The sequence below is a fragment of the Cupressus sempervirens genome, chromosome 5 (assembly GCF_028749045.1).
Source record: "Cupressus sempervirens isolate cs-2001-9-10 chromosome 5, ASM2874904v1, whole genome shotgun sequence".
NCBI classification, from domain to species: domain Eukaryota; kingdom Viridiplantae; phylum Streptophyta; class Pinopsida; order Cupressales; family Cupressaceae; genus Cupressus; species Cupressus sempervirens.
In genome coordinates, this window is record NC_143122.1 from 714,752,938 (window position 1) to 714,897,116 (window position 144,179).

Below are 144,179 nucleotides of genomic sequence, written 5' to 3' on the forward strand. Positions count from 1 at the left end.
TTAATTTTTACCAAAGCTCAGACGGATATCAAGGAAACTAACTATCACCGACTCACAAGGTTCTATCAAGTATTTCCTTTGATCACCGAGCAACAGTTCAGATAGAAGTATTCACCGAGTGACATCTCTTCTACCGAGTCTCCAGTAGTTACCGAGTTCAGAACTATTTGAAGTGTTTAGTATGAACCGAGCCTTCACTTCTACCGAGTGCATGACGATGCCGAGTAACGCAGTGGATGCCAAGTATCAGAAGGACACCGAATCAGTTCAGTGAACCCGAGTTTTTACCTTGGGCCGACTTTGTATAGAGATTTGCACTTATTGTTTATCCGACCTTGCATGTATTGTTTAGCCGACCTTGCATGTATTATTTATATGGATAGTATATATATGCAATGTATTGTATCATTCAAAAAAAAAAAACAGAGATAGCAAATGGTAATGAGTGGAAATGTGAAAGTGTGAATAAGTGAAAGTGCGAAAGAAATACATGCATGCGAAAGTATGTGAGCTGAATTGTGAAGATATTCAGCAGGTCTAGTTTTAAAGAAGAAAAGTTTTATCTATCACATCAAGGTGAATCAGAGCATAGCGGATCTTATCAGGAATCAGTTGTAATCAGATCCACTGTTTCATTCTAACAGGTGAATCAGTTTTTACAAATCCTTTAACAGGGTAGACTTAACAATCTTTTGTAAATCTCCTAACAGAGTGCATACTTTATTGTATGTTTGGAAATCCTCTAACAAGGTGGATCTAGCAATCCTTTGTGCTCCTAACAGGGCAGATCACCAGAAGTGGTCATTGTAAGCCTTAACCGGCCAACTTCATACTGCAGTAACGAAGCTTGTGGGTTTCATCCCCACCCCAGTTTTACTTTCTATTTGGAAGGTTTCTGGGTCACCAAATCTGTGTGTTCAAGTGTTGCAAATGATTTTGTTTCATGCTTACAATAGGTTACTTGGATGAATGATGAATATATCAGTATACAGTTTTATTGTTTGAAATTTTAGAAGTTATTGATTCACCCCTCCCCTCTCAGTAACTTGTCATATCTTGAATATTTCCAACACTTGCAACACTACCAAATAAATATAACAAATATATATCATCTGAGGACATCAGAGTTGGATGAATTGTATGTCTAGCAGATTATAGCTGCTCAAAATCAACCAAAATCTGGTGAGTGCATAATTGTAACCTGTTTTTAACAAAAGCTATTTTATTGTGTTGACAACTCTCTGACTTACAAACTCTTATACCTAAATATGTAGGTGGGTCATAATAATGGATCTAGAGATTGTTCACATAGAACATGTCATTATTGGAAGTCCAATTGCTTTGGATGCAGACTGTGATGATAAGAAATTTGTGCACATGCTAATTGCTACATCATCAAAATGAAAAATAGGAGTCCCTCCCGCAACAACAACTATACCCAAGCCAAAAAGACTCCTAGGTATAGGGAGTGCTAAAGTAAGCAATGAAATGCCCACCATATTGATGTGTATGAAAAATTTAAATCCATATCAACAAGGTGGCATATAAAAGCTCATGTAACTACCAAGAAAGATATGCACCATTATGTCAAGGATAATAAACCTAGGAAAGTGTTCAATTTTGATGTAGCAGATAATGAAGGCACCAAAACTTGGACCACCTCCTTGAATGACATAGCAAGCATCTATTTTGATAATATGCAAGTTGGAGTTGTCTACACAATAGCTTGTGGTATGGTGAAAAGTGCTAATAGATTTTATAATAAGCTCAATAGTGGAATAGAGATAACCTTAACATTAGATTTAAAGGTTGCCTTTGTTGAAGATGATCCATCTATCCCTATGCGCCAAATAACTTTTACACCAATTGATGAAAGTATTTGAATGCCAACCAATATGGATGTTGATCTTGCAAGATTTTTTTCTATGTACAAGAAACATCAACAATTAAAAGAAATGATGGAAAAGAAGTCCCTAGATGTACCATCACTATGTTGGACATGTCTCGTACTACAATAGATGTCACATTGTGGGGTGCAACTGTTGAGCAAGAAGGTGCAGATCTTCAAAAAAAGTATTGCCTCCAAGAAAATGTAGTTCTTGCTATAAAAAATGGAAGGACAACTGAATTTAATGGAAGGGTTATAACTACCCTAAGTAACACCTCTTTGTCGATAAACCTTGAAATACCAAAAACTGAATAGTTAAAGCATTGGTATGAGTAAAACGTCACCAACCTCCACATAGCCTCGAGACAACTTAATCCCACATTGTTACCAACCACACAAATAAAAATTAGTGATATTAAACAACATGGACTGACAACATCTCAATAATTCTAGTGCATTTTGAAGGCAACACTAATATTCCTCAATAAATAGAAATTTTGTTACTTAGCTTGTCTTAGAATAGTTAATAATAACCAATGTAGGAAGGGCCTAGATAAAGCAAATGATATGGAGTGGTATTGCCCAAAATGTAAACAAGTTGTCACTCAATGAAATTATAGGTACATAGCTCAACTAAAATTAGAAGATCACATAGCTGAAATATGGGCTTTTGCATTCAATGAGGCTAGGATACAGTTGATGAGCATGTTAGCAGAAGTCTTGTACAACCTTCAATTTGATGAAAATGCTGATAAGAGTATGGAACAATGTATAAGAGATGTTCAACATAAAAAATATGTATTCACAATGACATGTGCACATGAGATGTATAATGATGAAGAAGGCATAAAGGCAACTTTTACAAAGGTCTCTCCAATAGATTTCACATTAGAGAGCAATACATTGATTGAAAGGATTACAAATATATGTATTTCTCAACCACTCAACCAAGAAGCCTAGTACATCACACCATCCAAAGAAAAAAAGGAGAAAAGGGAAAATACAAAGGTGTACTCCAATGTTGTCATGTATATATTAATCATATGTGTGCAAAAATTTGATTAGAAATGTACATGGTACTTGTTTCAAGGTAACATCAACATAATGTTTAGTAAAGAAGTATATTATGTATTCTTTACATTAAAAAATAACTCTGCATGATGTTGGGCCAAAGTCAATATGAACATAATGTTCTTGTATATGTATATAATACACAATGTATTCTACACAAAATATGGTAGATGTACATACTACTGATCTATACTCAATATCAAGGTAATGGTCTTATACATGAATATGGTGAAAATAGCACATTGTATCTTGTAAGACACTAATTAGAAAGAGGAAATGCTTTTATAAATGGTAGGCACTAATGCTGAATCTTAAATTATTACACACTCCATGATACAAATGTAAGTATTCTTCATAAGGCACACAATAAGCTCATTTTCTAAAATTTGGAACTACCAAGACATACCTAATAGATATTGAGGTGCTTATAATGTCATGTACATTGCATGTTTCTAAGTTTACACATCATTACTCTAACAAATGTGAATCAATAAACATTTAAAACATATTGTTATATTTTTTCATATACTAATTAACATGAGGAAATGTTTTTGTAGATGGAAAACATTAATATTGAAGGAAGTGAAGTGACATCAAATTAGCTGCCACTAAAGGTGGAAAAATCCTATGAAAGGAACTAAGCTTATTATACTCAACACAAAGAAGAGATATTAGAACATATAAAGAAAAAAAGAATACAACAACAACAATCTGATCTTATACATGGGGCTCAGTTACCTCCTCCAAGAACTGAGAAACAAATTGAGGAAATGCAAGAAGGTGTTGAACAAGATGATGCTCAAAGGATACAACATTGTAAATGTAGTCATAACTACTACATCCACCACTAAGAAGAATTGGCCATGGAAAAGCATACATGGTGTGAATAGAATCAACCAACAAAAGCCAAACATCCAATGGAATATTTTGTACCTCTAAATGTATCATTCAATGGTAATTCTAAATTCATACTCACAATGGAAAATTTCTAACACCGGTTATATGCACTTTCTCAACAACTCACATGCATGACATGTAAGGAACGATACCCAGGAATGAATGTACACCTCTCACATAGTAATGTTATATGTAAGAGGTGTTCTAATGAGAAGGGTATTCATAGGTTCTTAGCACTCAACAACATGGGCCCAGGTGCCCAACCAACTATACTTAAAATATTAACCCAAGTAAAATGTTGATTGGTAGGGTGGCTCTGATATTACAAGTAAAATATACCCTTGGTGGCCAGTTTAAATATAGCAGACATACAATTAGCTTTCCATCAGATATTCAAACCATTACAAAGATATTACCACAAAGGGTCGACGAGCTAGATATTTTAATAGTACATAGAGAACACATAGAAGGACACACATATGAATGTTATGTGAGAAGAAGCCATGTTAGAGATGCACTATAATACAAATTTAAAAATGATCCATATTATGGTGATGTCATTGTAATTGAAGAAAATTTATCACAGCTTCCTAATGAAAATATAGATACATCAAGATCGCTACACATAGTTGACATAGCAAATGAGATGACTACAACAAGTGATCAATTAGGGTTGGATGATATTGAAGATGAACTACTTCCAGTCCAAACCTCCTCACTTATGCCCAGGTTGCCAATTAAGAAATGAGAACTAGACACTCTAAAAATGTAGCTTGATTTACAAGATGTTGCAAAGGACATTATGTATTAGCCTAAGATAGATTCATATCCTATAAATGAGTATAATACCAAGGGACTACTTGATTTAGCATTTCCAACCCTATTCCCTAATGGTGTTGTACTTCCATTACAACCATGAATACGAGAAGTATACATGCATGAATATGTAGTCCATTTAATAAAGTACCAAGACCAAAGGTTTGGAAGACACCCAAGATTCTGATATCTAGATCATAATATGATGATGTGCCATCATACTTAGAGCCTAGCTGCAAGTTTTTTGAAAAAGAATGTTGAAGAAAATAATAAAAATCTTGATTACTATAGATGATCTTTCTACACATCTAAAACAACTCCTAGATTCATAGTTAGCAAAAGAACTTATGCATTTTGGATCCACAATGTGGGGTACAAGGCCATTCTGGAAATAACATTGCATTGACTTTGTAGATATGATCAACCAACTTGGACCACCTACCATGTTATTTACATTAAGTGTCACAGATATGAAAATTATTAAACTTACACATTTGTGAAACCTTAAAAGAGAGGGAGCATATAGAGGATATCATATAGTCAACCTTTGGTGATCTTGATCATTATAATTCAAAGGATGTAAACCATGTTGTGATAGATTCACTAATGATATAAATTTGGAACACACATATTGCAAGATGTGCATAATATAGGTTTAATGAAAAGATCAAACAAATATCTTTGCATGAACAAAGGAAATTTGAGTTGTTGTGAGATGTTAATGAAGCTTTTAAGAATTCATTTGAAACATCTATAAGTCTCTCTTTGATGAATGGAACTCAATATATGAGTTATAGATTAACGATATTTATCTTAAAGACTAGAAAGAAAAACCTCTTCTCAAGACACCATGCAACCCTTTTTCTTGAGACAGCGTCAAATTTTATCCATCATAGCTGAAAACAAGGTTCTATCACCTTTGAGTTCAATGTCCACGTAACTTCCAATTTCGTCATATATCATTTTTCCCTTTTTGGATAACACAGATCTCCTATTATATGAAGGGATTCTAAAGCAGATGACAATAGTACTATTTGAGCGGCTTCTGTCTAATTTGTTTAAAAGCCAAATAGAAATTTAGATTAAGTGCATAATAAAACTTAGCAAGTATTACACAATACTTGTAACATTTGGCTCAACTTCCCCATTCCCCAGGATACACAAATTCTCACAAAAATGGGAGGTTTTGTGCAATGGTTCAAAAGTAATCTAGCAAGAGCGTGTGTGTGCATACTTGGTTATCCCTGATCAATAGGTATAATTTAAAATTAAAGCTTAAAAGTAATCAAAATAATAATAAGTAGGAGATATTTTTCATAGCTAGTCAAATTGTGATATTCTTAGTAGGATTTAACTATGTAGTTTTTATGTCAAACTCATATATCATGAGTAGTGATTCACACATGAATCTAATTCTCATGAGAATAAATGGAACACTTAGCACTCATTGGATCTAGTTGATGTTGACAGAGGTGAAGGACTGGGACTTCTCGAGAAGTTACCCATCCCACTACTACTCCAGCTCAAGTGCACTTAACTATGGAGTTCCCTCCATGATTAAATAGAGTTAAGTAGAGTGGGTTAAACCACAGAGGGAACTCCGTAGTTAAGAGAGCTCAAGCTGGAGTAGTACCAAGATGGGTGACCTCCTGAGAAGTCCCAATTCTTCACCCCCTAGATCCAATGAGTGCTAAGTGTTCCATTTATTCTCACAAGAGATGAATTCATGTGTGAATCACTAATCATGATATATGGTTCAATGAGTTTGACTCAAAAACTACATAGTTAAATCTTGATAAATAAATAATTAATTTAAAACAACACTTCTTGAGTTAAAGAAGAGTCCTAATTTTTTATTTACCAAGATTGTCTACAATAGTTGGTTGGTCATTCTATTGTTGAAAGATCATCTCAGCTTGGTCTAAAATAGCAAAAAAAATTAGACAATTCTTAATCAAAAGACAATTTTGATGTCAATACTAATGTAGATGACTGGGAGGTACCTCTAGCTGATTCTTCATCCATTTTGCACTTTGGGGTCAGCCCCCCCATCTTTTTGGCTACTATCTAGTCCTTCTTCGAAAATGAGGCCAAGGAAAGATTTCAAAATTGCCTCTCTTTATATTATTTACATTCTCTTTTCTTCATGGTGTTAATCCTCTCCTCCATTATTCATCTCTTATATCTCTTTTTAGATACCCTCTAGCAATCAGCTCCATTGTCATATGTATATGTCTCGCAAAAGTAGCTAATTGTAACAAATTATTACCATGTAGTTGGTTTTTAATCTTGTCCCTTTCATCAAGGATAAATTTGTGAAGTGGTTCACCTTCCACCATCGTCAGTAGTAGACAATTTGCCGCCCCAATTGTTCGAGCTGCTTTGCTTAGCCACCCATAATGAATGCATTATATTAATATTTTATATGCTATGTAATAAGTGTGGTAGAATTCTAGATAGTTCTTAGACCTCTATAAATAGTGGCTTATTATAATGTGTTAAGAAAGGTAGCAAGGCAATATAATTAGTTTCTTACTTGTGTATTTATCTTTCATTGTTTCCTTCAAATTGGAATCAAAGCCAATGGTAAATGATCCAAGGGTTTGGAGAGAGAAGAGAGTGAAAAGAATATGGTGAAGAGAGGGAAGTTTGAAGGAGGATAAGGTCAAGTTTAAATGAGAATGTTGCTCCAAGATGTATATGAAGAAGCTTGCAAGTTGTGGAAGTTGAAGAAGTGTTAAAAATTTGTTGGTACTAAAGAAAAGAATTGTCTATGACAAGATTTTTGTGGTTAGTGTATTGAAGTGTTGCATGACCATATCTATTAAAGATCTATCTAATATATGAGCCAAGATTTCTATTTTGGAGTCAAGATTTTTTCTTGGAGTTTGTGTTTGTTGGAGGGTACACTCAACATTGTTTTCTGTAGCCAAAGGAGATAAATGTTTGTTGTTGATTTCAATAAAGACCAAAAAAGTGTTAAAATTTATAGAGAGCAAGAAGAGTCTAGAGGAGTGTTGATTTGAAGTGTTGCTTGCCATTGATCATTAGTGGTTTGTGGAGCATCTTTGTGCAAGTGAGAGTGCCAGAGATTGCATACACACTTCTAATGTGAGAAGAACAAATCAAGAGACTGCAATGAGAAAACCATGCAAAGAAGGAAACTAAAGTTGAAGGTGAAAGTTTATTTTGTTACTATTAACCATATTTTATTATGTATTTTTATTTGAAATATGTGTCAAGTATTATAAGTCAATCATAGGAGTTAGCATCATTAGGGAAAGAAATGGCGTGCTAGAGTTTGCTATCATGGTGCAAAGCTTTGTGTGTGTGTTGATTTGGAATGAAAATATTCGATCGGAAGTGAGAGATTATGTCTATCTAAATTGTGTTGTTGTCAAGATGTGGCCATATCCCCTCAACAAAGTGATAAAGATTGAATTAGTGATTGTTTTTTAATGAGCTATATTAATGTATGGGGTGCATTATCAGTTGTGTCCAACACTCCAAAGGTTTTTCATTTAATGTATTGATGAACCATGTATCTGAAAAGGATTCTTGTATAACTGACAAGCACAACGACTAGGTATCCATGTATCTCGGTAGATGGATTTCATTTTATATGGACTCAATAATCAGTTTTATGTAGGTATGAAAGGTGAAAAGCCTAGAGTGATAATAGTTTCCCCATAGGGATGATTTGTGGTCATTAGAACCAGCTAGTGTTTTGTTTATGGTAATCCAAAACCAATTAAGTGCAAAGTTTATGGTGATCTTAAAAATATTTGTGAGTGAGGCTTGTGATGAGCCAGAACCACTTTAGTCTAAAGTTTGTGATGATCTTGAAACCATTTGTGTGATGAAGAAGTTGATGAGTTGAAAACTTAAAAATTGTATCAGTTATGGGTAATCCATACAAAATCTAAAGTGATTATGAAGGGGGAAACGATATGAATGATAGTATTTAATAAGTGATTGTAAATTGGTGCCTACCAAGGCTTTAGGCCAGGGCCCATAGATTATAGTTTATGGGGATATTTGAAAACAATCAGCATAATTAATTTATGGGAGAATGTTACACGGTGTAAATTAATCAGCTGATACTGACAAAATGGTCGGTATAGACAAACAGCCGAAAAGAGCCGCTCACCACCCAATTTAGTCAACTAGACAGCCGTTCACTTCACCGTCCACCATGAATGCAACATCTAACTTTGATCAATATGTATTTCTCTATATATTGAATGAATTAATAATGAAATCTCAGAGCTCTTTTACAGAGTTTCTCCTTTGTGCCTTGTTTTCCAATAATCATTGCTAAGACTGCTATCAGCCGTGCCTACTCCTGCTCCAGAGGTCGCTAACGATAGCAATCGATCTTCATTGGTAGTACATCCTTCTAATAACAATTTAGTCAAATCTATTCTGTCTAGTCCTTTAGCTTTCACAGCAAAATGAAGTGCAGTCCGACCATCACAGTCCTGGTCTTCAAGCGGGTGGGCACCTCCTTTCAGCAAAAACTCCACTGTATCCAAATCTCCGCTGTTTGTGGCCTTATGAATGGCTGTTTGGCCGAGAAAATCACTTCTCTTTACATATTGTGAAGCTTCTTTTACCTGCGAAAGGAGCAACCCAACCAGATATTTTTGCCTAGTGAGGCAGCCATTTGCAATGGTGTCAAGCCGTTTCGATCTGCCAAAGAATTCAGAGGACTATCTCTATTCACATTAAGTACTCTAAGAAAGATCATAACAACATCTCTCTCATTATGTTTTCGTGCACACCCTGAAAGTTGCTTCCTTGTTAGCTAATATTATAATATCATCTTCGGTAACAATGTGAATAGTAAAATATTGATTCCTTTCGTGTATTTTTACAAAATGAAGTCTACAATTCTAATTTGTGTATAGGCCATTACGGTCCGCCAAAAAGTGCTGCCAATTCTTTTCAGCACATGGGATACCAGAAAAATATTTTATCTTGAATTTTAAATAGGCAACACACTCAAGATTTTCAGCGTCAATTATCGCTAAATATGTTCTCCATGTCCCAATCATCATAGCAAGCAGCTATCCTCCTACAAACTGTAAAGTTAACCAATTTTTAAAAAATTGAAAACATCATTGATTTTTCTATTTTCATATTTGATAAAACAACAAAAAAAAAAGAAAAAAATTACTAAATGACTTAGAAAAAAAAGGTTTGACTTTATTTTGTCTTTAGTACATTTTGTCTTGAGATTAGCCTGTCCTATTTATATCCTAAATATTGGAATGCTCACCACCAGAAGTTAAAGCATCTCAATAGAAATTATTAAATGTCAAGGGGTGATTGACATCTTCAATCACCAATTATTTGGATCTTTAAAAATATTTATCTAACAATTAATTTAGAGGTTGATAAGTAATTTGGTTGTTGTTTTATTTATTTATATTTATATTTATATTTTGATCAGTTCATCTAATTGTTTGTGTTTCATTTTAAAAAATTAGATGTTAAATTGAATCTATGTGTTTTTAATGATCGCAGATTTCAATTCTAAATGATTAAGTATGGTTTTTCTTTTTAAATCAATCTATAATTTTATTCTTTACTTAGTATAATGAATTTTTAAAAAATTGAACTTTTAAAATATTTAATGAATTCTTCATTGGCTTCAATCTTCAATTATAATTATGAAATCAATCTATATCAAAATAATCAACTCATTGGTTTTTTAGAGTTAGTTTTATACTATTAGAAAATCTCTATAAGTTCAAGCATTAATCATAAATGAGGAATTATTTGGGTTCTCTATGTGTTATTTAGTGGTGATATATTAGATTATATATCTCATTTATGTGATTGATAATATTTTCACATTTTGATAATTTCATGTCTTAATTTTTTTATTGTTCCTACAAATTTGAAATATAGTTTAATTTTTTTTTTAATGTATTTTGGGGGTCTAATTTGTTGGAAGATTTTGAATAAAAAATATCTACATTTGCATCAACTTTTAGTAATTGTGTAAATTGGCTATCATGTATGATAAGATATCTGAACACCTTATTTATATTATATTTTCTAACATTTCTTTCTACTACCTAGTATTAAATTAAATTTATGGCTTTTGTAGTAATATATTTGTTTCAATTGACCATCATTTTTTCTTGCAAAAATCTCTTCACAATGATAGACACTACATGTGTCTTCTTCAAACACCTTAGCATCTATTTATTATTTCTAAAATTAATTATATTTTACTATAATAAAAAATATTTTAATATATTTGAAAAGACTCTTTAGAGTATGCTTGAGACACAATTGAACTATTTCATAGTTTTTAATCATTTAATTAGTGTATTGATAATGGATATAAATCACACATTAGTATGCCTCCTTTTTATTCACTATAGTACTCATGTATGCTATCATTTTCTATTGCTTAACATGTTAAGGCATGGGGAAAAGGTTGGAATCCCTTTCTTCTTGTTCTCTTCTCTAGTCAATAGCATTGTCTTGAGGGAAAACCCTTCTATCCACCAAGGGCTCATATGTGTCATGTATCACCATGTTTGCACTCATCACCTAGGTTTTGCTAGATGTCTCCCACCTAATGAAACCCTTAGGACACCCAAAGCTCCAAAATACTCTATGGTTATTTAAGAGATTTCTGCTGAAAAAAAAATCAAATTAATTCTCCTCAAATCTTAGGTAACCCTCACTCCTCTAAATCGTTAAAGAAAACCCACATCTCTGTGGAATAATCCCTTTTGATTGAGGCCCCCAAGAAATGGAAAAATGTCTTTGCTAAGCCCATTCCTGCTAGTTTCCCTAAAAGGAAAAAAGTTGTGGAATCTAATATTGAAATTGATAAGCATGATGAGGAGGAGAGAGCTTTGCATTCTAAAAGGAAAAAGGTGAATTTTAGCTCAGGTGAGAGGGAGGTCTGCGATGCTGAAAAATAAAAAGGAAATAATTATTAGGAGGAAAGTAAGGAGGAATCTCACAACTCTGAAATGGAGGACAAGGTTGAAGACACAAAAGTGGAAGAAACACTGGAGAAATCTATTTCTTTGATAAAGTTGATTTTGATGAGGAGGCAGAAGAAATGGATGATGAGACCTAGTTTCTTAAGGAAAAGAGAATGGTCGTGGACTTGGAGATTATTAGAGGTGATGAGGGGATTAAATTTAATGAAAAAACTAAAATTGGGGACATGGAAAATTCCCTACCCAATGTTCAGAGGAGGATAGAAGAGTTTAAGAAGGATTATTCTAATAAGTTTGTAGAAATTGATGAGAAGATTGATGACCCAAATAAAAAAGTTTAAATTGGCAGTCACTAGTCTTGAATTAGGAGTGGTTGTGTCTTCTATTTGTAAAGTTCAGAAAGAGATGATGAGAAAGGCTATTGTTGGGCTCATCAATAGGAAAAGCAAACTCAAAAAGGCAAGCCAAGCTAAGGAGGAAAATTGTTAGGAGATAAATAGTGTCATAGCAATTGAGAACTAGATACAAGAATCTCAATATGTTCCATGTTGTTCTCTTTTGTTTTAAGACTTTGAACCTCTTGAATACGTCGAGGTTTTATCTAAAAACTATTAAGTTTGTTAACTCCCACTGTTATTGGGCTAGGAATATTTGGAACATGGTTAGTAAGTTTTTTATATTAAAGTTAGGGTTGAGTGTGGTTTATTCTAGCTACTCGAAGAATGTGGATAATTTTGATTAATTTTTTGGTTTCACTCGGGTGGGACTCTAACTATTGGGGTTAGATTGTGCTTCTCTATGGTTTGGTTGTAATGGCCTAAAAAAAGATGGTTTTAGTAATTTGATGTTATCTCAGTTTGGGACCCTCTTCCTTCTTTTTTAATCAAAACATCTCTAACCATGCTACCTCAATATTTCAAAAAAATGAATATGAAAACGAAGTGGATAAGGTACTAAGGTTCATGTCTAACACATCCAATACTATCACCAATTGATCCAAACTATTTACTAACTAAAATTAAAAAATATCATAATAAGACCAATCACACACATCTCTTTCTCCCAGTTGGAGAAAATTTCTAGCATCATCTATGAAATAGATCATTCTATAGTTTTCACCTTAATATTAAACCAAAATTGGAAGAAAGTCTAAATAATACTAATAGCTCTACTAGGTTTACAAAACATGCATAATAGGAAGAAATAATACAATATAAAAATGAACCATGATATTTGAATTTTTGATAACAAAAGGAAGGTGAATGTTAAAACCTTGAGGATTAGACAATAGTGTAAAACTAACTAAAAGTCATTTTAAATTGTACACATGAAAAAAAAATTCATAGTAACTAGCAATGAAACAAAAATGAAATAGTCAAATAATTTAACTTTATGATTTAGCTTTTAGCTTTCATTTGAAGAAAAATTGGTAGACCAAGGAACTTATAGACCCTTTAATAGACTATCATCTTTTTGCATGATTTCTTTATTAATGCTAAAATCTTTATCAAATATATTTTTAGATTAAGGTTAAAGAAGGCTTTGAGGGGACCTGGAACCCCTTACAAATTGATTTTTTCAGGGATCTAAAACCTTAGTAATCATAAAATATGTCATAGATATTAAAATGAAAAGTCTAGCAACCCAACAAAAACCAAGGATGATCTATAGCCATGAAAATTTTGACAAAGGAGGACTAGGCTACTAGAGGAAAACCAACAAATAGTGTTAGTCACACACAAAGACACTCTCTTGACTATACTTCAATGGGGTTTTGAGGCTCCCCAAACCATCTACATGAGAAAATAAGGCTTCCTAAGCCATCACACCAAACCAATCGAGTCCCTCAAAATATTTGTCATAGAAAGGCCTAGACTCTCCCTAGGAGTTGAGAAGACCCAAAACCTACAACCTATGATAATAAAAACACCCAACCCAAGAACCTTTGAGAACATCATGGTCAACAACATGATAATACATATTCTAGAGCCAACTAAAAGCAATAGGAAAAATATACTTGTCCTCACCCATCAAGGCTTAGGATTTAACTTGGCACCCACAATCCAAAAGAAGAAAATGATCACAAGCTCATATTTAGAGAAGACCATAAGGTCCCCTTCAAAAAAATCCAACTTCATTTAGATTACCTTAAAAAATAAGCCTAGTTCCAAAAAAAGGAGTTGAAGGAAAAAGCAAAACCTACCAAGAGAAAGTAATATTGAAGAAAAAGGAGACATTACCTAACCTCCCACCAAAGCTCCTTTGCACCTCAATAGAGAAAATAGAGAGGAAGAGTGTCTCCAAAGAAGACTTCTTTTGAAACCACCCTACCAACCAAGCTATAGAAAAAGGATCTAGCATATCCAGCCCTTCATCAACATCATCTGCACTGTATATCACCACCTCAAAAGATGATATATCCACCTCAATAAGAGAAAAGTTTTGAAAAGTCATCAATGGAAAATAAACTTCAAACCAAAAAACCTCTAAAGGAGCCATCAAGGCTAATGGAGAGATATAACCTCTAAAGAAACCTCTAGGGGGTGAAGCAGGAGAGAAGAAAGATTATTCTAAAGAATGGATAGCCCAAAATGAGACTGAGCAAGATGCACCAACCGTCCTACAAAAAAACCACCAGGGCTCTAGAGAAAAAGTAGAAATGGGAGACTTAAAACTGCCCATCAAAGAAACACTGCCAAACCTCTAGATGTCCTAGGACTCTATAGTAAATACTAAGTGGTCCAAGTCCAAAAACATTATAGAGGGACCCAAAAAGGGATACCCCCACAACCCCAAGGGAACACCAACAACATTTTAGTAAAAATTATCACCATAAATCTCCAGACACAACAAATAGTCTCCCCAAAAACAAAGGAAACTATAGAATGTTTTCGTACAACACATTCCAAAACCTTTGGCCCTCTTCTTTACATGAAACACCCACCACATCCCAAAAGTGTCAACCCACCACACATCATCTATGCAGAAAGTCAACCAAGGAGCCACAAGAGCATCCCACCATCCATCAGGCTCATCTTCCACTAATTCTAAACCACCATCACTCGAATCTCCTACTTGAGAAGCCCTAGCTAGGTAAAAGCACATATCTACATCACCTTTTAGGACCTTGTAACCTATTTTGGTCATATCTTGTTTCTCAATCAAAACTCAAATTTTTTAGAAATGAAAAATACCCTTTTATAGATCTCAGAGTCAATATCATCATTATATAAATTTTATACTATTTTGATTAGTTAAAATATGTTATAATTTCAAAATATTATAACTAGGAATTTTGACATTTGATAAGATGCTCCCTCAAAAAAAAAAAAAAAAAAAATCATATTAAAAAAATGTAAAATTTATATTTATCCCTAGAGGAGAAACCCCTCCTCAAGAATATGTAATTTTGTTTCAAAAGGGAATAGATTTGATATAGAAGTTTTGAAGGGAGGAAAAAATGTTGGTTTATAATAAGGTTAACCTTGAGTACTTATAAGAAAGAAAATATACATCAAAAATAAATATTTCTTCTTTTCTGTCCTACCTATACATGTCATATATAATTATATATGCTAAGTAAAACATATGGAGACTAAGTGATGCAAAGTTTATATATGCAAAAAGAGTCAGTATATGCTAAGCCTATAGAAATTGAGAGACAACGTGAATGTTAGTTATGATCGAGCACTAGAACATTCAATTACAAAGTAAACCAATTTTGGTGTATGTTTTTGTGATGACATGAACACTTGTGTAAATTAGTTTGGATGACTTCTATACAAAATTTAAGGATTGTAATGATAGTTAAGGAGAAAATTATACATTTTTTCATAAGGCATTAATCCCAAGAAAGGTAGATTAACAAATCAAAAAATTAGAAGGGTAAAATGACAAAGCTGAATTGTGAATCATTGGTTTTGATCTTGAAATTTCTATGATTACCTATTTAAGAATGTATCTAACCCTAAATCATTATAGGAGGAGGGAAAGGTGGATCATTATCAAAATATTCCTCAAAGGATAAAAAATCATGTAAAGAAGTAGAGGAAATACTAGGCAGTAAGGGGGAAGTTGGTGATGGAGGCTCCATCAGAGGATAACGCTCATCAAACTAGACATCTCGCCAAAAAAAGATCTCTTCAGAACTAGGATCAAACCACTCATATTCCTTTACATCATCACAATAGCCAAAAAAATTGATTGATAATCTCTTCCTCTCTATGTCTTTCCATTGTGCATCTGGAATAAATGCCCAAGCTTCATTATCAAAAATATGAAATGTAGAAACATCAGGTTTGACATGAGTCTAAGCCTCTTTAGGAGAGAAATGTCATAATGCCTTGTAAGGAATATGATTTTGGATATAGTTGGCACAACTGATAGCCTCATCCCAAAAGGAAGGACTCATATCTCGAGATTGTATCATATAATTGGTCATCTCCCATAATGTTATGTTCTTTCTCTCAACAACCCCATTTCACTGAGGGTTGTGGGGAACTATGAATTAATGATGTAAACCATGATTAGTTTAAAAACATCTAAAAGACTAGTTCACATAGTCCCTTTCATTGTCAATGTGTATAGACCTAACCAAAAGACCAAACTATTTCTCTGCAAATATCTTAAAGATTCAAAATGAATCAAAGACATCAAACTTGTACTTCAAAAAGTACACCCATGTGCATCTAGACAAGTCATCTATGAAGGTAAGCACATATCAAGGACCTAAAAAAGATGGAGTGGGGAATGATATAAGATCATTGTGTATTGATGCTAATGGTGCCTTAGCATGTGTGTATCTACCTACTGAAAAAGAATCTGTGATGTTTTCCAAGTGTAGAACCTCGACAAACACCATTAGTACAAGAGATTTGAGGTAGCCCAGTCACTAGCTCATGTGTACTCATCCATTGTCGATATATATAGTTGACATGGCCAAAACACTCTTGCCAAAGTTTTTTCATTGTGTCTATATGAGAAAGACGAGAAACACTTGTAGCATCAGAGTTCTTGAAGCCATAAAAACTAATATAAGTGAGCTTGTAAATCAACACTCCTAGTAGAAACAACCAAATCAAGATTGTGGAGGTCTCGAATAACCACATCATGTCGTCAGAACTCAATTGTTTTACCAAAGCCAGAATGAAAAATCTAATAGATAGACAAGAGGTTTGTAGAAACGGCTAGAACCAATAGATCATGTATGGAACCACCCTCCAAAGAGATAGTGCAAGCACCTGAAAGTGAAAGTTTTGTAGAGTCACCAATTGTAATTTGTATAGTAACACATTGAGCAAGTGAGGTAACCAAATCAGGTGAGTGTGGCATATGGTGGGAAGCACCTGAATCAATGATCCTAGCAGAAGAAGACAAACCTTCACTAATGTGTTCATCTTGGAATCATCTTTCTGATGATATCTTATTTGCAAAAAACTTCCTCTAGCTCAAGATATCACCAAAAAACCACAAGTACGTTTAGAAATCAAAATAAAATAAATAAACTACCTTGGGAGCTAAAAAGTTAGCCCCCTGGGAAAAATGGGGCCAGTGGTCCATGAGTGATGGAGTGGCAGAGTGGGAGCAGAGGGCTGGTAGCTACTTGACAGAGGGAAGGCGATGCACATGAGGTAGGCAGTTTGTGGTGCATTGGTAGCAAGGTGGCAAGTGTAGCTACCAGCAATGATGCATTTTATAAAACACATTGCATTTTTATAAAAACATTTTTTTTTAAAATTAAAAATTCGCATCAAAATGTGTGCCAAGGGTTGTACAACCCTAGTATGCAAAAAAAAATTGCCTTACCTATCAACTGTGGACAAAAATAAAGTCTGTTAAATGAAAATAAGGGTTTTGATGTCCTTTGAATCCAACCATGAGGTCGGTTTGGGCTCAAAGTGCTGTATATGAAAATAAGAGTTTTCACGTCTTTTAAATCTAATCGTGAAGTCTATTTAGACTCAAAGTTCTCATAATTTTAGAGACCCTCCTATTTTCACAACAGATGCCCAAAAAATGCCAATTCTAATCCAATGAACCCTTGATCTCTGTCCCTTCAAAAATTTTGAACAAGTTGTAGTAGATCCAACTCTGATACAATGTAAGATTTTATACAAAACAAATCTTCTAAGCTAAAGAAACCTACATACAGAAAACCTATCACAAAGGAGAGCGAATAATAGTAAAAAGATTTTTCTCTGACAATATCCAAGATTAAATTATCAGCCAAAAGAATAAATGAAAATATACAATTGATCAATCCTTATAGAAGAAGATCCTAAAACCTAAAAGGGAAACCCTAAGAGGTAAATGACATTTAGTAATTTTTATATTTTATTATTGAATGGGAATGCATGTGCATAAAGGGAAATATTAAGAAGGGAGTAAAGGTCATTTAAAAAAATTAAATTAAATTAATCATTTACTCTAACATCTCCTTATTGAATCTTTCCTCTTCCACTTCTCCCTTTTGCTTGAAAGCCTAGGTGAAAGATCATCTTCCAAAGTCAATATAATTTTTGGCCTCTTTCTTCAAAGTAAAGTTCTTATAATAGATAGCCTCAATCGAAGAGGATTTGTGATTTCTAATAGATGATATTTCAGCATGAAGGTGGAGGAATTTGCCTCTCATATTTTGCTCCATTGCAACTTTACATGGGAGATATGATTCAAAATTCTATAGGAATTAGAACCTTTTTTGGGTGTTCCCTAAGGCAATCCAAGACTTCTTAATCCAATAGAGTAGTCTTTTCTCCAATCAAGTTATTGAGATCCTTTGGTCCTTTATTCTTCCACGTTTGATTTTGGGTGTTTAGAAAGAGAGAAATAATAGAATATTTCGGGACACCACCCTTCATCTTGATGTGATTTCAAAGAAAAAATTTAGAGCTAGGATAACTAAGACCCCATCTAGGGCTCTTTCTTCCTTAGAGGAGGAAAATTGGGACAAAAAATGAGTCTTCTAGCACTAGGAAGGGTAAGGGATCTCATTTGGGTAGAGGAGAAAAGACCGAGAAGGATGACAAGGGGAAGGGAAAGTTTTGGTCGTTATTAATTATGATTTTCCCCAAGACGATGATCTTCCAATACACTTCTCTAGTTCTAAAAAATCACAATCCCTTCAGTAAAAAATAAGGGGGTTCTCATTCTTCTTCAATGGAATTAAGCCTTCAATACTTTAAGCCTAAGAAGGATATTGCACTTAGTGTTTTGCAAATGGTGAGGTATAACTCTAAGTGCTTTTTCAAACTTATTGTGGATCTTTCATGAAATCAAAAGCCTCAATCTCAAACAATGTTCCCTTTCTTCAAATTTTGAGGAGATGTATTCTAAGAAGAGGGAGAAGGGTAATGTGTAGGTTTGTCTTCTAGCTCCCACTCTTGCAAGTATTAAGGAGATATTTTACAAAGCGACATTGTGTGCTCTCTTGGTGAAAGATGAGAATAAAGTGATAGAAAATTATATATCCAAGAATGTGGAGGCCTTTGAAAAGATGAGGGAGATTTATAACAAGAAGATCAAGGACATGTACTAGATGGTCAACATGTGTGATTCTAGCCCATGCAATATCATGGATCATAGTCATAATATGGTCAAGTCTTCTACTAAAAATTAGAAGGCTCTAGTTGCAAAACTTGAGAAATTCCATTGTAATAGGTCTTTGTGGATTTGGAGTAGGATAAAGAGGTCAAAAAAGAGGAGATGTCACATCCAACTAAGATGGCTAGGTAAAGTGCAAAAAAGACCTCTAATCTACCGTAGGATATTCTCGAGTTGAAGAACATGGCTCATAAGATGAATTGACTAGAAGAAGAAAAATTTGAGACTTTGAAGAATTTGGGCTAGTTCTATTTTGTTTCTTTATGATGTAAGGTGTCTCTTATTAGCTTCAAGTTGGGTTTTTGCAGGGGTTGGGTTGATGTTTGTTCTATGTCTTTTGTTTTCTATCAATCCTGTAGTTTTTTTAATTCCATTTTGTTTTACTAAACTTTAAATAAATCTTTAATCTTTTTGTAGAGAGTTTTAGGGCCCTTCAAAACATATTTTTTCCTTAATCAAAAACTTTTCTTTTCATGTCTTTTGACCCTTTATTAACTTAGCTAAGTTTAATTGTCATATTCTAATTTTATTATTTTATGTTTTCATTTTATTATTCTATCAATTATATATAACATTATTATAGTAATGGTATATTATATTAATAATATACCACATTAATATGTTTATTATTTTTTATAGGTAATCGGTTGAAGCCTAGATTATGTATTATTCATTTATTATTATTATTATTATTATTATTTATGTGTGTGACAGTGACCATAGGACATGCCGATACATATATACCTATTTAGGTGTTTTCATGCAGCCCCATCTAGGCAAGATAGAGTATTGGCATTAGATATTGGATGACCTTGATGAAGTCATATGGTAGCCATATAGATTTGGAGAGGCATGGGCCAAGGATGATGATGAGATGGTTTATTTCTTTGGTCTGTGAAATTTTCTTGGTAGGATTCCCTTAGTTATAGAGAGATTGTACTTCAGGTGGGTTGTGAGACAATTTGCACGATGGTAGGGCGGGCCATAGGGATTAGCACATTATGTGCTAGTACAGTCAGAGAGGTTAGTATGGGGGCCAACCTTAGAGTATGAGCTCTATTGCAAGGAATTTTTGTAAATGATAGAGACACTATAGGTATGGGCATTGAGAGATTGGGAGGCAGATGTAGGGATGGAGGGTGACTATACATGATAGTTCAAAGAGCACCCATTCTCAAGGTACACAGATCCAATAGAGCCTATTCCTGGTATTGATGAGTAGTTGAGTAGAGGAGAGGATGGGGATGATGAGGGTGGACATGAGAGAGGTAAGGGTCAGTGTCAGGCCAGAGGTAGAGCTAGAGGTTGAGCCAAAGGTTGAGTGAGAGTACGAGGGAGGTATGGAGGGAGAGGTCGAGAAGTAGTGTTACCACCACTGAGGTTTATCATATGGGGTCCAATGCAAAAGTCGACAGAGAGAGAGATCTATGGTCGAGGTGGGGTGAAGATGAGGGGAGGTATATGTAGTAGTGCAGGGTCTAGCTAGCAAGCAGAGGATGTTGGGCATAGCATGAAAAAGCAAGTTAAGGCTAGGTTACTTGATGATGTGCAGTTTATTCGATGATAGAGGCCATGGATATGGGTTTCAATTCTAGGGGCACAGGGATTACAACCACTAGGGCAACAATAGATACTACTTCAGGTGTAGCTACCACAAGATATATTGATTAGGTTAGATGGGATAGAGCCTTAGATCAGTGCCATGGAGGTACAAATAGGAGTGATGGGGACACAGATCATTGAGTTGACTAGCACGTTGCAGGCATTTATGGCATCTATGGCATTGAGGCTACCACTACCACCTACCCCATTGAGGATAGATGGAATGAAAACCAATCAAATGACCACAACCATAGCTATCAATCCAATGATAGGTGCGACAGAGAAGGCTCCTTGAGATGAGAGGAGTGTCCCCAGTAAGTAGGGACCTACAAAGTAGACACAGATAGATGATATAGATGGTGAGACATAGGGTTGATCTATGTATCATTTGTATCATACTTTTGTTGAAATATCAGGTGTATATTTGATGAGGACCTATTGATGTCCATGTGGATATACATGATAAAATACTTACTAAAATATGATCATATATGAGTTTAGATATGTGCATTTGTTTATCCCTTAACCTTCTTTCCAAGTTCTCCTATTAGTCTAAGATTAGTAATGAACCAATATTGAATGTTTAAGATTAAAATACATTTAGATATATCTATTTCTAGTTTGGTGTAATGTCAAATACACTAACCTTAGTCATTTTGAATTAAGAGTATTTTCAACATAAGATAAAATACATTTCAATATGACTTAATGTAAATATTTGTTATTTAGAGAATTATACTGATTATTTTTTATTGATGAATTTAAATTAGATGTTTTAGTGTTCAAATGCATATTTAAATATTTATTATATAGAGAATTATAGTTTGGTATAATGTCAAATACACTAACCTTAGTTATTTTGAATTGAGAGTATTTCAACATAAGATAAAATACATCTCAATATGATGCCTTAATGTTCAAATACATTTTTAAATATTTTTTATTTAGAGAATTATAGTGATTATCTTTAATTAATGAATTTTAATTAAATGTTTTAGTGTTGAAATGCATAGGGATTATTTTTAATTCATGAATTTTAATTAACATGATAAAGAAAAATATAAATATATTTAAATTAAATAAATAAATAAGTTATTAATAATTTAACATATTGTAATTTTAATGTAATAAGAATGATAATAGAAAATTTTGAAATTTATTATATATTATTTACATATAAGATAATTTATAATTAATTTTAATTTTAGAGTATAAGAGGAGAGGATAGAAAAATTTCATATTCATAAAAAATAAAAAGCAAAAATTAGCAAGAGGAGATGAGCATATGTGAAGGAGAAAAACACTAGAAAAATAGTAGAGAGGATAGGGTGAGATAGAGAGATAGAATTAATATATCTGAGATGATGGTGTGTGTGTGTGTGTGTGTGTGTGTGTGTGTGTGTGTGTGTGTGTGTGTGCGCACGCACGCGCGTGCGCGCACCCATATTATTTGGCATCCACTATTTACTTAGCTCCTATGTCACTCAGCTTATACTATCTACTCAGAACTTGAGTGACTCGGCACATGAGTGGCTCGGCACTCACTATGACTTGTCATGGTCTAATATATACATGTTCTTGACATTTACTACTTTTTTGGCATGAACTAAGTAAATAACTTAAGTGTGTTGGCATTCACTTGTCAAAACCAATCTGAGATCAACAATATCCCCCTTGGACATGAGTGTCAAAAACACTTGAGTATACATTAAGATCCTTAATCTTACGAGCATAACATATCTCAACTCGGCTTATATACAAAACTTCAAAATGTCAATATTTTGTAACAACTTATATACCTCAGAAGTTGATAACTCCCCCTGAGTTAATATATCTATTTTGTACTCCTGCTAACTAAATGTGTCTCTATTGATATAGTTTGACTTCATGCTTAATTCTGTGCTTGCTCCCCCTTATCTAATTCTGGCTTTTCTTTGTTCCTCTTATTTCTCCCCTAAATTCTTATTCTTTATTACTCTAAAAAGTAGTATCTCCCTCATTTTCTCATTTCATTCTCCCCCTTTGCTCCATCTCTCCCCAAAAATATTTCTCCCCCTTTTTAATACTTATGTCAATGGGTATACACTAATTGTGTATTTGTTTAAAAAAGATTTATGGATATCCAATATCATTTTGAGGGTTGCATCCCAGTTCTCACATGCTACATTCAATGACTTGATTTGGTTTGCTAGCTCAACAACAAGGTGAGATAGAGCATCTAAGGTAGAAAGATTTGGGTCTTTCTTCATTAAGGTTTCAACATAACCTAGCTCCTTGTGCAAAATTTCCATATTGGGGGTGAGAGTGGCTTAGATAGTAGTCAGTTTAGCCCTTATGTTGGCCACATCTATTGTCAATACAACTAATTGACTCTAGGTTTAAAGCAATGTCCTAAAATACTTCTCACTCTGAGCTAGATTCATTGGTAGTTTTGCACCTAATGCAGTAATTTGGCTCTCCAGACTCAAAATGTGACTTCTAGTCTTTTGGGTGAAGAGTGATGGATTGCATAATTTGGTGTACAATGAGAATATTTTCTCAAATACCTTCTTCACATCCTCAACCTTAGTTGCCAATGTAACTTGTGTTAGTGCTATGTCACTTGATATCTTTTCATTCACTTTGTTTTGGAATTTCTTTTCTGACCATTCAGGTAATTTCACATTAGTATCTAGGTCTTCATTATTGACCTTCTCTACTATATATGTCAATTGTTCCATTAGTGGCTTGGTCTCATCTAGATTTGGCAGACTAAATGCATCCAAAATGATGTCTTTAATATCTTTTAGTGCCTACTTCTACTTGTGCTCCCTTCTAAGCATTTCTTGATGCTTTTTCCTTGTTATGGTTTGTAGTATGCCCATTTGTTCTATAGTCATTGTATCATAATCATACTTGGGAAAAATAACCTCTTCATTAAGGCTCACATCTCCATATTGGATCACTTCTTCTACCTTTGATGAATTCGGGTTTGATACTGAGATTTGCAATGGTGTAGCATCTATGCTTAGCTTTTGAAGAGTATGACTTGATGGAGTGCCAGATACTAGTAATGTTACTAAGGTTTGAATAGTAGTTTGCTCCTTGAGATGTGGTGTCAACTCACTCTCTTTAGGCTTTCCCTATTCTACCACAATGACTTGATTGGCACCTTGACCTTGTGTTGTAAGTGCATATAAGTCTATCTAACTAATTTCTTGTTGCAACTTATGTTTCCACTATGCTCTTCTCTACTGTATCAACCTTAGTAGTTGTATCAACCTTTTCTAATATGGCTTTTAGTATCTTGACCAAAGTTTTTACATTAGTGACTAGAGGGATGATGGAAGCTAGTTCTTGTGGATTCACCTTTTCCCTTTCAATGTCAGTCATTGTTTTTTGTAGCTCATCCACACTGACCAATACAAGATTGTCACAAAGTTTGGCTTGTAGTGTAGACTAATCTAGTATCTTGTTTAGATCATCCTCTATAGGGGGATTGATTTTCTAAGCTGATAGATTAGAAACATCCTTAATAGTTATGGTTTTAGTAGTCTCCCTTGGTACATGTTGAGGATTGGCATTCAACAATTGTGTCTTGCACACTCTATTCTTCTTCTTGTTGCTCTGGCTCAATTGTTACCTTGTCATCTATGTTTTATTTATGCTCCTTTCTCAAGAGTATCAGCATTCTTATCATCTTCTTCATCATGCTTGACTTCAATGGTTTCTTTGTCATGCCTAACTCCTTCTATTGGTTATTCTACTTTTATGACTTAGCTGTGATCTAGTTTCTTTCAGTTTGATACGTTGATTATTTAGTCAGAACTTGGTTATATTCTGTTTAATAGAACATAAAAAAAATTTTGAGTGTGTTTTCGGTATCAGCATTACTCTATCTAGATATGACAGATGACTTATGATTTTAATATGTTTTATTGAGAGGTTTTAAATACCTGACATTTTCGGTTGCATATATCATATTGCTTTGAAGGAATAAATGTTTTAAGTTCTTAATTTAATTTGAGTTTTTAAGGTTTGAAAACATGATTATAAGAATTTATAATGTTAGGGTATCAAGTGTTCATGAGGTTAAACTTTACAAGGTTTATGCATGTAAATTGTTAATAGATTAATCACTTCCTTAGAGGTTTTTGACTTAGTATATTTGCAAATGTTGTGAATGGGGTAAAATATATCTAAATGCATTTACCCTAAATTGGTTTTGCTTCAAGACATTAGTTCACTTGTTTAATTAGGGTCTTGTTAACCGTAGTTGATAAAATATACATATTATTTAGTTTTGTTAATTTGGGTTTTGAATGCTTAAAAGAGGTAAATTTTGCATGTTTCAAATAGCCAAAATGGCGGTGGTAATGGGTCTGTCTTGTGTACTCGACATCGCTATGTGTCACTGAAGCATTAAGTGCATAATTTAAGAGGTATTATGGCACTCAGGGTTTCTGTTGATCATTTCATTTGCGAGTGGATTTTTTGTTGAGGTTAGGCCGAAAACATGGCTGCCTTGCTCTGTTTGGTTTACATTTGTGAACCTAATTGCTATGGTTTCTAAAACATGGAAGAGTTTGTTGAAACTATTTGCATGCATATGAGGTTTTGTATCGAGATGTTACTCACCGTCAGTTTGTTTTGCAAGTTCTTCAATCTCTGCATTTTTGAAGTTCGGTTGGACTTGGCTTCTGGGGCTTTCATTTTAAGCTTCATAGCAGGGCTCTGTGTTGAACGATTCTTGTTTGTTGAATCTCAAGTACGGGGCCTTTCTTAAACCCTACTCTCTTTCTCTCGGTTGTGTGTGTGTTTCATTTGAACTGTTAACTAGATTGGTTAAAATGGTTTGTTTAGGGTCTCGCATATCGACACCCAAGGGTGGAAGTGTGCAGGTTCAGCAATAATTTGTTGGACTCTGTATATTTCCACATTTGGATGTGGGTATGGTGAGATTGCTATGGTAACATAGCCATGCTGTAGCGTATTTGTATGTGAAATGGTAATTAGTATTACATTAATGCTCTCGGGTTTTCATTAAGTCGAGTTCTATGTGTTTTGGAATTTCAGTATATAATGTTATTGGGCATTTTGTTAAACTGTGGCATGCGCTCGAGCTATAACTGGGTTATTGTTTTGTATTAAGCAAGCTTTATTTGGGCTTTTAGTTGGGCTCTATTTTGTGTAGAAACTATTCATTTATATTTACACAAATTTATGTTTTTATTTATTGTGTTGAGTCGAGTGTGAAAACTACATACTTATGACTGTTAGCTCGAAACTTTTATAAGGTTAAATTGTATGGTTAAAACTGAGTCATGATGGTGAATAGTCATAGCATAAATATGTTTTAGAACGTTTGGCTTTCGCCATATTTGGACAGCATTATGAGGAATAAAATGAAGGTTTCTCTATTTTCGTTGTTAGATTCAGGGTATAAAACCTGAACTTGATTTTTTTATGATCTATATAGACATGGGTACGAGAATCCATTCCAACCAATAGTGACTGTATTTAAAGCATCAATTTCTAAAAGTTTGCTATGTAGGAAACTTAAACGTAGACTTCAATTGTCAATTATAGTTTGACATTTGGTCATACAGTTAGCTTGTAATATTAAAAGTGTTGTATTAACAAGTTATATCATAGTGTTTTTACTTGGTTTAAAATACTATCGAACAACCAACACTTGAGGTGAATTGGCATTACGTTTCGAACACAAAGTTGGCATTTGGTATGTTGTCAGTTTTTGTTAAGCTGTCATATGCTATTATGAAGTGGAACTAGGCAACGACATCTTGTTAATTAGATAAGAGGGAACTTGAAAATCAATAGTTACATCATAGCGACAGCAAAATTTTCCATTAAGTAATGAAAAGATGTGGAATGGTAGCAAGTTTTAATAACTCTTGTTTTATTGAATTATGCAAGTGATTCGTTTTCATGTTCAATTATATAATGTAGTTTGTGGTAGTTGAAGAATTGCATAATTGATGATATTTCATTACCAAAAAGAAGATAATGTGAATCTATATGTGTGCATATTAAAACATGGTAGATTTTTATTTTAATTAGTTTTGATTATGGGTATGCTAGAAGTTTTTTATTCAGTACCTGTGTAAATAGCATATAATCTAATTCTGTTTCACAATATTCGTATGTTATTAGGATTCGGGTTGTGGGCAGTAGCATATGGTCATATAGTTTATGCAAATTTGAAAATTGATGTTAGTTTATGAATTATGCACGAGTAGAATTTTGCATTTGGATTTAAGGCTGAATACATGATATCGTTATTGATGTTATTTTGTATAAAACATTACATGGAGAAGTCTACTAGACATGATCAAATTAGTTTGAATATGTTATGAAGCATTCTGGTGAACAATTGTAGGATGTTTTGAATTGAAATTTTATAAGTTGGAAATCTTTTATTTCAAAAATGTATTTCAGTCCATATTTAAAATGAAAATTGCTACAATTAATGAGACAGACTTTGTGATATATGTTTGATGATATGTCATTAAAGAAAGAATATCATATGCATGCTGATTTGTATCTTGGTCATTTTGAAGTCAAGTGCAGATGATTATGTCAGCAGGAAGTTAATTGTATAGTATTAAGATTAAGTAAGTACCGTTAAGTTGAGATAACAGTTTAATTGTATTTGCATGATCTTGATATTGTAGGTTACATTTTTGTTGTTATAATTATCCATATTTACCTTTGATTTGGCAGAATAAGATGTATTACAAATGGATTAAAAGATGTAGTACCATGTTGTAAACTGATTTATATCTGTTGCATGTGCATTCTTAGTATATCTGTTTGATGTGTATTTTAAGAATAGCTGTGATGAACATATATCGGGGTGGCTGAATTTGGTTTATCCGATTCAGTTAATTAATTCAGTGATAACTTTAAAATAAATTGGGTGGGTTAATTACATATAAAATATAATTGGCCTTACCTATGACTTAAACCTATATGGTTAAGTACAGAGAACAAGGCATGTCTCTATTCTGTCAATGACAAGTATAATAGAGAATACCATTATGTGATGACTATGAGCATACCACATTTGGATGTAGAAACTTAGTGCCATAACGATGACACCTCAGAATATATATGTTTCATTTACAGGTTGTTCTTAGTGTGAGTTTAATTTTGCATTGATAAGTAATTGTTTACTTCTTGCATATTAATATCAGATTTGCACTATATTAGATGGATTAGAAATCTGCTTTTGGATATCTATATGTTGGTACTAACATGTATGCAGATGGATTTTTCTTTTAAACTCAGTGTGTACTGAGCCCCTGTTTGTGTTATGTTGCATTCTGTGTGGTTTTCAGGTGCTTCAAGTTTCAAGTAGCTAAAGACGTCGGTTGAAGTTACTACTTGAATCAGCATTTAGGGTTCCTATGTTGGACATAGGTGTCTAGAGATGAAATTGTATTTCATGATCATATTGAACTCTTTATGTATTCTTATTGTAATGAAAATGTATTTGGATGATATTCTCTTTCATTGGGAATTTTTTTGTATAAGAGTGATTCAGTCCTTGTATTGGAACTTGTGTTGAGATTATTTAAATAAAAAAAAATTATTGTATTCTTTGTTCTCGTTCTTTGTTTCAAGTATTGTTTTGTTTATGGTAGGTAGTGTGTTACATTCTTGCTCTTCTTCCTTGACTGTTATTAACCCATAAGTCAATTTTCACATTTGTGTGAACTTCTTAACAACATCCTCAATGTTATTTTGTAAAATGTTGAAGGCTCTATATTTGGGTGTAAACCTAACTGCATATTTCTTCACAACCTTAGCAATTTGTCCCTATTGAGTTTAGGCATCACTTGGGCTAGATATGTTTCTCTAATTTGTCTCTCCAAGTTTAGACAACAGTGCCATTTTTTTTCAAGTCTATCATATAGATTCTTTGGCATTGAGCTGGCAAATTCTAGTAGAGTTGTCTTGAATTTTACCATCATGGCATATATGGCCTCCTCCACTTTATTTTTCTCTACTTTACCCAAATTATCAAAATCAACATGAATAAATCCTAATAATTCTACACCATTCTTAGCATTTTCACTTAATTTTCAAGATCTGACAAAGGATTGTGACTCACCACCTTAAATTGGCTATTGTCATCTGATTCTTTTTTCTCTTCATTTGACTCGTCTTGTGCCACATATTTTCTTCTTTGTCTCTTCTACTCTTGACCTCTGTGCTCTACTAGTTTGGTCTTTTCCTTAACCTTTTAAGTTGTTGCACATGTACTAGCTCTTGTAGTAGGTGTAGTGGGCTTGGGAAAACTTGGCTTGGCTATCTTCTTATCTTTTGTTACTAGTTGGGCTTTAGCCTTCCTCTTCTTTAGCTTTGTAGGAGTAGGTGCTTCCTCAACTTCTTCTCCCTTGGCACCTTCAATATCCTACTCTTCTTGGTCTTCTCCTATACCCTAAGTTAGTGCAAGAGATGCTTGTGTCTAAGAGTCTTCTTCCTCTTCATCCTCCTCCTCCTCCTCCTCCTCTTCTTCTTCTTGCTCAACGCCCTCTACAAATTTGACTTTCAATTTGTTCACTATCTTCTCCTTTTTCTTCATAGCTAAAGTAGTCTTCAATTCCATGGTAATCTTGGATTTTACCATCTCATAGTATCCAAATATCTTTGCACTTTTATCTACCTCTTCTACAAGTAATGCAGTAATATTTATAGAGGCTTCATCCACATTTATTTCATAACCTAAGGGTCTCAACCATCTCACCCTTGGTGTAGTAGCTTGTACATAAGTGTTTACTCAACATCCACTAGAAAACATACATCATCGTAGTGTTTCTCTACTAGTGACACTAGTATTCTCAATCTTTCCTTCATTGAATTCTTCAAGTCTTCAAAATACCTTGTCATTAAAGATTCAAAATTCTCACCTAATTGCTCAATGTATTCACGAATCTGTACTACCACTGATCTATTGGTTTTCCATCCCACATTGTCAAATGAAGAGAATGTGTTTTGCACATAAACGAATATACAAATCAATATAGAACCAAATTTACATTGTGCACTCTTTTTCTTTCTGATTGCTCCAAGGTTCTCCATCAATTGTTGTAATTATAGCTCTACTAGATCATATGCATGATCTTTCTTGACAATTTTGTATCCCACATCCATAGCTATATAGGACACACTATTAAATCTACTAGATTGATAGAACTTGTGTGAAATCACCCTCACAACAAAGTCAATCAATAGATTAATAATTGTGTCTATTGTCATGCCTCTTTTGTTCCAAATAGCTCTAGTGTTTTTCTCAATCATCTCCTTCAAATCACTTCTCAGTGTCTTAGGCTGATCTAGGGTTGGGTAATGAGTAACCCTATGAATTATTCTCTTAGTAATTTTGATAGGCCCATTGTCTAGTCATAATGACCTATCATGAATTTGGCTAAGCATTATCCTTATCCATTTTGTCTTAAACACATTTGAAAAATCTAGGGCTTGTGTCAATCCCTTCCTCTCAATGATTTTGAACTCTTCCTTCAACATTCCATTATCACATAGTCTACCATATGCTTCCCTAATCTCTATATCACTAATGCTACCAATCTTATAGTTATAGCATATTCTTACATCTTGTACCATTATCACATTCAGTTGAATCATCGATAATGTACCCAAAGGGTCTTGCTTATAAGGAATGGCATGTATAGCTTTGAAAATGGGTTTCTTGACCTCATTACTCACTAACTAAACATTAAAAACTTCCTTTCCCTCTACATTCTTTGAAGTTGATGCCATAATGTGAAACTAGGGTTTACGAAAAGTTAAACTGCATATCTCAGCTCTTGATAGATACCTTAAGAAATTTGATGAACTGGTGAAGAATCTCTACTAGAATATTCTACAACTACTTTGAATGGATTTCTAGATCACCTTCTACTCTACTCGCTCTTTCTCAAATTTGAAATGATAAAAAATGAGCTAAAATTGATCAAATACCCTTTGAAAATCTTGCAATAAATGTTGAGTGCTTACATAGTTGTAAGCTTGACATCAACCAATTTTAGGCTCACTTGGCATCCATTGACATTTCAATCACTCGACAACCACTATGAGCTCAGCATCAACTAGCCAGATTGTTAATTTGGCATCTTCTAGAATTTCACTCAACACACATAGGAAATACTTCATGCTTGGCAATAACATGAAAAAATTAAATAGTTATCTTGGATTTCTAATAACATCTTGCATCTTTGTTCATGCTAATGTAATCTTTTCAATACTAAATCCTTTTGGAACTGATGTATGATATAACCTTTAAATATCAGTCTCACATACCTCTTGATTGCCTAGTTTGATGTGGTGTGATCACTTGACCCATTGGGTAAACTGATCCCTTCTCCATTTGATGTGTTGCAATCATCCTTTCTCTTCCATGTCTTATTCATTTCATCTCTGACATTTTCAACATCTGCCTTGCCTTTTTCTTTATCAAATTCACAACTTGGTGCCTTTGACCTAGTTGGACAATACCTACTGATGTGACCAATCTTCAAATAGCTAAAACATGTGGTTTGACTCAACCACCTTTGGTAGTTACCTCTGAAGTGTGGCCTAATACAATTCTTAGGAACATGTCCATATTCTTGACAATAATGACATCTATATCTTGTATTATAATCCTAATTATAAGAGTTTCTATTGTTCCTTGCCTCTATTTGCCTATTTGATGACCACATGGGTTTGGATTTGCACTCAAAAGCCCTATGTCCATACTTTTGATAGTTGTAGTAATATCCTTCAAATCTCTATGTGTATGTGGTCTTGGTTCTGCATTCATCTACCTAATGACCTTGTTTGTTGCACTTATGATAGTGAACCATGTTCTTAGGCTTGACATTCTGACTTGTAGTCTTGCTCTTACACACATTAGTAGTATGTCCTTTCTTACCACAATTATGACAAGTGGGTTTGGAGTTCTTACCTTTATTGCTCCTTTCTTCAACACTTTTGGATGATTCTACTTCTTCAATACTTGTGTATTCCAGCCTTGATGTGTTATCATTAGATCTAGGGGATCTCAATAGTTGCTCAAAGTATTTGATGGCTTCATTAGTTTGTTGAAACTTTCAGCAAATTTCTTTTCCTTTTTTGAGGTCATTCTGCAATTGCTCATTCTACAATTTCAATGTTGTTATCTCAATTTACTTGACATTCAGTTCATAGTTGACAATAATCATTTTGACTTAGAGTATAAAATTGCATTTTGGAAATCTTGGTTAGTTCTGAAGACTTCTCTTCTAGTTTGTTGGCCAAAACTCTTTTGTCTTCTTCAATCGTAGCTTTTTCTTCTATGGATTTCTTCTTCTATTCAATCACCTCACATAGCAATATAGCTTATGATTCTTCTTCTAATTTGAGATTTTTGATTTCCTCAACTTGGGCTCTATTCTTTTTTATTAGATCTACAACTATTGCATCAAATTCATTCAAGTCTCAATCTGCAAATAACTTAGTAGTGTCTATCTCTCTGTATTGTGTGTCATTCTCCATAGTAGAAATTTATGTCCTTCTCTTCAAGGATTTTTTTAGTTTCTCTAGCTTCATTCATTTGATTTAGAATGAGATGTATTTAAATCTCATAGTTCTCAATAGTCTTTCCCAACTTGTAGACTTCCATTTCAAGATATTTTCTCAAAAACTGCAAAGCTTCACTTTCAATGAACAAGGCTCTAATATCAATTGTTGGAATTACAATAAGAAAGGTAAAATTTTGAGACAGGGGGGGTAAATTAGTAGTTTAAACTTAGACCCATAAAACTTTCACCACACATCTATCTCATGCATTCAATGAGTAAACTAAAATAACATGTAAAACATGTACATCTAAATCATGTAAAACATATAAGCAATCACACTCGTATGACACCAAATATGATTACCCAAAAACCCTCCAAGTGAGAAAGTAAAACTAGGGTAGGGATGACACCCACAAATCTTCAACACAGTAGTAATAAAGTGTATCTAATGAAGGTTACAATATTTTGATCATGAGTCATGATCTACTCTATGAAAGGTCTTCCTATTAAAGGCTTACAAAGACTGTTAGGTCTCACCTTGTTAGAGGATTTCAACACTCTATTAGAAGTGTGCCTTGCTAAAGGACTTTAACTCACAACTAATTAAGCACCCTATTAAAGGATTTCATATAGCCTATTAGGTCTACTGTGTTAAGAGATTTTGATTGAAATCACCTGTTATAATGTCTCAACTTTGATCAAGTAGTTAGCACTTGATTGGTTGATAAAAGATCACCTGAAAACAATGTCTTCTTGATCCTTCTTGATCAAGTGTCTCTTTGGTGTATCCTTTTCTCTATCCTCTATTCTACTCTAGTTGATTCTGTAATATAGTTTCACTTCATAACTTCTAAGCCACCATGAATGCTCTATTTGCACATGCAAATTTCTCTCTTAGCTCCTTCATCACCTTACACACTCGCTAAAGAGTTTAGTGTTTTTCCTCCTTAAGAAGACTTAGGTGACTTAGGGTTAGGTATGAATCTATAGCTGAGATTCATCAATTTTGCCACTTAATCCTTTCCATTTTCTAATTGGCTACATGTAATTGCATAGGGAATCCTACTTGAGGTTCATCTTTATCTCAAAAATATCAAAATTCAATCTTAAGTCAGCTCAAAAATGGTTTACATAGTTATTTGTGTCATTACAAATAAATATGTCAAAATTTTCTTACTTAGCATCTAAAGCCTCGGATGCTTGGCATACACTACTCTCTCTACTGTGACTCAGCACCTATATTGCTTAGCATCCACTATTTACTTGGCTCCTATGTCACTCGACATATACTGTCTACTTGGCACTTGAGTGACTCGGTATATGAGTGACTCAACACTCACTATGACTCGGCATGTACTATTTGTTCGGCATGAACTAAGTAAATAACTTAAGTGTGTTGACAGTCACTTGTACAAATCAATCTGAGACACTCACTATGACTCGGCATGTACTATTTGTTTGGCATGAACTAAGTAAATAACTTAAGTGTGTTGACACTCACTTGTACAAATCAATCTGAGATCAACATATATATATATATATATATATATATATAAAGAAATATAAATAATCAAATATAGATAGTGAGAAGTAAGTTGTAGAGAAAGGGGTAAGATAAGTTAAAAGGGAGTGAATGTGTGTATAAGAAATATATAGAAAGAAAAGATATAAAGTTATATAGGGAGAATGTGAAAATTACATAGAGACATATGGATATAAAAATAGATAATTATATAAATATACACTAAGATGGAGAGGAAATGATAGTGATGATGATATAGAAAAAATATTTACGGTGCCCATTTTGTATAGAAAATATCAGATAGAAAAATTGATAATTATAGTAAGAGATAAGAAAAGAAGTGAAGGGGGTGGGGGGATAGTGAATAACATGATAATATAAAGAAAAAAGAGAAGTGGATAAGTAAAAAGATTGATAAAGATGAAAATAGATAGTGAAACATACTAGATTTAGTGTATATATAGACAGATAAATTAAAATAAAATATCAAAGTGGAGGATGCCTATAGAGGTAGGGACAAAGAAGAGGGGAGTGGGAGGGAGAGTGATAAAGATAGAGAATGATATAGCTATATGAGGTGACATATGGATAGTGGGTAAATAGATAGTTATAGTACATACATAGAGTGAATCAAAGAAAAAATAAAGAAACTATATGTAGATGTACATAAGGAGTAAACGATAAAGATGGTAAGATAAAATAGAGATAGAGGTGTAGATAGGATTGTTCATGTGTGATTACAAGAAATATAAAGATTGGGATAAGGAAGTGGATAGAAAGAGTTTATTAATAACTATTCAAGAACATTATCAAAAGTATACAAGACTATCAGCTTAACCCTTGCACCCTTTAAAGGTGCAAGTATTAGTAAAATAAAATGAAAAGAAAATAAATAAAATAAAATCTTACACAAAAAAAATCAAATGAATTAATGTGAATAAAACTGTAACAAAATAATAATAAATAATAATAAAAAATCAAGAAGTGAAGTCGAGGACTAGATTCTTATTTTCCTAGTCATTTGGTAAATATGCAATATGCAAACATAAAAGACTAGCCATTGAGAGATTAGTAATGGGACAAAATTTTTAAAAAGATGTTGATGTAGACCAGCCAAAAAAAACCATAAAATTACGATAAATTTCATCCATTGTAGCATTCCTTCTTTCTCTGATTTCCCCTTTTCAAATGCCTATTTTATTTTGATTTTTCATACGTGCATGCTAGCTTCTTTGGCTATTTTATTTCACATTTTTTTGGCAGAGTAGAGGAAGATGGAGAACAACAAAGGGAAAAATCTTCTCTCAGGTAATTCTTCATAGACTCCATTTGAATGGATTTAATTTTTAATTATTATTAGTGTATGTTAGTAAATCTAGTCGATATTGTTTCCTTTGTCAAGTAGAGAAAATGCTAAACTTGTCATGAGCAGAGTAATAAAAATAACCTTTAATTTTGGTAATGGTTTTTTCATGTGCATATTGTGCATTTAAAGATCATCTCTCCCCATGAGACTACATTTTCTTGGGGAATTCTATCAAACAATTCACGCCCAATGTCTATGACTTCACATTTCTTTAGAGGAATTTTGTCAAACATTTCACATGCTAAACATACACTTCATATTCCTTTGCATACATGTCTATTAGAATTATTATTATACCATCTGACACAATAATGTTTGCTTGAAATAGTTTAAAAAGTTTTATACCCCATTAGTATCTTTGTTGTCTTCCCTTTGAGTTGCAAGCCCTAGTTCTTTACCCTTGGTATTATTACCCTCGAAGCTTTTTCAATTGCTTGCATTACTACGATGGTAGTGGGTTTTGCATGTTTGTTTTTGGAGATAATTTAATGTTCTGATGAAATTAATACAATTTCATCTAACATTTTTTTTTTTACTCATTTGGGATTTAGATATATAGATAAAACAAATCACATTTGGATGACAATTTTTCTCTTAATCTTTCAGTTTCCACATTGTGTTTTTTGCTCATCTTTATTTTTTTAATTCTTTTTGCTTTTGTAAAGAATAGGTGAAGTGAGATTCCAATGCAGACATGAACCTGGCAAGATTTTGTTAGATTTATTACATTAATTAGGTTAGTTTCTAAGTTTAGTTTAAATAAGTAAATTAGTAAAATATATAGTTGTTGGGAAGTTATTCCCGTAAGTAGTTTTTGTAAGAGAAAGTAAGGCTATATAAAGATGCTCAGACATCAATGCATATAACATTCAGTATCAATTCCATTTGTATTTGAATGTATCCATAAAATCTGAGTCAATAAAAATAGTCATTTAATATTTTGGCTCTTTCATTTGGTATTAGAACCTAGTACACAGATAGTAGACAGTAAACTATGAGATGAAAATATTTGTTGTGCCCAACAATGACAACAATGTTTGTATGCAATAGTGAAGTTTTCAAGTAGTACTTGTATATGAGCAATGTTAGTATGCTAATAGAAACCAAATTTAAATAAAGCTTCTACAAACTAAACAAAATTCATAAACTTCAAGATAGACTAAGATGAGCTCTCAATTGAGAATATGAGCCATTAATGGACTCTCTCAATAAGAAGCTCTCTTGTTGAGTAGCTTTATCTAAATGGATAGGATGTATGCTCAATATGCTTCCAAAGGCTTCAATGGATGATTGTGGATTTTTGGTGTGGATAGATGGCTTTAGTATGGATTTGGATCTCAAAATAGCATTATAACTTTACTTCATGGATTGTGTTATTTTGCAAAGGGGAAGGATCCAATTTATAGGCAAGAGGCTTGAGGGATTGAGGGCTAAGATGCAAGGATGGGAAAAAGCTTATGGAGGGCTCAGATTGCATGAGAGGAGAGCACATGGATTGTGCTTCCTTACAACCAATCAAGGAGTGACACATGTCACATGGTGAGAGGATGGAGGAAAGGGGAAGGATGAGTCAACAAAGGAGGCTCAAGGGATAAAATCTTCATAAAGACCCTCATAATGACTTGTAAGAGCAATAAAAGGGCTTGTAAGAGTCATTTATGGCCTAGTGGACTTCATAAAGTTTTATGGTTGAGATATTTTGAGGGTGATGAGAGAAAATTCGACTTGGACTTGATTAGGAAGGTTTTAAGCTTGCTTAGGCTTGTGCAAATGATTAGAGGATGGATTAGGATGGTTTAGGATTAGCTTAAGGATAGGCAAGTGGATGGCATTTAATGAGGGTGGGTGAAGGAAGAGATATTTGTTAACTTTGGGTTGGGTTAGTAAGTTTTAACCCATGTTTAGGGAATGTGACAAGGTTAGGAGGGGATTAGGATTAGGTTTAAAGACATCTTCTAGAAGAGTCTAGACTTTGGATGAGGATAAAGACTTTCTAGAATAGTCTAGAATTTCCTAGGATGAGGATAAAGACTTTCTAGAAGAGTCTAGAACTTCTTAGGATGAGGATAAATTAGATTTTTAAGAAATAAATAAAGTTTTATTTATTTCAAGGGTTTGGGTTGAGGAGATATTTATTAAAACTTTTTTAATAAACATGAAGATTAATATTTAACTTTAATTAAATATTTTGAGTTGGGAATAGGGGTAGGAAATGATGGGATTGGCCTTTAATCAAAATTAAAGAAGGATTAGAAGATTTTGGAAGAGGTTATTGGTCATAAGGAAATTGGCCAACTTTTGGAAAAAAAATAAATTTTTTATTTATTTTAGGATTTTTGGTCAATTTATTAATTAAATAATTAATAAATAAGGAAATAATGTTTAAATAAGATTTAAACATTTTTGGGAGGGATTCCTTAATTAAATATTTTTAATTAAGATAAAGGTATTTAATGGCATGAAAATTAATTAATTAATTAATTAATTAATTAATTAATAAATGATGATGTCATCAGGACTTTTTCAGAAAATAAAAATACTTTATTTTCTAAAGGTTTTTAGGTGTCTACATTTTGCCCCTCTTTGATGTGATGCCGCAAGTGGCATGGCATCAAAGATAAGAAAATAAGATGCCCAAGGCTAGAGCAGAAGAGGAGAGAATGGACTGTGAGATGCCCCCTCAAGAAGGCAGTGGAGAAAGAAAGCGAAGCTCGATGGCTTCTTGAAAAGTACAAGAATCTCAGATGAGCAAGGAAACTTAGATTGGCAAAGAGAAGGGGTTGAATTAGCTCAAACTCTCACTATGGGAGAATGATAAAGTAGAATCAGATGCACAAGAGGAAGCAAGCTTAAGACCTTAGGGAAGGTGGAGGATGAAGGAGCAGAGCACTATGGAAAGGAATCCAGGATAGGGAGATGGATGAGTGGATTATAAAGCTGATGCAACAGGATTTCAAAGAGTTAGATTGGCGGAAGATGGGTTTCGGAGATCCCTAGGACTAGGATTGTGGATCTCGAAAGATGAGGCTTGGTGGGTTGATTTGGATTGGTGGATCCCTAAGACTAGGATTGTGGATCCCTAAAGCTAAGAGTGATGAGTGATTCAAAGAGATACTGATGCATTAGCTGGGGTAGGAGAGACGGATGCTAGATATGGATGGGGGATAATGGAGATGAAGGAAAACCATTGAAGCTTTTTGAGCGGGGGGATACTTCAAAGAGAAGTACCACCATGTAGTTGAGCACTAGATTTGCTATAGGACTATTGGTTAATTGCCAAGGTTACCAAGAACATCAAGGCCTTTTCACCAACCGTCCAGAGGACTGACAAAATAACCCAAAACAAACACACAAGGATTGCCCCAGCATCACACATGAATCCTAGAGGAAGCAGCGTGGAAACGACACTGGAGAACCCACAAGCAGAAAAGAAAAACAAACGAAAGACTTGATCAAGACCTTACACTCTAATTGCCCCATTCGCAGCATACCATGATATGGAAGATCGTGGCAACCTTGAGGAGGGAACAAGGAGATTGCTTGGAAAAGATACTTCACGACCCAAAAGGGAAGATCCCAAATCAAAAGAAAGTGAAAATCCAAAAGAGAACCGTTTGCCAACGAGATGGGTAGGATGAGGTACTAACGAACCAAGATCAGACATGATGAAAGCTATATCCTGCAAGGACCTATCGGAGAGCACCTAAGCTGGTGGATTTGGATGAGTGATGCGTCTGGCAAGCTGAACTAAGAAAGATAAAACTTTGGTGATAGGAAATCTAGCTAAAGGATGCATTGGAATATCTAACCAAAGTGTGCGATGTGTACAAGATGTTGACCAAGGACGAACTAACACGAACGCTGGATAGATACAATGGTACTAAGCTAAAGAGGATGTACAAGCTGATGGACCAAGATATGTTACAAATGTACAAGTTTTTTCATGTTTTGGTTTTTGTGAGATGGAAATGTTTGTGAAGGATGGGATGTCTATAATAGGTGATAGGTGGATAGGTAGATGGTTTGCGAAAAGATTAAGTGAAAATGGGGTTTTGTGTGTGCACGTGATAGTATACAAGCTAGGATACAAGATTATTTATAGGCTGGAATATGGTACAAACCTTGGACAAGATTCGGATAGACAAGGTATGGTACAAGATTTACAAGGTATAATACAAGCTTTGCTACAAGATTTACAAGCTGTACAGGAGGTATTTACAAGCTTCATCAGATTTTGGATATTTGGTTGGAACACCAAGGGAACAAGCAAGTGTGTCTTATGGGATGGTGGGTACATGGATGAGGGATAGGATAGTGATAGATAATGTATTAGTCTTTAGTACACAAGGCGCCTGAATTACCAGGTTTTCACCAAGGTACCTATCCAAGGTGCTTGAATTGCCAAGTTTTCACCATTGGACGCTTATTTTTCTTTACTATTTTTTTCTTTTGTATTTTTCAAAAGCCTGGTATACCAAGGATCTTCAAGCATAGAACTTCTTGAGATGAATGATGTTAGTAGGATCATTCAAGAGTTCTCCTTCTGGTGTAGATAGTTGATAAGCTCCAGAGCCAAAGGAAGCAGTGACAACATAAGGACCAAGCCATGTAGGTTCAAACTTGCCTTTCTTTTCTCGATCTACTTGGACTTTCATGTTTTCTTTGAGGACCATGTCACCTGGCTGAAAGTGTCGTGGAAGCACCTTCTTGTTGAAATTTCTTTTGAGACGAGTTTGATAGACTGTGAGATGATCATAGGCTTGTTGTCGCTTCTCATCTAAGAGATCTAGCTAGGTGAGTCGAGCTACTCTATATTCTTCATCTGATATTTGCCCTTGCAAAGATATGCGCAAGGAAGGAAGTTCAACCTCTATAGGTAGTACCGCTTTGGCACCATAGACTAGGGAGTATGGAGTTGTGCCTGTGGATGTACGGAAGGAAGTTCGATAGGCCCATAGGGCTGGATTTATTTGTAGGTGCCAATCACGGCCGGAATCATTGACAACTTTCTTTAGAATTTTGAGAAGGGTTTTGTTAGTTGCCTCGGCCTGGCCGTTACCTTGTGGGAAATATGGGCTAGAAAAGCGGTGATGGATGCGGAGGGAAGTGCATAATTCTTCCATGTTGAGATTTTCAAAGTTACCTCCGTGGTCGGTGAAGATGGTGGATGGGATGTCGAAGCGGAAAACAATGTGGTACAAGATGAACTTGGAGACTTGAACTCCTGTAGCTGAGACTAGGGGGACTGCTTTCACCCATTTAGTGAAATAGTCTATAGCTATTATTATCCATTTATGTCCATTAGATCAGAGGGGTGTGATAGTTCCAACTAGATCAAGGCCCCAACAAGCGAAAGGCCAAGGTGGTGCAATAGGTTGTAGATCTTGTGCCGAAGCGTGCACAAGATTTGCATGCTGCTGACATGGGAGACACTTTCTGACAAAGTCACAAGAATCTTCTTCAATGGTAGGCCAATAGTAGCCTGCTCTAAGGATTTTTTGCGCTAGGACAATACCACTTGTGTCGGCACCGCAAAGTCCAGAGTGTACTTCCTTTAACACCATCGCAGCCTCATTTTGGTCTAAACATCGAGAGAGAGTATCATGATAACCCCGACGATATAGGGTATTGGCTATGATAACATAGCGGGATGATTTTCAGATGAGGTTTTGGCGTTGGGTACGTGTGAGGTGAGGGGATATGATACCATCGTTAAGGTAAGCGTGAATCTCATGGTACCAAGGGGATTGGGGACCAACCAAAATACAAACACGGTTTGAATCCTCATTCGCATAGGCGGGTGTGAGGAGCTGCTCCACTAAAAACTCATACTGTGTAGTTGCTTGGGGAATTTCCAAGAGCGAGCCTATAGTAGCCATAGCATCTGCTGCTTTGTTCTGTATTCGAGGCACTTGTGTAAATTGAAGCTTTGTAAAATGTTGGGTTAGCTGATCAACTAGCTCTTTGTAGGGTAATAGCTTTTTATCTTTGGTTTGATATTCATTTAGGGCTTGCTTGATGATGAGCTGAGAATCGCCAAAGATTTTTAGCTCAACAATGTTCCATTCTGTAGCTATCTTTAATCCTGCTATGAGGGCCTCATATTCAGCTATATTGTTGGTGCTAGCGAATTGTAGCTTGAAGGCTTTTGGAATGTAATCTCCTTGAGGTGTGACCAACAATATTCCTGCCCCTGATCCATGAGATGTGTATGAGCCATCAAAATAAAGTTTCCATGGGGGTTGTTCTTCAATTAGATAGATATGCTCATCTGGAAATTCTGTGATCAATGGATAAGCATCTATTAGAGGTGCATCAGCTAGGTGATCTGCTATAGCTTGCCCTTTGATTGCCTTTCTATCCACATACTGGATGTCAAATTCACTAAGGAGCATAACCCATTTGGCCAAACGGCCTGTAAGTGCTGTTCTAGAGAGCATATACTTGAGAGGGTCAATCTTGGAGACTAGTTGGATGGTATGACTTAGCATGTAATGGCAAAGTTTTTGAGTTGAGAAAACAACTGCCAAACAAGCTTTTTCCATAGGAGTGTAATTGAGTTCATAACCAACTAGGGTTCTACTGATGTAGTAGATGGCTCTTTCTCTGTTGTAGTCATCAAGCTGTGCTAGAAGTGCCCCTAGAGCAGTAGGTGTTGCTGATATGTACAAAATCAGGGGACGACCAGGAACTGGTGGAACCAAGATAGGGGGATTGATGAGATACTTCTTGAGATGGTCGAAGCTGCGCTGACATAAAGGATCCCACTTGAAGTTCTCATCCTTCTTTAGTAAATGTGAAAATGGTGTACACTTATCTGCAAGCTGGGAGATGAAGCGCCGAACAGATTGGAGCTTTCCTTGAAGAGAGCAAAGCTGTCGTAGTCTCTGGGGAGGAGGCATGTCTAAGATAGCCTTAACCTTCTTGGGGTCGATCTCTATACCTCGTTTAGAAACTATGAAACCTAGAATCTTGCAAGATGTGACCCCAAAGACACATTTCTTGGGATTCAGCATGAGATGATATTTGGCTAACCTATCAAAGACTTTCTCCAGGTCAGCAAGATGATCCATGAAGGTATGAGACTTGACCAAGATATCATCCACATAATCCTCCAAAATGCTATGGATGAGATCATGAAAAATGGCTGTCATAGCTCTTTGATAGGTAGCCCCAGCATTCTTTAGGCCAAAAGGCATCATGTTGTAGCAAAAGGTTCCCCAAGGGGTAGTGAATGTTGTCTTATGCTGATCCTCTTCTGCAATCTTGATTTGATTATACCCAGAAAATCCATCCATGAGGGACAAAATTTCATGTCCAGCTGTAAGATCTACAATCATATCTATGTTGGGCAAGGGAAAATCATCTTTTGGACAAGCTTTGTTAAGATCTCTAAAATCAGTGCAGATTCTGATGTCACCGGAAGGTTTAGTGACAGGGACCATGTTGGAGATCCACTCTGAGTAGTCGATAGGTCGGATAACCTTAGCAGCTAACATTCTTTCTAATTCAGCTTTGACCAATAATGCCACCTTGGGGTGCATTTTTCTAAGCTTTTGTTTGACGGGCTTGATCTTTGGATCAATTGCAAGATGATGAACTACAAGCTTTGGATCAAGTCCTGGCATGTCTTGATATGACCATGAAAATTGGCCAATGTTCTCTCTTAAGACCTGAAAGAGGAGGTCAGCTTGGTCTTGTGAAAGGGATGCAGAAATGTGAACAAGTCTGGGGATCTCTGATGAACCAATGTTGACTTCTCGAGTATCCTCAATTAGAATAGAAGACACCTCTGGTCGATTATCTTGAGGAGGCAATGATAAATCCTCATGTTCTTCTAGATTTTCTTGTTGAGGGGTTCTCTTCATTGCCTTAGCTAGTCTTAGATTCACCTTAGTTCCAGTTTTGGGTGTATCGAAACTAGGTTGGGGATTTTCTCCAAAATACCCCTTGGGATCTAGCTTGTAGATATAGGCAGAATCTGGCTTTGTTTTCTTGTGAGGAGTTTCAGCTCCCATGAATCTTAGAAGTGCCTCCTCTGATGTGAACTCATCGATGTGTATGACACTTGGTTGGTCCCAATCTATGAGTTGTGGATGGGCGAGTGGTAGGTCAATGAGGTGGATGGATAGTTCTTGGAGAACAGAGTCTCCGAGGGAGATTTGGTCTAGGATATCGTCGTAGGCTCTCTTTTCAACTTCCTCAGGAATGTCTTCGATTTTGACAAGGTTGCGGTGAATGTTTAAAAAAGCGTGACTGTTCTCATTGGTGCCCCCAATTGTGGGTATGCCAAAGCCAACACCTGACTTCGATTCCCACTTGTGTGCATCGATGGGGCACTGCATGCCTCTTTCTTCTGGTCCTCGACCACCACCTTGATAGTTCCATTTGTCAGTGATGAGCTTATGTTCTTGGGGATACTTTTGGCTGAAGTGATCAAGGCGTGCTTGATTTCTTTGAGGTGCATCCTTATGTAACCATTTGTTGATATCTGGAGTGAGCTCCTCATGAAGAGGGATTTTTGAGGATACAAAGGTTGTTGGGCCAAACTGTTTGTATCGAGGAGGTGGAACCTCCTTAGCTTTGTGATATGTCGGTCGTCCATGGGCATGTGGATCAAGTGGGAGTGCCCCGACAGCAAATGCATCTGACAGACTATACTCTCCACAACCTTTGTTATTGATCTTCACGGTAGACAGGGTAGAGGCGAGGATGGTTTCTGGGTCATTATAAGTGTGGGATGAGCTGGCGATGGATGTGCCGATATCAATTCCAGGGCAATGGTTTGTATATGAAGCTTCAACCGCATTGCAGTAAGCAAAGGGTTCTGGATCGGCATGGATGGTTACCTCAGTGCCTTGATGCGGAAATTTGATGCACTGATGGTAAGTGGATGGAATGGCTTTCATGGCATGAATCCATGGGCGACCAAGGAGGATGTTAAATGGTAGGTTTAGATCAATAACATGGCAGAGTGTCTCTTGGATGACTGGCCCAACCTTGATTGGCAGCAAAATAGTTCCTTCTGTGGTTCTTTCCAAGTTGTCATAAGCTTTGATGGTGATAACCTCACTGATGATATCTGCCTCAGTATACCCAGCTTGTTTTATGAATTTTAGGGTGCAAATATTCAAGGCTGATCCATTATCTATCATTACTCTTTTTACAGCAAAGTTGGATACCATGATGGCTATGCGAAGCGAAAGGGTGTGATCTGGCTCGACCACGGGTATGTCGGTGGGTTTGAACGATAGGGCACATGAGGATGAGAGGTGTCCAACAAGATTATGAAAATCAGTAGCATTGATATCAGAAGGGACACGAGATTCTATGAGAGCACTGTCAAGGATGTTCTTGTACACAGGACTAGTGCGAAGAAGGTCTAAAATGGAGATTTGGGCTGGCAAGTTCCCAAGGTGTTCCAAGATATTGTACTGGCTTTTTGATGGAGCTGATGGTGTTGGTGTAACAGGTGGGCCTGCGATGTTAAATCGTGCTCTTCGAGTGGTGACTGCACACTCATTGTTTGGTCCTTGGATATTGATAACATTGATGGAAGGCTCTTTCTCGGATATACAACCAATAAGGCTACCATAGTCTATATAGGATGAAGTGTGGTCATTGTTCTTCCCATGCTGTTGGTTTGGCTGATGGTTGTTGGTGTTGTTGTTGGTTTGGATAGGTGCTTTTCCAGGATTTTGGTTGTGGTGTGGAGGAAAAGCATTTTGATAGATCTGTAAGCCTGCATTGGGAGAGGTTTGGGCACCAACAGTGATTTCCTTCCAATCAATGAGGTCCTGCACATAGTCTTTCAGTTTCATGCATCTGAGGGTAGTGTGACCTTTTACCCTATGAAATTTGCAGTACTCATTATCTTTGTACCATGCAGCTTTGGATTGGCTTGGGTCAATTTGCTGGGTAGGAGGAAATTTGATGAGGTTTTCTTTGACTAATTTCTCAAAAATGACATCCAATGGCTCACCAAGGGGTGTATAGTTTCTAGGTGTAGGTTGGAATCTAGGCTTTTGTCCTGCAGCTACATTGATGGCATTAGCTTGATTGCTAGACCCTTGGAAGTTGGGTCTTGGATTGTGGTTTTGATAGCTTTGGTTATTCTGCTGTTGGTAGTTGATAGCTTGTTTATTTTTTGGTTGATATGGTGGGTTGGACTAGTTGTGAGAAGGACCAACAATATTCACATGTCTGGTGTTAGTGACGCCATCTATTGCAACGTGCTTGTTTTTGTTCCAATACCTAGACTTGTCATTGGAATGTGATTGATTTTGGTTGGCTTCCTTGTAAAGCTTGACCACACCATCTTTAATGAGTCCTTGCTCAAGGATCATTCCTTTCTCTTTGATATCTTTGTAGGTTTGCAAACAGTTCATGGTCATGTGGTGAGCCAAGCTAGGATGGGCATTATCAATAAACATTTTCACAACATGGCGTTCTGGCAAGGTGCAGGATATGCGGGTGGTAAGGGTTTGCCATCTTTGTAGGTATTCGGCAAGGCTTTCTCCACCTTTTTGCTTGGTGTGGACAAGATCAACTATTGATAGCTCTGTTTCAACAAGATGGGCATATTGGGCTACAAATGCCTCAGATAATTCAGCAAAGTTTTTAATTGTGCCATAGGGGATTCTATAAAACCATTCAAGAGCTGGTCCAGCTAAGCTTTTGGGAAAAAGGTGCAAGAGGAAGACATCATTGTATGCTACGTCCTGGCAGTGCATGTAAAATTCTTTGATATGTGTGACAGGGTCTCCTTTTCCTCTGAATTTGTCAAATTTGGGTACCTCAAAGTGTTTGGGAAATGGTGTCATGGTAATGGCTCTGTCAAATGGGTAAGGACACACATTCTCAAACTTTAATGTCTTCGGATCATTCCCTTCTTGGATGGCTTTCAGAGCTATCTTCATTTGCTCCCATTCTGAATTGATAGGTGATGGCTGGGGTGCCCCCAATGTAGGAGTTCCTTGAGGTAGGTATGTGCTGGATGGGGCCACTGAATATGGATGGCTATGAGGGATTTGTTGATAGAGATTGTACATTGTTTGGGCAGCTGCATGGTGGATGACAGGTTGCTGAGGGGGAGGTGGCGCATATTGCTGCATGTGCTGCGAGGCTTGCTGTTGATATGGGATTTGAGGTTGGGATTGAGGAACATAAGATGGCTATGGGATAAATGGATTGCTTTGTGGAGGTAAGGTATAAGATGGTTGAGAGGCTTGGGGAAAGGATCGGGGGGCTTGTGGGGTTTGACCAATATATGTGGGTTGTGCCCCCATTTGGGATGGTATCTGCAAATAATTGGTGGTTGGCTGGGGTGGTGGATTACCTCCTAGAAGTGGCATTGAAAAGTAGTTGGTAATTGGAGGTAATGGATTAGTTGGTGGTGGAGGTGGTGGGAATTGAAAGCTTGAGAATGGAACTGATGGGGTTTGATAGCTTTGTGGTTGGATTTGGAAGCTTGGTAGAGTGGTGGCAGGGGCTGGGGTCACTTAGGAGTTTGGTAGAAAATTGGTAGTAGCTTGTGGGATTTGATAGCTTTGTGGAGTGAGGGTAGTAGCTTGTAGATTTGTGGCTAATGGTATTGAGCTCCCAAGACCTAATGGAAATGATGGGATTGTGCTTTGGGCTGTAGTGAACAAGCTGGGGGTGATGAAAGGTTGATTACTTGGCCCCATGGGTGGCATCCCTATTGTATATTGCTGAGGTTGGCCAAAGATGCTAGCACTGATTTGGGAGATGGGTGGATTTGGACAGCAGCAGCAGCAATAGTGAAGGGGGTGAACGGTGAGCTGTTTTGGGTAAAGGGGGTTTGGAGCGGAGAGGTATGAACCAAGGATGGAGTGGTGGTGGATGGGTTGGCTTGCGGCATGGAGATTTCAACTTGGGTGGATGATGGTATATTTGGGCTTGTTGGATCATATGGATTGGCTGGAGGCTCTTCTTTTGGCATATATTGAGGATAATTTGGATCATAAGAGCCTATGGGTGGTGGTAGCTGCCCAAACAATGGGTGAGATGGATCTGATAATGGAGGGGGTCTTCCAAAGTCAAAGGTTCCTACATTTTCCCTTCGAAAATTAGCCATGATTGTCTCTTTGTTCTTGTCTATAATGGCATTTACCAATACTGCATTTCCTGGTTGGTTCATGAAAGCTTCAATGTTAGTACATGATGGCATAGCTTTCTCTGGGCTGAAGGATGGCTGAGTGCTCAAAGGGGGTGAGGTTTTTCGATCCAAATGATAGGGCTCCATTGTTTCTTTCTTCTTGGCTAAGCGAGTGACGGGTGGCATGAAAAATGCTCCTAGGGATGAGATGCAATAATGCTGATGGATGCAAAAGGGGGAAGGCTTCTCTATTCAAATGATTTCCTAGGTTAAGGAAAAGCTATATGACAAAACCTAAGGAGGATTGGGTTGGAGATTCTAACTTCAAAGATATGTTGCCAAAGCACGAAAGGTCTGCTTTCCTATGTGCAAGCTTGGTGGTGATTGTGTCAACTTAAGGATAGACTGATGATCCTTTAGGAAGAACATGAGATTGACCACTTGTGGATCCCAACCTTTAGCTCAAGGTGATGAGGGATAACAAGTGACAAAGCTGGATTACCCTAGACAAAGCTCTATCAAAGGGATAACCTTGGTGAGATTGATGGATTTGGAAGATTTTAGGAGTGGCAAACTTTTGGCAAAAGTGACAACAATTTTGAAGGCTTGGATGTGAGGTGTTGATTGCTGACTAGATGGTTTGATTCTAAATGAGATGGATGAGCTAATAATGCTTAAGGGGATAACCTAAGATGGCTGGCTTTTCTACAAAGATGACTCTAAAGTGAAGCTAATCCAAGAAGATGGGGAGAAACAAGGGTGTCTAATCATAGAAATTATGCCTAGTTGGTAAGGCATAAGCAGGATTAACTCCTGGATGTTGGCTAAATTTGATGGTGCGCTCTAACCAGGCCTCTTGAAGTGCTTCGTCGGTAGCTTTGTCCTCTGCTTTGTGGAGTTTGGCAATTCGTGGGCTTGGTGTTATTTCTTTTCTCTTGGCTGAAAGTTCTTGGTATGCTAGAGATGGTTTGAGTTTAACTTTGTGGAGCTTCTGTTTGGGTTTGGGTTGCTCTGACATCAATTTCTAAATCTGCTTGGCTTTGAGAGATCTTGGTTGTTTTGCTTCAACTCATTCAACTTCTGGAATAGGCAGTGACTACGCTAAGTATGCCCTAAGCTAGGATTGACCAAGTTTGGCAAACATTCATTCAACAAATAAAAGATCAAGCAATAGATAGAAACAACCAGATAGAAGTTTTTGATTCTCAAAAAGTGATACTTGCGCCAAGGAGTGTGTATGTTCTACAAATGTTTCGATCAGTCACCTCAAACACATTAACATCCTAGATGGTTGTTTACAAGGTTGACAGTTGGTTTAGCTAAGGAGTCCTCGATATACCCAAGGTACGTGAGGCCCAAATCCGTAGATGAGACCAAAAAGATGTCACACAGCCGAGAGGAGCGGTAACCCACTTCTCCTCTTTCACTTCTCAAGGGTATAAAGTTCCTTGAGGCTTAGCCCAAGTGACAAAATTTTGATCCCAAGAGAGGTGTCTTTCGATTCACCTCCCAATTCTTATACTTCGCCAGAACGCTGGAGTTGAGGTCGTCCAAGGGGTGATGAAATCCCCAAGCAGGCCTCCTAAAAAGAAACAAGGTTTTGGATCCTAATCTTATGCACCCAAGATGGCCTCTAAAGACGACAAGGGGAGAGAAGACTTGGATGACCTTGGGCTAAAAAACACACTTGTTCTTTTACCAACTGACTCTTATGTGTGCTAATCTAGACTTTGCAAGCACTCATGTTTAAGAGACGATGTTCAATTCCAACTTGAAGCGCCAACAAAAGTAAATCGATCGAAGAATGCAAACAATAAGAAGAGTTAGGGTCAACAAAAGCAAACTCGCGTGCCCAGAGGCCCTCCACGTCAAGTATCGATTAATTTTCTTTAAGGCATTCAAGATTGAGTGTGAGTTTGTTTTAAGCCCAAAACAAAAGTGTGTGAGATTCAATTTCAAGCGCGCACCCAGAGGCTCTCCACGTCAGTTGTTGTTCAATTTTAGTGCCCAAACTTGAAGTGTGATCGATTTAATCTAGAGTTTTGATCATTTAAGAATTTTGATAAAGTTAAAGCAAACATTCAAAGACCAAGTGAGTGAGTTAGATTGTGGAACATTTAACGCCTTTTTCAAGTAGACCCATCCCCATAAATGGCGCTGAGATTGCAACCAATGGTTAATATTTGATGGGTGATTAGAAAAGAGGTGAGTCCAAGGAACTACTCAAATTGATTTTTGCAAATTTGTATTTTAACTTAACAAGGTTTCTTAAATGTCCAAAAATCAAACTTTACCTAAATTGCATGTGGAAAAGAGATTTGTTTTGTTCAATTTTTAAAAGCTCCAAATGAAGTGTTTGATATTGCAATGGTTAATTGATCCTTAGAATTCAAGATTGGATTTGTTGTTTTAATCATGGATTCAAAAAAAATTTGATTTTAATCCATGGCATTCAAGAGTGATTTTAGCAACATGCATTCAAAGAAAAGTGGTTAAACATTCAAGTGTTTTCTTTTGAGCATTCAAGATTGAGATTTTGTGTGTTGTTTTAAGAACTTTGAAGTGCTTTGTTTTAACCTTAGATCATTCAAGATTGTTTTGGACTCAAAAGTGAAAATGACTCTTTGGACTTTGGTTTTCATTCAAGATTTTGTGTCCTAATTTTCATATTTTAAGCCCAAAAATGATATTCCTAGATTGTTTTGATGCATGAAAATCCTAAGAAACATTCAAGATTTTGCAATAAGACATTTGTTTGGAACAAATAACAAAGCTTTTAGGACAATTTTTTGGCAACCATTTAAGACTTTTAATTTTCATGAGATTTTTTAAAAGAACTTTAGTGTGCACTTAGTGTTGATTTTGAACCTTTTGAAATAGAAACTTGAAGTTCTTTTTAAATTCCCAAAAATGAAGTGTTCCTAATTTTGCATGAATGCATCTAAAACTTTGATGTTGCAAGGATGCAAATGATTAGATTGGTTTAGTTTCACTTGTTAAAAGATTTTTTCTTTCTTGCAAATTTTAAATTTTTCAATGGATTTAAGTATGATTTGGGGGTTCATTTTAAGCACTAAAAAGAAGTGTGTATGATTTTGCTTCCTTAAAAAAAAATGGCCAAGATCTCCCACAAGAAAAAGAAGAAGAAGTAGATGGAATAAGAAGAATATAGACAAGAAGAGGAAGAAGAATTTCAAGTTCTTTGTCCACCTATAAGCTTGAAAAATCTGCAAACACTATGAGATAGATTATGAGTTCCTTTGTCTTCTTCATGCTCATGTGGACCTACAAAACCAATTTATACAATCCTACCAATCACAAAAATAAGAAAAATTAGCCAAAATCAGAAAATAACATACAAAACTTGACTAAAAAAGCTAATGAAGATGACCCATGCGGGGTCCCACCAGGCGTGCCAAAATGTATATGAGCAATGTTAGTATGCTAATAGAAACCAAATTTAAATAAAGCTTCTACAAACTAAACAAAATTCATAAACTTCAAGATAGACTAAGATGAGCTCTCAATTGAGAATATGAGCCATTAATGGACTCTCTCAATAAGAAGCTCTCTTGTTGAGTAGCTTTATCTAAATGGATAGGATGTATGCTTAATATGCTTCCAAAGGCTTCAATGGATGATTGTGAATTTTTGGTGTGGATAGATGGCTTTAGTATGGATTTGGCTCTCAAAATAGCATTATAACTTTACTTCATGGATTGTGTTATTTTGCAAAGGGGAAGGATCCAATTTATAGGCAAGAGGCTTGAGGGATTGAGGGCTAAGATGCAAGGATGGGAAAAAGCTTATGGAGGGCTCAAATTGCATGAGAGGAGAGCACATGGATTGTGCTTCCTTACAACCAATCAAGGAGTGACACATGTCACATGGTGAGAGGATGGAGGAAAGGGGAAGGATGAGTCAACAAAGGAGGCTCAAGGGATAAAATCTTCATAAAGACCCTCATAATGACTTGTAAGAGCAATAAAAGGGCTTGTAAGAGTCATTTATGGCCTAGTGGACTTCATAAAGTTTTATGGTTGAGATATTTTGAGGGTGATGAGAGCAAATTCGACTTGGACTTGATTAGGAAGGTTTTAAGCTTGCTTAGGCTTGTGCAAATGATTAGAGGATGGATTAGGATGGTTTAGGATTAGCTTAAGGATAGGCAAGTGGATGGCATTTAATGAGGGTGGGTGAAGGAAGAGATATTTGTTAACTTTGGGTTGGGTTAGTAAGTTTTAACCCATGTTTAGGGAATGTGACAAGGTTAGGAGGGGATTAGGATTAGGTTTAAAGACATCTTCTAGAAGAGTCTAGACTTTGGATGAGGATAAAGACTTTCTAGAATAGTCTAGAATTTCTTAGGATGAGGATAAAGACTTTCTAGAAGAGTCTAGAACTTCTTAGGATGAGGATAAATTAGATTTTTAAGAAATAAATAAAGTTTTATTTATTTCAAGGGTTTGGGTTGAGGAGATATTTATTAAAACTTTTTTAATAAACATGAGGATTAATATTTAACTTTAATTAAATATTTTGAGTTGGGATTAGGGGTAGGAAATGATGGGATTAGCCTTTAATCAAAATTAAAAAAGGATTAGAAGATTTTGGAAGAGGTTATTGGTCATAAGGAAATTGGCCAACTTTTGGGAAAAAAATAAATTTTTTATTTATTTTAAGATTTTTGGTCAATTTATTAATTAAATAATTAATAAATAAGGAAATAATGTTTAAATAAGATTTAAACATTTTTGGGAGGGATTCCTTAATTAAATATTTTTAATTAAGATAAAGGGATTTAATGGCATGAAAATTAATTAATTAATTAAATAATTAATTAATTAATAAATGATGATGTCATCAGGACTTTTTCAGAAAATAAAAATACTTTATTTTCTAAAAGTTTTCACGTGTCTACAGTACTCACAAGCATTGCATTCACTATAAACACAAGAGGAATGATTCGGGTTGATAGAAAGAATATATGTTTCTAATGGTCTGAGGAGTCAAAGAAGACAAATTCCCTATTAGTGCATATAAGAAAATAGATTGAGGAATGGAATCATTACCAAAGAACACTATCTGTTAACATCAAATTACCATGGGAAAGTGAAGGGAGAAGCATCACTAAATTTATTTATTTTTCTCTTTCACAATAAGATCACAAGCAATGTTGCCATGTGTCTATCTGGTATTTCATGAGATCATCAATTTGGAGAGTATGTGATGTTTCTATAATAGAGATTTTTCTTGGCCTTTCATAATTTACAAATCGCTTTGGTTCATATGCTAGTCAAGTTGGAGAACCATTTCCTATAGCATTGGATGTAATTTCATTTGAAAATTTATAAAGAGTGTTTGATTTTCTATTTTACATTTTTTAAAGTTGCTTGATTTTCTTTCAAAGAACACAAGAAAAAAATGAATAAAATGACTACTATTGCTAAGTTTAAAGGTATTGAATTCTACACATGGCAAATTAAAATATAGTTGCTTTTGATTGAAAAATATCTATGGGATATTGTATGTGGGTTGGTAAAAAAGCTACAAGATTTTTTCTATAAAGAATAGAAGTAAATAGGAGGCTAGAGGCAATGGAGGTTGGAGGATTTTTATCATCTCGAGCTAGCTTCTCACTCAAAGATGATTACTGCATGAGAAGCACCTATTTGTGTCCCTGTAAACTTGGGGCTTGGCAAACTCATCTCTGAAGCTAAGAGGGGACTTGATAGATTTGTGTCCTTGAAGAAAAGAGGGGGCTTGCCTACATGATTGTACTTCTATGGAGTGAGGTGGGGGCAGGATTTGAAGAATAGCGTTAGAGACACTCGGAGGAGATGTCGACTTTCGAAGGAAAGATGCCCATGACATATTAGTGGTGATTGTTTCTACGACACTTGAGGAGGTGTCAGACACGCTCGAAGGAGATGTGGACTTTCAGAGGAAAGGCGTCTCATGTGCAATACCAGAGGAGGCATTAGGCACACTCCATGGAGATGTGGTATTTTGGAGGAACTATGTCTCGTTGTGTAAAGGAGGTGGAAACACTGTTATTATGAGGACAACTTCAGGATTTGAAGTCTGAACTTGGGATATGAGGGCAACTTTAGAATTAGGATTTGCAATCTGAAGTTGCAAAGAGAAAATCTACTCTCAAAGATTGGTGAAGGAGCTTCATCAAAGTTTCTAGAGGAATAATATTGGTGAAGGCTTTCACTTTTATTGGATTAATGTAATAAGGGGAAATGTTGGACTTATTACATTAATTAGAATAGTTTCTAATAAGGGGGAATGTTAGATTTATTACATTAATTAAATCAATTTCAAAGTTTAGTTTAAATAAATAAATAAATTAAATATATAGTTGCTGGGAAGTTATTCCCGTAAGTAGTTTTGGTAAAAGAAAATAAGGCTATATAAAGATGCTCGAACATCAAATGGATATAACATTCACTATCAATTCAGTTTGTATCCGAATGTATCCAGAAAATCTGAGTCAATAAAAATAGTGATTTTATATTTTAGCTCTTTCAGATTTCATATAACCAATTTAGAGAAGAAAAGATGAGAGGTTAGAAAATCTGAGTCAATAAAAATAGTCATTTTATATTTTAGCTCTTTCAGAGATCATATAACCAATTTAGAGAAGAAAAGATGGGAGGTTCCTTATGTCCTGTTTCTTACCTCATAAGTAGTTTCTCTAGAAGGGAACCATACTTTCGAAACAACTAACCAAGTGTTTGAATTGTCTGTGTTTTCAGGAAATGATTTGATATTTCCTTGCAGAGCTAAGCGATTTGGATTTCCTATCAAGCACATATCCCGCACAGATGTTCTGTTCAACTCCTGGTATGGTAGGCTTCTTTTTAGTATCTAGTTATCAGCACAAACACAGTAGGCACTATTACTTCTATAAGAGTTCATCAATAATACGAAGAGTGATTTTAGATCGGTGAGCAGATATGATGTAATGTTGTGGCTGTATGATAGGCTTTTTTAAAGTATCTAGTTATCAGCACAAACCTTCCCACGTTAGGTTCACTATTACTTCTGTAAGAATTTATTAATAATACGAAGAGTGATTTTGGATGGGTAAGCAGATAATGATGTAATGTTGTGGTTGTGCATGGAGATGTGCACCGATGTACCAATGGAGTCATATGGAGGCTCAATGGCAGATTTTGGTTAGCGAAACTCATGTAGAGGAAAGCCACCATTTGTTACAGCCCGTACATTGCACCAGGTATTTACTTGTCATTTGTGATCTGTATGTGGATTTGGAAAATTTGACGTGTATATTTTGATATAGTGGGTTCTTATTTGATGATTAAATAGGTTAATCCTTGATTGTTATTGTATTTGAATACAATTATTTTCCAACGTTTTGATACATTTCTAATCTATTATTAGGATGACTATATGACAAGAGTGGATAAAGGAGAAGAAAAATGATCGATCATAGAGTTTGATTCAAAATATTAATGAAAAAAAGATATCATACAATCAAATTTAAAAATAGTAGTCAGCAATAATAATTATCAAAATCTATAATAATTAAGGAGATGTTTTCTTTTAGACAGAGTGAGGGCTGAACTTTAGCAATGTGGATATTTTAAGGTTTAGGGTTTAGGGTTTCTACATATAATATTATCTCAAATATTGTCATAAATGTCTTCTTCAACCGAAGATGACCATAATGGTGGAATTTCTATTTCATAAAATTATTGATAAAGATCTGTATTGCTACTATAATCTTCAATAGATAAAACAATTGGTCTGTTCTGGATATGTAAAGGAGGTTCTCAGGCTTTGTTTTGGTCTGATGCTTGGGATGGATTCCCTTCCATTTTATCCATATACCCTCATCTTCAGCCTCTTTGTGACTCTTTTCTGGCCACTGGATGGGATAAAGTGGCTCATTACAAGACTCCTTATCAATTGGGACCTGTTGTTGGTTATAGATGGAAGCATTCCTCTGATTGGCCTCCTGGAGGTACAGACATGGATCGTCAGGAGCTTTCTCAAATTTTGGCCTCTAGAGAGTGTTCCTCTTTGCTTGGTCCAGATGTATTGGCTTGGGGCGGTACCTTGTCTAGTAAATATCATGTCTCTGCTGGGTATCAGGAGATAACTAGACAATTATTTGGGGATGCTGAGGTCCCTTGGTGGAAGCAAGTCTGGAATAAAGTTTCTTGGTCCAAGTACAATTTTTTCATGTGGCTAGTGGCTCACAACCGTTGTCTTACCTGGGATAATCTTTGTAAACGTGGATTTCAGGGCTCCTCTTATTGTGTTTTGTGTGGTAATGGAGAGGAGTCTGTCTCCCATCTGTTCTTCCATTGCTCCTATTCTACTCAGATATGACACCTTTGGTGGAGCGCTTGGGGTTGCTCTTGTCGGCATGCTTCCTCTTTGCTTGAGTTCTGGGCTCGCTTGGGTAGTGCTCCCTCCAAGTCTTCTTCTCTCCATGCTGCTTGGATTGCTGGCCCATCTTTCATGCTTTGGCATATTTGGTTGGAGAGGAATCGTCGCATATTCCAAGATGTTCGGCTTGGTGTTTTGCATCTTTGGTGGAAAATATCACATTCTCTCCAGGAAACTATTCTTGTGAAGTGTGAGCTTGATGGGGGTATGGATCCGGTTGATCTTGCTATCTGTAATCGCCTCAATTTTCATCTGCAAGATGGGGTTGCGGCTCATAGGTTTCCTTCTATGTCCAGGCAGCTTCACCATCAAAGGAAGGGTCGGGTTAACCGGGATGGGCACTGGACTCCTCCTCCCTGTGGAGTTCTGAAAATTAACACTGATGGTTCTTCTCGTGGGAATCCTGGTCCGGCTAGTATTGGCGGAGTGGCTCCTTGTAGTTCTGGGAATGTTAAATTTTTCTTCTCAATTCATAAGGGTGATTATACTAACAATCTCATGGAAGCTCAGGCTATTTTATATGCTGTGGAACAGTGTTTCTTGTGGGGATGGAGTAAGATTATTTGTGAGTCTGATTCCCAGGTGGTGGTGAACATGCTTTCTTCGCAAGAGCTTGAGGATGTTAGTTGGCAGCTAGCCACTGTTGTTAAGCAGATTCTTTTCTTCTCTTCCTCTTTTCAGTTCATTAGGTTCGAGTATATTCCGCGAGAATGGAATAGACCTACTGATTGTTTAGCCAAATGGGCTTCTAGTCATGATCCGGGTTGGAATATTAGGGATAGGGGGCAACTGTCCTTTGAGATGGTGCAAGAATTTGATGATCTTGTTGCTCAGGATCGAGCTCCTTGTTGAGCTCTCCTTGTTGTATTCCTTTCTATCTTAATAAATTTTTACCCCTCTTTTTGCAATAGATAAAACAATTGATTAGTCCCATCATTTCAAGGGATTATGATCATCTCAACTACCTGACACATAGTTCCAAGTCCCAACAACACATTCATAGAAGGTGAAATGTAAATTTTAGCTTTGAGGAAGACAAAGTATTCAAGTTTGATATATAGGACATTGATCTTATGGTTTATTTAAGTGGATACGTATAGATTTCCAATATCTTGGTCATGATTGTATCCCAGTAGGGACTCAGATAAAGTCCTTGTGTTAGAATTTTAGAGTTGGTTTTCAAGAAAGCAGGGTTGGATTATTGCAACACTTTCATGGATGCTCATGTTGAAAAATGTGAGTTCGAACATATGGTTCCTAGTTATCCAGGAATACTAGTCTTTTAAGCCAACTGAAATGAAAGTTGATTGAGTTCCTTTTCTCGTATAGGAGTTGAGCCTTCCTCAAGTTCTTCAAGTTACTTATTGTGGGTGATTGAGTCCTCAGTTTGTGGAGAAACTACACTTCAATTTATAATTATTGCATATGATCTCACCCATTATAATTAATTAGAGCAGCCATTCCCTTACAGCTATATGATACCTTCTGCAGTGACGAAGTTTCAAAGTATGTGAATACCTAATTTGGAGATTTGAAGATGGAGAAGCATTGGATCACATCTGAGGATCCCAACGGACTTTCTTTCAATGGTTATGAACTCGTTTGTAATCCAAGGAATGTCTTGACGGAGGCTTACGTAGTTTCTCACAAGTAAGTTTTATCACATTCTACTGAAGTAAATATGTACAGGGAACATTTAATGTCTGAACCCTTTTTTTAAACTTGTTGTTGATGAATCACAATATTTCGACAATTATCTCAGCTTTCGATAAACTAGAGAGTGGGAGAAACAATTTATTTAATGAAACTTTTTTACATGTCCTTTTCATAAATTGAATAGGACTCGAATCAGTTATGAATTCTAAACCATGCCACTAAATTATATTTTTTAATGAGAAACAAAGAGGTGAAGTTAAATTCTTTTTTTCAATGCATAGGGGTGACTACACTAACAATCTCATGGAAGCTCAAGCCATTTTATATGCTGTGGAACATTGTTGTTTGTGAGGATGGCGCAAGATTATCTGTGATTCTGACTTCCAAGTGGTGGTGAACTTGCTTTCCTTGCAGGAGCTTGAGGATATTAGTTGGCAACTGGCCATTGTTGTTAATCAGACTCTTCTCTTTTGTACCTCTTTTGAGTTCATTAGGTTTACTTACATTCTTCATGAATGAAATAGATCTGCTGATTGTTTGGCCAAATAGGCTTCTGGTCATGCTCTAGGCTGGAATATTAAAGATAGGGGGCAGCTTCCCTTTGAACTGGTTGTAAGAATTTGATGAACTTGTTGCTCACGATAGAGCTCCTTGTTGAGCTCTCCTTGTTGTAATCCTTTTTGTCTTAATAAATTTTTACCCCTCTTTTTCCAAAGATGCAATTGGTATCACTCTAAGCCTCTAGTGATTTAAACCAGTGTGATTCTCATAGAGATCAAATGTTTCTTAGAGAGCACTTGTTTTGAACTTGGCTGGTAACACATTCAAAGAAAAATGATTAATGATTTGCTTTATAATATATTTTGGTATTAGTTTTTACAATGTACGAGCTTGTCTATGATTATTTTTAGTTTTAAAAGCAAATACTTTTTATCTATTGTCAAAAAGAAAAAAAATCTGAAATGTTAATTTAAAGAATACACAGAGCTGCTGATTGTTTGGCCAAATGGGCTTCTAGTCATGATCTAGGTTGGAATATTATGGATAGGAGGCAACTTTCTTTTCAAATGGTGCAAGAATTTGATGATCTTGTTGCTCAGGATCGAGCTCCTTGTTGAGCTCTCCTTTTTGTATTCCTTTCTGTCTTAATAAATTTTTACCCCTCTTTTTCCTAATACACACTTTTACTCCAAAAAAAACAGTCATACACATAAGAAAAATATGATATAAACTGTCGGCCTGCATATTCCCTGAAGGCTCATGTATTCCATCTACAAAGAGGCCTACCCAACATCAGTGAGGCAGATGGTGAGTAACAGGCTCACATAATCTCTGGCAAGCAATCAAGTTGCTTAGAGCTTCTCTTGATATTGTCGGCATTGAGCTTTGCAGTTATAACAAATTGTCAGTTGTGAGTTACAACAACTAGGTCTTTCTCTGGTTGCCCTTCTCTATTAATGTTATGTTCTTTTCTGTCAATTTTATGTTCTTTTTGTCAATGTTCTGATCTTTCTCTCTGCTTTGTTCAAATTCTTTTCAAAGTACATGCTTTATTTCGAAGTTTCATTGTTTTTGTGTACAGTGTGCATGCTGCTTTGTTTGTCTATTTTGTTTTTTTTGTTGCTACATTTTTGTGGCTGAGCAGAGGAAGAGAGAGGAATGGATGGTAAAATCTTCTTCCAGGAAATTCTTTATATACTTCGTTATTAGTGTATGTAGGAAAACCCAACACATTCGCTTACTTCATTGTTACTACATTTGTACTCTCCAGTTGAATGGCTTCAGTTTCATTATCTGGAGGAAATGGTCAATCAGCCACCTACAAGATTTATACAGATCACCTGGAATTGGTCTTTTCATATGTCCATTTCATCCACTTTGAGATCGTGGCATGACATGAGACCATATTTCTTTGAGGAATTTTGTCAAATAGTTCAGGTGCAGTGTATGTCTCCACATTCCTTTAGAGGCATTCTGTCAAAGAGTTCATGTGCTAAGCATAGTGTTCCTCATTCCATTCCATATAAATCTGACAATAATATTCACGTACACCCATAAATAAGTTTTAGACATCCTTAGTATTATTACCATCTCTATCCTTTAGAGTCGTAAGCCCTGGTTATATACCCTTAGAATTATTATCCTTGAAGCATTTGCTATTGCTTTCCTTACAATGACATTGGTTGGCAGGGCAATTTTTTATTTTGGAGATAATTTAACGCTTTAATATTATAATTAATACAATTTCATCTAATGCTCATTAACTTTTTCTGTGCCATTGGGAAGTAACATTTCAGATGTAGATGGCCATTTTTCTCTTAATTTTTTGTTTCCCACTCTGTCCTTTGATTTTTGGAATGAATGTTATGGTTTATTTTCACTCATTCTCATTTTTAATCCTTCTGGCTTGAGTCAACTTCAGTTGACTGATAAATTGAGATTTCAATGCAGGCATCAGATGCAGAATCCGATAAGAGTTCATATAACCAATTCAGATAAGAGATGATTCGTTATAATTTGATTCATAAATTACAAGTAGCTTCTCTAGAAGGAAATCATATTTTCAAAACAGGTAACCCCATGTTTGAATTCTCTGTATTCTCAGGGAATGACTTGATCTTCTTTTGCACAGCCAATCTATTTGAATTTTTTGTCAAGCACAGATCCTATGGAAATGTTCTGTTCAACTCCTTGAATCACAGCTTAGCTTGAAGTATCTGGTAATCAACACAAGCCTTCTAACATCAGCTTCGCTGTTACTTTTGTATGAATTTATTAATAATAGGAAGAGTGATTTTGGCTGGGTGAGCAGATATGAAATTGTTGAGGGAATGGTTAAGCTGTCTACAGACACTACACCATGACTCTAATCTTGTGGCTGTACATGGAGATGCGCACCAATGCATGCTATATATAGTCACATGGATGCCCAGACTAACGCAGAGCGAAGACACCAGGTATCTACTTGTCATTGTCATTTAAATTTTACATTTGAAGTAAGAATATTCAATGTGTATATTTTGATATAGGAGATAAAACCTTCAGCCATTCTGTCTTCATTTATCTTCCTATGTTGAGATCAAATATTTCTTTACAAAACATCATTTTTAAGAATGAATAAATGATTGTAGATTCCTCCATGTTCTATACTTGTTAGTCCATCAAAATACTGTATGCTAAAAAATTCAAATTTCAAAAGTCAATCATTTGATGTCCTGGATTTAGAAAATCTAAATGTTTATCTTACAAATATTTAAAATTAAATGTTAATTATGAAGTTTTATTGATAAATAATCATGTAATAGATGTTTTTATACCTAGCCCCATAGATGTCAAGTCGGCAAGACATGTTTTATTTTGTTTAGTGATTTTCTGCAACTTTTACTTGCCTAAAAACACGTAGGAAGCTTTGAAAAAACTCTCAATTTTTTTTATGAAAAACTCACTGAGTTCAAAACTTTGATTGTTCAAGAATAATAATTATCATAGAATAATAATTACCACAGAATAATAGGGCAAGTGCTTTATTAGAGTTTTGGGCTTTGGAAAGGACTTTAGATAATAGGGCAAGTGCTTTATTATAGTTTTGGGGTTTGGAAAGGGCTTTAGTGGCTTGCAACTATCTATGCCCACCTAGTACCGACCACCATACTATTATGATTCGGTGGGACTAGGAGATTCCCGTGCCATATAGGTGCATAGAATGTACGTATCATAAACTAGGATTCACTCTTGATTTTCCATTCCTCTCACTAAAAATACAAAAATACTGAGAGAGGGTGGTGGTGAATCAATATTTTAAACTTCAAACCAACAAGTTCAAGTGAAAATAGACTTATCCTTCAGTCAATACCGAGTCCATGTTGTTAGAGATAGAGCACAGAAGATAAGATGATAAACAACAATAAAGAAACCATAGAAGAGATATAATCAACACTAGAAGATATCTTGGGAAAACCCTGAGAAAATGAAGAGAAAAAACCTAGCCACACAACAAAAGATCATTTTATTGATAATATGAATTCAAGTGTACAATGTCTTTTGATGCGATATATATAACATAAAGAGAGACACTTCATATTCCAACTGAAGGTCTCTTCAATTTAACTCTTTATTACAAATATAACTAAAGAGTTTTCATGGCTTAACGCATGTTAAATGACACATGTTTATGTTTAATATTACAATTATCATCAGTGCACTTTTCAACTAAAGGTGACTATCACAAAATAAACATCCAAAGATAAATATTTCTATCACAACTACAAACTCCAACACTTGTTCTCAGTGAGAGAGAAATCTTTAGTTGAGTAGCCACACATGGCTACAACCAAAATGTCGATAATAAAATCTAATCACATAGATCCTATAAAATTCATGCAATCACTCAACATGAAAATCCCACTAGAAACACAACTAGATTCTCTTATGACATTGAGAGGACAATTTACTCATGGAATCACTCAACATGATAAACCTAAAAAAATTACTCACTCAACACGATAGATTTGTAAGAATCACAACTAAGTCTTTAATCACAGATTCTCTCCATGTGAACTGTCATGGAATTACTCAACATGATATCCAACTCCCATCATAGATTCTCTCCACCTGATAAACTCCCAGAGCAAAAGAGTTATCATAGTTAATTCTTACAATTTTATTTACAAACATAAGAACAAAAACAAGGCTTAGCTTCATATAAGTCACAAATTTTTACAAATACCAAAACCATTACAAGCATATATGAGAATGAAGGGGATTTTCCATAAGCACTCTCTCTTAATTATGAAGCCTCCCTCTAAAGCTAAAGAATTTTCCTCTTAATCATTACTTTTTTTGTTGCATCCATATTCAAATACATGATGCTACCTCCCTCTGAGGCTGATCATCTCCCTCTGCATCACAAGCTCTCTCTAAATCTCATGTCAAAGCAACATCCTTATCTTATTGCATCTTGTTGCATCCTGCAACCAAGAGAGATAAACCTATCATCAATATTAATGCCAAAAGCATACTATTTTCAATAAAAAAACATAATCTATACACAACAAATAAAAAACTTATTGACAAACCATAGTCCATGGCTACAATAGTTGTAGTCATCTCTTCTACAATCATTGGCATCTCAATATATATCATAAAAAAATTATCTCACCATGCATATAGATATACACACAAAAGGGATTATGATTTCAGCCTCTATAATCAAGGTAATGCTCAAAAATCTTATACTTACCACATATGACAAAGAAAATAGTGCAATAATAGTTATCTTTAGATTTCCCAATTAATTAGAAGACATACTGCAAAAAAAAAAAAAACTTAAAGAGTCTAACTAAAGCATATAAATCAAGTGTATGCTTATCAAAATAAATAAGTACTTATCTTTCTCCAACCTCAGCCTATCATTCACATATAACATAGAATGGCTTGACAAAAATAGCATTTGAATCCCTTATCCTTTGTTAGTTTTACATAATGCCTGTTCTCACATTTATTTATCCATCAATATAGATCGCTTTTCAATGACTGAGCATCAGTTAGTATCACAACCAACTTCTTCTCACCGAATAATTGGCATCACATTTCCATGTGGATGACAAAATGAACCAATTTTATAAATTCTAACTTATTATTAGAATTGTTATCATTATGATTGGATATTGTGGATTGGGTCAGTTATAGATTGTGGGAGGTGTTTTCTCCTATCAAAGCCATTCCATCTGAGGTATATGGGAGAACTTGAGAAAAAAACAAGGCATTATGGCTTGGAGAGAGGGAAGCATTTTAAGGGAATCACCCATCTATTGTAGAGCTTACATCTTTTCTACAGGTTATCACTGTAATGCTGCAAAATGGGGGTAGTTTTTGGTTGTTTTTGTTACTATTAATTAATGGAAATACCATTTGGAACTTTTGCAAATATGACGAAGGCATTGGCAGCGACTGTAGGAGTCTCAGGAAGCTCAACATAACTAGCAAATTTAGGTTTTTCTTTGCTCTCATGACTTGTTTAATCTTCCTGTACTCTTTGTACTCAGATTTCCTTGTGTTTTTTAAATCATTTCTTCTTCAATACAATAAAATATATCTGAATGTGAGCTCTCTACCAATGTGTGTAATATTGCTTCAGGAAACTTGCTTAGTTTGATGGAGACCACATATGGTGAAATGATTTAATGTGAGATTTATAAATTTGTCTATTTGAACCTTGCATAATTACCCTTAAGAAATTGTATATGTGGATTCTCCATAATAACCAAAAGGTTCAATAGGTCAAGGCATCAAAGCCGACAACTATAGAAACAATAGAAAATAGAGACAATGTCTTGTAATCTTATGACCAATGTTGGTAATCACCACAATTAAAATGACTGGACAATGCCTCCTACATGCTTCAAGTGTATTCCAATTCTACTCTTTATCAACATTTAACGTCATCATTTCCATATTAGTAAAAGAAACGGTTTTCTTGGCGTTTTGTTATAACTGCCTAAGAATGGATACAGTCAGAAATTAATTGTGGGTCTGAGCATATTTCTTCACCACAATATGAGAGTTAAATTATAGGACCAAATCTTTATAGCAGCTTATGAACTGTGCATCTTTTTCTCATTAGGTTATGTGGGTTAGAGAAAAAAGGATATACATCTTACTCCATCTTGGATAGCTACATCTTGAAACAAACTTTGTGGCTATTTACTTTCTCATAAGTGGGATAAGCATTAGACACAATGACATTAACATCATTTGACAAAATGGTTGTTGTTAGTAAAACTACCTAAATGTTTCCAATGTCAAGTTGGAACAATGGAAGAGGAATCCAATACAAACTATTTAAAAATCATAGTCTTTCAAAATGGTTTTCATCCTCCAATGAATCAGCCAATATAACATGAAATACATATAGATCTATGCTAAACCATATATCTATTGTCCAATCTTGATGATTCAATGTGTTCTTTGAAGGATGGATATATTTCTGAGTAATGTCTGACCTCTGAGTCGTAAACATAGTACTTCAATTTTTTTTGTATTACTGTAGGAAAATATATAAGGATGTGGGAGTTCTTCTTTTCAGTTGTAGTGCTATGAAGAATATAGATATGTACTTTCTTTTAATTAATGTTTTGGTTGCATAAGTATATAATATCGAACAAAGTAATATGTTGAACTTCATATTTCTGAGTATGTTAGCGAAGGGTTTTTTCTTTGGGGACCTTCTATGAGGGTGTTAACTTTGTTGCATAAGTTGTTTTTGAGTAAAAGTACAAAGTTGTGTCACCTTTCAGGTTGACTTTTCAGAATGACTGAATTTGAGTATTTCTATCTAAAATCAATTTTGTTTAAACATATAATCTAGATAAATTCATTCTTGCTAAGTTGTATATTGTCTCACACTTGTCCAATTGGAAATGTCTATTAAATGTATATTTTATACTAGTTTGTATCCAATAATTCAATTACTAAAGAAATAAAATTATTTAAAAAAAGTGGCATTTCAATAGCTCTTACTATTTTTTATGATATTTTTTTAATGACATGTAAGCGTCATTTTATAGAGCTCAGAGTCAATAATATTCTCATATAAAGTTTTTGGTGTTTTAATTAGATATAATATATTGTAATTAAAAAAATTCTACAATCATGTATTTAAACACTCGAAAAGATGTGGATTTTGAGAAAGAAAAAAATATTAAATCATATAAAAAAATTTAAAATTATATAATGTTTTAGAGGAGAGAATCCTCCTCAAGAATGTAAAATTTTTCTCTTAGTCAGAATAGAATTGTTTTGAAAAATGTGGTGGGAGTTTAAAACTATCAATTTTAGGCGAGTTGAAATTTGAATCATTACAAAAGAGAAAATATAGGTCTAAAGCTGATTTTTATTTTTGATTATTCTAGCTATATATGTTATCTATAACATAGTCTGAGATTAAAGGGAAATAAGTTTATTTCCATATAGTTTTGTGGTGGGAACTAGACCCCTAATTTTTAGTGTTTTGCAATAGCTAAAAATTTATCTAAAAAAATTAGGAAAATATATCAATTATTATTCTAAATAATTATCAAAAATTATAATCCTAAACTTCATCCATTTTTACACATTTTATTAGTTTACTTTATTTTCAAATTCCAAATAATAATACCAATTTTATGTCATTGAAGGTGAACAATTACACTTTTGCTAGTCTTTTCCTTTACAAAAGGGTGACACAGGTTTGTGCTTTTACCCTTCCATTCTCTACATTAAAAGATCTGCTAGGGTTTTCTTTCGAGTTTGTATGAAAGGAGATGTCCTACTCATTAAGGATTGTTTTTAAATTCCTTAAAATTTAGAGCTAATAGTCCCTCAATCTATTTTTTTATTGCGACTCTGAGCCAATGGTCCTTCTATCCATTCTGTCAAAATTTGTCCTAGGGCACACTACCACATCAACACTCTAATTTTTAATAAAATTCAACACTTGATTTGATTCTGACTGGTCTTAATCAGAACTATTCATAAGCATCTATAGCCAAGACCAAGGACAAATTTTTATTCAGCTCAGTGTCTACTACTAGTAAGATTAGTGAGATGATATTAGTTCTTGCAAAATAAACTATCATTTAGAGTAGGATTGCTCTTATTTATATACTATATTTGCAATGGGCATACTAATGTATATGTAGAGCATTTGGGTAAAAGCATAAACATGTGTCACACTTTTACAAAGGAAAAGACTAACAAAAGTATAATCGTTCACCTTTAATGACATAAAAGTGGTATGATTATTTAGAATTTGAAAATGAAGTAAACTAATGAAATGTGTAGAAATCAATAAAGTTTAGGATTATAATTTTTAATAATTATTTGGAATAAGAAATGATATATTTTCCTATATTTTAATGATAACTTTTTACTTGCTAAAAAATGTTAGAAACTAAGGGTCTAGTTCCCACCACAAAACTATATGGAAATAAACTTATTTCCCTTTGATCTCATATTATGTTATAGATAACATATGTAGCTAGAAAAATTGGAAATAAAAATTGACTTTAGACCTATATTTTCTCTTTTATAATGATTCAAACTTCAACTTATTCAAATTGATAGTTTTCATCTACCACCAAATTTTTCAAAATAATTCTATTCCAACCAAAATAAAAATTATATATTCTGAAAGAGGACTCTCTCCTCTAGAACATCATATAATTTTTTATATTTTATTGATTTGATTTAATATATTTTTTCTTTCTCCCAATCGACATCTTCCCAAGTGTTAAAATACATACATGCAGTTTTTTTTAATTATAAAAGACTATATCTAATTAAAACACTATGAACTCTATATGTGAATATTCTTGACTTTGAGCTTTATAAAATGGTGTTTATATGTTATTAAAAAAACATCATTAAAAATAGTAAGAGTTATTAAAATGTTAGTTTTATGAAATAATTGTATTTCTTTAGTAATTGGATACTAACTAGTATAAAACATGCATTTAATAGACATTTTCAATTGGAAAAGTGTGAGACCATATATAACTTAGCTAGAATAAATTTATCAAGATCATATGTTTGAAAATAATTGAGTTTTAGAAAGAAATACTCAAATGCAGCCATTCTGATAAGTCGGCTTGAAAGGTGACACAACTTTGTACTTTTACCCATGATTAGTTGGATATTTATTTAAGCATAGTTAGTGCTTCATACACCTTGAAGTAATTTTCTTACCAAACATTTATGGAGTAAAATAATGGTACTCAATTATCTCTTATATTTATGTATCATAGATATTTTCTATTACTCTTTATTCTTTGTCATAGAATGTGTCATGTTATCTTTTCTAAGAGAACATATAGAAGGGTATTGAAAATAAGCATATTTTTCTAATGTTGAAAATACCACTATAAAAACATGATGAGAGTTGGTTATGATTCCATGAGCTGGCATTGAGTAGAAAGTAACTAAATTTCTATTTCTTTTATATATGCACCTTGTGTAGCAAAATCTTATGAGATGAGCTTAAGATATGAAGATATATTTTGAATACTATTCAATAGAGAATGAGTGTCTTTCATACTAGAGAGAATTTCTATTGTATTTGATGCACACAATTCCATTACTTCTCTTAGTTTTAGTTGTTTAGTCTTCCTCAATGTTGGGTTGGGTATCTTTCATGTCAGGAAAGATTCTGGTAAAGCTTAAAAGCTTCATGGTAGGGTGGTAAAGAACTCCTACAATATTCTTTCCCTTGTTGTTCTTAGACAAGTTCTGGAGATTCTATCAAAAGGGTCAACATAAATGGCACATCTCAGTATTTTGGTAATAAAATTATGGTTTCTTTTAGATTTGAGAATATATCTATTTGTATCATTTTTGTTAAAGTTAATGATAGTTAATCAACTAATGTTTACTGATCAATATTCAAATGACTTTGACTCTCATTGAATTTTTCCACATTTCATAGAGATTGTTGATGTGGCAATGGTTTTGCAAGGGTAGTTTTACAACTACTCTTAACACAACAACTTTGTTGATCATTAAACAGTTGACCCTATCCATGTAAACACTATTATGTTAGTTAAAAGAATGTTGTACCTTGCATTGAAATGATTAGTTCTCAGAGGACAATGTTGACAATGAACTATGAGAGCTACTTAAAGAATTGAGTGCACAAATGAGCAAGCATTGAAGGACCACCTATGCTTTGTTTACGAGAAGAGGAACTGATGAAATCTAATAGAATAACTCTAAAAAAATAGAGCCAAGAAAGCATAACTCATAACATTTACTGTTGTCACTTAGGTTTGCACCCTTGTCCAAAGCCTATGCACGAGGACAACCTAGTGAAACATGGAAACAACCTCCAAGCTGTGGGACTTGAACTGTGAGGTTGAGTCTCTGGAGAAGGCCAACTTCCTCTTACTATCAGGGTGCACCTAACTATTCTTGGAGAAAAAAATGGAGAAGGAGAGCATGAAAGAAAATCTACCTAATCTAATCTAAAGAGGTGATGCACCGAAATAGAGTGTTCAGACCAAACTCTACCCATATATGCACTATTGAACCAGAATGAAACTAAGGATATACACATTCAGACTTGCTTTAATCTAATAATCACATGCAGATCAGAAGATCAAGATGAATGTCATAAAGAAAGAGAGATTCACTTATATTATCATTCATAGGCCAAGGAGATACAGTCATGCAGATCATAGATCTCTACAAAATACCAGTAAGAGGCAAAGAGTTCTTGCACTTTCATACCAATGGCTGAAAGATATAAGATAGAAAATCATGTAGTTTAGAGGCATAGGGGAATTTACACTGAGAATCTGTAGAGCAATAACAAAGAAAATAGAGAAAAGTTGACCCTACAAAATTCATAAAATTTTGCCTTTATAGCTCAGGCATAACTGAGATTTCCTCCAACTGTAATTACTTCGCGACAACTTGCCATTAAGCCCTACAGAGAAAAATCATGGAGAAAATCTAATTTGGATACAGATCCAGATACAATGATATCTGATCTTCTGTATCAAATAATTCCTTGAGAAGATGAAAATGGTGCCATTAAGCCATTCTGACTAGGTAGATGGATTGGATCATAGGTGGAGTTTTCTTCCTGGTTTTTCATTCATTCTAGGTTGTTTGGGATTCATCACGAAGATCAAATCACATAAAAAATTCTAACTCTCTTCATTCCTAAGCACCTGAATCAACAGGGTCAACAAATCAACTAAAATTTGCATCCAAAATGGGCTACGTGGGCCAATAACCTCCTTTTATCTTGCCACCCCACAAGAGTCCAACGTGGTTGACCAATCTTTCTAACTGCACCACCTTGCAACCTAGACCACGATAGTCACATTAATTGTCGGTCGCTAATTGTTACTACCTCCATCGGACCCACTAGGACACATGTCAGCGAGCCGCTATCTCACTATGCATATCCTCTGAGAAATTTCCCATAGCGAGATAGCACCCACTGTGGATCTAGACTGACTGACGATCATGAAGACTCGCTGTATTACTGCGCTATCTCCTTAAAACTTCTGGGCCCACGAAAACTTGGCAACCACCTTGCACACCCTGGCATCCTCATCTTGGCGAGACCTGGCCCCACTAATCCACGTGGCACAATGGTGCTATGTCGCTATGGGTAATATCCTCACAGCTTTCCATAGCAAGATTGTGCCTATCATCGATTTCCTTAGATCTATGGTGATCAACAAAATTGTACAACTACACACTGAGCTAGCTGAATGGACTAATGAAATATCACCACTGTACTATGACCCATCTGACAACTGCCACTGAGGACAAATCATAATATTGCTTTGGAGAAGGGTGGGCCCATTACGTCATTTGTGCCACGCCTCACCGAGGCGCTATGTCACTATGGATAATATCCTCGCAGCTTTCCATAGCAAGATAGTGCCCACCATTGATCTTCCTAGATCTAGTGGCAACCAAGGTGGATCTGACCTATTAGTATACCAACCAATAGAAATTGGCCACGTGCCAACCTGTCTGACAAATTTCATTACTGATATCCGATGGGGCATACTTGGGACCCACCTTCCTTTTGATGTCACCCCAGTATCACTTTTTGTCTAGGTGTTATCTCGCTAATGGCGAGGAACACAAATTTTTTGATAGCGACATAGCACCCATCATGGACCTAGCAAAACTCGGCACCAAAGAAATAGCAAGGAAAAGGAGGACCGACCTGACATGTGGCCAAAAGGTGCTATGTCACTATGGCAAAACAACGTGCAACTTCCCATAGCGAGATAGCGCCAACCATAGATATCTCTTGATCTAACGATCATGAACTTGCGGACCTACAAAAACATTAAAATGTGCAGGGAAAGAAATATTATCAGGTTAGCATAAAGTATTTTGTGCCCTTTTGAATATTTGAATATTTAAAACTTGTGAACAATACTATGTCTAATTCAAATGTGGTGATTTTGGCAGGAAGGCAAAAAATGACCAGCAAATCTAGCGACTCAGAGGGGATGCAAGCCAGCTATGCATAGACCAATGACCTCATGCATCTATTGGGCTACAGAGTCAAAAAAAATGTGGATCCTGTGTATACTGTGAAACCGTAACCCTACCTCTAAAAGGAAAAAACCCTGAAACCCCTGTCTCTACAGCTGGAACCAGAGACCAAAACCTCCTTCTGTAACCTTCAAAATTTCAAAACTTGTTGTCTCACTGAGACAATCATGTGCTCGTGCACTTCTTGGAAAAGGAGGGAACAAACTAGAAATGAAACTAAGCTAACTATGTACATGGAATCTCAAACCGTTAGAAACATGGCTTGAGATAGATCACATTGATTGGGATGGGAAAAATTTTTCCTCTAGGCCTGCTTAACTAAAAAGCATTGGCATGTTTGCAACTGACAATTAGATAGGGGCCACTCCATAATGCATCAAACTTTGAGTGTCTTTCTATTTTTTCCCTATCTACATCCCATTTCAGAACCAAATCTCCCTCCCTGAAGATTCTAACCCTAGCCTTCCTATCAAAACTCTTTTTACCTACTGTTGGTGTGTCTCTAGGGTCTGCATGGCTTTACTTCTCTTCTCTTCTAGCTCCATCAGCTCTGCCATTCTTATTGTCATGGCATCATCTTCAATCAACTCCAGCTAATGAGCTAACTCTAGGGATGAGAACTCCAATGAAATTGGAAGCCTTGCCTCTCTGTCATAAACTAACACAAATGGTGAATTCCCTATTGACCTTTTAAGCGTTATTCTATTAGTCCACAATGCAGTCTTCAATTTTTTATGCCAACACCTCTAGTTATCTTCTATTGTCCTTTTCATGATTCTGATCAGGTTCTTGTTGGAGGACTCAGCCAAACCATTACCCTGAGGATAGTAATTTGAGGATGTACTCAAATAGATATTATGATCCACTTCCCATGCACAAATCTAAGCTCCAAAAAAAGACTTTGCATTATCTAAAATAATGGTTGAAGGGACACCAAACCTAGTCACAATTCCATCAAGGAACTCAACAATTGAAGATTCAGTGGCATCCTTCAATGCAACTACCTCTGTCCATCTGGTGAAGTAATCTGTAGCAGCTAAAATCCATTTGTGACCTAAATTAGAAGGAGGATTGATAGGGCCTATGAAATCCAATCCCCATTGAGAAAAAGGTTGGTCCACCTGAATAGGATGAAGGGGAAGAGCTACAAGTCTTTTTTTTCCAGAGAAGAAGGAACATTTTTCGCACTTCCTCACATACTTGTGACAATCATGAAATAGAGATGGCCAGTAATAACCAGCCCTCATGATCTTCATTGCAGTTGTCCTTGCTGAGAAGTGGCCACCATCAGGACCATCATGAAGTTCTTTGATCATTCTTTCAGCCTTGTCTATATCAAGGCATCTTAATAGGGCTCCATTAAAATATTTTTTAAAGAGGAAACTGTCAACTATGACATAAGGAATTGACTGTAATCTATGATGTCTCCTTTTAGTTCTATCTAATCCTTGAGGGTATCCATTGCCTAATAAGAAATTCATCATATCATCCATCCAACTCCTTGGGTCACTATTTCTTACCTCTTGTGGCTTTGTCAGTATCATAGCAGCTTCCTCATTAGGTTCTTGAGATGATAACATCTGTTTACACAACCCCCTCCCTCTTACTAGCTTGGTAATCTGAATGTCAATATCATATTCCATCACTTTAGTAATCTAGCCAGCTCTTTTCTCACTAATATCTTTACTCAAAAGGAAATCCTTCACACTAGCATGGGGTACTAACAAATGAATCTTATTATGAGACAGGAGGTGTCTAAATTTCTTTAAAGCTCTGATGATTGCAAGGGTTGCTTCTCTACATAGATGTATTTATCTTCATACTCTTTAAGCCCTTCACTAAAGAAAGTTATGGGCTTCTCATCACCTTTATCATTTCTTTGAGTCAAGACAACAGAAACGATTGACTCACCACCTAGGGTATAAAGGATGAAATCTTTCTCAAAAGTTGGATTCATGAGAGTAGGGGCTGAGGCTATGGCTGCCTTGATCTCTTCAAAACTTTCCTTCCCTTCCTTGGTCCATGCAAAGACCATACCTTTCTTGATCATAGTTGTAAGAGGTTTCACCACGGTAGCAAGATTAGGGATAAATCTTCTCACAAAATTATACTGCCTAGGAAACTTTGCAGCCCTTTCTTGTGTTTAGGAAGAGTGAGGGCAAGTATTGCTTTTTTTCTCTCTGGATCAATGGTTAAGCCATCCTTAGATACAATATGTCCTAATAATTTTCCTTGGTTAGTAGCAAAGACACACTTTCTTGGGTTAAGGGAAACCCCAAACTCTCTGCATCTTAGGAATACCGGTCTTAGATGATCAAAATGATCTTCTACATCTTTTGAATACATAGTGATATCATCAAGGTAAACTAAGACAAACTTGTCAATCAATCTTTTGAAGGCCATCTCCATTGCCTTCTAAAATGTAGCACCTACATTGGTTAGCCCAAATGGCATCTTACAATAAGCATAGGTACCCCATTTAGTGGTAAATGCAGTCTTGTATCTATCAGACTCTTTAACCAGCACTTGATTGTAGCCAAAAAATCCATCAAGAAATGAAAATCTCTTTGAGCCACGAACCTTGGACAAAATCTTCTCTATAGAAGGGAGAGGATGGTGATATTTAAGGGAAGCTTGGTTAAGGTCCCTAAAGTCCACACACAATCTAATTTCTCCGTTCTTCTTCCTAACAGGGACAAGTTTTGCTACCCATGATGAGTGTTTGATACGAAAAATTATGTGGGCCTCAATCAATTTGGATAGCTCCTTTCTCATTAAGGGTTCAATTTTAGGATTCACTAGTCTCTATTTTTGGCTTACTGGTTTTACATCATTAATTAAATCTATGGTATTCTGAAACAACCTTGGGTCAAAACCCTTTAAGTCATCATATGTCCAAGAAAATACATCATTAAATTCTTCACATAGATGAATAAAATTTTCTTATTCAATTTCAAAACATACCTTCACTATGTTTAAGGACTTTCCATTGGCAATCATGACTAGAGTGTAGTCATCTTCATTAGCAGCTAGGTTCATGGCCTTGCCTCTTGCTTGGTCATCAAGATTAAAACCACTCTCTAAGGTAATGAGACTCTTAAGAAAATTTGTTAGAACTGAGATGAATGATCTGATCACCATACTAATCTTGCAGTCTTGATGGATTTCTCTTTGAAAATTCTGCCTCATTCTTCAAGAAATTGACAATTTTCTCATCAAATTCAAACACTTTCCAATGGGTGTTGTTATCAGGGATAGCAGGCCTTACTACCACTCTGATTTGTTGCTTCTTCTCCTCCTCAAAATTCCCTAGCACATCATAAGATGCACCTATTGTTGCAAGTCTATCAGCATGTCTATTATCTTTTCTAGGGATGCTTTGGATGTTAAATGCATTGAAACCTTCAAGAAAATCCCAGATTCTATGTTTATAAGACTTGAGCAAACCATTTTTGGTGATATTCTAATTTCTCACTTGATTAACTACCAACTCACTATCTCCATATACACTTAAGGCTTGGATTCCCCTTTTTTGAGCAAGTAGGAGACCCTAAATCAAGGTTTCATACTCAACCACATTGCTAGTGCAACTAAATTGGAGCCTAAAGGAGAAGTAGTACCTTACTTGTGTAGTAGAAATAAACATCACACTAGCCCCTAACCCAATCTTATTCCTTTATCCATCAAAGTACATACTCCATATCCCACTCATATCTTCTTTAGTACCCACAAGATTGGGAAAGAGAGCATCTTTCTCCAATATACAATATGTACTAAGACCTATCTCAAGGGTTTCTGATGTAGAATCAAATTGATATGCATCAGCCCACTCATCCAAGAAAAAATTATGTATCTCTTCTAGGGGAGTGGCGGGCTTATTCACTATGTCGTTCTCATCCATCTCTAGAATAGGGAAATTCATGTTGATGGGGTTGGGAATGTAAGATTTAGTATGATGGAGGGCTTGAGGCTCTAGTCTGATTGAAGCATTGGCTCCATATCTCATCTTGAAAGACATATATGACCAATTAGAAGATATGAAACCAACTATTTGGGCAGTAAAGTCTCTTGACAAATAGATGGAAAAATATGGCTTGACCTTAGCAATAGAGATATCTTGGGTTATAGTACAACTAGGGCATGCATGTAAAGCCATCCCCACATTCCTAAGGATCCCTACAGTCTTAACAGTACTACCATCCAACTATAATACATCCCTAACAATGGGCTCATATTTCATTCCCAAAGCATCAGTGACACACCTAGGCATCACTGAACTGCTAGCCCCTGAATCAATCATGCAATTACAGACTAGTTTGCCCCCTATAATTAGAGAAAAATAGAATGGAGGAGGTCTAACCCTTTTACTTGTTTCTACCTCCCTTGATGGTTGTACTAGGCTTGTGGCACTTTCCATACTGGGTGGCTGATCCTCTGGTTCAATTCTTTCCAATTCTTGCTATAGCAACCTCTCTTGCATGGGTATAGTAGCAACAACATCCCACATGGTGATATTCACATTTGTCTTCTTCATTTTCTCTACCACACTGAATGGCATAGTAGGTGCTTTGGTAGAAGCTTTGGGAGCTGCAATTGTGTTAGGTTGAGATGGAATAACCTGAGGATCACTTGTATCTTTTTTGCCATGATTTTTGCCTTTGCTACTGAAAGGCACTTGATTGATTATTTCTTTCTTGCTCATGAGATCTTGCATTTGAAGTTGAGGCCTGATTGGGAGGAGGAGGGACAACATCTTCCATAGCTCTTCTTTTGCTTCTAGTGTTATGAGCAATGGAATCCTAGTTTACATTACAATGCTCCTTCATCTGATGATTCATAAAAGAGCAATCTCCCTGTCTTTGCATATCTGAGGCATCTTTAAATTGGTCCTCCTTGTATGATTGTTTTGTTGTAGGTTGTTGGACTGTCAAAGCCATAAAAGATTCAACCTTCTGACACATACAATAGGCATAGGAGTAGTTATAGGAGGGACAAAAATCTTGATCTTGAGCCATATTGTTTTGAGGGACTATGCCCTTACTTTGGTTTACATTTGAGGTTGAAGCATGGCCACCCTACCTACTCTGATCAAAAGAATTGTTCCAATTATTAGGATTTGGAGGCCTACCACTACTTGGGGTTTGATATTGCAATTGATGAAGCTTACTACTTTGAGCTTGTTTTCTTTCTAAAGTCACCACCTTGTTGCTTACTTTCTGCATCATAGAGGAGTTATCCTCCAGCTTCTTCCCATAATCTTGCAATCTTTTTTCTAGGTTCTTTTCTCTTTTATCCATGTTCTGCATCAGAGATTGCATCATCTCTTTGATTTCATCTATCCCATTTGCAAATGTGGAGGCTTGAGGGACTGGGACAAGGGATTGTGATGTAGAAGTTGTGGGAAGAGGAGTCATCGCTAGTTGATGATTTGGAACATCAAGGAAGAAAGGCATAGGAGGCCTTGGAGCTAGCTTACCTCGTATTAGGATGTTCTCTGATTTTGTTGCTATGTCATAAGCATTAGGCAAGGTATCTCCTCCCATAGTTTGGATTGTAGTGGCAATATCACTATTAAAAGCTCTAATATAATGCAAGAAGGCATTACCAGGGGTAGGCTTCACTGAAGTAGGTATTCTATCCCATGTCTTTTGAAATCTATAATTAAAATTAGTCATATATTCATGGGGGGCCCTTTATATAGTAGTCAACTACTCTAAAAGTGACAAATAGTCATTTTTATCCTCAAAATGTTTGCACAATCTTGCTCCTAATCCATCCCAATCTGTTATAGAACCATAAGCTAAACCTCTATACCATTGTAGTGCTTTTCCTTTCGAGGATGAGGCTAGGAGCCTAACCACAACATCATCCTCTATAATACCATGGATATTGTAGACATTTGCAGCCTGTTGAATGTGTTTTGAGGGAGAGATAGAAGTTTCACCAGTAAACTATGGTATACTTTTGAGGGCAGCTACTGGTATGTCATGTCTTTGGGCTAATAAGAGAGGGCTCCCACCATTAAAGGTGGAAAAAGTATGGGCTCTAGGCAACGCCATATAGACAAGTGATCTATTGATATGTATTGATGGTAGTCTAGGCTGAGATCTAATAGTAGGAGGAGTACAGATAGATCTTGTAGGTTTATTTTTTACTATTGCACTCCTAACTGGTGATAAAGATAATCTAGTCTTCCTTCTTCTAGGGTTTGAAAATGAAAGCTCTTGATACTAAAACTTACCTCTAGAAGATGCCCTTTTTTTAGCTTTGGGCATGAATCACCACAACTTTGGTCTGGAACTAGATATGTATTTGAAGCTCAGAGTTGCCAAGTACTTTGAAGAATGAGCCTCTTGAAGGCTTAAACACTGAAGCCAGTACTATCTCCTCGGTATTGATCTTGAAATCTTCCCTTTTGACATTAGTAGGCTTGAAATTTTTTGAGAAAGTTGTCCCAACGAGCGTGCCAAAAACTGTTGTCACTTAGGTTTGCACCCTTGTCTAGAGCCTATGCATGAGGAAAACCTAGTGAAACATGGAAACAACCTCCAAGCTCTGGGACTTGAACTATGAGGTTGAGTCTCTGGAGAAGGTCGGCTTCCTCTTACTATCAGGGCGCACCTAACTATTCTTAGAGAAGAAAAGGGAGAAGGAGAGCATGAAAGAAAATCTACCTAATCTAATCTAAAGAGGTGATGCACCAAAATAGAGTGTTCAGACCAAACTCTGCCCATATATGCACTATTGAACTAGAATGAAACTAAGGATAGACACATTCAAACTTGCTTTAATCTAATAATCACATGCAGATCAGAAGACCAAGATGAATGTCACAAGGAAAGAGAGATTCACTTATATTATCATTCATAGGCCAAGGAGATATAGTCATGCAGATCATAGATCTCTACAAAACACCAGTAAGAGGCAAAGAGTTCTTGCACTTTCATACCAATGGTTGAAAGAGATAAGACAGAAAATCATGTAGTTCAGAGGCACAGGGGAATTTATACTGAGAATCTATAGAGCAGTAACAAAGAAAATAGAGAAAAGTTGACCCTACAAAATTTATAAAATTTTGCCTTTATAGCTCAGGCATAACTGAGATGTCCTCCAACTGTAATTACTTCGCAACAACCTGCCATTAAGCCCTACAGAGAACAATCATGGAGAAAATCTGATCTGGATACAGATCAAGATGAAATCATATCTGATCTTCTATATCAAATAATGCCTTGAGAGGATGGAAACGGTGCCATTAAGCCATTCTGACTAGGTAGATGGATTGGATCAGAGGTGGAGTGTTCTTCCTAGTTTTGTATTCATTCTAGGTTGGTTGGGATTGAGCACAAAGATCAAATCACATAAAAAAATCTTGACTCTCTTCATTCTTGAGCACCTGAATCAGCAGGGTCAGCAAGTCAACTAAATTCTACCTCCAAAATGGGCTACGTGGGCCAATAAGCTCCTTTTATCTTGCCACCCCACAAGATCCCAACATGGTTGACCAATCTTTCTAACTACACCACCTTGCAACCCTGACCATGACAATCACATTAACTGTCAGCCACTAACTGTTACTGCCTCTACCAGACCCACTAGGACACATGTCACTGAGGCGCTATGTCACTATGTGTATCCTCTGAGCAATTTCCCACAGCGAGATAGCACCCACCATGGATCTAGACTCATCTGACGGTCGTGAAGACTCACCGTATTACTGCGCTATCTCCTTAAAAATTTTGGGCCCACGAAAACTTGGCAACCACCTAGCACAACCTGGCATCCTCATCTTGGTGAGACCTGACCCCACTAATCCATGTGGCACAATGGTGCTATGTCACTATGGGTTCATAGCTTTCCATAGCAAGATAGCACCTACTATTGATTTCCTTAGATCTATGGTGATCAACAAAATTGTACAACTGCACACTGAGCTGGTTGAATGGACCAATGAAATATCACCAATGTGCTATGACCCACCTGACAACTTCAATCAAGGACGAGCCATAATATTTCTTTGGAGAAGGGTAGGTCCATTACGTTATCTATGCCACGTGTCATTGAGGCGCTATGTCGCTATGGATAATATTCTCACAACTTTCTATAACGTGATAGCGCCCACCATTGATCTTCCTAGATCTGGCAGCGAGCAAGATGGATCTGACCTATCAGTATACCAACCAATAGAAATTGGCCACGTGCCAACCTGATTGAAAATTTCCATCACTAATATTTGACGAGGCATACTTGGGACCCACCTTCCTTCTGATGTCGCCACACTATCACTTTCTTTCTGGGCGCTATGTCACTAATGGCGAGGAACACATATTTTTTGATAGCGCCATAGCGCCCACCGTGGACCTAGCAAAACCTAGCATCAGAGAAACAACAAGGAAAAGGAGGACCCACCTGACATGTGGCCAAAAGGCGCTATGTCACTATGACAAAATAACGTGCAACTTCCCATAGCGAGATAGCGCCAATCGTAGATATCTCTTGATCTAACGATCGTGAACTTGCGGGCGTGCAGAAACATCAAAATTCACAGGGAAAGAAATATTATTAGGTTAGCATAAAGTATTTTGTGCCCTTTTGAATATTTGAATATTTAAAACTTGTGAACGTTACTATGTCAAATTCAAATGCAGTGATTCTAGCGAGAAGGCAAAAATAACCAACATGTACCAAAAAGAGTGCATAATGCCAAGAAAGCATAGTGCCAAAAAAATCAAATACACTTTGACAGGAAGGCATGATGATAATAAGGCATGATACTGAATGAGACAAAACCTTCTTCTCTCTTCAAAGAGTCAACACTCTGAGTTTGAAGCCTAACTCTATCACAAATGCCAAACAAAATCCAAAAAAATTAAACTATGCATTAGAGTTTTGGTCAAGAGACAACTAAGCACGAATATGCAAGAATATAGATTGATGAAATTGGAAATAATTCATGCTCAATCTATAGCTTGGAATAGAATGCTAGAAAACATTAACAACATTAGCGACTAGAACTTAAACAAAATAACATCAAATCAACTTCAAATGAATAAAAAATGAATGGAAGGATCCATAATGAGGACCGAAGATGTTATTATGAGAAGAAACAACATTTAATTAAAAAAATTGAGCATCATAAAAAAAATTGATGACATGATCGAATTTGGAAACTAATGTTTGTAGTTATGAATCTCGACAATGCTTAGGTACAACACCTACTATCCATCTTATGAGAGAATTCTTTACATGGACTGAAGCTAGGAAAGCTCGTGAAATCTTGTAGAGTAGGGCCTTGAACAACTTGCTAAGAAAATACAACTGAAGTTAGTTTCTATGATCAACAAAGTGGTAACAATGCATTGTGATCTCCATGATCATACTGTAAGGAAACTAAAGTATGGAAATAGCTTCCTACACTAATCTCTTAAGAGAAGCATGGTGCAAATCCTATTAAAATATTTTACACTTACAAATTCAATATCATGTAAATAACAATATTTCAGCCAGCCAAGCATAAAGAAAATAGATAGAGAAAGAAACACATAACACAAAGATTTGCTAGTGGGGAAAAACCTGTCATTGAATCTTCCTAACATAGCTCTTACATGTCATAGGAATCCATCATAATCATTTTAGCCATGATCTCCTTATACACAATTCATGATGCTAACACATCAACATTATTTGCAAGAAATACTTTTTACAAAACAAATAATAGGAATAGGAATTATCCAAGGTTGAGACACCTTATTCCTAACACATACAACACTGACAAATGTTTGTGATGATCCTAGTGAGGACACATAAACTTCCCATTTTCTCCACTCTAAATCAAACCATTATTAACCATATTATTTGAATCACACTTCTTTTCCTAAGATCAACATATTGGTAACAATGCATTGCGATCTCCATAATCATAAAATACTAACAAATGCTTGTGATGATCCTGTTTGAGGACACATTAAATTCATATTTTCTCTTCTCTAAATCAAACCATTATTAACCATATTCTTTGAAGCGCATTTATTTTCATTGGTTTTGCCACCATTTTATGAAGAAGATGAAGATTTTATTAATGAAAGCAAACATTTTCCTACCTTTTCTATTGGGGCACAGTAAAAATAAATCTTTACCCATTCTCCTTTATTTCTATTATCAAACACTAGTACATTTTACCCCATTTTTAGACCAAAATTTTTGACCATCTATTAAAACGTTTTAGATTGGTTGGAATATGCAAGGAAAAATATTTATTTTTTTAAATCCATGACCATGTTGGTCGAAATTTTTACCAACATGGGCTTCATATTGTTTTGAAAATGAAAAAGGTAGCTGCCCTATTTCATTGTCAATGTGGTTGTTTGATGTTTTACTGTTGGGGTTTCAGGGTTCAGAGAACAAAATTATGATTTTTTCCATCATAAGATCCAACAATGATAGAAATATTGGATATCTGGCTAAGCAAAATAGGTTGTGCATTTCTGTATCATGAGCAAGAGGAGCACTATATTTCTGTGGCAATCACAACTTGTTAGATTTCAAAGAATGGGATTGTTTGAGCGAGGAAATATATCTTCATTGTCCAAGACATCCTTGCGACCCTCCTTTTGTTCTGTGCATTAAAGATGCATCTTCTTTCAATCCTCTATTTTGCACATGGCCTTGTAGGGCTCTTCTCCAATGCGGTCACCTGTGTGAAAGCACTTGTCATGATGGTAAGAATTCGCTCTATGTTGAACAAGTTCTTTTTCACTTCAAAGATTGTGGTCACAAAGCAACAAATAATTTTTCACAAGATGAGGAAACAAAGCTCTATTTGGAGGAAATAAGCTACATGTTTGATAAGTGTGGATCTTCATCAAATCTCTAGTTTCTTTGGCTGGTCCCTGGAAGTAGAATATAGGTAAGTAGTTTGGATCTTCTTTTATTTTTCAAGCCAAGACCAAAGATATATGGTAGGATGGAAGATAGTACCTAAATATCTAATGTCAAATGTCCCTTCAAATCAAACAACTCATAAAAATTATTGCATGCACTTGAATTGCAATAAATCTTCTCTTAGTGCATTAAGTGTAGCTGGTAAATGCTTTTATCTACTATATTGTAGATCACTGCCTTATGTGTCAAAAAATAGGATCAATACCATGAGGAAAAATACAAAACCTACAGCAGACCCCTCAAAGAAAAGTACCCAAGGGAGATACCACTGAAAAGGATTTGAAAAATTCATAGTACTTTCCTGTAAATTTTTCCCATCTTTTCTCATGTATATACATAGACATAGGAAAAGAATCATTCTCTATACAACAAGCTTTGATCTTTTGATTTGATATATTGACTTTAAGATTGGAACTTGTTATCTTCTTTTCATATTATCTAAATCGAACCATGTCTCCCAGCAAGCATCCAGAACTTTATCCCAAATTTTTAATCGTATTTGCTACAACTCATGTGAAAAAAATGAAATTGTAGATGGGCTACTCAGATCCAACACTATGTGCAGCCATTTTAGAACAAGAAGCATTTTCATATCTGCATTCTATCTTGTGTTGTGCTACATTTAAGGAAGCCTTGCATATGATAAATTTTCTTGTGCAAAAGCTCCACAAATGGTTGTGCAGGTGTGTCTATGACATCAGCAACACAAAAAAAAAGTCAAGGATAGCTCTTCAAAGAGAAAAGGTAGCTACTCACTATACATAAGCATTTTCCAAATGTTTTCAAGTTTATCAGCATATCCCTACATCCCCTCTCTGTAACTACTACTATTGAAAATAGATAAGAAAGACTTAGAATCAATTGAAAAACAACACACGATAATCTGATCAACTACATAAGAACTTCATTCAAATCAGGTCAAGTGACTTACACAAAGATTTTGCATGATTTTCTATTGTTGAGAATGTCGATGGGAAAAAATGATCACAGGTTGCTAGTTGAATATTATGACCCAACCAAAGAAGAACTAATTTTATAATGAAATGAACCAAGAATGCTTTCCTGCAACTGCCACTCCAATCCATAATTTCCTATGCATAAATAGGTAGCATTAATAAAATGCATAATATATGTTCAAAATAGTGATTGATAAGATACAATCCATAAGTAGGAGGTATTTTTCGATAGCAAGTCAAATTGTGATATATCTATCAAGGTTTAATTTTGTGATTTTTGAGTCAAAGTCATTGACCCATATTTCATGACTAGTGGTTCACCGAAACCATCTCTCATGAGAATGAACGGAACACTTAGCACTCATTGGATCTAGGTGGTGCTCACAAAGGTGAAGCACTGGGACTTCTTGGGAGGTTACCCATCCCAATACTACTCCAGCTCGAGTGCGCTTAACTATGGAGTTTCATCCATGGTTAAACCCACTATACTTGCAACCCCATTTGAAAAACCTTCACCAAGTGTTATGCCTTATGAACCATTCGTTAGAAAGCCCCTTAAGCATATCAATTGATAAGTAAGAGTTATTTTTGCACCAGTCAAATTGTGATATTGCTATTAGGATTTAACTGTGTGATTTTTGAGTCATACTCATTGACCCATATTTCATGAGTAGTGGTTCACCGAACCCATCTCTCATGAGAATGAATGGAACACTTAACACTCATTGGATCTAGGTGATGTTCATAGAGGTGAAGCACTGGGACTTCCCTGAAAGTCACCCATCCCGGTATTACTCCAGCTTGAGCACCTTAACTACCAAGTTTACTCTATGGTTAAACCCACTCTGCTTGGAACCCTATTTGAAAAACCTTCACCAAGTGTCATGACTTATGAACCATTCATTAGAAATCCCCTTAAGCTCATCAATTGATAAGTAGGAGATATTTTTCCACAACAAGTCAAATTGTGATATTGCTATCAACATTTAACTGTGTTTTTGAGTCAAACTCATTGACCCATATTTCATGAGTAGTGGTTCACTGAACCCATCTCTCATGAGAATGAATGGAACACTTAGCACTCAATGGATCTAGGTGATGCTCACAGAGGTGAAGCACCAAGACTTCCCAGGAGGTCACCCATCCTAGTATTACTCCAGCTCTAGCGCACTTAGCTATGGAGTTTCCTCCATGGTTAAACCCACTCTGCTTGTGACCCCATTTGTAAAACCTTCACCAAGTGTTGCACCTTATGAACTATTCATTAGAAAGCCCCTAAGCTCATCAATTGATAAGTAGGAGATATTTTTCCACAACAAGTCAAATTGTGATATCACTATCAGGATTTAACTGTATGAGTTTTGAGTCAAACTCATTGACCCATATTTGATGAGTAGTGGTTCACCAAACCCATCTCTCATGAGAATAAATGGAACACTTAGCACTCATTGGATCTAGGTGATTCTCACATAAGTGAAGCACTGGAACTTCTTGGGAGGTCACCTATCCCAGTACTACTGCAACTCGAACATGCTTAACTACGGAGTTTCCTCTAGTTAAACCCACTTTTCTTGCAACCCCATTTGAAAAATCTTCACCAAATATTGTGCCTTATGAACCATTCATTAGAAAGCCACTTAAGATCATCAATTGATGAATAGGAGATAATTTTCTACAACAAGTCAAACAAAGGCAAGATACTCCTACATTGTATGCATAAACCCACAACAACAAACAATGGTCAAGATGGGGCCATAACATAAAGAAATAATTTCTCAAAGATTGTTTACTTAAAATCTAAGTTATTGGCCTTCGTAGTGGTTTGGGTTCAGATTCATAGGTCTGGTTTGAGGAGTTTATCAAAAATAATCTGGTGTTGAGTTTGTCAATACAAAAACATATAAAATAAAAAATATGCATATTTACAATAGTATTTCAGTTCAAAATACTAATGATATATTAGTGAAACTCAAATATTATAATATATATTTTAAAATTTAAATAATAATAATGTCAATTATCAACAGTGAGTCATCATTTTTAAAAAAATAATATGGGACTTACAAAATATCATCACCATCTATATTAGATGATATAGATAGTGGTAAATTAGAAGAACCACAAATAGGGCTCCACTAGTATTGGCATTGGCACTAGCACTCCAATGCCCACAAATTTTCCCATAGTCATCATTAACATCAAGTGCAGCAAAGTGGGAAGTGGAGTATCCAAGTCAATATGTTATGGGATTATTATGTCAATCCCTTGTGTCCCCTCTTAGCCACTTTTTTTAAGGAGTAGTAGATTTGAGTGCATGTAAACCAAGTCCTTTTCCTTTTTTCAGTGTAGCCAATTGCACTTTACTAAGCAAATCCAAGAGTGTGTGATCCAATTCCTCATAAGTGTAGATGAACTAGCAAGCTATTGTGATAAAATATAAGGGTTAAGAATTTTTTTTTTAAATTATGATATTGCTATCAGGAAACTTTGTAGTTAAGTGTGCTCAAGCTATAGTATTAGGATGGGTGACCTCCCGTGAAATCTCGGTGCTCCACCTCTGTGAGCATCACCTAGATCCAATGAGTGCTAAGTGTTCCAATCATTTTCATGAGAGATGAGTTCAGTGAACCACTAATCATGAAATATGGGTCAATGAGTTTGACTCAAAAATCACATAGTTAAATACTGACAGCAATATCACAATGTGACTTGCTCTGGAAAAATATCTCCTACTTAGCAATTGATGAGCTTAAGGGGATTTCTAATGAATGGTTCATAAGGCACAACACTTGGTGAAGGTTTTTCAATTGGAGTTGCAAGCAGAGTGGGTTTAGCCATGGAGGAAACTATGTAGTTAAGCATGCGAGAGCTAGAGTAGTATTGGGATGGGTGACCTCCTGAGAAGTCTTGGTGCTTCACCTCTATGAGCATCACCTAGATCCAATGAGTGCTAATTGTTCCATTCATTCTCATGAGAGATGGGTTCCACTCATTTCATTAAATATGTATCGACGAGTTTGACTTAAAAATCACACAGATAAATCTTGATAGCAATATCACAATTTGACTTGCTGTGTTAAAATATCTCCTACTTATGGATTGTATCTTATCACTCACCATTTCAAACATATATTATACATTTTATAAATGCTACCTATTTGTGAATAGGCATTTATGGATTGGAGCAGCAGTTGTAGAAGAATAGTCTTGGTTCATTTGATTATAAAAATATTTCTTCTTTAGTTGGGTCATAATATTCATCTAGCAACCTCTCAAAAAATTTGTAGGCTCCAACCCCTCGAAGCAAAAGAACCAACTTCACTTAAGTCTGAAATTTCACCTTGAGAATGTTGCTATCTTCAGCAGATGATGGACTTTATAATCTGTTTAAATCTTATACCTTTCTTCTTGCATTTTGCTTCTTCAATGATCTTCTGAAATCCACCTTTTACAATCTTTGTTAATATGTGTGCCTTTTTATATTTGCTTCATATAAATCTGCCTTGTTTGCACTTATCCTTTTCCCAAATCAGCATTTTTTATCCTTCAATGTCTGCCCTTATTATCCTTTCAAATGTGCACTTATTCCTCTTATAAGTCTAACATAGACATTATAAATCTGCATATAATATCTCTTGTTAGTTTATATGATATATCTTTATCAACACACGATGGTGCAGGGCACCCTAGCAAAGGGTGTGTGGAGAAGGTCATTTGGTTTAATGATCTAGGAAGATCAAATTTTGAATGTAACTAGACCAATGGTCCATTTTTGTAATTGATGTTTTGAAGACTAAACTATAAAGGCATGTATTGAAGTTAAGGGCATTGTAATGTTAACATGCACCTAGGAGGCTATTGAAAGGTCAATTTTTTTGGGGATCTAAAGGCCTATAAGGTCTAAAACAAATGTAATATGGCCTCTAAGGCCAATTAAAAGTTTTGAAAGCACTAAAAGTGCTCAAAAGTTACAATTTGCCATATTGGCAATTTAGGCCTAGTAAAGCTTGTAAGAGTTTTAGGTGTCTTTGGAAGGGTTAGTGAAGTTATAAAAACTTTGAAAAGGTTAGTGAAATATATTAAAGGCATATATGATTGTAAGTTGTCGAAGTTGACACTTTGTGTCAACTTAGATAACAAATTTTAGTTTATAACTAACTGGTAATAGTTAGATAGTTAGACAACAGTGGTTGTTTACTGTTGTTTGGTTATTTAGAAGGGATTTGTCGAGTGTTTGGGGGAGAAGTAGAGTTGGGGTGGTGAGACAAGGCATTGTGAAAAAAAATTAATCAATAAAATAATCCGATTCTCTACAATTCAGTCTCTGTCCCATGGAACAGTGAGTTCCTATGATGTATCAAATGAATTTTGACTAATATTTAATGTGAGAAAATTTTATTATTTTTGTTATCTTTTCCATGCATTCTTTTAATTTTCATTGCGGGTTGAGTAAGGAATAATAGACTGGTGCATTCAAACCAGTGACTGGTTAGGCATAGTCAACTGTACTTATTTTGAAGTTTCCAATGTAGATTCTCTCCTACCACTTGTAGTCACTATTATTGGTGGGAGAGAATGGGGTTGTGATAATTTATTTTTACTATATTAACCAAATGCAAGAGAGTGGGAAAACTTGGTGTAAGTGCAGTGTTGGATGGTAATTGCTGATGGAGGTTTAGCCTGGATTACACACTTGTCTAATAGACAGTGGATCATTTCATGTTTGAAGATGTTTTGGAGGTGAATCCTTCATGTTGGGACATAAATTGAAGTGTCTATGCAATTAGTTTATAACTAACTGGTAATAGTTAGATAGTTAGACAACAGTGGTTGTTTACTGTTGTTTGGTTATTTAGAAGGGATTTGTCGAGTGTTTGGGGGAGAAGTAGAGTTGGGGTGGTGAGACAAGGCATTGTGAAAAAAATTTAATCAATAAAATAATCCTATTCTCTACAATTCAGTCTCTGTCCCATGGAACAGTGAGTTCCTATGATGTATTAAATGAATTTTGACTAATATTTAATGTGAGAAAATTTTATTATTTTTGTTATCTTTTCCATGCATTCTTTTAATTTTCATTGCGGGTTGAGTAAGGAATAATAGACTGGTGCATTCAAACCAGTGACTTGTTAGGCATAGTCAACTGTACTTATTTTGAAGTTTCCAATGTAGATTCTCTCCTACCACTTGTAGTCACTATTATTGGTGGGAGAGAATGAGGTTGTGATAATTTATTTTTACTATATTAACCAAATGCAAGAGAGTGGGAAAACTTGGTGTAAGTGCAGTGTTGGATGGTAATTGCTGATGGAGGTTTAGCCTGGATTACACACTTGTCTAATAGACAGTGGATCATTTCATGTTTGAAGATGTTTTGGAGGTGAATCCTTCATGTTGGGACATAAATTGAAGTGTCTATGCAATTAGTTTATAACTAACTGGTAATAGTTAGATAGTTAGACAACAGTGGTTGTTTACTGTTGTTTGGTTATTTAGAAGGGATTTGTCGAGTGTTTGGGGGAGAAGTAGAGTTGGGGTGGTGAGACAAGGCATTGTGAAAAAAATTTAATCAATAAAATAATCCTATTCTCTACAATTCAGTCTCTGTCCCATGGAACAGTGAGTTCCTATGATGTATCAAATGAATTTTGACTAATATTTAATGTGAGAAAATTTTATTATTTTTGTTATCTTTTCCATGCATTCTTTTAATTTTCATTGCGGGTTGAGTAAGGAATAATAGACTGGTGCATTCAAACTAGTGACTGGTTAGGCATAGTCAACTGTACTTATTTTGAAGTTTCCAATGTAGATTCTCTCCTACCACTTGTAGTCACTATTATTGGTGGGAGAGAATGAGGTTGTGATAATTTATTTTTACTATATTAACCAAATGCAAGAGAGTGGGAAAACTTGGTGTAAGTGCAGTGTTGGATGGTAATTGCTGATGGAGGTTTAGCCCGGATTACACACCTGTCTAATAGACAGCGGATCATTTCATGTTTGAAGATGTTTTGGAGGTGAATCCTTCATGCTGGGACATAAATTGAAGTGTCTATGCAATTAGTTTGGCCTGGAGTGGTCTGGAATAGTTTTTTTGATCAAACCCTCATGGTATGTTCCTAAAATCAATGGTTTAGTGGCTAGGCAAATGGGTATGGGATAAAGTCACAAAAACCTAAGAATCTATGGTTTTGAAACATTAGGAAAGACTACTTCAGCCTTTGGAGTCACAGGGATGAATGGAGATGTGGGTTGTTTTGTAAACGTGAGGAATTAGGCCTAGTGTGGATAGGCTAGGGGTATTGGATCTTGTGTAAGTTCCAAAGGATTTGGTATTGAAACTTAGGGAGGATTTGTAGATCCCAAAAGGTTATCTAAAACATATCTGATTTTCCTTGGTGGTTTGGAAAAGTTGGAAGAAAACCCAACTTAGTGATTGGTGAGGGCTACTAGCTGTAAGGGCTAGATGTGAGTGTTGGGTAAGAGATTAGTGGTCTAGAATGAAGGGATGGATGCAACATGACTGTTAAGCCATAAGAAGATGTTTCATGAAGTAAGAATGAAGGTTCAGGCCTTGGAAGAAGTTATGGTGTTTGGGAAGCATTAAGTGCACTTCGGTAGCCTAGAACGAAGTTCTTGAGGGGACATTGGAAGTGAGGAGTGTTGCAAATTTGATTAGATGTTGCTGCCTAATAATAATGTTCATCATACAGCCATTTCAATCTGCAAACCTCTGCAATTCCTCTATTGTGCTAATAGTATACTTGGCATTAATGACAAAATGTCTAAAAATTAAAAAGGGAGGAATCATAAAACATCAAGGAACCAATTAATCAAGCAAAATCAAAGCAAATAAGAAGTTAAATATGAAAATCATCAAATGGGAATAAGAAAAGATCAGCACTTCAAACCATTAATAAAGGATTGATCAAGAGGATTGTCCATTGAATAAGGAAATTCTGAAAAGTAACCAGCAATATACATATATACATGTATAAATTTAGCAAGTTTCTTGAGAATCATAAAAAGAGATTATTCAAGGAATTGATTACCAATTCATCTTGGATTCGTAATTTATTTTTTTATTCTCTAGAAGATATAGCAGTCATGGTTCCCTCAATTAAGTAGCCCACGCCAAGTTGGTTTGCTTGTGGGCCACAGGGTCGAAGACTTGCATAGTTGCTCTGCTCTAGGGCTAAGTTGTGAGTGATAGTCTTTGTGCATCCTACCATGCTTTCCCCTCAAATTTTTCTAAATGGTTGGCTGTAAGAAATATGTTATGAATAGATCCAATGCATTTATGATACTCTTTTTTATAAAAAGATTTACTTATGATCATAGTCCAATGTTTTCTTCCCTTGAAAAAATTACTTGTTCATAAGAAATTCCATTTTCAACAGCTATATTGATAAATTGCCTATCTAAAGATAATTTCTTGGATGTATATGTAGGTCAATCTTTACTAATCAATATTAGTCATTTTGTGCACTCGTCATCCTAATTTCTTAGATAATACTTTATGATTATATTTTGCTCATGTAGGGGACTGTTGTTAATTGTTGTTTGATCTAGTCATGCCTTAAACTCTGAATTGTCCTTTAATGAGTATTGGTTGCTGGTTGAGTACTGATTATTTATCACTTAGATTCACATCACTTGTATCACTTTCAATGTTTAAACTTTAGATGGAACCCTCCTTTATTGGTAAGAGGGTCATTGCCTTCCATAAGGATTGTGAGTCACTACTTTTCATTGTTAACTTATGAGTAATATATTATTCTCCAAATTGATCTTTGTATCCAAGAAGAACACCAAACTAGCAGAGATGAATGGATTTGTTAGTGTTGTGATACAGGTGTGGTTGAGACTAAGACCCATTTCCTATTCTATTGTCTGATCTCCTATGAGATTTGAGGGATGCCTCATTGCTTATATAGAGAGTGCAAATCCCTATCCTCATTCTTCATGTATGATCATCAGTGATGCCTTGCACTCTATCTCTAGGAGGCCTTCTATCTTTAGGATCTCACTCTTCAGGAGTTTTCCCCCTTTGGATCTATTGCCCTTCACCAGCTTACCAATTCCTTCTTCACTCCATTTACCTCTCCTAGAGGAACCAAGTAATCTAGGAGCCTATCCATTACTATGCCCCCTGCCACTCACATCAAATTGGTGTAACCATGCAAAGATCATACACACATACACCATCAGCAACTATGGCACTCTACTATCCAGCAATGGGTTTAGACTTCTCCACATACAGATAGTTATCCTTTGGTTTTGAGCTACTTTTTGACAAGTACAAACTGCTAGTAGTTTTGTGGTTTCACAGTCTCTCTTGCATACTGTTGTTTCTCTTTTTTTGGTTCTTTCTCTATTGGTTTTATATTTCATGGACATCGTTTGGTGGTCTTGCTATCTTTTGGCCTCTGTTTGTACTTTCACTCCCTTAGGCCCTTTTGTGGTCTCTTGCTGGACATTAATATTTTATCTTATCTTATCTCCCTTGGATGTCCTCCTCAAACAAAACCTTTTCCCCTTTATATCCTCTAGTGTGAGGGAGAGTCACACCTCTTCATAATGGCTAGAACCTTCTACAATTACTACCCTTTGAAAGGGTCATGACCTTTCATCTTTTCTACCCCTTTGAGTCACTTCATTCATTTCTTCCCCTTAATTCTTTTTACTTCCTTCTTTCTTATTTCCTCCCTTTCAAATGAACTCTTCTTTCTTGTTGAGGGAGTGTCAACTATTCATTATTTATCTCTTGACCTTTCATTAACTTAATTGACTTGTAATTATATTACATTATATTATATTATTGTTATTTTATCTTTATTTAAAAAAATAAGACATTGCAATTTATTTAATCAATTCTACTACTGGTAGAATATTCTATTGTATATTCTTTGTTGTTCAATGCTTGGTGCTATATTATGTTGCGAGCTCATTAATGACATGATTTATATATATTGGGGACAGATAGAGATGGCATGGGTAGTTGTTGCTAGGTTATTCTCATATAATATCTGCTTCAAAAATATTGAGTATGATAGTGATTGTGCTAACACCTGCAGAATAGATTACATAAAGAAACTATCATATCTAGAAAGGAGTAAGAATAGTGAATACAAAATTACTTCTCTTATTTGACAATTCTCAGTTGCAATAATTTTATGAAGTAGTTCTAACTCTTTCTAAACTGGTGGATAGGATGGCAGAAAATTTTAGACTGTTGATTGTGTTGTCATTCTATGAGCTTATTTTGGATATACACTGCCAACTTCATGTATTGTTGATTTGTTTAACATTTCAGATAACTAGCTCATAAATGTGAGTTATTTATGTTTTTGGTCAATTTTCGTGTAATGCATCCATGTTAAGTTAATTGGTAAAATTTAGAGAAACAATGCTCCATTTTAATTTTTTCCTATTTATCATCTATTTAATTAATTATGTGATATGACCCCATCTTTTATATTGTGCTATTGACTTGTTTTCTATTTAGAGTCTAGACAATAATTTTTTTGTTAAATTCAATTTAATGCCATTAAGTAAAATTTACTGAATTTTTTAGTACATGAGATTATGCATGGGAATCCTTTTTTTTTCATTGCACTTCTTTATTAGTTACTATTCTACTATTCCAATTTTGCAGTCTTCCGCATTTGTACTTGTTTATCATGCAAGAATTGCAATTCATCCAATCTCACTACCGTTCCATAGTGCAACATTGAAATTTCATTTAATTTAATTTATCAGATTGATTCATATGCTGGAAAATACAGAATGCAAATGAAAATGGAGAAGGTGACAACAATTCTTATGCACAGATACCCTTATCCACATGAACATTCATAGCATGCTATGATTACAGTTGTGGTTGGTTCTCTTTTCTTCATATCAGTTGATAACTTCCAAACTCTTATTCACAAGTTGGATAACAACAATATAAAGTGGTGGTCTATATATGCATGTTTCTTTGGTTTTCTCTATTTCTTTTCCTCTCCTTTCTTGGGACGAACCATTTAGCCAACCTACTCAAACTTCAGTCAATCATACTGCACAAATTTTCAAATATGAAATAAATTATGTGTTTTAAAGATTAAAATTTATTGGATAATATTTATATGGCTAAGTGACATTTTTTTCTAGATATTCCTTGCTTAAAAATTTTCTAAACCAAGGAATGGATTTACACTATGAGAAATATGAATACAACTTCTAAACTCACAACCCTAAACCTAAAAATTTTCTCGGTAACAACTATTACTGAGTAACAAAATTTTCTCAGTAGCCAAAGAAACCAAGTGGCAATTTTGATCAGTAAATATTAAGAAACCAAGTGGCAAGAGAGGTTATCGAGTGAGCTCGGTAAATGAAGGACAACTTGATAAATGAAGAACTTGGTACACACTACAGGGTGTGATTACCGAGTGAACTCGGTAGCCACTGGAGAGTGGAGCAAGGTAGAAGAAGGCACTGAGTGAATTCGGTAGCCACTACAAATGGCTTCTACCAAAGACAATACTGAGTGCAGATTTATGACGTGAATAATGTCACCATTAAAACCAGAGAACCAAAGCTTGAAATACTCAACAATAAACTTATCAAATGCAATGAACAAGGAAAGAGCAATCGATTCAAGTATGCCTGCTTGCTTTCTATTTAGCTTTGATTAAATCATTTACAAAATTTTGGGAGCATTCGACTTCAACCAAAAAACCCTAAAGTAACCCTAAAACTAATAAAACTTCAAACTTCATAAAATTTAAACTTGCAGCTCTAATGGTTGTATACAATAATTCTTGGAGCAATCACTGCTTCAACAGGATGAATGAAAATAATAAACTATGAACTTACAGAATGACACAAAGTACCACATGCAACTGCAGGCACGAAAAACACTTCCTTCTATCTTCTACACAAATGGATCTTCTGATCACTTTTCCTTCTTGCTTCTCTACAACTTCTAAGCTCTTTCTCTGTCTCTGTCTACTATCTAATATCTAATGAATGGAACATTCCTTTTGTTATACTTGCAAAAGGTTTTCCCCCTCATTTTTGAATTCATAAAAAATTCACCTACCATGCAATAAATTCATTTGATCATTTTGCAAGCTGTCAAGGAGGTAGGTGGGCATTTGGCTCCAGGGGCAAACAACAACCGCATTAAATATTCCAACACTCCCCCTTTGTCCCAAGCCAAACAAACAAGGATCATTGCTGATCTAGATCAACTACACCAAGACACTCTCTTAGGTGTACAAAAGTTCCAATCCCTAATGGCTTGGTAAAAATATCTGCTAGCTGCTGCTCAGACTTGCAATATTCAATTTTGATATCCCCATTCTCCACCAACTCTCTGATGAAGTGATATATGATCTCTATATGCTTGCTTCCCCAATGGAAGACTGGATTCTTGGACAATGCAATTGATGAGATGTTGTCACAATAAATTGTGGTTCCATCCTCTTGCCTTTTATTCAAATCTGTTAAGATCCTTCTTAGCCAAATAGCTTGACATGCTGCTGCATTTGCTGCTATGTATTCAGCCTCTTCTGTAGATTGAGCAACAATAGGTTACTTCTTGGATGCCCATGAAATTGCACCCGATCCCATATGAAACATATATCTAGAAGTGCTCTTCCTATCTTCTAAACTTCTAGCCCAATCACTATCAGTATAAGCCACCAACTTGAAATCATCATTTTTAGTATACAAAATTCCAAATCCCTTGGTACCTTTCACATACCTTAGGATCCTCTTTCTCGCTTGCCAATGGGAATCTTTTGGTGTTTCCATAAATCTGGAAATCAAACTTACTACATTCATTAGGTCTAGCCGAGTTGCAGTCAAATACATTAAACTTCCAACCATACTCTTGTATAGTGTTGGATCCACTCTCTTTCTAGAGTCTTCCTTGCTCAACTTCAGACCTACTATTGTTGGTGTGGGGGTTGCCTTACTGTTCTACATTTTGAATCTCTCCAAGATTTGCCTTGCATACTTTTCTTGAGAGATGGAGATGCCATCATGCATTTGTTTTACTGCTATGCCTAGAAAGTATTTCAAGAGACCTAGGTCTGTCATTTCAAATTCACTTTTCATGGCCTCTTTGAATTCACCAATTAGAGCCTTGTCATTACTAGTAAAAATCAAATCATCTACATACAAGACAACAATCAAAACATTTCCATTTGCTGCCTTGATGTAAAGAGTGAGCTCACCATTGCTTTTGCTAAAGCCATTGCTCATCAAATATGAGTCAATCCTGATGTACCATGCCCGTGGAGCTTGCTTGAGCCCATAAAGAGGTCTTTTCATTCTATATACTTTATTCTCTTCACTTGCTACTTCATAACTAGGTGGCTCCTCCACATAGACTTCTTCTTTCAATATACCATTTAAGAAGGCAGACATCACATCCATTTGATATACCTTCCATTTGTGCTGAGCTACAATTGCTATGACAGCACGCACGATTTCCATTCTAGCAACAAGGGCATAGGTCTCATCATAGTCTCTTCCATACTATTGTTTGTAGCCCTTGACTACCAACCTTGCCTTATTCCTATCAATCTTTCCTTCAACATTTCATTTGGTCTTATAGACCCATTTCACTCCAATCACTTGCTTCTTGGGAGGCAATTTGGTTAGCTCCCATGTCTCATTCATTTCTATAGCATCTATTTTCTCATCCATGGCTTTACACCATTTCTTCTCCTTAATAGCTTCTTCAAAATAAATTGGATCACTATGAGAAAATAATTCAATATTAACACTCTCATCATAATCTTCATACCTTTCATCTTGGTATATCTCCCTAAGACTCTTGGTCTTTCTTGGTAGCAGGGAGGAGAGTGTGGGATTAGAATCTTCACTACTGTTGCTTGGCCCTGACACTCGATCATGCCTAGAGGAGCTCGATAATGACTGAGGCTTCTTGCCTTTTCTTCTATCTGCTCCTTCTTCTTCCTGTTCATCAGCATCCTCTTCACTCATAATTAGCACTTTACTTGAAGTGCTTAGTGACTCATCAATTTTTCCATGCCAAGATTGATTTTCAAGAAATTTCACATCTCTTGAAAGCATCATCTTGTTGTTCAATGGGTCATACAATTTGTATGCCTTTGATTCTGGGCCGTACCCTATGAAAATGCATTTCACACCTTTGTCATCAAATTTTTGCCTTTTCTCTTTAGGCACATGTGCATATGCAAGACATCCAAACACCCTTAGGTGTTCAACTGTCCATCTTCTTTGTGACCATGCTTCTATTGGAATTCTGTCATGAACTACCTTTGTAGGACACCTATTAATTAGGTAAACTACAATTGCCACAACCTCTCCCCAGAATTTAGTTGTGAGACCTTTCTCTTTCATCATGCTCCTTTCCATTTCAACAATGGTCATGTTCTTTCTTTCAGCCACCCCATTCTATTGTGGTGTATAGCTGGCTATGAGCTCTTTCTTTATGCCATGTTTCCTGAGGTGCCATATCCATGAGGGGTCTTCAATCACACTCCTTAGAGATGATTGTGTGGGAGGTGCAGCACTAACTTGAGATGAGAAACATGTCTCAATCCTCAAGGGAAACATTTTGTTCTTTGTCATTTGAACTGCTGCAAGTAAGTTCTTGCTCCCATCCTTTTCTTGAATGATACACTTGTCATTCTCCATCAACACTTTGTATCCATTTTGAATGAGTTGACTAATGCTCATCAAATTGTGCTTCATACCAAGGGCGAAATACACATTTTGTATTTCTCTTTTCTCACCTTTCTTGGTGCGGACCATAATAGATCCTTTGCCCACAACTGGTAGGGTTCCATTGTTACCCATCTTAATTTCTAATTTGAAACTCTTGTCAATGAATGAAAACAAGGTTTCATTACCACTCATGTGGTTGCTACATCCACTATCAAGGTACCAAACCTTAGGGCTTCCTTCTTCACCAACATTACACATGATGAAGGCAACTGCATTGTTTCCACTTCCCATGTTCACATCAGCCACATTTGCTTGTCCTGACTGATCATTTTTCTTTTTCCAACATTCACTTGCATAATGCCCATATTTATGATAGTAGTAGCATTCTACATTACTCTTATTTGAGTTGTAGTTTTTCTTACCTCCTCTTGAAGTATTTTGTGAGCTACTTGCTCCATCTGCTCTTCCTAAGCTTTTTGTTGTAGCATTCCTTTGTCCTCCATTACCTCGGCCTCTACCTCTGGAGTTTCTTCTTGAGCCATTTCTTCCTCTCCCCCTTCCTCTTGTATTTGATTGAGCCTTGAATTCTTTCTCTTGGGAAGATGAAGAAGTATATCTATTGATCCTATGCTAATGGGTTTGAAGAGTACCCATCAACTCATCCATTATCAAAATAGTGAGGTCTTTTGCCTCTTCTATGGTCATGACCAAATTGTCATATTTATGAGGTAAACTCCTCAATATCTTTTCTACTATCCTCTGCTCTTGATAGTCTTCTCCATTTGACTTCAGTTGGTTAATCACATTTGAGGTCCTTGAACTGAAGTCTGCAACTGATTCATTTTCCTTCATCTGAAGGTTCTCAAACTCCCTCCTTATATTCTGCAGCTTTACTATGTAGACTTTATCAGTCCCCTTGAAGTTCATCTCAAGGATATCCCAAGCTTTCTTTTACATAATTTACTGTTGCAATCTTTGGAAAAACTCTCTGTCATTTCTGCCTCAATAAGACTTAATGCCTTTGCATCTTTCCTCCTTGACTCTTTCAAATGAGTCTTCTGTGCATTTGTGAGAGCAACATACTGAGCTGGGTCTATCACATCATTGAACCCATTAACTACAAACTCCCACAAATCATTCGCAACCATAAGGGTTTTCATCTTCTTTGCCCATGTATCATAATTCTGTCCATTAAATGATGGTGGTTACTGCCATATCTTTCCTACATCTCCTGCCATGATGAATATCCTAGAAAAAACAAATGTCCTAACTCACTGTGGATGTGGGACCTCAAAGCTCTGATACAATGTGAGAAATATGAATACAACTTCTAAACTCACAACCCTAAACCTAAAAATTTGCTCAATAACAACTATTATCAAGTGAAAAAATTTGCTCGATAGCCAAAGAAACCAAGTGGCAATTTTTCTCAGTAAACATTAAGAAATTGAGTGGCAGGAGAGGTTACTAAGTGAGCTCATTAAATGAAGGACAACTTGGTAAATGAAGAACTCAGTAGACACTGTAGGGTGTGATTACCGAGTGAACTCGGTAGACAATGCGATTATCAAGTGAACTCGGTAGCCACTAGAGAGTGGAGCAATGTAGAAGAAGGCACCGAGTGAATTTGGTAGCCACTACAGATGACTTCTACCAAAGACAATACCAAGTGTAGATTTATGACGTGAATATTGTCACCATTAAAACTAGAGAACCAAAGCTTGAAATACTCAACAATAAACTTATCAAATGCAATGAACAAGGAAAGAGCAATAGATTCAAGTATGCCTGCTTGCTTTCTATTTAGCTTTGATTAAATCATTTAAAAAAATTTGGGAGCTTTCGGCTTCAACCAGAAAAACCTAAAGTAACCCTAAAACTAATAAAACTTCAAAATTCATAGACTTTAAACTTGCAGCTCTGATGGCTACATACAATAACACCTAGAGCAATCACTGCTTCAACAGGACAAATGAATACAATAAACTATGAACTTACAGAATGACACAAAGGACCATGTGCAACTGCAGGCATGAAAAACACTTCCTTCTATCTTCTACACAAATGGATTTGCTGATCACTTTTCCTTCTTTCTTCTCTGCAACTTCTGAGCTCTTTCTCTATCTCTGTCTACTGTCTGCTGTCTAATGAATGGAACATTCCTTTTGTTATACTTGCAAAAAGTTTTCCCCCTCATTTTTGAATTCAAAATTTTTTCACCTACCATGCAATAAATTCATTTGATCATTTTGCAAGCCATCAGGGAGGTAGGTGGGCATTTGGCTCTAGGGGCAAACAACAACCACATTAAATATTCCAACATACACATTGCAGGTATGTGTTGTGGCTTTTAATTGCTAGCGTGTATCATTTACCAAGCATTCAGTCAATGGGAGTTGACATCAAATTGAATGTGTCTCTATTTTTGACATTATTTTTATTGTTTGTCTTGGCTCTTTTGGTTTTCCATATTACATATCTTGGGTTGTGGTATATGGGCCTCGTTGCATGCTTTGCAAGGAAGCGGCCTGAGATTCTTACCATTCTACAAAATAGTGTTGTAAGAGCTATTATTTGTCTGAAACTGATCATATGTTAATTTTTTTGATATGATAGGTTTAGCATTGAAACCCAAGCCTTTCTTCTTATGATTAAGTTAATTCTATTTGTTGTTGCTACAGGTTTTAAGCATAGCATGTTGTGTTTTTTATAGCTATTGTGGCAATAGAGCCCCAGCTAGAACAAAATCATTTGGAAGAAAATATTTTAGTCTTGTTGTGGATACATTTATAAAAGGGTGGCCATAGGTACATGAATTGAAGGAGTAGGTTTGCTCTAATTTGCTTGCACATGTTGGATCTGCAAGTGACTACCCAATATTTTCCAAATGGGTTATTTATGGTTAGGTAAGTGGCTATCTATCTGAGAGTGACTTTCTTATCTCCAATCTAGGAATACACAATTTGCAATCATACTTTTTATTGGAAAAACTGTGTTCCAAAGTAACAACTAATCTGTACAACTTAAGTATGTTCTAAAGTAAACAAATAAATTTGGATTGTTGTTGTTTCTGGATTAGATCATGTGTGAGTTTTTGTATTCAAAAATTCACAGATGGTCTAATCCAGAAACAACAACGATTAAATTTATAAATTGTGGAAATCTGGTACCATTAAATAAAATTTGGTCAATGGGAGTATCTTTACTAACCATATGTTTCTTTTGCAGTCAGCTAACATAATCTCACCTGTGTTTTCTTTGTGGGTAACATTTATAGGATTATACATTTCAAATTATGTAGTTGAAAGGTCAATTGGGTATGTCACATTGAAAATTGCTTTACAAGGTTGATTGTTTTGAAATTATCATTTGTCACTTTATCTTGACTTTTGTGAAATTTCATTATTTCTATTTCAATTTGTATTTTTAGATGGGCTTTAACGCATCCTTAGTTAGCATCAATTTTTTATATTCAAAAGGCATCTGCAGCTCTAGATTTCTTAGACATGGTTCCTTGGTACTCAGGGTATGTACTCTATTCCACTAATTCCAAGGTGTATTTTTTCCACTAAGGAAGCTTGTGTTAGTGATTCAAGATGACAAGAGTGTACCATTTCAAGACATCAGCAAATTTGTTCAAGACAACATTTGATCTTTTGGTATCTGTAACATTGTTTCTTAGATGCTTTGATATGTGAATGATGTAGGCATGTCTACTCAATATATCAAATTTTCTTAATCTATAACCTTGTTATGTTATTTTGTTTCATTGTAGTAAGTAATTATGATATTACTTGCCATGTTTTAAAATTTGTCGGGTCTTACTTTGTGTGATAATTTATAGTTTCTTTATTTGATTAGGCAGCAATGACTAAGTCATAGAGTAATGACCCAAAGAAAGGTTTTCTTTTTAATCATCTAAGTGCAAGAGAAGGACAATGGTTTGACTTCATGGTAGACACTGGGGATGGTGGCAATTCTACATACAATGTTGCTCGATTGTTTGCTCAACCTTCCCTTCAAGTAAGCCACAACAATATTGTTAAAGAACTTCCATGTGGAGACTTGCTTCTTATTGGAGGAGATCTTGTGTGAGTTGATTCTCATTTTCACTTATGCTAGGATTAATCAAAGAAACAAAAATGAACTCTGCAATTCTATACTTGAAGGATTCATATGTTGAAACCAATGATGAAAGTGTGACATGGATTAGCTGATTGGTGCCTGGGCTGGTTCAGAGTAATTTGAATGGATTTTATTTGCAAAAGATTGAATAGTGTAGATTACATATATTTAATATTAGCCAGTGAATTTTACTTTAATTCTAGAAAAGAATGGTGATGTTTTGCACAAGGGAATGACATATGTATTTAGATGTTTCTTTTACATGACTCCACTAGTTAGATCTCACTCTCTTCAAAATGCAAGCATTGAGAAGTTAAAATATTGAGTAAGATAGCTTGTAAGCATCTGCGAGTGACAACACACTATTGTTTATATATACTTTTTAAGTCACAGTGTATCAAAAGGCTCAATCTAGGATTAAATCACAAAGTCTTCCAGTGTATTTGCCTAAGTTTTTCTATAATGGAATGTAAAATTTACACAAACCTTAGCAAGGGAAGTCTGATATTAGTAGGCTAAGGTTACTAAAAGATATTATTGTTTGCTAAAGGTTAATTGAATGAGAAATCAACATAGTGAATTTGACTTTAATTCTAAAAAAGAATGGCGATGTTTTGCATGAGGGAATGACATATGTATTTAGATGTTGCTTTTATATGACTCCACTAGTTAGATTTCACTCTCTTCAAAATGCAAGCATTGAGAAGTTAAAATATTGAGTAAGATAGCTTGTAAACATCAGCGAGTGATGACACACTATTGTTTATATATACTTTTTAAGTCACAGTGTATCCAAAGGCTCAATTTAGGATTAAATCACAAAGTCTTCCAGTGTATCTGCCTAAGTTTTTCTGTAATGGAATGTTAGCAAGGGAAGTCTTATATTAGTAGGCTAAGGTTAATGAAAGATATGATTGTTTGCCAAAGATTAATTGAATGAAAAATCAACATAGCTTATGTGTGGTAAATATTTCCCTACAACCAATATATTTTTTTTTTTGGTAAAATATTTTGGTTATTTTATTAATTTAGTTCTGGAATTAGCCTGGTCTGGACCAAGGGAGGTTACAACAGGGGAAACCACCATCCCAATTTTACAATGAGAGTGGGACCCATAAACAGATTCAAAACAAAGCAAAGGACAACAAAAATAAGCCAATAGATAAGGAGTTAACCTTTTACACCACCATTGGTATGGATCAAATAATCATGTCAAACAATTTTGGAGCTTTCTTTGATTTTTCCCCTTACAAAGTGTCCTAACCTTCTTCTAGCTCTTTCTGCCACTCCTCTATGTTGAATGGGTGTCCCCATCATCACAGCTGATGAACACTCACCTTGCAGCCTCCTCTCTTTTGTGAAGATTCTTTCACCTTGTCACCTAGACCCCACTAGTTGTTTTTTCTCCCTACAATCTGGAGTTGCAGAACCATTCCAATGTTTCATCTGATTATCGCACCCATCACTTACATTGCTAACATTCTTCACTGCTACATTTCAAGATTTTGTGCTTGCAAATTACAGCTTGTGATTTGTTCATAGGAGTAATAGGTCATGTTTCATGATAGATTATCTCACTTGAATCTTCTGCGAAAATGTTATTCAGAAATTCAAGGTTAGAAGAGGTGAGCTTTGTACATTTCATTGTTGCTTAAGTGACCAAGACATGACTAGGCCACAACAGCTTAATAATGTCCACATTACTCAGGCCAGGGTTGCAAAGTCCACATCTAACAATAACATTGTTTCCTATGAAAACCAACTACCCCCACCTTTTCCTTTGTGGGCCAAAGGATGACAAGGAAAAGACCAGCATCTAAGGATTCCACCATGCATTCTTTACATGATACTGCTAGTCCAGCTAAATACTAAGCAGTACTTGGAGATGTGACTAACATGTATAAAAATGGAGAGTCGACTTTGCCAAGAGTTAGGACACGTAAGGTAAAACTAAATTTTATTTTGCATACTTATGTTGGTTTTAACTTTTATATTCTGCATGTTATTTCAGGGAGATGATGAGAAATGGCAGTGTAGTCTAAATTGTATGGCCAAAAGTCTTCTTTAATTAGTATTCTATGCACATTGGGGTCTGGATTTAAATTTCGCATATCTTCAAGAGAACTTGATACTATTTTTGTCATATCTCCTCTATTCTCACTTGAAGAAATTCTCACTATTGTATGTTGAATAGTTTATGCTTTCCTTTTGGATATATATAATTTATTTGTATTATGATATGAGGTTAGGCTACATCCCTGAGTAACAATAGCAAAGGAAAATGCCAAGGAATTATTCAGAATGTCAATACAAATACCAAAGTTGCAAAAATTGAAAAGCATAGGATACTTGTTCCTTGCAATTCCAAGGATCATTCTTCCAATGATGATGTTGGGATTGGTGAAAAAAAGAGCAATGGAGAGAATGTGTAGGATATACAGGCTAATTCTAAAGATCTAACTACAACTGCAGAAAATATGCCAATGCAATTGCAATGCAAACAGCTTGTAGCCAAAACAAATAATGAAAATGCTTCAACATGTGCTAATGGGCATTAGTGTCTTCTCTAAAGCAACAAATTTTCCAAAATCAGCACATATCAAGAGAGCTCGAGAACAATTCAAAACAAGGTAATTTGACTAGGATTTCATAAACTAATTAAGAGTACCTAAACATATAATTCATTAAGTTTTGTTTTTTATTTTGATCTATTTTTCCAAATTCTCTTCTTTTTTACTTTTTACTCACAGTTTTGATCTTCTACAAATGTCAGGAGTTCCTACTATTCTAGTCAAATCTCATGAAGGTGTGGGGTGCTCAAGCCATTCTCACTATATTGATATTGATTTGGACCATGGTGATCCTCAGATGTGTACTGCTTATGCCACAAAAATTTATGATAACTTATGCATTATAGAGGTTTGCTCTGTTCATAGTGATCTTTAATTCTTGGTTCAGAAAATTTATATTGTTCAATTGAGTTGATTTGTTTCTATGCACTTTTCTAATGCTTGTTAGTATAATTCTCACTATTGTCAGATGTATTATGCTTTTGACAACTTCAGCTTATTGTTTTAAAAAATTTGTTATAGGCATATAACTGTAGATCCTTGGATGGATCTGCAATGTTCTATAGAGGAAGCTGTGAATTACTTTGTTTTTATGTGGCGTGCTAGATATAGATTTAGTTGATAAATATCTTCACTAAAAATTGCATATTTTTGTTAATGTTCTAAGCTTAAATGAAGTAATATAGGTACTTGAAGCAAAAAAGTTACCGATTTTCATGTGTCAAGCTAGATTGAATTTATGACATTTTCTTGAAGCTTCTTTTGATTAATACTTACAATCATCAATTACTTTTTCAGCTAAAATGGCGAGCATTACCTTGTTACATTGAAACAATTCAACAGGAGATCAATGCAAATATAAGGGGCATACTTGTTGATTGGCTTGTTGAGGTTTGTTTCTTATTGCATTTCTTCATGCTATCTATATATTTATTTTTCCCTATTGTAGTTGTGAAATTAATTTTGTATAATTAATTCAAAATTAGATTGTTGTAACAAGTTTTCGAGGAGTACAAGCTTGTGCTAGATACACTTTACTTGCATGCTTGTTGCCTTGTGTGTACTTCTTGCCTACTGTAACATTTTCTTTTCTTTTCTTTTCTTTGGTCAACTTTTAACTACTACTTTGATGTCACTTTCAAGAAGTATGAAGAAATTTGTGCTCCACATGTGGAAGAATTTTGATACATTATAGATAATACTCACACAAGGGAGGAGGTACAATTTTCCTTTTGTATTGCAAGATGATTTGTCAAATCTCTCTTGGATGGTATTCTTAAAATGAGAATTGTCCTTATCTTAATACTAATAGGTGTTAGAAATGGAGATTGATGTCCTAACTTACTTGCGATTTGATCTGACAACACCAACAACTAAGAGCTTTCTTAGGTAATGTGGGAGATAAAATTATTTAATTTATAAAAGTATTTTATTCTTACCTTCATAATTTTTTTCATTGAGGTTCCATCTCTACATTTGGAATTCATGGGCAATTAACTCACCCTTGTTGAGTATGACTTTCTCCATTATGTTCTGTCAATGACAGTTGCATCAGCTGTATTTGTGGCAAGGATGACTCTTGATCCTAGAACTTGCCCCTAGGCAATGTAAATTCCATCAAGTAATTTTTTTGTTTGGTCTTGTCTGTACTAAAATTTGAATAGGATTGTATTGTCCTCAATCTTCAAAATCCTACACTAGAACATTACACAAGCTATAAAGTATCAGAGATGAAGGATTGTATTCATGCATTGCATAATTTACAACTAAATAGAAAAGGGTATGCATTGACTACAGTTAGGGAGAAGTGTCGCCAACACAAGGTATCTAAATATCTTCTAGCATTTAAAATTCTAAATTTATCACCCTCGTAGTCAATAATTTCCAACACCTTTCTTTTCTATTTACAGTTCAAATGTGTGGCAAACTTTTTTTTTGTACTATGATTTGACAGGCTTCTATAGAGAAAAATCAAAAGAGAAATAACAGTATTTTATGCATTGTAGGTCAAGATCCAGTGCACAAGCTCATCAAAGAGTTGATAACACTGAAAAGAATTAGTGAATAGGTCGACTCCCATTGATATCCCCACCACCAGGACTTTAAAAGATTGATACTCACGGCTGGAAAACTGAGCAAACAATGGATTTCCTTAGTGGTGATGCTTACAAGTCACCAACTGCTGCAACTCCACCAACAGCTAACACAATCAATGAAAAATACACACATTCACCACCAGTATCTCTTTCTTAGCAAACTTCACCATATCCTTTGAATTCACAATCAAATTCTCCATATCGAAATGGAGGTTACTCTTCAGGGATGTCATCAACACAATAGAATGAATACCAAAAGTTTCCACACCATGGCCCAAAGTCATATTTTGACAAATCTAGCCAAGGTTTGCAATGATCAAATCCAGCAAGGCAATCTCTTAGTCCACAACAATCGGTTCTGTTATATGGGCCACAATCACAGAATTCAAAGGCATCAACACAAAAGAATTTTGAAAGCCTTCCTCTCACTCCTTGGGAAGTGGAGCAATCACAAAATACATCACAAGGTGTAGTTAATCTGCAAGGACCTCCCATATGTGATAGCAATGTTATAACAATTATTCCCCCTCCTCTAGCAAATTATAATCAGAGACAACAATTTTTTCAGCAGCAACAAGATTTGGGTTCTGGTCAGTCTACACATGGTTATAGTGAATCAACACATGATGAGTTGATATTAGAGACACAAAACATCTCCATTCATGATGGAACTTACAATGGTGCATGTCCACAACAATCTTTAACTTCTAGAAAACAAGTTAAACCTGAAGATAAGCTATTTGAAGACCTGGTTGACTTTGCCAAGGCAAAAAGTAAAGCTTCACCCAGTAAAAGTGGAAGTTTTTAAAAATTAGAGGTTGTTCTCTAGGATGGTTTTTACTACATATCTTCAAGTAGCTTGCTACAAGTGATGGTTTAGGTGTAGCATTAGTTTTATTGAAGCCATTGTATAGTCTTTTGATCAATTGAGGTTTAGTACTCATTATGTGCTATATTATTCCTAGTGCACTGCAATTTAATTTATTTTTTGTTACTTTTATTTTCTGATATGAAATTCCTTTCAAAGATTTGTATATTGAAACAAACTTATGTTCTTACCTAGAAGGTAAATGATTTTAGTAACAATGCCAAAAGATCCATATATATATTGCAATGTATTGCTGAAGCTTGTTCTATTTCAGATCTCAAGTAGTCTGTGAGCATTATCTTTTCTTATCATAGTATTTGTGGGAAGTAATTGCCTATGTGGCCTTGCACTATTATCTAGTTCACAATTTGATTGTGGCATTTTGTTCGAAGCAAAGCTTTATAATTACAAATCTAGGATATTTTAATATATGTTTTACTTGTGTGAGGGGATAAAACCCATTTTGGTGCCCTAAAATAAGATAACTATATATAGAAACTCAATCATTAAGACATTTAGTATGGACTTGAGCTATCTTGATGGAACTATTTCTGATAAGAGTAGGAAAGAATGGTTGATGTTGATGTTTTTTAGGCATTCTATAAAATAGTTCACATGCCTTGCATATGATTTAACATTTTGCATGCATCCTACACTCTCTCATCCGACTGATGATGGATTACGGAGAGTGGTCTGAAACAATGATGCTAAAAAACACACACAATCAAATCCAAAATGAAATTTCATTACAAATGGATTGTGGAAATATGATATTGTTAATTTTGCTTTCATGTCTACCAGGACAATCACAACTTAAACATATATATATATATATATATATATATATATATATATATATATATATATATATATATATATATATATATATATATATATATATATATGTTTAAGTTGTGATTGTCCTGGTAGACATGAAAGCAAAATTAACAATATCATATTTCCACAATCCATTTGTAATGCAATTTCATTTTGGATTTGATTGTGTGTGTTTTTTAGCATCATTGTTTCAGACCACTCTCCATCATCAGTTGAATGAGAGAGTGCAACATGCATGCAAAATGTCATTTCATATGCAAGGCATGTGAACTGTTTTATAGAATGCCTATAAAAATTTTACACCCACGCGTTGGTAGAAATTTCTACCTTCATTGGTCAAAATTTCTACCTTCATTGGTCAAAATTTCTATCTTTACTGGTCAAAATTTCTACCTTTATTGGTCAAGATTTTCTACCTTCATTGGTCGAAATTTCTACCTTTATTGGTTGAAAATTTCTCCCTTCATTGGTTGAAATTTCTACCTTCATTGATCAAAATTTTGACCAATTCCTGGTAGAACTTGCACCATGGCTATGGAAGTTTTCCGACCAATGTATTGGTCAAAATTTTGACCAAAAAATTTTTGACCTTTGGTCGAAAATTGGGTCAAAATTTCAACCAATAATGATCGAAAAAATGGTCTCAAATGTACTAGTGAAACCAACCAAACCTCTAATACCATGTTAGAGATAGAGGACAAAAAATAAGATGATAAACAAAAATAAAGAAACCAAAAAGGAGATAAAATCAACACCATAAGATATACCTAGGAAAACCCTTCAAAAGTGAAGGGAAAAACCCAACAACACAACAAAAGATCATTTTATCAATAATATGAATTCAAGTGTATAATGTTTTTCTACCTTTGCTATTGGGGTAGGGTAAAAAAAAAAATTCACCCATTCTCCTTTATTGCCATTATCAAACAGACCAAAGCTCTGATACTATGTTAGAGAGAGAGCACAGAAAATAAGATGATAGGAAAAAATAAAGAAACCAAAAATGTTTACCAAGTTATAGTATTTTCTTTGTTTGTCGAGCATCAGTAGTTTTTAGTTTTCAAAGTTTTATTTTGTACTCACATCTAAGGGATCTAGGATTTATTTTAGTGGTAGCTAATTCACCCCTCCCTGCTTAATTACTCCTCTTACATTTCCAAAAATTGGTATCAGAGCTTTTGGTGATTGCAGAGAAGATTTCAAGGACCTAAGCTAAAGATTAGGATGTCTTACAAAAGAGAGATTCCAAAGTTGAACAAAGACAACTTTATAGCATGGCAAGGACTTATGAGGTTGTATCTAGTTACCATCAGTGATTCAGGTTGCAAATATCTTGATACTAAATACAAAACTCCTACTAGAACTTTATCTATTGAAGATATTGTTGAAAAGAAGAATCATAATATCACAGTGATTGATATTGCATCTGCTCTCAATTATGTTGAATTTGATGAAGTAAAAGATTGCAAAATTTCTCATGAAATGTGGAACAAACTAAAAGATATCTATGGAGGAGTTGACAATGTAAAAAGAGCCAAAGAAAAAATCCTTAGAGGACAATTTGATCAAATGAGAATGAGGGAAGATGAAAACATTGCAAAATATGTGGAAAGAATTAAGGCTAGTGTAAGTGCAATCAAAGCATTTGGAGGAGACATTAAGGAGGAAACTATTGTAAGTAAGGTGCTCAGAACTCTTCTTCTTATTTATGTAATTAGAGTATCTTCTATTCAAAAAATGAGATGTGATCCAAATAGAAAATTAGGCTCGGATACTCTAGTTGGAAGATTGACAGCTTTTGAATTAGAAAACTATGATAACTATGTTCTACTTCAAAGAATATTGAATCTACATTCAAAGCTAAACTCACACTCAAAACAAAGGGTAAGAAATCAAAGTGTAGTCAATTTGAAATTGAAGAAAAAGAATCAGAAGAAAGGTTATATAGTGATCTTGAAGTTGTTGAAGCCCTACTTGCAAGAAAATATTCCAAAGGTAGAGGAAAGTGAAAAGGTAAATTTCCTCTAATCTACTTTTCTTGTGAAGAAGTTGGTCACATTGCCGCTAGGTGTCCAAACAAAGAAAATAGAGATGAAAAGAAAAACAAAAAGTGAAAAGGCAAGAAGGATTTCAAGAACTACAAGAACCACAAGGACAAAGGTAAAAAATCTTATTTTATGGGTAAAGATTCTGATAATAGTGAAGATGAAATGGTATATATTGTTGTGAATGATGAATCTGATGATGAAGGAGATAAAATGACACTTATCTCTCATGTTAGCAAAAATGATACATGGATTATTAACAGTGGTTGCTCACATCAAATGATTGGAGATAAAAAAAAATTTGAGAATATGGAACCCAATGATGGAGGTAGTGTAAGATTTGGAAATAATGAACCTTGTAGCATAAAAGGAAAAGGATGTATCTTGTTGACCAAAGAACTTATATGTGACAATGCTTATTGGGTTGAAGGACTAAAGCATAATCTACTAAGTGTGGCATAGTTGAACAACACTGGATTCAAGCTAGAATTCATGAAGGGCAAGGCCAAACTACTGGATGTAAAAAGAAATTGAGTTGGATCTAGCAAGCAAACAAAATGTAATTTATTTTATCTTGATCTTAGAGAAAGTTAATGTTTTATTGCTCAAGTAGAGGAAAGTTAGTTATGGTACAAAAGGTTATTTCATGTAAACTTTGATAATTTTATTAAGATAAGAAAACTTAAAAGAGTAAGAGGTCTTCTTAGTTTGAAGAAACCTGATATGGATCTATCCAAAAATTGCCAAATTGGTAAGATGGGAAAGACTAGTTTCAAAAGCAAAGACTATCAGTCACAAGAAGTTTTAGAAATTGTGCATACAAATTTATGTGGACCTATTGGAATAGAAAGCTATAGTGGAGAAAATTTTTTCATTTTGTTTGTTGACAATTATTCTAGAATGATGACTATAACATACTTAAGAGAAAAATTTGAAGCAATTCAAAAATTCAAGTGGTATCTAGCAAGAGTAGAAAAAGAAATTGGGAAAAGCTTTAAATATTTAAGATCAGATGGAGGTGGTGAATTCATCTCCAATGAATTCAATAATTTATGCATTGAAAGAGGAATCAAAAGACAAGTATCAGCTCTAGGTACACCCCAATAGAATGGTATAGCTAAAAGAAGAAATAGATCTATCATGGATTGTGCAAGAACCCTGATGATTGAAATGAGTGTTGCTCTCAAATACTAGAAGGAAGCTATTAGCACTGTAGTCCATACTTTGAACTAAGTATAGTGAAAGAAAGACTAAATCCAAAGACCTTATGAGCTATGGTATGGCTACAAACCTAATGTAAGTTACTTGAAGATATTTGGTAGCAAATGTTATATCTTGAAAGAATCTAGAAAAGGAAAATTTGATGTAAAAGGTGATATAGGCATATTTTTAGGATACTCCTACAAAAGTAAAGCATGTAGATGTTTGAATCTATCTACTCATAAAATCATAGAAAATGCACATGTGAAAATTGATGAGTTTGTAGAAAAGAGTGAAGAAGAAAGTATCAAAGAGCTAGGGGATTACAAAAGATTTGTTTATTATGAACCTGGTACTTTACCAATCACATCTGAAGGAAATAAAGATTCACCTCCCAAGTCCCCAAAATCTCCAATAGCTATTGAGTTGCATACAGTGCAAACCGAGTCTGAAGGACCCAAGTCCCAGTGAGAGGCTACCAAGCTAGTTCAAACCAAATCTGATGGACCTAAGTCATAGATAGTAGGATCTAAGCCTAACATTGAAGTTCATTATAAAATAAGTGGGAATCCAACGTTATCCAAAGTACCTATGTTAGCAAGATATATTAGAAGGCATCATGCACTTGATCAGATCATTGGAGATAAATTTGGTGGAACAATGACAAGATGTAAATTGAAAGGTACATGTTTACTTGCTAAATTTGAACCTAGAAATGTTAAAGATGCATTGGATAATGAAATTTGGGTTAAGGAAATGGATGAAGAAATAGAACAGATTGAGAAGAACAAAACTTGGACTCTTGTTCCTAGACCCAAGGATAAAATCGTAATTGGCACAAAATGGGTGTTTAGAAATAAATTGAATGAAGATGGATAAGTTTCCAGAAACAAAGCAAGAATGGTATGTAAAGGCCATTCCCAAGAGGAAGGTATTGATTATAGTGAGACTTTTTCTCTTATTGCAAGATTAGAAGGTGTTAGAACTTTACTAGTATATGCAGCACATAGAGGATTTAAAGTGTATCAAATGGATGTAAAATCTGCATTCCTAAATGGAATTCTTGATGAGGAAGTCAACATTGAACAACCAAAAGGTTTTTTAGATACTAGTAAAAGAGAAATGGTCTGCAAATAACACAAAGAATTATATGGTCTCAAGAAAGCTCCTAGAGCTTGGTATGAAAGACTACATAACTATTTGGTACAAATTGGCTTTCAAAGAATAAATGATAGTAGTAGCCTATATATCAAAGGACTAGACAAGAACATTGTGTTGGTAGAAATATTTGTAGACGATACCTTATCCACAGGAAATGATGACTTATGCAAGACATTTTTAGAGGAAATGAGTAAAGAATTTGAAATTTCTATGTTTGGAGAGATAAAATTCTTTGTTGGGTTACAAATACATCAAAAAAAAGATGGTATCTACATCACTCAATCTAAATATATCAAGGAGATATTAAAGAAATTTAGAATGGAAGATTCAAAACTAGTTAGAGCCTTTAAATCTACTAGACAAAAGCTTTCAAAAAATGATGATTCCAAGGTAGTAGATTAGACCACATATAGATCAATGGTTGGAAAAATGTAGTATGTAGTACATACAAGGCCTAATATTGCATAGCAGTCAGAATGGTGGCAAGATTTTCAGCTAATCATAGAGAAAATCACATGATGGAAATCAAGAGAATCATGAGATATCTATAAGTTAGTTAAAATTATGGCTTATGGTATAAACTTGGACGCAATTTGGACTTGAAAGTATTTATTGATGCTGATTGGATAGGAAGTATTGATGACAAAAAAAGCACTAGTGGTGGAACATTATTTCTTGGTAAAAAACTAGTGTCTTGGACAAGCAAGAAGCAAAATTGTACATCTCAATCCATAGCTGAGGTAGAATATCTAGCAGAAACAATTAATTGTTCAAACATTGTTTGCTTCAAACAACTATTGGCAGGTACAAAGATAGAGATCAAGGATCCAGTTGTTATATACTGTGATAACACTAGTACAATCAATATATCAAAGAACCCAGTGATGCATTCCAAGACAAAGCACATTGCTATAAAATATCACTTCTTAAGAGAATTGGTGCAAGATAAAGAAGTCAAATTGCAATATGTTAATACAAAAGAATGGATTGTAGACATATTCACCAAGCCATTACCTAAGGATACATTTTTGTATCTAAGAGGTAAGCTAGGGGTCATTACCCTACCTAAAGCTCACTAAATGAAGTTTAGTGATGCATCGACCAGAGCAAATTGAAGATCAATCAATTGATGTAGAATTGGCAAGGGCATATTGCAAATGAATCAATACTTGAGGTGCATTGATAATAATAGAATTGTTGTCTTTGGCTTGTGATGTCAAAGAGGGAGAAGTTATACTATCATATCTGATAAGAAATTTCTCTAAGAGGGAGAAGTTTGCAGTAAGAGGTAAAAGTGTTTAGAAGTTTTCTGATAGAGGGAGAAATTTGAAGAAATGAAAGAGTTCACACTGATAGAGTGAGTTCTCATAGATGAGAATTAGAATGGAACTAAGGATATGTTTCTTATTTTTGAAAATTTCATTGTGCTATGACATGTTGTGTTGTCATCAATGCCAAAGAGGGAGATTGTTGGATACAAATGATTAATTGTGTGTTGTCTTTGATGTTACTGAAATGTCATAGCAGTTTAAGTTAGTGTATGCTGAGCTCACTCAAGTAGTGAAGATAAAAAATTTGTGTCTACCAAGTATTCTTGTTTCTGCCAAGTTTAGAAGGTAGTATCTACCGAGTTCACTTGAGTCTCAAAAGAAAGTCTGCAGAAGATAGTGTTAACTAAGCTCACTTAGGTAATGAAGGAAAGTTGGATGGAACTAGTGCTAACTGAGCTCACTCGGTTGCCAAAGGAATTTTGTAATTTTGCAATGTTAACCAAGCTTCTATTGGTTAACAAAGGAAATCACTTTTGAGTCAATATTGATTGAGTTATGTAGTATAAATGAAGTTTCACAGTATTCATTGAGACACCAATATAGACTGAATTCAAGACTACTTGAATGTGATTAGTATGGAACAAGCCTCTACGTCTCCTGAGTGCATGATGATGTCGAGTATTGATAATGGATGCCAAGTATCAGAACCTCACCAAGCCAATCTTTAGAACTCAATTTTCTATACTTTGGACAACTTTGTAATTTTGTGTAAACTTGTATTCTAGTTGACTGAGGTAATGAATGTTGATTACTCTAAGTTGTATTTGACCTAACATGACAAAGTGGAAGATACAAGTATAAGGTCAAGTTGTGATTTAAAAGCGACTAATTCATGATGATATGATTGAAGAGAAAATTCATAAGAAGAGGAATCAAATTTCAAGGATAATCAGAATATCCTTAAGAAGTAACAAAGTCATATTCAATTAGGAAGGATCAAGTACAAGCCTGAACTAAGATCTGTAATCAACAAATCAGTTGCATTCAAATCAGGTCATCTCATTGTTACTCTCAAATGTGTTCATGCTATTTATTTTTGTGTTTTACATCTAATTTAAAGTAATGGTAATCACAGATAATATCTAAATTTATGTATGTTAATGTTTACCATGCAAACCAAGTGTTTACCAAGTTGCGGTATTTTCTTTATTTGTCGAGCATCAACAGTTTTTAGTTTTTGAAGTTTTGTTTTGTACTGACATGTAAGGGATCTATGATTTATTTTAGTGGTAACTAATTCAACCCTCCCCTCTTAGTTACTCCTCTTATATTTCCAACAATAATCAACAACAAAAGATATCCTAGGAAAACCCTTCGAAAATGAACGAAAAAAATCTAACCACACTACAAAAGATCATTTTATTGATAATATGAATTTAAGTATAGAATGTCTTTCACTTGATGTGATATATATAAGATAATAAGAGACACTTCATATCCTACCCAAAGGTCTCTTCAATTTCCTAAACATAATTGCTTATTACAAATATAACTCTTCAAATTTCTATGCCTTAACACATGTTAAATGACACGTCTTTATGTTTAATATTACTATTATCATCAATGTCCTTTATAAATGAAGCTAACTTTATCAAAATAAACATCCATAGATAAAATATTTCTATTGCAACTACAAACAACACATGTAATCAACTCAAGCATTGAGTCCTCTTGATATTATGTACCTGTGTAGAGAAAACATAGATGAATTTATGTATTTTATAACACTATTGTCCCTTACAAAATGCTCTCTATTAGATATATTTTCATCAAATCCACTTACTAAATGGAAACTTCAATAGTGTTTAGGCACAACTCCATTCACCATCCTTTTCTCTTTCAAAGGAAAATTTCTTTTTTGTTGTATATCATTTTAACTTTACCAACTGTATATATTCATATAGTAAACAACAAAGAATTTTAACTAAATCAAGAGCTATATGGCATATCCTCCAATTTTAATGGTTCCTATTCAAGGGAAACCATTACTTCTATACATATCAACCACAAACACATCATTGGGAGTCTTATTAGTGCAAAGAGATGAAACCAACAAAGAAAGAATAATTTATTATATCTGAAGGACTCTTGTGTCTTATGAGCTAACCTGCTCCATGATAGAAAATGAATGCTTACTTGTTGTCTTTGTTTCCATCACAAAAACTAAGGCACTACATACTAGATCATAAAGCAAAGTAAATTGCAAAGATTGATCCACTCTATTTATTGGACAGAGCTAAATTAATAAGAAGACTAGCAAAGTGGGCACTTATCCTATGTGATTTTAACATTGAATATGCTGAGAGAAAAGAAATTAAAAGACAAGTGATAGTAGATTCAATTGGTAGAGTCACCAATGTTAGATAATGAACCATTGCATGAAGAATTGCTTGATGCAACAATCATGCATTTAAAAAAACAACCATGGAAGATGTACTTTGATGGTTCCTTTACTCAACAAGCATCATGAGTAGGTTGTCTTTTCATCACTCTACAAGGATATAAAATTTCCAAGGCTTTTCATCACGATCATCTTTCCTTGTACAAATAACATTGCAAAATATGAAGCCTTGGTGAATAGCCTTAAACTTTATATTGAATGGAAAATATTGGAGTTACACATATGTGGAGATGGACAACTAGTTATCAATCAAGTAAATAATTAATACCAAACTAAAGATCATAAACCCATGCCTTATAAGACAATGGTTGATGATGTGAAGAAGTAATTTCTATACATCACTTTTGATTAGTTTCTAAGACCAAAGAATAAAGAAATAGATATGATAGCTACCTTAGCATCCATGTTACAAATGGAAGAACAATACTTTTACTATGACTTCCTAGTAGAAAAAATCCCTTTCCACGCTTATGATTCACTAGATTCCCAAATAATTTGTGCTTTATAATCTCAAGAACCTTCACAATATTCTCATTTCTATAATTACCTTGAAGATTAAACTATGATTTAAAATTATTCTCAAAAGGAGAAGCATTGCCTAATAAGACTTGCATATAGATATGTAATTATTGCTAATGCCTTGTATAAATATCTCTTGATAGTATGTTACTTAAGTGTCTCAACCAAGATGAATTGAATCACAAATTACCTAAGGTGTATGTCAAGATCATTCTAATAGTTTTTTGTTACCTAAAAAATTGATGGGAGTGGGATACTATTGTCCCACTATGGAAAAAGATGTTATCAATTATGCTAAAAGTTGTCCAAAATATGAAACTCATAGTAATCTAATACATGCTCTACCCAGGGAGATCATTTTTTTTATAACACATTGGCCATTTTAACAATAGGCCTTTGATATGGTGTGACAAATTTATCCCAATTCTTTAAATGGATACAAATTCATCATTATTGATATAGAATACCTCATTGAGTGGGTAGAAGTTGTAATGTAGTGCAAGGCAGGTGTGTCACCAAAGGAGATGACCTAGCCCCCAAAAAATAACCACACAATAAAATTACCATAATAAAAAGAGATTTAGATCAAATGCAACTCATATGCTCATAATATAATCATAAGATTAACATTCAACATGCCCAACTATAAGGCCTTCCAAGTTATGACCAATACAAAGAAAGGAAGAATACAACTTAATCCTTATATATGAAGATCTACCTAGCTATCATCTACAAGAAGCTCATAGCTACTACATGCTCAACTCCATGATGAATCTGACCCTAGAAATCACAAGACCCTCTACTTATACTAAACCAAGCTACAAGTCAGCCTAGCAAGTTATAGTAAATAAACACTCACATTAAATAAACATTCAAACCATAAGTCAACCTGACAAATTACATGACACTTAGGATAGGCCCCAAGTTTACAATCATAACTAACTCATAAGAAAAAATTAGATTATGTGGCCTTAGACATAGGACTTCATGCCATCCAATGATACACAACGAAGATTGTATAAGATAACTCCCATAGATTGAAGCACACAAAGGCAATCTCCAAAGTCTTTAAGTAGGAAATAAAGAACACTTTAGCATCAACCACCAAAAGAGTTCTAACTCTAATAGAATCCATCCAATCATTATATGCACATAGGAAAGGTCCACTAATATGCCTCAAATATAACCCTAACAACAAAAATATAGGGTCCACAAATCCAAGCTCGATGCTCTCACGTCACCATTATATAGGATTGCTAACTACCCCAGAATGATCTTGCATTAGACACCCTAGGTGTGAAAAGATGTGCTCAATAGCTAGAAGAAAATCTTTCAAAATCTAGCACATGAACCCCAAACTACTTCTTCACATACATTTCCTCCAAGTTATCAATGTGTACACTCTTTCCTTTGTTCCACTTTTGTAAATTCCAAGACATAACTTTACATTTATCTTCAGTGTGCCACAAGTTTGTTTCCCACATTGATCTCTAAACCTTCGAGAACCCTTCAACTCAACTCACCTACCAACACTCAAGTTCCTCCTACCAATATTTTCATCCTACAAAGAGATCAAGGAAATATTATGACCAACCCTCTCAACAGTAAACATATTCTTGACACAATCATGCACTACCCTGCAATCATACTACAAAGGTCTAACAAGTAATATGTGACAACTACTCATGTCAACAATATCACACAGCACTTGATCCACATACTACCCAATTTGAAAATTAACAAGACACTACTCCCTAATTTCAAAAGCATGTTCATCTTGCAACTAACTGATCCTATAAAGATAAGGATGTCTCACTCTCTTCAAACTAAGTTTCTAAACTATCTCCTTAGCAACTATATTATCTGTACTACCACCATCCACAATCACATTCTAGCATTTACCTTCAAACTTACATCAAGTCTTGAACAAATTTCTCCTTTGACAAGGTTCCAACACCCCCTTCCCAAATAATACTAGTCAAACCAACAAGTTATCTTCCACCTTAGGCTCAAGTCCTCACTTTCATTCACCACAACAACTCTTCTATCACCAACCTTCTTATCCATATTGGGACATTCAAAAGATCTATTTCCTTCACCACATCTATAACAAGTACTCTTAATTGCACCTCTGCCTATTCTTATCTTCTATTCAATGGGTTTTGGTTCATCCTTTGTAATTGTTTTATTTTTCACTGAGTGGTATTTTCTCTCCCTCGAGAACTACCTTGATGTCTTCTCTTCAACTTCAAGTTGGGGAAACACTAATTCTAAGAACACTCTCAAACAGACCCAAAGGAAGGACATGCTACAAAGGAGAGAAATTTTCAAAATCAATTGCAAAAGAAAAGGTAAAATATGCAAGTTAATAATAGATTCTGGTTCAACTGATAATTTGGTTTCTAGGAAGATGGTAGATTAATTGAACTTAGGAAAAGTCCCTCATCAAACCCCTCCTCCTATAAAACATATTGGGTAAGTGATAATGAAGCACTCTTGGTGAGTAAACAAAAATATGTCAATTTTTAGATTGGTTAATACAAGGATAAGGCATTTTGTGATATTTTGCCCATGAATTGTTGCCAATTTACCTCTAGGAAGGCCATCACAATTTGATAAAAAATCAATGTATGATGGATGGGATAATACATGCACCATTAAAAAGAATAGAATTTTTTTCGTACTTACCCCATTGGATGAAAATCCAAAAGCCAAGAAGAAGGCAGCCAAAGGTATGTTAATGGATAATAAAGAGTTTGTTGAAGACAAAGGGAAGGAGTATGCAACCCATGCAAAGGTTGTAGAAGTCAAAATAGACCTTGAGGAGGAACAAGTCAATTATCTACAGTTCAAAACTGAGGTAAATAAATCCAAGAATGAGTCCTCTATATGGACACAAAGTGGGATGCAACATTATGATGCTCTTGTGGTTGGCACAATGCTATGTCCTTAGGTAATGAAGAGATGATAGAGGCAACCTAATACTAACAATGCAAGGCCTTTGGAGTTCTAAATCTTAACCAAATAAGGCAAGCAAAGAGTTTTGTAAGTGGTTGTGAATGGAAAAACCAAAGGTGTAAGACCAAGTGGGTAACAAGGAACAAAAAAACAACAAAACAAGGAAGAAAGATGTCTGCAAAAGTAAAGAAAAACTCTACCTTAATTTTTAATCATAGGGAGTTGCATTCAATATGCCTGATTGAGAGGGATAGAGCTTCTCAAGAGGGCAACCAAATGAATGGTGCCAAGGATGAACAAGTTTCAAGCATCTTACCCAATGGAAGGGTAACCAATTAGAGGAAAAAACTAGGGAATAGAAAAGAGGGCATCCAAACCTGTCTTCATGCAGGATAGTCCTCAAAGGGACTTAAGCTTCTTTCTAGGCCTTGTTTATGGTGTAGGAGCACCAAGTTCTAATTGAAGCAACAATGGTTCATTGTCATGTTTTGAACTAAATGATTTAATAAGGTCAAGGTATGACTATTTATAAGTTCCTTTTTGTTGAATATGGTCCAAAGAACTAATTGACATCAAAATAAATCAAGTTGTAAGGCAAGTAATGCCATTAGGGTCATAAAATCGTACAAGTCCATAAGAAGGGTCAAAAAAAGTTAGAGTGTGAATCTTGATGTAGTAAGATTGTGTTTATGTGTCTATAAAAAATAAGTGATTTAGAGTAAGTTTGGGTCAAAAGGTTAAGTTTTACATCATATATGCAAAAATTGCAAAAGTTGCACTACAACTTTGCAATTTTGTTAAAGTTGCTTATGACAATTTCCGTAAATGTTGTAAACCAATGCTTGGGTGGTTGGAATTGGTTCCAACCATTATAAATGGGTGGAAAATAATGTTTAAAATGATCATTCATTGAGGAATAGAGGTTGGTTGATATTTTGACAAAGAAATTCAATAAAAAGTTCACTACTTTCCTTATTTTTTCAAAAAAACTTGCAGTTGCAGCATCCCATACTCTCATATCTTTTTTTTCTTCCATAAAAATCATATATGGTTTGAAAGGTGTATTTTGGTGATGGTTGAGATTACTATTTTGTTGATTATTGGGGCATGGTGGTTGGTTGAGAGTTTGAAGATGAAATTCTATAAAAGTTCACTATTTTCACTATTTTTCTTATTTTTTCTAGAAAACTTGTAGTTGCAACATCCCATACTCTCTTATCTTGTTTTTCTCCCTAAAAATCATATATAGTTTGAAAGGTGTATTTTGGTGATGGTTTCAAGTGTTTTCATCAAGTTTGGATGGAGATCCAATTGGTTTTCTAAAAGTTACCTATTAAAATTGACCACCTAATGCTAGGCCAATAAAATGCTTATAACTTTGTATTCTACCATTGAAAAATCCTAATTCTTGGTGGAATGCTAGTTTTGAGTGTGCTCTTTAAGATTAAATTGGTCGTAGGTCAAATGGAGATATCTAGAGGTAGGTATTGCAAGCTCTAAGCCTAGCATTTTAGTGTGACATGTCTAGGAAAGTAGTGTAAAAATGCATATATAAGTTCTAGGTGAAAATAAAGAGTTTTGGCCACCTAAAATTGGTATATTCATTGGTTTGGAGATGTTTCTAACCTTTTCCAATCAATGGTTGAATTCTAGATCAAGTTTGTAGAGGGACCTCCTTTGTAAAAGTGGCCTAAATCAATGAGGCCTTTCAAATCAATTAAATTTCACCCTTGACCTACACTATACCCCACATTGATTTATAGAAATGTCAAAACCCCACAAAGGGTATTTGAAATGGTCTTAGTTTGTGTTTTTGGTTAATGGTTGAAGAGTTAGATTCATAAAACTTCTAGAATAGGGCTAGTAAGCCTAATTGGGGCTTCATAAAGGAAAAATCCTTTCATGGCATATTGAGTTTGTTTTCTTAGGTATTTTGAAGTTGCAACATTCTAAGAGTAGTTCCTCAAGCATTGGTTGAGTCTCATGCCATGTTTCTCCATGTTTCCTTGTAGGTGTCGCTACATTGTCTTGTGATTTCTTTTCTTTGGAAAGCTTCCTACACTATACCCCATATTGATTTAGAGATCTGTCAAAACCCCACATGGGTTATTTGAAATGGTCTTAGTTTGTGTTTGTGCTTAATGGTTGAAGAGTTAGGTTCATAAGACTTCTAGAATAGGGCTAGTAATCCTAATTGGGGCTTAATAAAGGAAAAATCCTCTAATGGCATAATGAGTTTGTTTTCTTAGGTATCTTGAAGTCATAACATTCTAAGAATAGTTCCTCAAGAATTGGTTGAGTCTTATGCCATGTTTGTCCATGTTGCCTTGTAGGTGTCACTACCTTGTCTTGTGATTGCTTGTCTTTGGAAACCTTCCTACACTATACCCCATATTGATTTGGAAATGTGTTAAAACCCCATAAAGTGTATTTGAAATGGTCTTAGTTTGTGTTTGGGGTTAATGGTTGAAGAGTTAGGTTCATAAAACTTCTACAATAGGGCTAGTAAGCCTAATTGGGGCTTAATCAAGGAAAAATCCTTTAATGGCATATTGAGTTTGTTTTCTTAGGTATTTTGAAGTTGTAACATTGTAAGAATAGTTCTTCAAGCATTGTTTGAGTCTTATGCCATGTTTTTCCATGTTGCCTTGTAGGTGTTGCTACCTTGTCTTGTGATTTCTTGTCACTAGAAACCTTCCATGTGCTCCATATGTTTGGTTAGTTAAAACTCTGTCTAATTTGTTCCATTCCATCTTGGTCCTTTACATCATTCTCTTTATTGGGGGAGTGGATCTATTAGAGAGAGGAATAATATTAGATTAGCTAAGTGGAGGAGACCTATTGTAATTATTTCTATAATTTTATCAAAGTAATTGTTTATACAATGTTGGTCTTCATGGTGGATAACTTTGTTGCTTTGGAGTATTACATGGTTTCTACATTTCCTTGGTTAGATTAGGAGTTTAATTCATTCTGAGTAGAGGTAGATGGATGGAAGATATTATTAAAAGTTGATTAATGGTAAGGTAGGTGTCGATACCTTTTGGTACTTTATGATTGTAAGTAACAGTGCAAGGTTAGCCATAGCTTAAATTGGAAATATTTATCTTATATTGGAAATTATAAATTTGATTGTGCCTTCATAGTGTATTTGAATGAGTACCAACAACGTGAAATCCATTCTCGCATTCATGAAAGATAGCATCCTCCTATGACTAGTTGACACAACAAAGAAAGGATTGGTTAGAGGCTTTTCCCATCAACATTATCTTACATTCTTAGACATTAGATTATGTTTTCTAAACAATTATCTATTTTAGGCTTGTTTAATTTTTTGAAGTAGTTGAAGGTGTTGATATCTACTAATTGCATAGAATAAGTCCCTTTGTAATAACCAATATATCACATCATAAAAGTGACTAAGTCCACAATAAGTAGGAACCTTGAGGTTGTCTCATTTTTTCACACAATTCATCTACATTTTTTATCATATGAGCTTCCTTATTCAGCAAAGAGTTGGAGACTTGGTGGTTCATCCCACAATACTAAGTATGGAGTTTTTTATGTTGTATTGGAATAAAACTTACATAAATGTTCAGTCCTATCAAAAAGTATATATTTTCAAGGTAGCTGAGAGTAGAGTAGCTCAATTATATCTGATATGGATAAGTGTTAGGGTTGAGACACCACTATATAAGAAGTGGGGATTTAGGTTGGCCCTAATCCATTAGTGATAATATGTTTTCAATTATAATTAACGAGTGCCACCATACAAATCAATATATAGGGTGTCTCATAATCCAATAGCTATAGAAAAATGTTAGTGCCCTTGCCTCAATCTCCCCAACTCATCTCCTTTGAAGTATAGCATATAGCCCATACAGAGATAGGGTTCAACACCATTTATATATGTTTTTTTTTTTGTGTTCATTTAGCAATAGGCACATTTTTTCCCTCCTAGCCATAAATACACAATTTCCCATAATACTAAGTATGCAATTTTTTTATGTTTTATTGGAATAAAACTTACATCAATGTTCAATCCTATCAAAAAAAAAAAATTTGAAGGTAGCTAAGAGTTCAGTGGCTCAATTATATCTAATATGGATAAGTGTTAGGATCAACACATTACTAAATAAGAAGTGGGGATTTATGTTGGCTCTAATCCATTAGTGATAATATGTTGTCAAGTATAATTAATGAATGCCACCATACAAATCAATATATAAGGTGTCTCATAATCCAATAGCTATAGAAAAATGTTAGTGCCCTTGCCTCAATCTCCCCAACCCCTCTCCTTATAACATATAGCCCATACAAAGATAGGGTTCATCACCATATATATATATATATATATTTTTTTTTTAATTTTTTTTTTATTTATTTATTTATTTTTTTTTTTTTTTTTTTTTTTTTAATTTTTTTTTTTTTGTTCATTTAGCCACAAGCACTTTTTTGCCCTCCCAGCCATAAATACATAATTGTCTCCTATGAGTGCTATAGATTAATGTGAAATGCATGTATACATTTCATCATTCAAGAGAGGAAGATTAAGCTTCCAATGCACCTCTATGGTGCCCCTTCACCAAAGGATACCACTCATCTCAGTAACACCAATTATTATATTATTAATATAATATAATAATCATTATCTTATTATATAATGTAATATTATAATATAATTATATTATCATATAATTATATAATTATACTATCTCACAATAATAATATATTAATTATAATATAATTATATTAAGACATGGAATAAATCAATGCAAGAGTGGTTGTGATATAGATGGGAAAGGAATTTAAAAATCATAGGTTTGCAGAGAAGATCTAGAATGACAGAAATGACAGATCTGGCAAACTACCAGCAAATATCCTATACAAGAAAGAAACAACTCAGCCTGCTAAACCCTTTTTCTTGAACCCAAAATTCCACACCAAGAGTTATCAAAAGTGGCATACGAAACTGCCATTTGACATATGTGAACCCCATCTGGTTGGTAAGATTACCTCAATTTAGGGAATCAATCCATACAAAATGGTAAATGGAGAATATGCAATTTGCAAAGCCCCTCCTAGATCTTTGATTTTTGAGAAAGGAAAAAACTCTGCAACATGAGCCAAGCAATTGGGTTCATGAACATCAAAACCGTAGGAGGGTAAATCACCTCTTCCCCACTTCAATCAATACAACAAGAATTTTCCACCAAGAAATCTTAGAAAAGGTAGAGTTGTAGATAAGCCAAAGTAGCTACCTATGAAGCAAACAAAACATATCTGGTGGAAAAAGAAACTGACAATGTCATTGGGTCCTCAACATGTAGAAAATATGCACCACCTTGTCTTCTAGGAGGTTACTCTTCCAAAAAGCATGATTTCACCCCATATCTCCTTCCTCAGTGTTGGAAGCTAACATTGAGTACCTGCAGGTTGTCCTCGAGCCCCACACCCATCTACCCTATCAGTTTGTTTCTCGCAGGCATCCATGGATGGCAGGCATTTATTTTGGTAGGTGATTTTGAAATTTGAATGTTGAGAGGGAAAATGGAATATGAAAAAAGGAATGTTTTCTACATTCATTCAGAGAGTGAGAGTTAGTTGAAGAAATCAGAAGTTGTAGAGAAGGAAGATCAGCAGATCCAGTCATCAAAGTGCAGAGAGGGAAGGAAGTTCATTTTGTGCTTGTAGTTGCACGTGTTTCTTCTCTAGTCATTCTGTAAGTTTGTAGTTTATTGGTTTCGACCTGAGAAGTAGTGATTGCTCCAGGTGCCATTATATGCAGCCATTAGAGCTGCAAGTTTAAAGTTCATTGAAGTTTGAAGTTTTACCAGTTTAGGGATATTTTAGGGTTCTCTAGTTGAAGCCAAATGCTCCCAAATTTTGTAATGGTTTTAATCAAAATTGAATACTAAGAAAGCAGGCATACTTTAATCTATTTCTCTTCCCTTGTTTAATGCATTTAAGAAGTTTGTTTAGAAGCTTCAAGCTTTGGATCTCTAGTTTTAATGGTGGAAATATTCACATTGAAATTTCTCTAAGTTATAAATTTTTTCAATTGGAGCCGAGCTTACTCGACATCCATTGTTGTCGAGTAGCCCTTTCATGTGCCAAGGTTTGCTATTTGTATGCCAAGCTTACTCGGCTTCTTCTTGTCTCAAGCTAACTCAACACCTACTTCCTTTCAGGTATCGAGCTCACTCAGCTCCTTTAGGTGCCAAGCTCAATCGGCACCCTCCTACCACTTGGCTCCTTAAGTGTTGAGCAACCTGGCACTCGACACCTAAAGGTGTTGAGCAAGATCTATCACTTGGCTATAGTTAGTGCCGACTAAATTTTTTTTTTGGTGATGAATTTTTTTTTCTCACATGGTATTAGAGCTTTGAGGCCCCACATCCACAGTGAGTTAGGGTATTTATTTTTCTAGGATATTTATCATGGTAGGAGATGCAAGAAAGATATGGAAGTAGCCACCACCATTCAATGGACAAAATTATGATACATGGGAAAAGAAGATGAAGACCATATGGTTGAAAATGATTTATGGGAGTTTAAGATTAATGTGTTCAATGATGTGATAGACCCAGCTCTATATTCTGCTCTCACAAATGCACAAAAGACTTATTTGAAAGAGTCGAGGAGAAAGGATGCTAAGGCATTAAGTTTAATTGAGGCAGCTATGACAGAGACAATTTTTCTCAAAATCGCAGCAGCAAATTATGCAAAGGAAGCTTAAGATATCCTTGAGACAAACTTCAAGGGGACTGATAAAGTCCATACAGTAAAGCTATAGAATATAAGGAGGGAGATTGAGAACCTTCAGATGAAGGAAAATGAATCAATTGCATATTTTAGTTCAGGACCTCCAATGTGTTTAACCAACTGAAGTCAAATGGAGAAGACTATCAAGAGTAGAGGATAGTGAAGAAGATATTGAGGATTTTACCTCATAAATATGACAATTTGGTCATGACCATTGAAGAGGAAAAATACCTCACTGTTTTGACAATGGATGAGTAGATGGGTATTCTACAAACCCATGAGCATAGGATCAATAGATCTACATCTTCTTCTTTCCAAGAGAAAGCATTCAAGGCTCAGTCAAATCCAAGAGGAAGGGGGAGAGGAAGAAATGACTCAAGTAGAAACTCTAGAGGCGAAGGTCGAGGAAATGGAGGACAAAGAAATGCTACAGTAGAAAGCTTAGGAAGAGCAGATGGAGCAAGTAGCTCACAAAATACTTCAAGAGGAGGTAAGAAAAACTACAACTCAAATAGGAGTAATGTAGAATGCTACTATTGTCATAAATATGGGCATTATGCAAGTGAATGCTGGAAGAAGAAAAATGATCAGTTAGGACAAGCAAATGTGGTTGATGTGAACATAGGAAGTGGAAACAAAGCCATTGCCTTCATCATGTGTAATGTTGGTGAAGAAGGAAGACCTAAGGTTTGGTACCTTGATAGTGGATGTAGCAACCACATGAGTGGTAATGAACCTTTTTTTTCATTCATTAACAAGAGTTTCAAATCAGGGATTCAAATGGTTAACAATGGAACCCTACCGATAGTGGGCAAAGGATCTATTATGGTCTGCACCAAGCAAGGTGAGAAGAAGGAAATACAAAATGTATATTTTTTTTCCCCTGGTATGAAGCACAATTTGATGAGCATTGGTCAGCTCATTCAAAATAGATACAAAGTGTTGATAGAGAATGACAGGTGTGTCATTCAAGAAAAGAATGGGAGCAAGAACTTGTAGCAATTCAAATGACAAAGAACATAATGTTTCCCTTGAGGATAGAGACATGTTTCTCATCTCAAGTTGGTGCTCCACCTCCCACACAATTAGCTCTAAGGAGTGTGATTGAAGACCCCTCACAGCCATGGCACCTCAAGTATGGTTATCTTGGCTATGCTGGTTTAAATTTGTTGTCAAATAAAAGAATGGTAGAAGGTTTGCCATGAATGAGAAATTCATGTGACATGTGTGAGGCTTGTATTTTGGGTAAGCAACATAGGGTTCCCTTTAATTCTAAAAATTATAGGAGGGCTTGATATCCATTAGAGTTAGTGCATACTAACCTCGTCGGTCCTATGCAAGTTACTTCCATTGGGGGGAGTACTTATTGTATAACATTTATTGATGATTTCAATCGTAGGACATGGGTGTATTTCTTAAAGATTAAATTTGAAGCTTTTGATAAGTTTCTTGAGTTTAAAGCCCAGGCTGAAATAGAATGTGGACACTATATCAAGGTCCTAAGTTTAGATAGAGGAGGGGAGTATACCTCTAATTCTTTTGTAAATTTTTGCAGGAAACATGGCATATAGAAAGAGCTCACAACTAGCAATACACCATAGCAGAATGGAGTGGATGAAAGAAAGAACATGACCATTGTTGAAATGGCAAGGAGCATGATGAAAGAGAAAGGTCTCCCAACTTAATTTTGGGGAGAGTCTATGGCAATAGCAGTTTACCTAATTAATAGTTGTCCTAAAAAGGCAGTCTGTGATAGAATTCCAATGGAAGCATGGTCACAAGGAAGATGGACAGTTGAACACCTAAGGGTGTTTGGATGTGTTGCATATGCACATGTGCCTAAAGAGAAAATGTAGAAATTCGATGAAAAAGGTGTGAAGTGCATCTTCATAGGGTACAATTCAAAATCAAAGGCATACAGATTGTATGACCCATTGAATAACAAGATGATTCTTTCAAGAGATGTGAAATTTCTTGAAAATCAGTCATGGTATGGATAGACTGATGAATCATGGAGAACTTCTAGTAAAGTGCCAATTATTAGTGAAGAGGATGCTGATGAACAACAAGAAGAAGGAGCAGATAGAAGAAAAGGCAAGTAACCTCAGTCTTTGTTGAGCTCCTCTAGGCATGATCGAGTGTCAGTGCCAAGTAATAGTGAAGATCAAGTTGGTTGGAAAAGTAGCAATAGTGAAGATTCTGATCCCACACTCTCCTCCTTGTTACCAAAAAAGATGAAGAGTCTTAGGGAGATATACCAAGATGAAAGGTATGAAGATTATTATGAGAGTGTTAATTTTGCATTATTTTCTCATAGTGATCCAATATATTTTGAAGAAGCTATTAAGGAGAAGAAATGGTGTAAGGCCATAGATGAGGAGATAGATGGTTTAGAAAGGAATGAGACATGGGAGCTAACTGAATTGCCTCCCAAAAAGCAAATGATTGGAGTGAAATGGGTCTATAAGACTAAATGCAATGCTATAGGCAAGATTGATAGGCATAAGGCAAGGGTGGTAGTCAAGGGCTACAAACAATAGTATGGTAGAGATTATGATGAGACATATGCCCTGATTCCAAGAATGGAAATCATGCATGCTATCATAGCAATTGCAACCCAGCACAAATGGAAGGTATACCAAATGGATGTCAAGTCCACCTTCCTAAATGGTGTATTGAAGGAAGAAGTATATGTGGAGCAGCCACCTGGTTATGAAGTTGCGGGTGAAGAGAACAAAGTATATAGATTGAAGAGAGCTCTTTATGGGCTCAAGCAAGCTCCAAGGGCATAGTACATTAGGATTGACTAATATTTGATGAGCAATGGCTTTAGCAAAAGAAATGGTGAGCCTACTCTCTACATCAAGGCAGCAAATGGAAATGTGTTGGTTGTTGTCTTGTATGTAGATGATTTGATTTTTATTGGTAATGACAGGGCTCTAATTGGTGAGTTCAAAGAGGCCATGAAAAATGAATTTGAGATGATAGACCTTGGTCTCTTGAAGTACTTTCTAGGCATAGAAGTAAAAAAAATGCATGATGGCATCTTCATCTCTCAAGAAAAATATGCAGTGCAGATCTTAGAGAGATTCAAAATGCAAAATAGTAAGGTAGCCCCAACACCAATAGTAGTAGGTCTAAAGTTGAGCAAGAGAGTGGATCCAACACTATACAAGAGTATGGTTGGGAGTTTTTAGTACTTGACTATAACTCGGCCAAACTTGATGCATGTAGTAAGTTTGATTTCCAGATTTATGGAAACACCAAAGGATTCCCATTGACAAGCAGGAAAGAGGTTCTTAAGGTATGTGAAAGGTACCAAGGGATTTGGAATTTTGTATACTACAAATGATGATTTCAAGTTGTTTTGTTACACAGATAGTGATTGGGCTGGAAGTATAGATGATAGGAAGAGCACTTTCGGATACATGTTTCATATGGGATTGGGTGCAATTTCATGGGCATCCAAGAAGCAACCTATTGTTGCTCAATCTATAGCAGAGGCTAAATATATAGCAGCAAATGCAGCAGCATGTCAAGCTATTTGGTTAAGGAGGATCTTGATAGATTTGAATGAAATGCAAGAGGATGGAACCACAATTTATTGTGACAACATCTCATCAATTGCATTGTCCAAGAATCCATTCTTCATGGGAGAACCAAACACATAGAGATCAGATATCACTTCATTAGAGAGTTGGTGGAGAATGGGGATATCAAGATGGAATTTTGCAAGTCTGAGTAGTAGCTAGCAAACATTTTCACAAAGCCATTAGGCATTGGAACTTTAGTAAACCTAAGAGAATGTCTTGGTGTAGTTGATTTGGATTGGTAGTGATCCTTTTTTGTGGGTCTCAGGACAAAGGGGGAGTGTTGGAAATTAACGTTGAGTGCCTGCAGGTTGTCCTCAAGCCCCACGCCCATCTACCTTGTCAGTTTGTTTCCCACAGGCATCTATGGATGGTAGGCATTTATTTTGGTAGGTGATTTTGAAATTTGAATGTTGAGAGTGAAAATGGAATATGAAAAAAGAAATGTTTTCTACATTCATTCAGAGAGTGAGAGCCAGTTGAATAAATCAAAAGTTGTAGAGAAGGAAGATCAGAAGATCTAGTTGTCAGAGTGTAGAGAGGGAAGGAAGTTCATTTCGTGCCTACAGTTGCTCATGTTTCTTCTTTGGTCATTCTATAAGATTTTAGTTTATTGGTTTTGACTTGAGAAGCAGTGATTGCTCCAGGTGCCATTGTATCCAGCCATTAGAGCTGCAAGTTTGAAGTTTTATCAATTTAGGGTTATTTTAGGGTTCTCTAGTTGAAGCTGAATGCTCCTAGATTTTGTAATGGTTTTAATCAAAATTGAATACTAAGCAAGCAGGCATACTTGAATCCATTGATCTTCACTTGTTTATTGCATTTAAGAAGTTTGTTTAGAAATTTCAAGCTTTCGCTCTCTAGTTTTAATGGTGGAAATGTTCATGTTGAAATTTCTCTAAGTTATAATTTTTTCAGTTGGAGCTAAGCTTATTCGGCATCCATTGTTGCCGAGTAGCCCTTTCGTGTGCTGAGCTTTGCTATTTGTGTGCCAGGCTTACTCGGCTTCTTCTTGTGTTGAGCTAACTTGACACCTACTACCTTTCAGGTGTCGAGCTCACTTGGCACCCTCCTGCCACTTGGCTTCTTAAGTGCCGAGCAACCTGGCACTCAGCACCTTCAAGTACCAAGCAAGATCTGTGACTTGGCTATAGTTAGTATTGAGTGATTTTTTTTTTTTGGTGGTGAGTTTTTTTTTCTCACACTCAGGACAATGGCTCTTCTATGAAAAATCTCAAAAAACCCAATTAACCTATAGGATATGATGGATTGGTTCCTACTCAACTAGGAAGGCTTGAAAGAGGTAATATTATACAAGATGGATCCATAATTTTTAACTGTTATTTTTTATTTAGGCTCATTTAGAGATTCAATCCACAAATTTAAAGGTTGGTTTTGTTTAGGTTATGGTATTATTACTCTAGCTTATACTCCTAGCTTCATACCGGCCCTCAACATGTATGGTTTTATGCCCTATTGGATTGTATTGTTCATTTTACTTTTGGAATATAGAGAGCTTGAAATAGTTAAGATCTTGGCTAATAAGATGGGCATATTTATTAAGTGTGACCTCTTTTCCTTTGAAAATGTTTAGTTACCAATCCGAGTGTGTCTACTACTTAAGACATTGCAACCAATCCCTTATGTTATTACACTCCAATCTCATCAAGGCTCCTCGGTGCAACCAATCGGTGTTCAAGATGCTTAGACTATCCATTCTCATCCCTCCTCCTTAGGACACTATAACATTAATTATAGAGGCCTTCCATAGGAATCCTTAATGGTATGTGAGGACCATTACTTAGACCTCACCAAATTGCTCCCTCAGATTTCAAAACGAGGCTTTGGAGGAAAGGTTATTGAATTCACTTACTAGAGTGAACAAGGTTCTCCTTAGGGTAGGTTTGCATTAGAAAATGACTCAAAACACTCTCTAAGAGAAAACCTTTCAAGATAAAAACATAAAAATCAAGATTTAGCTTCAATCAAGGAGACACAAGTAGTTCTAGAGGATGTTCAAGTTGGTACAATTTTAGATCAACAGGTCAATCTTCAATCAAGGAGACACAAGAGGTTCTAGAGAATGTTCAAGTTGGTGCAATTTTAGATCAACTGATCACATATGCTATTATCTCACAGACTTCTAATGAATAATAGATGGACAATAGAGTATTAAGCCTTATAAATAAGGGAATTAATTTTCAAGAGGAGACCTATAATGATTTAGAGGTTTTTGATGGGGATAGCCATAGTTCTACAAATAGCCAGTCTCAAGGCTATTCTGGGTTGGAAATAGAACATTTCATTTATCATACTCCCCTATAGAAAGAAGTGGAAGTGAAATCCTTCAATATAGAGACTTCAAAACCACCTGTCCTAACAGAAGTTGGTATTCATCAAACTAAATCTTATGAGCTAGAGAGTGAGGACCAAGACAATTTTTATTTCCTTCAAGGGATACATTGTGGACAAGAATCCTTTGAGTCCTAAATGCATTCGTCAAATCATTATCAAACCTATCCTTCAGCTTCAAGGACCAATTTTATCCTATGGCATTTGTAAACAAAGTCTTCAACATCATAGTCATATCTAGGATTAATCCAATAATTCATTTCAAGGGGTATGTCACTTTAGCTAACTCTTTCCAAGGTGAGTCTAGACATTTTCCATAAACATTTCACTACAGTAAGGATCTTCAAGACAACATCATTCAACATATCATGTTTCAAGATGCTCCAATAGATAGTATGACTTCATGGGCTTAAAATCCTTTAAATGATATCTTTGTGGGTGCAGAATCTAAACAAGAATTAATGGATCTTGCTAATGCTTTGATTAGGTATGTTGCTTTTGAGTAGTATGATCTCATTTTCCAAGATGAAATGTTTTGAGAATCAACTTTCATTACCTCCGCTATTAGTCTATCACTTGGTTGTACAAGAGCAACTAAGCATTGTTGCCCCATTTTTGGCCATCCCTTTTTCAACCATTCCACTTAGTTGCAAAATTCATGCTGCGAATTTTTCTAAGTCCTGGGTCGGGTTTGGCTAGGAGTTTCTTCTCATTGGGAGTGCTTTGTTTCTCTTGGTTGGGTTTACAGGCTCTCAGTGCACTTGCATCTCATCCACTTGCCTTAAGTGGAAAATTTCTTCGTTTAGTGTGCTTGTGAGTTACTATTTTTTCTAAGTATTGTTCCCCCTTAGAATTATTGAGGCTTCCCCCTTGATGAGAAGATCTTGGCCAAGTCCTGTGTTCTTTGAAGGAATTTAGAGTTCGGAGTTTCACCTACTCCCCTTCTCCCCCACTTGGAAGAAAATTATTCTTGAGGAGTTCTTGAAATCTGAAGGAGGTTGCTTGAGCGACTAAGTTCAAGTTTAAAGGAATATCAATCAAAGGTCTTGAGGACTAATGTTCAAAGAGAAGATCTTTCTAAGGTTTCTCGAAGGAAGGAAAATATAAGTACAATGAGTGTTTGAGAAGAATATGTCTTCAAGGTGCCTCAAATTTTAGTAGCTCTGACTCCCAATTTTCTAAAAGCGGGAAAATAACTTTAATCCAAAGTTTTTTTTGCAAAGTTCTACTTTCCAAAGATGTCCAAAGATAAAGGCTTGAGTGAAGTGTTTAAAAGAGTTGGAGGAGAATCATTGTTAGAAGGTTTTTAAAAGGCAAAAATGGCTAATTATAAAGAGGTTCAGAAAAGATGAGGGAGAATTTATCCAAAACTAGAAGAGAAGCAGTTCCCATCAGAATCTGAAAATCCAACTCCCGACAGGATTTCCTTGCCTTAGTGAAAGTTCATATCAAGAAGGCTACATAATTCTTGCAGCTCCATTTTAAGTCGATGGATTTTAAAAATATTATATCTTTCTCATTAATGTGTTGTATAGAAAGGTGTGAATGACATCACTTTCTTCCCATTAAACTAAGAGTTAATGCAAATCCAATCGTTGAAGGCTTCAAGAGTGCTGAAATTTAATGGAAATCCGATTGCTAAGCGCTTAGCCAATGATCAAAAAGGGAATTTATAAAATAAGATTCACACAGAAAAAGTTATCATTCCTTCTCCCTAACAACCATTTTTGAAATCTATAAGTTAGTTGCTCAAAGTGCTACAAAAGACATAGCTATGAGGTTAATGGGTCATGATTGTCTCAATGGAGTTGATTGCACACTGAAGAATTTAAGTGACACCTTATTGAGATTTTATGATCGAGTTGATTTGCATCAAAGGTTGACCGCAGAACCAATTCACCCTATCGCACAATAGCTGAAGGAGAGTAGCTTAGTTGAGGATATTGGTTTCCTATGGTGGTGCAAGTGCCAGAACTGATTTATGAGTGCATAAATAATTTCAACTCGAACACCAAATAGGTCAAATTTCCAATAGAAGAAGTATTGCTAATCCTCCATCAAAACTTATTGCAAAATAGTTTTAGAGTATTGACAAAAGATGTATACACTCACATAGATTTTTGGAACTCATCCTCAATGTTCAATGAGAAGAAGATATCACAGAGGGGAGATATAATGACTACTGGGTTCTAGACCACTCAGAGAAGAAAGAGCAAAGTGCTAAAGACATCATATGGCACCAATCTAAAGTGAGAGATTATAGATAGAATGGTGCTTCTACATCGTCTAAAGGGAAATGAAGATTCTCTAAACTTTGTGAAGCATATCTTCAACATGGTACAAATTGTTTGTGCAAATTGAGAGTCCATATACTCAGGTTAGATTCTCTTTGATAATCTTTTGAGTTGGCTCTAGATCCCCAAGGTGCATCAAAAGTTCTTCATGCCTTTATACTTTGATTTACACCATGCCTACCATTTATCTATAGCCAAGGCTATTGTATAATCAAGATTTTGATGAGAACACCCTCGTGTATGATTTATATCCATTCCTCCAATTGCATAGAAGCTATGCAGATTTTGTTAAAGTTAATGATGCTTTCACAATGCAGATATGTTGGATGTTGTAGGTGTGTGGTGAGAATCATTTGTCCCTAAAGGCTATATCAGTGGTTCTTCAATTTGGGATCTTTTTCATACAGTTCCCAACATTTTCATTCATAAGAGTAGTGGGTTTTGATGGGTTTCCATGGAAACTACCTAGGTACCTTGATGACCACATAGCATAGTAACAAGAATCATGACAATTCACATGATTCACTTTATTTGACTTTGATTCCCAAAAAAGAATTGTGAACCGGTGAATTGAATTAGAAATAAAGGGTTTTTTTAATTTTCTGATTCTTGGGTGATTCGATTCTGATTAATGGTTGATTCACAATTTGATTCAGCCTTGCTGATTCTGATTCTCATTGCTTTTCCACATAGTGCTTGTCAAAATGTGGAGGAAAATCCTTGAAGTTAACAAGCTTTATTTTTCCATGAAGAAGTCAAGAATCCCTTTGCTGATAATAGTTGGAGCATATTCATGTGCTTCGAGGTCAAATGCCAAGAAAAAAGTGAATAATTTTGAGAATTATAAGCCAACCTCTTATGAGGTAGTCTGATTGCAATTTGATCCAATAGGCTACATTAAAGACAACCTATAGTTAGGCCCATCCTATAGGCATGTTCCAACATTGGAAGAAAATCAGGCTAACTATGCAAATGCAATAGGGAGCTGAGAGAGGTTCTTTTCTAGAATGACTATTGATCAAGTAGGGCTCTACAATGTGAACATAGATGTAGAAGGAATTGAAGATAATGGTTAGTTCATGCAATCTTCCAGTCCACATGATTGATTTGGATGGACATGATGGTGATGGTGGACATGATGGACATGCCCCATCATAATAGACATAGTTCAAGCTCTAGCAAGTCAAGTTAATATCCCTAGAGTTGTTTCTTTTTCGAAAATACTTGTATTTCTTAACTCTAATAGGAAAATAGACACTTCTCTAGTTGTGAGGAAGTTATTTGATTCAACAACACTTTAGTACTCTTTGAAAGTGTTTCCATCTGAGTCTTGGTTGGAGAACACCTTATATAGGATGAGGAAAAGAGTAGAAGAGAGCGTGCCACCCAAGGATTTCACCACCCTAATAGTAAACTAGGCTCCTACCATAAAGAAGATGAAGAAGAATCTGATGCTAGCAATAGTGGGGATAGATGCACTTTCAAGAAACTATGTCCTAGAGGTTGCTTGAGGGCAAAAGGAAGGAAGCCTGGTAGAACTTGGTCCATCAAACTTTTCCATACATCAATCTGATATGGGTCCCCCATAGCCATGGTATATTTTAGTGGCTCATATTCACAAATTAGCTAATTTTAGAATTTTTTGGCTACTAATTTGGCTAATAACTTAAGATTTGGTACAACCTAAATTGCCATAGTTTTATAAAATTTAGTTCTAGAATATTTAAAATTGCTCAATAATTTATTTTATTGAAAAATTTAAATTCAAATATTCACCACAATATTCGTTACATGATTAGGTTTGAGTCACCTAAATATAATATATTATTGGAGAAATTAAATTGCACTAACTAATAATTATCATAATTATTAGTTACTTTAGGCATATATCACTAATATTTAGTTTTTACTATTGATTTAAAGTCTATGTAACGATGCTCATAATATTCTACAAGGTAAAAAATGTACAATTTTGATTTGTAGTATTTCATGGTGATTAATGAACTTCCTATTATTATTGAGATGAGTCATTATTTTAAACAAACAAAAAAATATGATTAAAAAATAATCACCAATATTAATCATATTTAGAATTAAAATTTGAGAAATTTACCAATAGAAATTATTTTTTTTCAAAATAATGAAAGATTCACCAATATTTTATATCCTTTTTTTGGAGGCAACTTTCTTAAAGTTTACCCTGCCTATAGCATGATACGAAGAGATTTTTGAAGGAGTTTTTCAATAAGGAGATTTTTGAAGAGCTTGATAAGCTCAAAATGCCCAAGGCACAACTCAAAGCAATGAAAGAGGAGTGATCAAATTACATAAGGACGGTAGATGTTCAGTCCTTTGGCCACCAGAGTAGGAAAACCTTCATATTCTTAAATTTTTGATCGATCTACAATAAAGAGAAAGGCCTTGTTGACCAAGTTTCAAGAAGAGTACCATTTCAAAAAAATTGGTAGGGAGTGGGTTGAGGATATGAAGACAAGGGGATCACCCCTAATTGATAAGATGTCCACTCTATGTATTAGAGTGGACGAGTTGAAGGAAACTATAGATAGCAATATAGCCTCAATGAAGACGGACATAGACCTGTTACTAAATTTCTACTCATGTTGAAATTTAGTTATGATTGCAAAGGTTTCATACAATTACATAAACATTTTACATCTTAATTTAGTTCGTGCATATTGAGATCATGTTCATTATGTGCCAAAAGAATAGATAATGCCCTTGTATTATTCATCATAAGAATACAAGTGATATTTACAATCATTAAACAATGAAATGATCTAAAAGCTGAAATTAAATTTTCTCTCACACAATTGACTATGAGAGAAGCCCCTAGACTGCTGCTACAAGTTCCTACCTTTTGAAAATTAATATCACGATAGAATTAAAAGAGAAAGGAAAGGGTCATGGGCACTAGTCATTGCCTCTAATGATTGGTTGAGTTTTGTCTTCTTGTTCCTGCTTGATTGTTGTCTAGCATCACGTTCCCTCCAAGATTCCAAATCTTGCATGATAAGATGGAAATGTTAGATCCAATGGATCTAACAAATGCTAGAATCTCACCTTTCCATCACTTTTGTACTCCTAAGATGCTACACATTTTCATGAAATACGAATGCTTACCAACAGTAAAGGAAGCAAGCAATCATATCAAAACTCTTTATCACTAACATATTTATTCATTGTGCAGTGTCTTGTTTCTAACAGATACACAGATATAATAGTAGGCTCCCACAAGGGTTATTGAGCCCAATGTACTCATTAGAAATAGGACATATGAATCTACTCAATTTTAGGCCTCAACATATATACAACAGAAAAGATAGCATTCTGAAGTAACAAAGAAATGTGACAAGTATAGCTTCAGGAACATCTAAGAACAAAGACAATAAATGGAAAAGTAAATGTAGAGTCAAAGGAGGATACCAGATATGCATACAAGAACTATTTTATGCATTGAAAGATACAAAGATAGGTAAACAAGTAAGTGGAGAACACATTCAAAAAATAACCAGCAATGTATATACGTGAAAATAAAAAGTTATCAACATGTAAATGGAACAGTTCAGAAATGCATTTAGGTTTCTATGCTTGGATAATTTATATGTGATAATGTGTTAGTGATATATAGTCATAAGTCAAAGAAATATTATGAGAGCATGTAACATAGCCTCAATGCACTAGGAGCCATAATCTAAAACAAAATGGTCATGACTGTAATCATCAAATATAGACAAACTAATGAGTCCAAATGATCATAACAATAGAGTTCTAGTCATATGAATAGTGCATCTAAAGGCAAAGAAACACATAAATTTTCACAGAGCTATCAAATCATATGATCCTACAATGTAAGACAAATAGTTCAATTCATGAAAAGTGATAAGAGTTTAGATCACAGTACGAGATGTTAAATGCATGTGGAACTTTGTAGACAATAGTGACTTCAAAAGGAATGGTGAGTTACATTTAATAAGTAAAATCAAAAGACTTCCCAACAAGCTATTGTTGAAAAAATAGATTGCATTTTCTATGGAATGATAATGAGTTTCAAGCAGGGTCTCTTTTCTTCTAGCTAAGGTATTCACTATTTTGGAAGAGGCATTGACTTGTCTATATTTTAAATTCTCTATTACAACATATTATTATAGTTTTACAACCTTTCACATTTCTCTTATTCAATCTACTTTTCATATGGTTGTCTTACCTTGGGATATTGTAAGAGTGATAATATTTTCAAATATCCACAGTTTTCATGAGGCAACAAGATGGAACTATAAGGAGATAGCATTGTAAATGCAATGATTTTTAGACTATGACATGATGCATCTACTATTAAAATAAATATGAAGGACTCAAGAAATCAAAGGTGATGAAAATATAAAATTAGTCTCAACTCAGAACTTATATATTAGGCGAGGTCATGTTTCAGAGTGGAGACTCCAAGAATGCCTAGATTTCATGTGGATGATAGATATTTTTTCTAGTTTGAAATGAGATAAACCCAAAGACCACCATCATGACTAGAACATGACAACAAATCATGTGATACAAAAAGGGCCTAATCATCACATGAAAGAAGCACAAGGTTATATACACTCTAGGGAAAGGAAAATTCTTAGTTGAAGGAATCCTTAATGCCATTTTAGAGAATCATCAGATGTCATGACCAAATATGTGCATTATGGGAAGGATCAGTTTGTTGCTATGGCAAATATAAAAAATGAATATCAGTAGATTTGTATTGAAGTTTGGAATATTTCATTTAGAGATTCAGCTTCCATGGCTTTCAAGAAGACATAGTACAATTCTCTTATGGTGAGAAGGAGTAAGAAACAAATAAGGGTGTTCTTCAAACTCAAAATCACTAGCAAAAATGGCAAAAAATACCAAGAAATGTTCAGGGTCAAGCCCAAAATACTACCCTCAAAAGCTGCAGGAAACCCTCATTGCATTTTATGGTGGCATAAAAAATTAAAATAAAATGCCCATGATCTACAATAGTAAAGCGTCTACAAGAACTCCAAATGACAGAGGAGTATAGAAAGGAAACATAAATAAAGATGTTGCCATTAGAATTTCATGATAGCCACAAATCTCCAAATTTCTAAAAAAAAAGTAATAACTACTCACCTTTCAAGAAAATTAGATGGATGAGATGCAATAGTTTTCAGTTTCAAACAACCCAAAAAGTGTGCAAATTTGAACTAGTAGATTGGTTTTTAAAATTGCTCCAATAGCCCTCTTTCTTCCATGAGCAATGTATGAAGGTAGTGTTTGTATTCTTTCCCAAGTTTGAGCTCACAAAATGTAGAAAATGAAGAGAAAAAGCACCCAAAAAGACCTAAGTCCAGCTTGTAAAGCTTTAGCAAACCCTCCTATTTCTTCCATTCATGGTGGCCCAACAAATGAAATGACAAAGAAATGAATGATTATAATCACTAATCAGTCACTTGCAGCCACAAAGAATGCCTAGAAAAGTCCATGAAATGCATAGAGATCTCCATTCTTTTCAACTTCCAAAACCTCATTTTCTCATGGTGGCAGTAGAGCTCCATATTCACACATTGCAAGTCTAAAATGAAAGGGCTTTGGTTTGATTTAGGGTATTCATAAGATACCTCTAGAAGCTTCTCTTTCCCATTGGTATTTTTGTGGGGATGTTTTATATTTCCAAAGAGTCTTTTATTTCCATGTCGTGAACCTTCTCACACCCAAATTTTTCCATTTGCTAGGTAATGAGACATAATTTTGCAAAGTACACCTGCTTAGTTTTTCTTTTAAAGGTAAGATAAATATTTTTAAGGGAATATTTGTTATAGTAGATTATATTATGCTATTTTAATATATATCAAGATTCAATATTAATCATATTGTTAAGTGATTTATAAATTAAATCACTTATTTAAAATTATTAACATTATTAATCCAATTGATATATATTAAAATAATACTCATAATACTATAGTAAATATTTTTATTTTTTATCATCTTTCTAATATTTATTATAAACTTTATAATTTATAATTCAATAAATATCAAGTGGATTAATAATGTTAAGTGATTTAGTTTATCATTTAATAACATTATTAATAAAATTAATACTTATTAAATTATAAATTATAAATAAACCATAATAAATATTATTAATTCAAATATTAAACAATTTATGATTTATTTATCTAATTAATATTTATAATATTGACTAAATAATTGAATCACAAAATTGTTTAATATTAATGTTAAGAATAGGATATTTATTTTACTTTTAAAATAAAATAAAAAGGGTCTAAGGATATTTTGCAAAGTTATAACATGAGCCATGTGTTGATAGGACTTGAAAGTCAAAAGTTATTGCTTTTTAGTGACTTTTGGATTCTTATTTTAGAGATATGACTACATTTATAAGGGCAATTATGATGATATTATTAGGCCATGACTTTTGGGTTACTTTTGCCCCTTTTTGAAGACTTTTGAGTGGCTCAATGTTGGCCCTTGAGACTAAATTCAACCAAAGAGTTGGTGGCTTGCATTTATGATGCAACTAGATGTAAAGTGAATAAATATGAGCTTGGGGCTCATTTGTAAGGGATTCTAGATTTTATGTAGAGATAATTTTCAAGTGATCTATTTGGGTCCTTCATGATATTTTTGTAGATTAATTTGTAACCAGTTTGATGAGTGTTATTATGCTAACTTTGGAGCTTGAGTAAGGAATAGATTGGGAACCTTTTTTGTGTTCACTTTTCTATGTAAGTTACTGATCTAATGCGATTCTTTTGATTTGTTCTTTGAATCCTTGAGTTTATGTCTTAGTTCTAGCATTTTCAAGTGAATTTTGGACTACACATATAGGTTATAAGTTATGAAATTGTACTTCTTCTTAGGTTGCTAATTATTAATATGATTATTCCTTTTAGCAGTTTGTCTAAAGTATATCCTTATAAATTAATATTATATGAGTTTTTTGAGATCAATATTATGCCCATATTGGACAGTTTAGTAAAGCTTCATTGTGTCAAGTCAATAATCTTCTCATCTTAAAAGTTTTGGTGCATCACCTTAAGTTTCAGTTTAGTTTACTAGTTCACTATTTACATTTCATGCAAGTAATCCTTCTATCTATTTTCCTCCCAAGTTCTAATTTACTTTTGAAGAGCCAATAAGTGAAGCATCATAAGGAATCAACCTAAAACCCAAATTTTCACTCCTATTTTTTGGTACACTCATTATCTAGGAGTGTTTCCATGTTTCTCAGAGTGATAGTGTTTTAGGATTCAATTAGGGTGCAACTTTTAGAGATAACAAGACCCAAACACTATGCACTTTGGATAGCTCATTTTGACCCTAACACCAAGTAGAATAGTTTCAGACTACCAATAAAAGATGTATACACTAAAACTCAACCTCAATGTTCAATGAGAAGAAGACATTGCAGATGGGAGACATGATGACTACCTAGTTCCAAACCCCCCAAAGTAGAAAGAGCATTATGCCAAAGATAGTATATCACACCAATCTAAAGCAAGAGATTATAGACAAAATGGTGCTTCTACATGGTGCAAACCATTTGTGTAGAAGTTTTGTCCATAGACTGGGGCTAGATTCTCTTTGATCTTTCCTATTGGTTCTAGAGTGCCAAGGCCCATGAAAGGATCTTTATGTCTTCATACTTGATTTACACCTTGGTGACTATTCGGCTATTGTTAGGCTACTGCATATTTAGGATTTTGATGAGACCACCTTAGTGCATGATTTCTATCCATGCCTCTAGTTGCATAAAAGCTATGCAAATTTTGTTAAAGTTAATGATGCTTTCACAATGCAGATCTGTCGGATGTTGTAGGGGTCCCCTAAGTGTCACTTGTCCTTAGAGGATATGTAGATGGTTCTTCAATTTGATAGCTTTTTCATTCACTTTCCAATGTTTCATATGTAAGAATATGTTGTTTTGATGGGTTTCCATGGAAACTATCTAGGTACCTAGTTGATGACATAGTGCTTGTCAAAATGTGTAGACAAATTCTTGATGTTAATGAGGTACATCTGACTGTATAGGTGGGAATCTCTTTCTCGATAAAAGTTGGAGCATATTCCTATGCTTGGAGGACAAATACCAAGAACACAGTGAAGAATTTTGAGAAGTATAGGCTAGCCTCTTATGAGGTAATAAGATTGCAAATTTGATCTAGTAGGCTAGATTAAGTAAAAGTTAGACCCATCTTACAGGCATGTTCCAGTATCAGAAGACAATTGAGATAACTATGCAGATGCAGTAGAGAGCCAAGAGATGTTCTTTTCTAGAATGATTGTTGATTAAGTTGGGCTCTATGATGTGAACATTGATGTGGAAGGAATTAAAGATAATGGGTAGTTCGTGCAATCTTCCACTTATCTGGATAGAGTGAAGAACACACCAATTGATTCTACTCCTCCCTTGGTCCTATAGTTAGCAATTCGGTGGTTCTAATAGTTGGTGTAATCAAAAGAATAGACAAGTGGGTTGAATAGACCTATGCTCAAGGAAAGAGAAAAAGTGGTTTTCCATAGAGTTCTCTACCTATGTAGTCCACCCTAGCAACCTCAAAAAGACACAATAGTAGAGACCATGAGAACATCAGTGAGACCTTCCCATAGAGTAGGAGGAGATAGAAAAGATGGAGATCACCCAAATAAAAATGTACAAGTCCATACAACTTGTAGAAGTGGGCTTACGCTAGTCATTAACCCCACTGGAGAATCAAAGAAAGAGGGAGATGATGATGCAGCACAAGAGAAAAAGGTGGATTCTGAGAATTTGAATTTGAAAGATTCTGTAGTCCCTATGATTGACTTGGATGGACTTGATGGTGATGGCAGACATAATGGAGATGCCCCACCATATGAGTCACCTCAAGCTCCAACAAGTCAAGGTAATTGGTCTACCTCACAATAGGTATATAATAATCATACTCTAGGCCATGATTAGGAATAATGTATTCAATCTAAGGATTATTTTTCCCACTATGAGGTGTATTTAATTTTGTCAACCCAAAGATGTATACTTGAAATGGTCAGCACAGTATGTGCACTAGGTCTCTTAATGAGTCAATATACTTATGCTACAAAAAAGTAAAATGCAAGGAAAATAACTTACACTAATGTTGTAGGAAACTAACACACTTAACTCTACTAATACTAGAAATACAATGAAAGGATAACAAATATTCCAACTCAATTCATCCACTATAACTATTCTCATAGATGTTGTAGCAACATTTATGAAGTATGATGCTATAGGAAGGAACTAACAACTTTTACATGTAATACTAAAAATTCTCTGAAATAAATCTATACTATCTTAATCTAATCCACCTCCCAAGTGGGTCCTCTTGCTTGGCTTCAACTAAACTACTAACATAGAATAGAAGCCAAAAACTATTTCATTACATTTCAAAAATTCATTACATGGAAACAATACATAGAACTGTAAATGTTAACAGTCTGTTCTCATAAAATTTTCCTTCTAACTAACTAAACAAACACACTTGGTCTAATTCCTATATATAGGAGATTGAAACTTATTCCAAAACAAAAAATTAAACAACCTAGCTATAAATTCATAGGAGAGAAAGGAGGAAAATAACAACCCAATGGGGAAAGAAGAGATAATGACTTAAGGTGGGAATAATAAAGTCTGAACAATTGCTTGTCATAATAATAAATGCAGAGAATGTAGTAAGTCTTCATAGCTCCTCCATACTCATTGTCATGTGCTTTGGGACCATTATGACTTTTGTCCACTGTGGCTACATCTCAATGTTCTTTTCTCCTTAAATTTTATTGGTCGTCTTCAATGTTCATCTTTGAATTCTTCCAATCATCTTCAACTTCATTGCTAGTAGGTTAGTTATAATCCAAAGATAATTGCAAATAAGAATTTTCAAATTACATTCAAATATAAGAACACACATTTTGATAATTATATGAAATACTGCATCATATATATGATATTGGAAAAAGATGGCATACTATCTACCCATAGGTTAATCATTGGTTTAGGTAAACATAAGTTCACAAATGTCTTGATAAAAATGAAATAGAGTATTAATAAAGTGTTTAAAAACTAGCATGAAATAGAGGCAATAATTAGCCTCATCATCTGCCCCCTGGTAAACTGATGCTTGTCCTCAAGCATGGCATTTCCTATTTAGTAACTTTAATTCCCCTACTTTTTCCCTTCCTTTCCTACTACTCTTTAAGGTGTAATATAATCCTTGTGTTCTTTCCCAAACTTCCCTTCTATTGTCCTCCTACAGCTTGTCAAGTCTGTCAGTATTAATGTCATATAGAGGCCACATGAGCATTGGAGGTTGCATAGTGAGTGGGCACCATAATTTGGGTCTAGCCTATTTTCCTAACTCCAGATACTTTTGAGCTCAGTGAAGGGTAGCTTCCAGGTTGATGGGACTATGTGGCTCTAAATTTTTAAGTGACTCAAGTAATCTAGCCCATCTACTTCTAGCACCAACCATAGCTCTCTGGAAAGTTAAGTAGGGAAAGTTCTTATAATCAGCATAGGCCTTGGCTCTAGCAACAAATATTATATCCCTTACTCCCTTGTTCTTATCCCCATAAGGTAACTTGATCCAGTCCCTAAGAACTTCTTCTGGTTTGTTGCTCTTTGCTCTTAATGGCAAGGGCCCTATCCTTTCCTTGTCTCTGTAATTATTCAATTTCCTATCATAGTTTGCTTCATTAGACATCCAAGACAACAAAGCTCTTAAATGTATATCCCCTATATAGAGTAAATGGTGTATACGAGGATTAGTAATGCAAAGAACACTAAATATCAAATCAAAAAGTATTCTCAAAACTAAATAAATGTAACT

The 144,179-nt window shown here is 35.1% G+C and overlaps 1 pseudogene; it reads left to right on the forward strand.

Moving 5' to 3' along the window:
* The first annotated feature begins 25,453 nt into the window (after positions 1-25,453).
* Positions 25,454-99,084, forward strand: LOC149557990 (uncharacterized; annotated as a pseudogene).
* The last annotated feature ends 45,095 nt before the right edge of the window (positions 99,085-144,179 follow it).